The following is a 127,454-nucleotide window of genomic DNA, read 5'->3' as shown; positions in this document are numbered from 1 at the left end:
CTGTTATAGTGATGTCTTTCATAGTACTGTTATCTTTAGTTGGAGTGTAATAAACGGGTGACAGCCATTTACTGTTGAAAGTCTCTCAGTTGGTTTGACATCTATAGCTCATAGTCTTTGAATTATGTCCAGGGGCCAACATGGATTTGGCACCAATTTCAATATGGCGGCTAAAGTAGAATATTGAGTATGGGGCAGCCAACTTACATCTGATGTGACGATACTGGCGTCATAGTGTCATGTCCCCCCCCTTGATATCTCCAGAATAAACAGCACTGATCACATAGAGTACACATGAGAGTATGTGTGTGTGTGTGTGTGTGTTTAGACAAGCAGCTCTCAGTGCAACAGAGGCAGGCTGTGTTTGCAAAGCACTGAAGCCCCAATGTGTGTGGGAGTGAGGCATCTTTTATGAAGCAGAACCTCAGCCTTGCTCATCTGTCTCCACTCCACAGTAGCTGTTACCGTGTGTTTGTGTGTTTGTGTGTGTCTGCACAAGTGTGTGTGTGTGCATGTATGTTTATGTTTGTGAATCGTGTGAGAACTGTGTTTGAATATGTTAGACAGATACGGTCACAGTTAAATGGCTCAAACAACAAGACAGGAACACTGGATCCATTACATTTGTTTGACCAATAACTTCCTGTGAAAGATAGATGTGTTTTGGCCCAGGCAGGTATTCATTCTGACAGCAGAGTCACTCCCCTTGCACGATGTCCCTGTATGCTGGGGGATTTACCATTCAGTGCACGTATGTGTCTGCCTGTGTGAGGTTTGGGAGTAGCAGGTTCAGCTTGCCTAATGTAAAGAGCTCAGAGACCCTATCTCAGAGACCCTATCTCACCTCACATAGCCACGCATAAAGGACAGAGACACTGGAGGCCATTCTCAGCGTCTCAGTCACAGCTCTCTGTGTGTGTGTGTGTGTGTGTGTGTGTGTGTGTGTGTGTGTGTGTGTGTGTGTGTGTGTGTGTGCGTGCGTGCGTGCGTGTGTGTGTGTGTGTGTGCGTGCGTGCGTGCGTGCGTGTGTGTGTGTGTGTGTGTGTGTGTGTGTGTGTGTGTGTGTGTGTGTGTGTGTGTGTGTGTGTGTGTGTGTGTGTGTGTGTGTGTGTTTTCAGCACAGGGTAAATCAGCACATGAAATGTGTGTATCCCAGGGTCACTTCTCTCTGCTCTGTAACAAACCTTCGGTCTGGTGTTAAGTTTCTCAATTTTTCTCACACGTGGGATTCTGTGAAACCAGCTAACTTTCAAACACAAAAACAAATAGAAATAGAGAACTTCCTCCTGCAACGGGACAACTACAGCATTGTCAGTGTTAACATACTACTCTCTACATGTTCATTTCTGCCAGTCTCAAACAACAACAACCCTGTATGTGTAGTTTACCACACAACATGACATGTGTTTATTTGTGCGCTCCTGAGTTGATAATGTATCAAGGCACAAATGGCGTGAGTCAGTCAAGGACTACATTTACCAGAGTGCTATTGTGCATGTCTGTATGGGTGAGTGAGCCCAAGGGCCACAGTGTATGTCTCTGTGTGTGTTCTTAGGAGACTTGTGTTGGGCATTTCAATGTAGCCAAACCCTAAAAGGCGGTTTTGGGAGGGCAGAGAAACAGAAAGAAAGAGAGAGGGAAGAATGAAGGAGAGGGAAGAGGAAGGTGAAGGGACGAGTAACTGTCTGACCAAAGCAAAAGAGAAGAAATATGGTGGATCTCTCATCCCGTTCACACAAATGTTTTGACTAGACCATTTAAGACATATCTGTCATCACCAATCACCTAGCAATAAATCCCAGAACAGCTATGAGTGAACCTCGGTGGAAGGGGAATAAGAAGGGGATTCCTGAAAGATGGCTCTGGTTTAAAGAGGAGAGCCATCCACTACACAGCAGCAGCAGTCAAAATGAATTAAAGAACGCGTTGAAGTAGATTATGCCGCGGCTCTTGACATTTGTTTCTAGTTTCCTGAGTTACAACGAACCTTGGCAACCGGTCAGAATTTGATAGGATCTTCTGTTCAAGTAGTGGATTTGTTGTTAAGGACATTTAGGATGGAGAAACTTAAATCGTTTTAGGTGTTATGTGATGTCGGAACCCTTGTCATTATATCTATATACTGTATGTAGTTTTCTCCACAAAGATCTCATCTTGAAGGACACATATGTCTTTGTTAGTGTAAAATGAATAGAGTTAGTGGAGATTTTCCTTTTCTTCAGGTATAATTGTTTGTCATTTTTTTATTTATCCTTTATTTAATAACTAGGCAAGGCAGTAGTGTGCTTGACTACATTTCCCAAGTGTCTCCCAGTCAACAGCCTGTAAGGTGCAGACGGGGCTGTGGTCACTAATGACACTGCACGGTGAAGGCTGACGCAATGCACCTGATGACAGGACTGAAGACCACTGGGTCCTATAGAGGCGGACCTACTGACTGCTGCCTTTTACTCTCCCAACATTCATTATCTACATCCAGGTTTTCTGTGGTATTTAGCTTTTTTTCTCCTCCTGCCCCTGTCCAGTTCTCCTCTTTCACCATCTCCCTCTCTCCACTGCGAGAAAAAGAGGGGAAGAGTGTGTTGAATCAAGAGAAACCTCAACACATTTGCCAGATATTGGTTAGAGCCTGTGTATACCCCAGGCCTCAAATACAGTTACTACTCAGAAGGAACATAGTATGTGACAGAACGGAAAACAGTTGTATATAAGCTGAAATTCTTGAACTTTAACATTCTGTTTTGGGACAATGCCTGTTCAGATTTGTTATCTGTACATTGTCACATTCATTGCGTTTCTCACAAGCCCCAGCTTCAGCCTGGAGTCTGAGACAACTTGTTCAAATCACATCCTGGCAGATACAGGGTAAACAATAAGGACACAATATCTGCATCTTCTCAAACAATGTGAGAAACCCCTATTCCTTTCTCACAGGTTATTTGCAGGAAAATAATTGTTGATGTATCTCAGTTCCCTGCATCCTCCTTTTAAACTGAAGGCTTTTCAAGGCCATCACTGAAATGCAACATGCTTGTGATACTGGGCTGAATTATGTCAGAGGATTTGGATTACAAGCAAATGCGCAAGCACATACACACGCACACACGCACGCACACACACAACAAGGACAAATTCATACTAGTGTGATGAGTTGCTGCAATGCTTTCTTAAACCAGCAGAGGCTCTGAGGTAAAACCGGAGAAGTTTCACTTCCAATCTGTTCTTTAACTTTAACTTGTTTATTCTCTCCATATCTCCACCTATAACTTTTAATTATCTTTACTACATTTTTTTCTATTTCTCTTTTTCCTGCTGGTGTTGTGTTACTCACTGTCACTGACCTCTAAGTGGTTTTGGTCATCAGGGTTTGTTGCTACCCATGAGTACCACTCCCTTGGTTTCCATGGACGCAGGCCCTCAGCTTTAAAGGAATGTCCAGGAATGTTGTAACGGACACCCAGAATAGACCCGCACATCCTCCCTATACATATAAAATGCCCATGGATGGCACCTTTCACGCGGGGCACCCAACAACTGTGCATTCCCCTGGTCACGGAAGTGTTCCAGACTATCTGTTACCGCGGCAACAGCGGCCAAACACAGTGTTGAGACAAGTTTGTCCGTATCATTCCCAGCGTGACTGTGGTTTTGCCGTAAACCCAGGCTGGCGTGGTAATGACACTCCATGGCGGTGCAGCAGGGCGGTGGGCGTGGCTGGCTGGTGCGGGGAGTAGTGGGTGGATGCTGATCTGGGCCCAGTTCAGATGGGGAGGAACAGCAGGAAACTCAGGCTTACAGTAAAAACATGCAATTAGAAACACATTGAGTTGCTGGGAGCCCCGGTGTGCATGCTCTGTATGTGGTGGTGGTGGGGGCTGTCCCAAGAAAAGGGAATAGACAACATCTTTTAGAGCCACTAACCCTCTGCGTTGAGGTGTAGGAAGAAAGGAGTATTCCACAGCTGAAAAAAAGCAGCCATACTTTGTCTGGACTTTTTAAAACTTTTTAAATGCCACTGTGTTTGAGAGCGTCAGCGCGGCCCTGAGGCCTGACCACTAAGAGCAGGCAGCGGGCACAGGCGGCAGGCACAGGCACCAGGCACAGGCACCAGGCACAGCTGAACCAGTGGGGAGCCCTGCCTGGATGGCCATGTGGTGAAATCAGTTCCAGAGGGAGTAGAGGTTAACATGGCCACATCTGATCTGAGAACCCTGCAGAACAGCCAGCTGCCAGTCCTCAGGGACACTGGGTGTGTGAGTGGTGGAGATGCGACTGTAAAGGCACATGCCTCATTCCATATCCACGATCTCCCATGAGTTTAGCAAAGCCTAACCCTTCCTCTCCATGAGTTTAGCAAAGCAAGAGCAGCATAGGCCTAATCAGTCTCTGGGGGGGATAGGTGTTACTATTTTTCTACATTGATTTATTGATTGATTTTACACCATATCCACATAAACAAGCACCCAAACACAGAAAATAGACATACCGACTGTTGGTTTTATAAACCGTGATTTTGAAGAGACTGACTGTCAAACATGACAGGATTTATAGCCACTTCAACAGCACCGCAGCCTATTTGATGACAAGTTTAGAGAGACTTCCAGCTCAAGCATCCAACTGCCATTCAGGAGATTCTCACAGACTCAGTAAATCCTACAAACCAATGCCTTTGAGTCCTTCAGGAGCATCAGCAGTGGATGAGTTTGCGAAATGAGTCCGAGTGAGTCCCTCTATAGAGGGAGCAGAGAGTAGAGCAAACAACAGAGAGACTCTTTAGTGGGTGGCTTTAGATCAGGTGGCGATCAGAGTGATGACTGTGGCCTCTGAAAAAAAGCAATTCAATTACCTCAGGCTCCCAGCAGACTCCCAGCCAACCCAAGAATAAGGGTTAAATTAACAACAACAAAGTCAACCATTTTAACCAACTCTCAAAGCGTTTCCGAAATTCCCCAACGTCAACAGTTAACCAACACGCACTTAGAATGGACAGAGTAAATGTCTGTTTTGTAGGTAATGAGGCTTTTATGAAGTAAAAACATGGAAGTGTGATGTGAAATATTCACAGTTTGAGATGAACAGTAAAAGACAGGGAATGTGTAACAGTCTGTGGAATACAGGAAGGCTATGGTCTGGTCATATCAAATCTACAGAGAAACAAACAGAAAAGCACCATCCATTAAATACATTTCCCATTTAACATACAGGATTACAAAAACAGGAGTGTAAACACAAAGAAACTACTTGATCCCTCAGAATATGAAATAACCATAAAAAAAACATTCTTCTTTTGACAAACTGTAACAGTAACGTTGACAATGGTAATGCATTGCATTTCCAGGCAATGCGTTGGCTGGAGGAAGGGAGTAGGCTGGCTGTGTTTGGTAAACATCTTTGGCTTGGAAACTCTTTGGAAAGTTTGTACCTGGTCACAATAGTTGTGGCAGAGTAAGACACCTGAGCAGAGGTGGTAAAGGCACTGTATGGTTGGCATGAGGTGGGAACCTAGAAGCAGACTGTGGGGTAGAGACTTTTTGAACTAGGCTAGTTATTGTATTGTGCTGCATAGTCTGGAAATGTCAATCCCAAACTTTCATATCAAAATGAAATTGAATGTAAATGACAAACAGGGAGAACATGGCAGTTTGGAAGCAGATGTGGGTCTTGTGCCTCATCCAAAAATCCCTGTGAATTGAATATCTAATGTTCATACTCCATAATTCATACGTACAAGATTTGTTTCAATATTTAAATGTATCTTTTCCATATTCTGCATTTGCATATACAGTATTTAATAGCAATAAACACTGCTTATTGCTACGTATGTATAACACTGTAAATATAGTATACTGTATCTTTATCTTTAGTAAACTGTCTCAAATAGATGGGTTCCTTAGCCCTCGGTCTCTCTGTGAACATTCTCCATGTGCACTTTGAGGTAGTCATTCCTGGTGAACTTCTTATGGCACAGCGAGCACTCTGCCATGGGCCTGTTTGGGTTGTGGGTCAGCTTGTGCCTGCTCAGCATCTTCTCCAGACTGAACGACAGATCACACACCTACAGAGGAGAGAGACGTGTGTTAGTTAGCTCTGTTAGAGATGGCAATTATCACACCTTTAATACGGTACATACAAATCTCTGTTTTAGACGTCTCCGTCTCTGACGGATCATATTCAATTCATTCAGTCCTAAACTAAAGGACTATGCTGGAGAGGAATATTAAGCTATCAAATCCCCATTATGAGTGCAGCCAGCTAATTGAACCAATCACATGAGAGAAGGCTTCAAGGCAGAACTCATATTTTCCCAGTAAAGCAAGGAGGAAATAAATTAAAGATCCATCACAAATGATACATTTTACACCCTACAAATGACTCCATCTCAAACTATCAATCATATTAATCCTGCATTGGCATGAGCACAGCAGTTCCCCACATGGACTCAGGCTTCCCAGTATGTCTTCTTCACACTCAAATACTGTATCCTCCGTTCAAAATACAAACCATGGAGAAGTACCCTAAAGTCCAGCTGCAGAGAATCTTCAGCTTCCTGTGACCAAGTGTGTGAGTGTTTCTGTGACCGAGTGTGTGAGTTTTTCTGTGACCGAGTGTGTGAGTGTTTCTGTGACCGAGTGTGTGAGTGTTTCTGTGACCGAGTGTGCGAGTGTTTCTGTGACCGACTGTGTGAGTGTTTCTGTGACACACACACACACACACACACACACACACACACACACACACACACACACACACACACACACACACACACACACACACACACACACACACACACACACACACACACACACACACACACACACACACACACACACACACACACACACACAGAGAGAGACACACACAGACACACACCACTTGAAGTTATGTTTAGGGTTAGAGTCCAGAATTAATTTTAGGAATCTATTACCAAGTATCCACCCCCCCAAAAAAATATGTGATCGTGTCTCAATGAAATGATTGTATTTGAAAATCTGAATCTAGCTGCCAACCCCTGCTGTATACTGTACACAAATACTGAAACACAAATTAACTCTCTCACACATGGAAGAAACATGGATAACATTTAGCATCCCAAAAACGTACCAACACACACACACTCTCATATCCTCTCACTTCACACCCCGCCGCTCCCCAGTGAGTTTATGAAGATATGAAATGAGAAGTTGTACAGCACCTGCAGTAGGGAAGAAATGAACAGCGTAGGAACACATCTTTTTTTATTTTGTTTTTGGATCCCTAAAAAACACATGGAATCCTAAGGAACACATGGATCCCTAAGGAACACATGGATCCCTAAGGAACACATGGATCCCTAAGGAACACATGGATCCCTAAGGAACACATGGATCCCTAAGGAACACATGGATCCCTAAGGAACACATGGATCCCTAAGGAACACATGGAATCCTAAGGAACACATGGATCCCTAAGGAACACATGGAATCCTAAGGAACACATGGATCCCTAAGGAACACATGGATCCCTAAGGAACACATGGATCCCTAAGGAACACATGGAATCCTAAGGAACACATGGATCCCTAAGGAACACATGGATCCCCAAGGAACACATGGATCCCTAAGGAACACATGGATCCCTAAGGAACACATGGATCCTCTAAAGCTTAAGCAAAACATGGCACAGAAAAGCCCTTTGAACATATACAGTATCAGTGCACTGGCTCACAGGGGCTGTAGAATATCACTCCTGTCTCCACACCTCATCAGTTTACCAAATAACTTTTCCTCTGTGCCTTTCAGAGGCCTGTCTGGGTGTCACTCAAAAGCAGTTATCGCTCTGTGGGTGTGTTATTGTGTGTGTGTGTTTCTCAATCTAGTTGTGTGTGAAATATTTTTGACACTTGAAAGCTTAGTTAGAGTTAAATAATAAGCACAGAGATAGCAAGACTTCTTGTTTGGGTGTCAGTCTTTGACAAGACTCACTGATAGCGAAATCTCTACCCATTTATGGATCAGTCGTCAAGGGTACGGGGTGAATGCAGGACGTTAGGGTCCTGGGAATAGGGCTATCATGTGGGAGGGACACATTTAGTGCCCAGAGACACAGGATACAAAAGGAGGTACAGATCAGGTTCAATGCACATGTCTGCATGATTATGTTTGTGTGTGTGAGTGAGAAAGAAACATAGAGACAGCTAACATAGAGACTAGAGACACCTAACATAGAGACTAGAGACACCTAACATAGAGACTAGAGACACCTAACATAGAGACACCTAACATAGAGACTAGAGACACCTAACATAGAGACTAGAGACACCTAACATAGAGACTAGAGACACCTAACATAGAGACACCTAACATAGAGACTAGAGACACCTAACATAGAGACACCTATGGGGGTGTGTGAGAAACTTGGATGTGGAGGCCAAACCAGAACATAATTGACAGTCTGTGTATTGTAAAATCTGCTAGTTTAACAGGTATTGCTTTTCTAATAAAGTATCACTTTCCCACTTTGGGGAAATCTTCCCCCCTGAATGACATACAAAACCCCCCCAAAAGGGTTAAAGTTCAGAGTTTAGGAAACACATGGATGTAGAGGGGTGATGTGGAGGACCCATAATGCATCACTCTGGCCCCAGTAACATCTAACATCTGTACCTGGTGACCTCTGCTCTTCAGCAGCTGTCCACCCTAGTGACCTTTGACCTGACCCTCTGACTGGCTGGCCTCTGAATCTGGCCCCTCAGGAGTCAGTAGGGTTATGAATGGAGGGATAAAGCTCTGTTTATTTACACAGAGAGGCAGCAGGATCACATTTCATATCAAACGTGTGGTCAATGGTCATCTCTAAACCAACATGGCATGTCCTCATCTTCTGTTACCCAATACAACATGAAACCCTTGCCCCTACACCCCTAGGCACTTCGTATAGCTCTGAAAGGATTGGAGAGGTATTAGCTATATGATGATAATTCACCTCCAGCCTACCAGAGGGCAAAGTGGAGCACCTGCCATATTTCTAATACCCATTTCAACTGGTCCGATTACTTAATGCTGTGATCAACCAATTAGAGACTGCTATACTGGATCAATAGGAGACAGCTGAAACTGACCAATGGAAAAGTATTACAGTAAAACCCTTTTAGAGGTTTTCAAACGGAAAACAGAGGTACTTGGAAGATTATGTTGGAACTATCAGAACTCTAGGCCAAAGTCAAACAAAACCGAACAGGCACCCCCAGAGAGAGAACAAGTGGAATGTTAATCAGTGTGTTTACAGTCAGATCACTCTTGTCACATCACAGAACCTTAAAGAGATTAATAAAAATCTCTGACCAGGCAACATGTCAGCAGCTTTATAGGAATCACATGTATTCTCGTTGTTGCAGATGGTTTGGTATGTGGGACAAACACACAATCCTAAACAGGTCCATCTCTAAACTATACATTAACACTGAGCTGGAGCTCCTTCAGCCAAATGACATTGTTCTGCTGAGTATTGATGTCATCGTCCAGCTCTCTGCTGTGTATCACAGCTTGGCCCATATTTCACTACTGCAGTCACCGTGCACTGAGCAAAGACAGAGCCGGGAACTCACAAAGCCATGTCTCAATTCAAACATTAACATTTCATCAAGTCCTCTCTAGAGAATTGGAGCTGATAGGAGTTTCCCGGTCCCGCCAGCTGCCTGTTTCCACTGTACCGTTTCAGGCCAGAAGCTTTACACTGTACCTGCAGCACAGGTTCAAAGGGTGCAATGAAATGGTTTGTGCTTGAGCAAACAGGAAAGGTACTTGAAACATGTCAACAAGACCCTCAGGCCGTACCCATATGAATTAATGATCATGTTAAAAGTCATAAATAAATACTGTATATATGAATATACAGCCCCATATGGCTATAACCACAAACACAAACACACACTTCAACACACATAGCTCATGGAAAGCTGTGAAGTGGTGGAGAACATCAGTGGGTAGAGAAGTAGTGCAGAGGCACAGGCAGGAAATGACCTAATGAGAGACCAGTGTGGCCATGCCCTTCCTCTTACAACACTGAGCTCCGAGTCAGGTTACACATACGGTGCATTTTATTCTAAAATTGAAAAAAATATATATATAATCTATCTACACAATACCCCAAAATGACAAAGCGGAAGCAGGTTTTTCCCAAAAATGTAAATACAAAACAAAAGTATTTACATAAGTATTCAGACCCTTTGCAATGAGACTTGATATTGAGCTCAGGTGCATCCTGTTTCCATTGATCATCCTTGAGATGTTTCTACAACTTGGTTGGAGTCCAACTGTGGTAAATTCAATTGACTCGACATGATTTGGAAAGGCACACACCTGTCTATATAAGGTCCCACAGTTGACAGTGCATGTCAGAGCAAAAACCAAGCCATGAGGTCGAAGGAATTGTCCGTAGAGCTCCAAGACAGGATAGTGTCGAGGCACAGATCTGGGGAGAAGGGCTTTGCTCCGGGAGGGGACCAAGAACCCGATGGTCACTCTGACAGAGCTCTAGAGTTCCTCTGTGGAGAAGGGAAAACGTTTCAGAAGGACATCCATCTCAACAGCACTCCACCAAATCAGGCCTTTATGGTTGAGTGGCCAGACAGAAGCCACTCCTCAGTAAAAGGCACATGACAGCCTGCTTGGAGTTTGACAAAAGGTACCTAAAGGACTCTCAGGCAATGAGAAACAAGATTCTCTGCTCTGATGAAATCAAGATTGAACCCTTTGGCCTGAATGCCAAGTGTCACGTCTGGAGGAAACCTGGCACCATCCCTACGGTGAAGCATGGTGTTGGCAGCATCATACTGTGGAGATGTTTTTCAGCGATGGGGACTGGGAGACTAGTCAGGATCGAGGGAAAGATGAACGGAGCAAAGTACAGAGAGTTCCTTGATGAAAACCTGCTCCAGAGAGTTCAGGACTCCAGACTGAGGCGATGGTTCACCTTCCAACAGGACAATGACCCTAAGCACACAGCCAAGACAACACAGGAGTGGCTTCGGGACAAGTCTCTGAATGTCCTTGCGTGGCCCAGCCAGAGCTCAGACTTGAACCCGATCAAACATCTGTAGAGAGACATGAAAATAGCTGTGTAGCGAAGCTCCTCATCCAACCTGACAGAGCTTGAGAGGTTCTGCAGAGAAGAATGTGAGAAAATCCCCAAATACACGTGTGCCAAGCTTGTAGTGTCATAAGCAAGAAGACTATAGGCTGTAATCGCTGCCAAAGGTGCTTCAACAAAGTACTTAGTAAAGGATCTGAATTCTTATGTAAATGTGTATTAAGTTGTTTTATTTGCTTTGTCATTATGATGTCATGTTTTGTCTTATATCATCTTGTCATTTTGCTTTTCCTTCTGTTCGTTTCCCCCTGCTGGTCTTATTAGGTTCGTTCCCTTTTTCTATCCCTCTCTCTCCCCCTCCCTCTCTCTCCTCTCTCTATCGTTCCGTTCCTGCTCCCAGCTGTTCCTATTCCCCTAATCATCATTTAGTCTTCCCACACCTGTTCCCGATCCTTTCCCCTGATTAGAGTCCCTATTTATTCCTTTGTGATCCGTTCCTGTCCCGTCGGTTCCTTGTTTTGTATTCACCATGCTGTGATTGCGTTTCGCCCTGTCCTGTCGTGTTTTTTGCCTTCATCAGATGCTGCGTGTGAGCAGGTGGCTCTATCAACTACGGCCTGCGCCTACCCGAGCGACCTGCAGTCTGTGGCCGCTTCTCTAGTTATTCCCCTCTACAGACTAGAGGATTTTTGTTATTCCCTGTTTTGGATTTAAATAAACTCTGTTTCTGTTAAGTCGCTTTTGGGTCCTCTTTCACCGGCATGACAGAAGGAACCGACCATGGAATGGACCCAGCGACTTCAGACGCTCGTTACACTGCCGTCAAGATCCAAGGAGCTATGCTCGGCAGACACGAGCAGGAATTGTCTGCTGCTCGCCATGCCGTGGAGAACCTGGCCGCTCAGGTTTCCGACCTCTCTGGACAGTTCCAGAGTCTACGTCTTGTGCCACCTGTTACTTCCTGGCCTGCCGAGTCTCCAGAACCTAGGGTTAATAACCCACCTTGCTACTCCGGGCAGCCCACTGAGTGCCGCTCCTTTCTCACGCAGTGTGATTGTGTTCTCTCTCCAACCCAACACATACTCTAGAGAGAGAGCTCGGGTTGCTTACGTCATTTCACTCCTTACTGGCCGGGCTCGAGAATGGGGCACAGCTATCTGGGAGGCAAGGGCTGATTGCTCTAACAAGTTCCAGAACTTTAAAGAGGAGATGATTCGGGTTTTTGACCGTTCAGTTTTTGGTAGGGAGGCTTCTAGGGCCCTGGCTTCATTATGCCAAGGTGAACGGTCCATAACGGATTATTCTATTGAGTTTCGCACTCTTGCTGCCTCTAGTGAGTGGAACAGAGGCGCTGCTCGCTCGTTTTCTGGAGGGACTCCACGCAGTGGTTAAGGATGAGATTCTCTCCCGGGAGGTTCCTTCAGATGTGGACTCTTTGATTGCTCTCGCCATCCGCATAGAACGACGGGTAGATCTTCGTCACCGGGCTCGTGGAAGAGAGCTCGCATCAACGGTGTTTCCCTGCTCCGCATCACAACCATCTCCCTCCTCTGGCTTTGAGACTGAGCCCATGCAGCTGGGAGGGATTCGATCTCGACTAAGGAGAGGGAACGGAGGATCACCAACCGCCTGTGCCTCTATTGCGGAGTTGCTGGACATTTTGTTAATTCATGTCCAGTAAGAGGCCAGAGCCCATCAGTAAGCGGAGGGCTACTGGTGAGCGCTACTACTCAGGTCTCTTCATCTAGATCTTGTACTACTATGTCGGTCCATCTACGCTGGACCGGTTCGGGTGCTACATGCAGTGCCTTGATTGACTCTGGGGCTGAGGGTTGTTTCATGGACGAAGCATGGGTTCGGAAACATAACATTCCTTTCAGACCGTTAGACAAGCCTACGCCCATGTTTGCCTTAGATGGTAGTCATCTTCCCAGTATCAAATTTGAGACACTACCTTTAACCCTCACAGTATCTGGTAACCACAGTGAGACTATTTCTTTTTTGATTTTCCGTTCACCGTTTACACCTGTTGTTTTGGGTCATCCCTGGCTAGTATGTCATAATCCTTCTATTAATTGGTCTAGTAATTCTATCCTATCCTGGAACGTTTCTTGTCATGTGAAGTGTTTAATGTCTGCCATCCCTCCCGTTTCTTCTGTCCCTACTTCTCAGGAGGAACCTGGCGATTTGACAGGAGTGCCGGAGGAATATCATGATCTGCGCACGGTCTTCAGTCGGTCCCGAGCCAACTCCCTTCCTCCTCACCGGTCGTATGATTGTAGTATTGATCTCCTTCCGGGGACCACTCCTCCTCGAGGTAGACTATACTCTCTGTCGGCTCCCGAACGTAAGGCTCTCGAGGATTATTTGTCTGTGTCTCTTGACGCACCATAGTGCCTTCTTCTTCTCCGGCCGGGGCGGGGTTCTTTTTGTTAAGAAGAAGGACGGTACTCTGCGCCCCTGCGTGGATTATCGAGGGCTGAATGACATAACGGTTAAGAATCGTTATCCGCTTCCCCTTATGTCATCAGCCTTCGAGATTCTGCAGGGAGCCAGGTGCTTTACTAAGTTGGACCTTCGTAACGCTTACCATCTCGTGCGCATCAGAGAGGGGGACGAGTGGAAAACGGCGTTTAACACTCCGTTAGGGCATTTTGAGTACCGGGTTCTGCCGTTCGGTCTCGCCAATGCGCCAGCTGTTTTTCAGGCATTAGTTAATGATGTTCTGAGAGACATGCTGAACATTTTTGTTTTTGTCTATCTTGACGATATCCTGATTTTTTCTCCGTCACTCGAGATTCATGTTCAGCACGTTCGACGTGTTCTACAGCGCCTTTTAGAGAATTGTCTCTACGTAAAGGCTGAGAAGTGCTCTTTTCATGTCTCCTCCGTTACTTTTCTCGGTTCCGTTATTTCCGCTGAAGGCATTCAGATGGATTCCTAAGGTCCAAGCTGTCAGTGATTGGCCCGTTCCAAGGTCACGTGTCGAGTTGCAGCGCTTTTTAGGTTTCGCTTCCTATCGGCGTTTCATTCGTAATTTCGGTCAAGTTGCTGCCCCTCTCACAGCTCTTACTTCTGTCAAGACGTGTTTTAAGTGGTCCGGTTCCGCCCAGGGAGCTTTTGATCTTCTAAAAGAACGTTTTACGTCCGCTCCTATCCTCGTTACTCCTGACGTCACTAGACAATTCATTGTCGAGGTTGACGCTTCAGAGGTAGGCGTGGGAGCCATTCTATCCCAGCGCTTCCAGTCTGACGATAAGGTTCATCCTTGCGCTTATTTTTCTCATCGCCTGTCGCCATCTGAGCGCAACTATGATGTGGGTAACCGTGAACTGCTCGCCATCCGCTTAGCCCTAGGCGAATGGCGACAGTGGTTGGAGGGGGCGACACCTTTGTCGTTTGGACAGACCATAAGAACCTTGAGTACATCCGTTCTGCCAAACGACTTAATGCCCGGCTCGTTGGGCGTTGTTTTTCGCTCGTTTCGAGTTTGTGATTTCTTACCGTCCGGGTAGCAAGAACACCAAGCCTGATGCCTTATCCCGTCTGTTTAGTTCTTCTGTGGCTTCTACTGATCTCGAGGGGATTCTTCCTTATGGGCGTGTTGTCGGGTTGACAGTCTGGGGAATTGAAAGACAGGTTAAGCAAGCACTCACGCACACTGCGTCGCCGCGCGCTTGTCCTAGTAACCTCCTTTTCGTTCCTGTTTCCACTCGTCTGGCTGTTCTTCAGTGGGCTCACTCTGCCAAGTTAGCTGGTCATCCCGGTGTTCGAGGCACTCTTGCGTCTATTCGCCAGCGCTTTTGGTGGCCGACTCAGGAGCGTGACACGCGCCGTTTCGTGGCTGCGTGTTCAGACTGCGCGCAGAAGAAGTCTGGTAATTTTTTTCTGCTTCTGCTCCTGGTCTTGCTGGGTCTCAGTCTGTTCCCTGCCATCGCATCTCTCCTGTTCTTGTCCCTGCCCTTGCTGTGTCTCAGTCTGTCCCTAGTTCTCATTTTTTTTTAGAGTAGTACCCTAGTTTCCCTTTTTATCGTTTTTCGTTACGGTCCTGAGGAGAGGAGTTGGGTTCTTTCTCGGGACGTGCTGGACCGTTTGATCTATGATTTCCTCCGTTGCCGCCAGTGTTCCTCCTCGAGAGCGCCAGGAGGCGCCATCGGTGAGTGGGGGGTACTGTCATGTTTTGTCTTATATCATCTTGTCATTTTGCTTTTCCTTCTGTTCGTTTCCCCCTGCTGGTCTTATTAGGTTCGTTCCCTTTTTCTATCCCTCTCTCTCCCCCTCCCTCTCTCTCCTCTCTCTATCGTTCCGTTCCTGCTCCCAGCTGTTCCTATTCCCCTAATCATCATTTAGTCTTCCCACACCTGTTCCCGATCCTTTCCCTGATTAGAGTCCCTATTTATTCCTTTGTGATCCGTTCCTGTCCCGTCGGTTCCTTGTTTTGTATTCACCATGCTGTGATTGCGTTTCGCCCTGTCCTGTCGTGTTTTTTGCCTTCATCAGATGCTGCGTGTGAGCAGGTGGCTCTATCAACTTGCGCCTACCCGAAGCGACCTGCAGTCTGTGGCCGCTTCTCTAGTTATTCCCCTCTACAGACTAGAGGATTTTTGTTATTCCCTGTTTTGGATTTAAATAAACTCTGTTTCTGTTAAGTCGCTTTTGGGTCCTCTTTCACCGGCATGACATATGAGGTATTGTGTGTAGATTGATGAGGGAAAAAAACAATTGAATCCATTTTAGAATTAGGCCGTAACGTGACAAAATGTGGAAAAAGTTAAGGGGTCTGAATACTTTGAAAATGCACTGTACATGCTCATCATATCAACACCAACGATACCTGTCATGTTCTCCGCTCGTATACATTCAGGAACCCAATGACTGTCTTTCAATAAGACTGTATGTGATTGATATGAGATGTGGATATATTCTAGTCTACCATCTACAGCTCTAAGTAGTCTTCATTATCCTCCCAGTCTTAAAGAAATTCACTGTGGGAGCAGCCTATGTGAGGGTCCTGGCATCACCGCATTGGAAATAAGACCTTCAGCGGTCATGACTGCAGAACTAGACCAACTAGACCCTGCTTGGCGGCCTGACAGAGGTGTGTGAACCTCTATTCCTGGGTGGGTTACGTTCTGCAGCTTGGCTGAGCACTGAGCAGAACAACCAAAGCTTAGTACTGGAGATGGAGAGATAAGACTTTATGGACACCTAGGAGTTGGTATCTCAGAAAATACTCAACACACACACACACACACACACTCGCAAAAACAGTAGCGTGTGCAGATTTTCCTACATCTATAAAAAGAGAAAAGTATGCTTCAGGATATTTCATGTGACTTATTGAATAGATCATAACTCATGTTGCGGTCAGAAGTTATTTCCTAATGGCCAGCTGGTTTAGAGGTTAAAAACCCCCGTCAAAGAAAACAGCTCCAAAATGTCACTGCTATTCCCTGGCTTTCATGACAGTTTCCTTTTACTCACATACACACACACACACACACACACACACACACACACACACACACGACCACACACACACACACACGCGACCACACACACACACACACACGCGACCACACACACACACACACACACACACACACACACACACACACACACACACACACACACACACACACACACACACACACACACACACACACACACACACACACACACACACACACACACACACACAGTGCTGTGGGAGGTGGAGGGAATAATTTCCATGCAGGCAGGGTAACACCAACACCTCAAACTGTTCCTGGAACAAAAAGAGGAAGGAGTGTGGGAAGAGTGGGTGTGGAGACTTACCCGAGTGTGTGTGCGGATGTGCATCTTCAGACCATCATTCTTGCTGAATGCTTTGCCACAGTACGGGCACTGGTATGGGCGCTCACCTAGGGAGAAAACAGAAGGATCAACACACATCAGAGAGAAGGAAACATAAAAAATGGCCCAGAGCATACTACAAAGACAGTGTACAGATGTTTTTAATTAGTTAAGATAAGTAGTTAAGACATATATTTGTCTACACACTAGGCAGTAGGCAACAAACTCTTTGAAACACAAAATACTATATGATGATCAAACATTAGACATACAGTACATACAGTGCCTTAAGAAAGTATTCATACCCCTTAAGTTATTCCACATTTTGATGTGTTACAGACTGAATTCAAAATGAATTAAATATTATTTTCTCACCCATCTACAACAACCCATAACGACAAAGTGAAAACATGTTTTTAGACATTTTTGCAAATGTATTGAAAATTAAATACAGAAATATCTCATTTACATAAATATTCACACCCCAAATAGAGCAGATCCGAGCTTTAAAAGAAGAATTGGAGGTATAAAGAAAGGGAGGGAGAAAAACTAACTAAGTGCTGCGAACGGCCACACACAGAGCCGGGCCTCCAGCTCTATGCAGCACCACAGAGAGAGCGGAGGAGGTCCACTCTGCCACTGAGCCTCCTGCTAGCTGGAGCATAAATCTGGTTCTTCTGAAGGACCCTCTTCTCCCTCCAGCCATGCTGCCTCTGATGTGTTTCTGATGCTCTTCCGTACAGGGAAACTCTTCTTCTCCAGGATGTAGGTCCTCACAGGAACTATCGACGATGGGATTCTATGGGTCTCAGGTTTGGGGTCGAGGCTATTTTAATGTAGATGTGTTCTGAGAAGACCTTCATTGTCCAATGATGAAGCAAGGCAAACAGAACCCCCCCCCCCACAAGCCTTCTCAGAATCAGATGAGTAAAATACCACTTCATCTTAATAAATGTAACACACATCTGCCTAGAGTTTAATCTGAGAAAAGTATTATTATTAGTCGTGTGAGAAAAGCCCCCACAATCAGTAGTACCGCTTGTCACGTGAAAGACCAAAGTCAAAGAGTAAGGACAATCCATTAGGGGTGTGAACGTTAAAACATTTAAACCAAATTGAATCGTTAACGTTAAGAAAAAATCCCAAATTGAAATTGCAGTGCAGTTATCACAAAAGTACCACTAACAGGTCCCGATCATCATCATAAAGGGGAGAATTGTAACATATAGGCCAACCTAACGCAACAATGGTGTAACGTTAGTAAAAGTGGATGCATCTTTCAAATGATTTGCCAGGGATATAAAGCTCTCCACAAATCATCGTCATTAAAATGTGGGGGAAAAAGTGCTGATTACAGGAATGATTGCAGTTGATAAGCAGCCAATGTCAGTGGCCTACTGTACTTGATAAGCAGCCAATGTCAGTGGCCTACTATAGTTGATACGCAGCCAATGTCAGTGGCCTACTATAGTTGATAAGCAGTCAATGTCAGTGGCCTACTATAGTTGATAAGCAGTCAATGTCAGTGGCCTACTATAGTTGATAAGCAGCCAATGTCAGTGGCCTACTATAGTTGATAAGCAGCCAATGTCAGTGGCCTACTATAGTTGATAAGCAGCCAATGTCAGTGGCCTACTATAGTTGATAAGCAGTCAATGTCAGTGGCCTACTATAGTTGATAAGCAGCCAATGTCAGTGGCCTACTATAGTTGATAAGCAGCCAATGTCAGTGGCCTACTATAGTTGATAAGCAGCCAATGTCAGTGGCCTACTATAGTTGATAAGCAGTCAATGTCAGTGGCCTACTATAGTTGATAGGCAGTCAATGTCAGTGGCCTACTATAGTTGATAAGCAGTCAATGTCAGTGGCCTACTATAGTTGATAGGCAGTCAATGTCAGTGGCCTACTATAGTTGATAAGCAGTCAATGTCAGTGGCCTACTATAGTTGATAAGCAGTCAATGTCAGTGGCCTACTATAGTTGATAAGCAGCCAATGTCAGTGGCCTACTATAGTTGATAAGCAGCCAATGTCAGTGGCCTACTATAGTTGATAAGCAGCCAATGTCAGTGGCCTACTATAGTTGATAAGCAGTCAATATCAGTGGCCTACTATAGTTGATAAGCAGTCAATGTCAGTGGCCTACTATAGTTGATAAGCAGCCAATGTCAGTGGCCTACTATAGTTGATAAGCAGCCAATGTCAGTGGCCTACTATAGTTGATAAGCAGCCAATGTCAGTGGCCTACTATAGTTGATAAGCAGTCAATGTCAGTGGCCTACTATAGTTGATAAGCAGCCAATGTCAGTGGCCTACTATAGTTGATAAGCAGTCAATATCAGTGGCCTACTATAGTTGATAAGCAGTCAATGTCAGTGGCCTACTATAGTTGATAAGCAGTCAATATCAGTGGCCTACTATAGTTGATAAGCAGTCAATATCAGTGGCCTACTATAGTTGATAAGCAGTCAATGTCAGTGGCCTACTATAGTTGATAAGCAGTCAATATCAGTGGCCTACTATAGTTGATAAGCAGTCAATGTCAGTGGCCTACTATAGTTGATAAGCAGTCAATATCAGTGGCCTACTATAGTTGATAAGCAGTCAATGTCAGTGGCCTACTATAGTTGATAAGCAGTCAATATCAGTGGCCTACTATAGTTGATAAGCAGTCAATATCAGTGGCCTACTATAGTTGATAAGCAGTCAATGTCAGTGGCCTACTATAGTTGATAAGCAGCCATTGTCAGTGGCCTACTATAGTTGATAAGCAGCCAATATCAGTGGCCTACTATAGTTGATAAGCAGCCAATGTCAGTGGCCTACTATAGTTGATAAGCAGTCAATGTCAGTGGCCTACTATAGTTGATAAGCAGTCAATGTCAGTGGCCTACTATAGTTGATACGCAGCCAATATCAGTGGCCTACTATAGTTGATAAGCAGCCAATGTCAGTGGCCTACTATAGTTGATAAGCAGCCAATGTCAGTGGCCTACTATAGTTGATAAGCAGTCAATGTCAGTGGCCTACTATAGTTGATAAGCAGCCAATGTCAGTGGCCTACAATAGTTGATAAGCAGTCAATATCAGTGGCCTACTATAGTTGATAAGCAGCCATTGTCAGTGGCCTACTATAGTTGATAAGCAGCCAATATCAGTGGCCTACTATAGTTGATAAGCAGCCAATGTCAGTGGCCTACTATAGTTGATAAGCAGTCAATGTCAGTGGCCTACTATAGTTGATAAGCAGTCAATGTCAGTGGCCTACTATAGTTGATAAGCAGTCAATGTCAGTGGCCTACTATAGTTGATAAGCAGTCAATGTCAGTGGCCTACTATAGTTGATAAGCAGTCAATGTCAGTGGCCTACTATAGTTGATAAGCAGTCAATGTCAGTGGCCTACTATAGTTGATAAGCAGTCAATGTCAGTGGCCTACTATAGTTGATAAGCAGCCATTGTCAGTGGCCTACTATAGTTGATAAGCAGTAAATGTCAGTGGCCTACTATAGTTGATAAGCAGCCATTGTCAGTGGCCTACTATAGTTGATAAGCAGTCAATGTCAGTGGCCTACTATAGTTGATAAGCAGCCAATGTCAGTGGCCTACTATAGTTGATAAGCAGTCAATGTCAGTGGCCTACTATAGTTGATAAGCAGCCAATGTCAGTGGCCTACTATAGTTGCATGGTCATTTGCTAAATAGAGGACTGCAAGCTCCATTTGACACGCGACTCGTGCTACTGAAACAGGTGCGTCTTTCTCATCAATATCGCTTTTCACCATTTACTCCCGTTTCAACAGGGTGTTGTTATTCACTACATAATGGGAGTTGAGACATAGTGTCCACATCACTAAGGAATTAACATGGTCCACACCCACACCAACACAGCCGTGAAGAAGGCACGACAACATCTCTTCTCCCTCAGGAGGCTGAACAGATTTGTCATGGACCCTCAGATTCTCAAAAGATTCTACAGCTACACCATTGAGAGCATCTTGAGTGGCTGCATCACCGCCTAGTATGGAAACTGCCTGGCATTCATCTACAAGGTGCTACAGAGGGTAGCGCATACGGCCCAGTACATCACTGGGGCCGAGCTCTCTGCCATCCAGGACCTCTATACCAGGCGGTTTCAGAGGAAGGCCTTAAAAATTGTCAAAGACTGTTCTCTCTGCAACTGCACGGTAAGCAGTAACGATGCACCAAGTCTGAAACCAACAGGACCCTGAACAGCTTCTATCCCCAAGTCATAAGACTGCTAAGTAGTTAACCAAAAAGCTACCTGGACTACCTGCATTGACCCCTTTGGCATTCACTCTTTTGACTCATCGCATTCGCTGCTGCTACTGCCTATTATCTATCCTGTTGGCTAGTCACTTTACCCATATCCAAACTCTTCAGGACCCTGTCTTTCAAAGATAATTTGTAAAAATCCAAATAACTTCACAGATCTTCATTGTAAAGGGTTTAAACACGGTTTCCCATGATTGTTCAATGAACCATAAACAATGAATGAATGAACATTCACCTGTGGAACGGTCGTTAACACACTAACAGCTTACAGACGGTAGGCAATTAGGTCACAGTTATGAAAATGTAGGACACTAAAGAGGCCTTTCTACTGACTCTGAAAAACAAAAAAGAAAGATGCCCAGGGTCCCTGCTCATCTGTGTGAACGTGCCTTAGGCATGCTGCAAGGAGGTATGAGGACTGCAGATGTGGCCAGTGAAATAAATTGCAATGTCCGTACTGTGAGACGCCTAAGACAGTGCTACAGGGAGACGGACAGCTGATCGTCCTCACAGTGGCAGACCACGTGTAACAACACCTGCACAGGATCGGTACAACCAAACATCACACCTGCGGGACAGGTACAGGATGGCAACAACAACTGCCCGAGTTACACCAGGAACGCACAATATCTCCATCAGTGCTCAGACTGTCCGTAATAGGCTGAGAGAGGCTGGACTGAGGGCTTGTAGGTCTGTTGTAAGGCATGTCCTTACCAGACATCACCTACCGTCGCTGGACCAGACAGGACTGGCAAAAAGGGCACTTCAGTGACGAGTCGCGGTTTTGTCTCACCAGAGATGATGGTCTGATTTGCATTTATCGTAGAAGAAATGAGCGTTACAACGAGGCATGTACTCTGGAGCGGGATCGATTTGGAGGTGGAGGGTTCGTCATGGTCTGGGGCATGTGTGTCACAGTATCATCGGACTGAGCTTGTTGTCAATCTAAACGCTGTGCGTTACAGGGAAGACATCCTCCTCCCTCATGTGGTACCCTTCTTGCAGGCTCATCCTGACATGACCCTCCAGCATGACAATGCCACCAGCCATACTGCTCGTTCTGTGCATGATTTCCTGCAAGACAGGAATGTCAGTGTTCTGCCATGGCCAGCGAAGAGCCCGGATCTCAATCCCATTGAGCACGTCTGGGCCCTGTTGGATCGGAGGGTGAGGACTAGGGCCATTCCCCCCAGAAATGTCCGGGAACTTGCAGGTGCCTTGTGGAAGAGTGGGGTAACATCTCACAGCAAGAACTGGCAAATCTGGTGCAGTCCATGAGGAGGAGATGCACTGCAGTACTTAATGCAGCTGGTGACAACACCAGATACTGACTGTTACTTTTGATTTTGACCCCCCCTTTGTTCAGGGACACATCATTCCATTTCTGTCAGTCACATGTCTGTGGAACTAGTTCAGTTTATGTCTCAGTTGTTGAATCTTGTTGCGTTCATACAAATATTTACATGTTAAGTTCTCTGAAAATAAACGCAGTTGACAGTGAGAGGACGTTTCTTTTTTTGTTGAGTTTATATATGTACCTATCTACCTCATACCCCTGCACATTGACTCGGTACTGGTAACTTGTGTACATAGCCAAGTTATCGTTTCTCATTGTGTATTAATTCCCTGTGTTATTATTTTTCTCTCTGCATTGTTGGGAAGGGCCCGTAAAGAAGCATTTCAAAGTTAGTCTACACCTGTTGCCTTAGAAGCATGTGACAAATACAATTTCATTAAATGTTATATATGTCATGTTTTGTCTTATTTTGTCTTGTCATTTTGCTTTTCCCTCTGTTCGTTTTCCCCCTGCTGGTCTTTTTAGGTTCGTTCCCCTCTTTCTCTCTTCCTCCCTCTCTCTCTTCTCTCTATCGTTCCGTTCCTGCTCCCAGCTGTTCCTATTCCCCTAATCAATCATTTAGTCTTCCCACACCTGTTTCCTATCTTTCCCCCTGATTAGAGTCCCTATTTCTCCCCTTGTGTTCCGTTTCTGCCCTGTCGGATCCTTGTCTATTGTTCACCGTGCTGTGTCTGTGTATCGCCCTGTCGTGTCGTGTTTCCCTCAGATGCTGCGTGGTGAGCAGGTGTCTGAGTCTGCTACGTTCAAGTGCCTTCCCGAGGCAACCTGCAGTTCAAGATCGAGTCTCCAGTCTGTTCTCGTCATTACGAGTGGAAATTGTGCTTTATGATTGTATTTTTACTTTACTGGATTAAAGACTCTGTTTTCGCCAAGTCGCTTTTGGGTCCTCATTCACCTGCATAACAGAAGGATCCGACCAAGAATGGACCCAGCGACTATGGATTCTCTCTACTCTACTCTCGAGTTCCAGGGAGCGATGCTCGGCAGACACGAGCAGGAATTGTCTGCTGCTCGGCATGCCGTTGAGACCCTGGCCGCTCAGGTCTCCGACCTCTCAGGACAGTATCAGAGTCTTCGTCTCGTGTCACCAGCTACTTCCGGTTCTTCCGAGCCTCCGGAACCTAGGGTTAATAACCCACCATGTTATTCTGGGCAGCCCACTGAGTGCCGCTCCTTTCTCACCCAGTGTGATATAGTGTTCTCTCTCCAACCCAACACATACTCAAGAGAGAGAGCTCGGATTGCCTACGTCATATCACTCCTTACTGGTCGGGCTCGGCAGTGGGGCACAGCTATCTGGGAGGCAAGCGCTGAGTGTACTAACAATTATCTGAACTTTAAAGAGGAGATGATAAGGGTTTTGATCGCTCAGTTTTTGGGAAAGAAGCTTCCTGGTCCCTGTCTTCCCTATGTCAAGGTAATCGATCCATAACGGATTACTCTATAGAGTTTCGCACTCTTGCTGCCTCCAGTAACTGGAACGAGCAGGCGTTGCTCGCTCGTTTTCTGGAGGACTCCACGCTAAGGTTAAGGATGAGATTCTCTCTCGGGAGGTTCCATCCAGCGTGGATTCTTTGATTGAACTCGCTATTCGCATTGAACGACGGGTAGATCTTCGTCACCGAGCTCATAGAAGAGAGCTCGCGTTAACTGTGTCTCCCCTCTCTCCGACACTACCGTCTTTCCCCACTGACTCAGGTGTTGAGCCCATGCAGCTGGGGGTATTCGCATCTCGACTAAGGAGAGGGAACGGAGAATCACCAACCGCCTCTGTCTCTATTGCGGTTCCGCTGGTCATTTTGTCATTTCATGTCCAGTTAAAGGCCAGAGCTCATCAGTAAGCGGAGGGCGACTGATAAGCGCTACTAGACGGTCCTCTCCGTCAAGTACATGTACTACCTTACCGGTCCATCTACGCTGGACCGGATCGGCAGCTTCCTGCAGTGCATTAATAGACTCTGGGGCAGAGGGCTGTTTTATGGACGAAGCCTGGGCGCGGGAACATGACATTCCTCTCAGACAGTTAGGGAGCCCACGGTCATGTTTGCCTTGGATGGTAGTCCTCTCCCCAGTATATTATATGAAACACTACCTTTAACCCTCACTGTATCTGGTAACCATAGTGAGACCATTTCTTTTTGATTTTTGTTCACCTTTTACACCTGTTGTTTTGGGTCATCCCTGGCTAGTGTGTCATAATCCTTCTTTTGATTGGTCTAGTAATTCTATCCTTTCCTGGAACGTTTCTTGTCATGTGAAGTGTTTAATGTCTGCTATTTCTCCTGTTTGTTCTGTCCCCTCTTCTCAGGAGGAACCTGGTGATTTGACAGGAGTGCCGGAGGAATATCATGGTCTGCGCACGGTCTTCAGTCGGTCCAGAACCAACTCCCTTCCTCCTCACCGGTCGTATGATTGTTGTTCTGATCTCTTCAAAGAGCGTTTTGCATCCGCTCCTATCCTTGTTGCACCTGACGTCACTAAACAGTTTATTGTTGAGGTTGACGCGTCGGGGGTGGGCGTGGGAGCCATTCTGTCCCAGCGCTCCGATACTGACGATGGGGTCCACCCTTGTGCGTATTTTTCTCATCGCCTGTCACCGTCGGAACGTAACTATGATGTGGCTAACCGCGAACTGCTCGCCATCCGTTTAGCCCTAGGCAAATGGCGACAGTGGTTGGAGGGGGCGACCGTTCCTTTTGTCGTTTGGACTGACCAAAAGAACCTTGAGTACATCCGTTCTGCCAAACGACTGAATGCGCGTCATGCTCGTTGGGCGTTGTTTTTCGCTCGTTTCGAGTTCGTTATTTCTTATTGCCCGGGTACTAAGAACACCAAGCCTCATGCTTTATCCCGTCTCTTTAGTTCTTCTGTGGCTTCTACCGATCCCGAGGGGATCCTTCCTGTTGGGCGTGTTGTCGGGTTGACTGTCTGGGGAATTGAGAGACAGGTTAAGCAAGCACTCACGCACACTGCGTCGCCGCGCGCTTGCCCTAGTAACCTTCTTTTCGTTCCTGTTTCTACTCGTCTGGCTGTTCTTCAGTGGGCTCACTCTGCCAAGTTAGCTGGCCATCCCGGCGTTCGGGGTACGCTTGCTTCTATTCGCCAGCGGTTTTGGTGGCCTACTCAGGAGCGTGACACGCGCCGTTTCGTGGCTGCGTGTTCAGACTGCGCGCAGAAGAAGTCTGGTAATTTTTTTCTGCTTCTGCTCCTGGTCTTGCTGGGTCTCAGTCTGTTCCCTGCCATCGCATCTCTCCTGTTCTTGTTCCTGCCCTTGCTGTGTCTCAGTCTGTCCCTAGTTGTTACTCTCCTGGCCTGTTTGGTCCTGTTTGCTCTTAAGCTTTCAGTTCTCTACCCGTGTCTCATTTTTTTTTTTTTGAGTAGTACCCTAGTTTCCCTTTTTATCGTTTTTCGTTACGGTCCTGAGGAGAGGAGTTGGGTTCTTTCTCGGGACGTGCTGGACCGTTTGTGATCTATGATTTCCTCCGTTGCCGCCAGTGTTCCTCCTCGAGAGCGCCAGGAGCGCTCGGTGAGTGGGGGGTACTGTCATGTTTTGTCTTATTTTGTCTTGTCATTTTGCTTTTCCCTCTGTTCGTTTTCCCCCTGCTGGTCTTTTAGGTTCGTTCCCCTCTTTCTCTCTTCCTCCCTCTCTCTCTTCTCTCTATCGCTCCGTTCCTGCTCCCAGCTGTTCCTATTCCCCTAATCAATCATTTAGTCTTCCCACACCTGTTTCCTATCTTTCCCCCTGATTAGAGTCCCTATTTCTCCCCTTGTTTTCCGTTTCTGCCCTGTCGGATCCTTGTCTATTGTTCACCGTGCTGTGTCTGTGTATCGCCCTGTCGTGTCGTGTTTCCCTCAGATGCTGCGTGGTGAGCAGGTGTCTGAGTCTGCTACGTTCAAGTGCCTTCCCGAGGCAACCTGCAGTTCAAGATCGAGTCTCCAGTCTGTTCTCGTCATTATGAGTGGAAATTGTGCTTTATGATTGTATTTTTACTTTACTGGATTAAAGACTCTGTTTTCGCCAAGTCGCTTTTGGGTCCTCATTCACCTGCATAACAATATAGTTGACAGCATTATAAAGTTAAAATTCTTCCCATATCAACCAGGTGATACCTGCATGTGTTTTCTTTTGCCTTGTGTTTGATTTGTGAGCTTAAGCTTTTGTTAAACATGAAATAAAGTAGACCCCTAAACTAATGAATATGCTATTTGTCTTCATCAAAACCATGTTGTTGTTGCATATTTCAGTCTGGAACATGTCTAGGTGGTAACCTATTATAAATGGCACACTAGCAGTTTGCAAAGAAATACTAAAATAGAGGAGACATCTATTATTCCAAAACTGCAGCTTGTGGTTGGAACACATAATTCCATACTTCAATCAAACAGTCCAGTTTGAATTTCTGATAAAGGTGTAATGATTTGGCAAGAAATGCTGCTTGTCTACAGTTTGGTTTGACTGTTACTTTTGATTTTGACTCTCCCATCAATTAGATCGTTTTTTTAGACAGTCATTTCTGTAGCCCTATAGAGCTTGTGTATGCAGCACCCATGCGTGTAGAGGGAGCGGTTGAGTGAGAGACACGCAACGGAGGGAAAAGAGAATGTAGGGAGAAGTTGGCTACGTTTCTTTTTTGTTGTGAGTCGGTAATGCACATAACAAATGGAAGGAACACGAGTCAATGTGAATTAACGGTTGTCTTCGGGACAAAATTTCAGCTGCCCATTTGGGCACCAACGAAGCAGATTCCAGATGCCTTAAGACTCGTACACTGATTGCATCCAACTGTAAATAACATAATGTTTAAGCATTTTAATGCATGACCCCACAGAGCATTTCTCCTTAGCTAAGATAGTCCATCCACCTGACAGGTGTGGCATATCAAGAAGCTGATTAAACAGCAGGATTATTACACAGGTGCACAATAAGTGGACAATAAAAGGCCACTCTAAAATGTGTAGTTTTGTCACAGAACACAATGCCACAGATGTCTCAGGTTTTGAGGGGAGCGTGCAATTGGCATGCTGACTGCAGGAATGTCCACCAGAGCTGTCGCCAGAGCATTGAAAGTTCAGTTCTCTCAGACGTTGTTTTAGAGAATTTGGCAGTACGTCCAACCGGCCTCAACCACACACCACGTGTAATCATGCTAGCCCAGCTTCTTCACCTTCGGGATCGTCTGAGTGGGGGGTAGGGGGGAGCTGAGGAGTATTTATGTCTGTAATAAAGCCCTTTTGTGGGGAAAAACTCATTCTGATTGGCTGGGCACCCCAGTGGGTGGGCCAGTCTGACATGTGGGTGAGCCTATGCCCTTCAAGGCATATCAAGAAGCTGATTAAACACCATGATCATTACACAGGTGCACCACTGCCCAGTCATATGAAATCCATAGATTGACTGATTTCCTTATATGAACTGTAACTCAGTAAAATCTTTGAAATTGTTGCATGGGTAATTTTCAAGAAACACTCACTTGTTGATATTTAGCTAATATTATAAAAGCAATATGAACTAGAGGAGACAATGGCCTGTGCTTAAATGTTTATTCCATTACAGCTCATCGGTTTACATTGTGCTACTTTCGTCCCACCCATCTCTCCTGCAACTTCTCCCAGGCTACACCCAAGACTAGCTAGCATGATACATTGGGGCAGGTAGTGTTCTCCTGGAATCCACCAAACTCAGATTCGTCCATCACGACAGCCAGATGGTGAAGCGTGATTCATCACTCCACAGAGAATGTGGTTCCACTGCTCCACAGTCCAATGGCGGCGAGCTTTACACCACTCCAGCCGATACTTGGCATTGCGCATGGTGATCTTAGGCTTGTGCGGCTGCTCGACAATGGAAACCCATTTCATGAAGCTTCTGACAAACAGTTATTGTGCTGACGTTGCTTCCAGAGGCCGTTTGAAACTCGGTAGTGAGTGTTGCAACCGTGGACAGACCATTTTTACACCCTACGCGCTTCAGCACTCGGCGGTCCCATTCTGTGAGCTTGTGCGGCTGAGCAGTTGTTGCTCCGAGACGTTTCCACTTCACAATAACAGCACTTACAGTTGACAGGGACAGCTCTAGCAGGACAGAAATTTGACAAAATGACTTGCTGGAAACGTGGAATTTTATGATGGTGCCACATTGAAAGTCACTGAGCTCTTCAGTACGGCCATTCTACTGCCAATGTTTGTCTATGGAGATTGCATGGAGGTGTGCTCAATTTTAAACACCTGTCAGCAATGGGTGTGGCTGAAATAGCCGAATCCACTCATTTGAAGGGGTGTCCACATACCTTTCTATATATAGTGTCCTTCCATCCCGGGTCACCCTTATTTTATGACATTTTCTTATTGTTTTAATAGTAAAAATATTTTTTTTTAAATGTAAAGAAAAATGATCTATTTGTCACATCCCTACAACCCATACACAGGTTGGCCTGGCCCAGTGTAGCTGAGCTGAGCCTGGGCCCAATGGATCAAAGGCAGGCCAGGCTAACTCCCTGAGTTCCTATCTGAGCACGCTCCGTAAGATGGCAAAGAGGATGTGACAGGCTGTCAGTCAAAGAGCCGGCAGACACGTGGATCTATTTACCCCTGAGCTGATCCTCAGCCCAGATAGCACAACCAGCGCTGATTACCAACCTATATATGGAAGATGAGGTAACCCATATAAATGCAAAGAAAACAACCGTTCCAAGGGAAAATACAGTACAATACATGTAAGGAAGTATTTTGGGGTTCCACCACAGCTATGTTACTGGTTCTGAACTATTGAAGTCAGAGGCAGAATATTCCTTTCACAGAAGCTCACAGTAAGTTATTGTTAACTACACCTCAACAGTCACGACCAGGTAACACAAGGAAACACCAAGGTATGAAACTAAAGACAGTGAAATTCGGCTAATTTCTGGGCAGAATGAGTCCCTTCTGAACAAGAGCTGCTCCTGCTGGTGTTAATGGAGCCGATCCAGGGGGAGACGTGAAACAGCTAAATGTTAACTTAATAAAACACCGCCTTATGAGGGATAAAGATGACTCTGTGTTTGTGTGTCCTTGCGGGTACAAAAATCTAATTTCTCATTCATTTTGTTGTAGCATAATCTCTCTTTAGTGACTAATTGTCAAAGAGAAAAAGATAGTTTATTTAATCAGATAGAGGAGGAATTGATGGGAGGGATGTTTTGCTCTTGTATGTAATAAGGTTAATGACCTGAGTGTCCCAGAGAGATGGAGAGTTAACATGCAGGAATGCTTATACAATCAGAGGAACCACAACCACCCAGAGAGAGAAAGAGTACACAGCAGAGAAATATCAGCCAAAACAAACATTTAGCTCTGTTTGGGTCTATTTCACCACAGACACAACTTAGACAGGATTTAAACTGAGCTTCCAGGTGAATGTCATTCAAACACTATTCCTACATTTACATTTACATTTACATTTAAGTCATTTAGCAGACGCTCTTATCCAGAGCGACTTACAAATTGGTGCATTCACCTTATGACATCCAGTGGGACAGTCACTTAACAATATATATATATATATATATGCCATTTAGCAGACGCTTTTATCCAAAGCGACTTACAGTCATGTGTGCATACATTCTATGTATGGGTGGTCCCGGGGATCGAACCCACTACCCTGGCGTTACAAGCGCCATGCTCTACCAACTGAGCTACAGAAGGACCAATAGTGCATCTAAAACTTAGGGGGGGGGGGGTGAGAGGGATTACTTATCCTATCCTAGGTATTCCTTAAAGAGGTGGGGTTTCAGGTGTCTCCGGAAGGTGGTGATTGACTCCGCTGTCCTGGCGTCGTGAGGGAGTTTGTTCCACCATTGGGGGGCCAGGGCAGCGAACAGTTTTGACTGGGCTGAGCGGGAGCTGTACTTCCTCAGTGGTAGGGAGGCGAGCAGGCCAGAGGTGGATGAACGCAGTGCCCTTGTTTGGGTGTAGGGCCTGATCAGAGCCTGGAGGTACTGAGGTGCCGTTCCCCTCACAGCTCCGTAGGCAAGCACCATGGTCTTGTAGCGGATGCGAGCTTCAACTGGAAGCCAGTGGAGAGAACGGAGGAGCGGGGTGACGTGAGAGAACTTGGGAAGGTTGAACACCAGACGGGCTGCGGCGTTCTGGATGAGTTGAAGGGGTTTAATGGCACAGGCAGGGAGCCCAGCCAACAGCGAGTTGCAGTAATCCAGACGGGAGATGACAAGTGCCTGGATTAGGACCTGCGCCGCTTCCTGTGTGAGGCAGGGTCGTACTCTGCGGATGTTGTAGAGCATGAACCTACAGGAACGGGCCACCGCCTTGATGTTGGTTGAGAACGACAGGGTGTTGTCCAGGATCACGCCAAGGTTCTTGGCGCTCTGGGAGGAGGACACAATGGAGTTGTCAACCGTGATGGCGAGATCATGGAACGGGCAGTCCTTCCCCGGGAGGAAGAGCAGCTCCGTCTTGCCAAGGTTCAGCTTGAGGTGGTGATCCGTCATCCACACTGATATGTCTGCCAGACATGCAGAGATGCGATTCGCCACCTGGTCATCAGAAGGGGGAAAGGAGAAGATTAATTGTGTGTCGTCTGCATAGCAATGATAAGAGAGACCATGTGAGGTTATGACAGAGCCAAGTGACTTGGTGTATAGCGAGAATAGGAGAGGGCCAAGAACAGAGCCCTGGGGACACCAGTGGTGAGAGCGCGTGGTGAGGAGACAGATTCTCGCCACGCCACCTGGTAGGAGCGACCTGTCAGGTAGGACGCAATCCAAGCGTGGGCCGCGCCGGAGATGCCCAACTCGGAGAGGGTGGAGAGGAGGATCTGATGGTTCACACTATCGAAGGCAGCCGACAGATCTAGAAGGATGAGAGCAGAGGAGAGAGAGTTAGCTTTAGCAGTGCGGAGCGCCTCCGTGATACAGAGGAGAGCAGTCTCAGTTGAATGACTAGTCTTGAAACCTGACTGATTTGGATCAAGAAGGTCATTCAGAGAGAGATAGCGGGAGAGCTGGCCAAGGACGGCACGTTCAAGAGTTTTGGAGAGAAAAGAAAGAAGGGATACTGGTCTGTAATTGTTGACATCGGAGGGATCGAGTGTAGGTTTTTTCAGAAGGGGTGCAACTCTCGCTCTCTTGAAGACGGAAGGGATGTAGCCAGCGGTCAGGGATGAGTTGATGAGCGAGGTGAGGTAAGGGAGAAGGTCTCCGGAAATGGTCTGGAGAAGAGAGGAGGGGATAGGGTCAAGCGGGCAGGTTGTTGGGCGGCCGGCCGTCACAAGACGCGAGATTTCATCTGGAGAGAGAGGGGAGAAAGAGGTCAGAGCACAGGGTAGGGCAGTGTGAGCAGAACCAGCGGTGTCGTTTGACTTAGCAAACGAGGATCGGATGTCGTCGACCTTCTTTTCAAAATGGTTGACGAAGTCATCTGCAGAGAGGGAGGAGGGGGGGGGAGGGGGCGGAGGATTCAGGAGGGAGGAGAAGGTGGCAAAGAGCTTCCTAGGGTTAGAGGCAGATGCTTGGAATTTAGCGTGGTAGAAAGTGGCTTTAGCAGCAGAGACAGAGGAGGAAAATGTAGAGAGGAGGGAGTGAAAGGATGCCAGGTCCGCAGGGAGGCGAGTTTTCCTCCATTTCCGCTCGGCTGCCCGGAGCCCTGTTCTGTGAGCTCGCAATGAGTCATCGAGCCACGGAGCGGGAGGGGAGGACCGAGCCGGCCTGGAGGATAGGGGACATAGAGAGTCAAGGGATGCAGAGAGGGAGGAGAGGAGGGTTGAGGAGGCAGAATCAGGAGATAGGTGGGAGAAGGTTTGAGCGGAGGGAAGAGATGATAGGATGGAAGAGGAGAGAGTAGCGGGGAGAGAGAGCGAAGGTTGGGACGGCGCGATACCATCCGAGTAGGGGCAGTGTGGGAGGTGTTGGATGAGAGCGAGAGGGAAAAGGATACAAGGCAGTGGTCGGAGACTTGGAGGGGAGTTGCAATGAGGTTAGTGGAAGAACAGCATCTAGTAAAGATGAGGTCGAGCGTATTGCCTGCCTTGTGAGTAGGGGGGAAGGTGAGAGGGTGAGGTCAAAAGAGGAGAGGAGTGGAAAGAAGGAGGCAGAGAGGAAAGAGTCAAAGGTAGACGTGGGGAGGTTAAAGTCGCCCAGAACTGTGAGAGGTGAGCCGTCCTCAGGAAAGGAGCTTATCAAGGCATCAAGCTCATTGATGAACTCTCCGAGGAACCTGGAGGGCGATAAATGATAAGGATGTTAAGCTTGAAAGGGCTAGTAACTGTGACAGCATGGAATTCAAAGGAGGCGATAGACAGATGGGTAAGGGGAGAAAGAGAGAATGACCACTTGGGAGAGATGAGGATCCCGGTGCCACCACCCCGCTGACCAGACGCTCTCGGGGTGTGCGAGAACACGTGGGCGGACGAAGAGAGAGCAGTAGGAGTAGCAGTGTTGTCTGTGGTGATCCATGTTTCCGTCAGTGCCAAGAAGTCGAGGGACTGGAGGGAGGCATAGGCTGAGATGAACTCTGCCTTGTTGACCGCAGATTGGCAGTTCCAGAGGCTACCGGAGACCTGGAACTCCACGTGGGTCGTGCGCGCTGGGACCACCAGAGTAGGGTGGCCGCGGCCACGCGGTGAGGAGCGTTTGTATGGTCTGTGCAGAGAGGAGAGAACAGGGATAAACAGACACATAGTTGACAGGCTACAGAAGAGGCTACGCTATTCCTGTCGGTCTTCTATTACCAGACTTCATTGGGAGTGGACTAGCCCGCAAGGCTGCATCCTTTACAGATTCACTCATCTTCTGGGGAGGAAAAAAAATATTTGTCATGTTTCAGTGTGTAAAATCTGTTTAAGTTTCCTCTAACTCAAGGGTGGGATTTTAGTGGTTTGTTTCCATTTGTGTCTGTGTGTCTGCTCATTTCTTACAACCCAGTACATTTTTATTAAAACCAGGCTGCCTATCACTTTGCTGTCCTTATAAATGTTTTTTATTTATTTTTACTTAACCTTTATTTAACTAGGCAAGTCAGTTAAGAACAAATTCTTATTTACAATGACGGCCTACATCGGCCAAACCCCGGACGATGCTGGGCCAATTGTGTGCCGCCCTATGGGACTCCCAATCACAGCCGGTTGTGATACAGCCTGAATTCAAACCAGGGTGTCTGTATTGACGCCTCTGGCACTGAGTGCCTTAGAACACTGCGCCACTCTGGAGACCCAAACCCCATAAACCAGGAGTGGCCATAGAGGTAGAATGGGCGCACCAGACCGTCCTGTCTTATCCATCCAACATATAAATAAACATAAACACATTCAGAAACATGAGCAGAGGGCAGCTCAAAATCACATCCCCCGATAAAATCCCTGTTCTGCTCAATTTCAGCCTCTAGGATGCCTTTGTTGACAAACAGGAAAATTGGTGTCCCAGATGTGCCATCTCTCACAGAGGAGAGAGAATCTGTCTGTTATGTAGCATGATGGGGTATCAGGGTAAGGCTGGGCCATTCCTTGAGGAGCCCTAGAGAAGGCATTTGTGTGTTCTAATATGGTTGATACAGTGTGGTAGCGTGCTCTGACTGCCTCTGCTCTGCGGCTTGAAGCACATCCCTCTCGGTAGGGGCAGAGGAGCAGTATAAACTGATATACTGTACAGACACCCACACTCTGCAAACGGAGCATTAGTCCTCATCATTGTTAACAGCAGGGTACAATGTGGTCACTAGGATCAAACTTACGTAAATGTTCAGTAACATTATCCTCCTTCCACAGTTGACTGACACACAACCCCAACCCTTTGGCACCCTCACACCAAACCAGACCAGCTCTCTCTAACACACGCCTGACGACCAGAATACCCCAAAAAGATCAGCTCAATCCTTTACAGGATACAAACATGGACCAGAACCAATAGCGATCATTTCAGGAATAATTTCCTTGGGGTGACATGGTTCATATGAGAGGCGCTATGTCCTTTCAGTTGAACAGTAATGTAACTGGAAACCATCCACTTATTATCTAGATTGTTGGGGATTATGTGGTGAGGCTGGGCTCTGTGTGGTGAAGATGGTAACTGATTTAGTATGCGCTGAAATGGGACACCATCTCTCTGTGACCCTGCCACCCACCCCCCTCTGTGACCCTGCCACCCACCCCCCACTGTGCTCCTTACACCCCTTGTCTGCTAATCGATCCGTTTGGCACCCCTAACTGTGTGTGTGTGTGTGTGTGTGTGTGTGTGTGTGTGTGTGTGTGTGTGTGTGTGTGTGTGTGTGTGTGTGTGTGTGTGTGTGTGTGTGTGTGTGTGTGTGTGTGTGTGTGTGTGTGTGTGTGTGTGTGTGTGTGTGTGTGTGTGTGTGTGTGTGTGTGTGTGTGTGTGTGTGCGTGTGTGTCTGGTAAGCAGATGGTCTTGCTCGTCGCATGTCTGCCACACAGCGTTCGTGTTACGGAGAACGCTTTGTAGCTCCAGGCCCTAGTCTGAAAGACATTATCGCTGTCCATCAGAAATGTATTCCTGGCTTCCTCCAGTCCAGCAAGACACTGGCGCTCCCCGGCCCCTCTCTCTCTCTCTGCCTCTCTCTGCATGCCGGCAGGGGCCACTGAGGTAATGTGATATCGATCTGTTTTATCCGATAAGCAATTTGCCTTTGATCAGCCCCAGAAACACTCAACAACTTTACACTTGGCCTTGCCATTATGGCCAGGGCCTCCAAAGACTGCTCTACTTCCTCAAACATTTCTCTTAAACTGGCCCATGTGAGAGTACCTGTATCACAGAACTTCACGCCCTGCCCTCAGCTCTACCACACACCCACACACCACAATGATCCATACCCTCAGTGGAGGAGAGGAGGAGATGAGGAGAGACACTCTGGGACAAACTGTACTATTAGAATCAGGGGACCTCAGATATCAACATGACATCATGTCCCTACAGGCTGACAAAAACACAGAGACAAACAGCCATAAATAAGTGGTCCTCCAGTGTTTTGCAGAGGTCTGCCAGATGTACATTTGAACTGCATGATGTGACCAGAGACACTACTGCATACTTAACAACTGTCAAGACACTGGTCTCCAGCACACTGGTCTCCAGTACATTTCCCTTAGAATTATCCATCGTTTTCAGTCCAGAAGACACAGAGCCACTCCTCACTCTGGTCTGGACTCTCAGATGGAAACTCAAGACATCTGCTTCACTGTCTTTATAATGACAAACAGTACCATATCTTTACACACATCATGCAGAGGGATGGGTCATGGGTGGAATGACTCAAACATTTTACTTCTCTTGTATCTTATACAGACACAGATTTTTTAAACTAAACTACCAATTAATCTCCATGTTTAACCAATAACTGCAAAGTTCACCATTTTAATGTACGTAGGTGGAGCCAATCATACATTTGGAACCCTAAATATTGCAATTCCAGAAACGTAATACAAAATATAAAATCTCACACAAAGAACTTCTCTGTTTAGAGACACTAAATAGTTGAACTGGGTAATTCCACAAGTGACAATTTGCGAGCGTTAAACTATGACATTTGCTATGATGTCAGTAACACTCATGCCACTGGGTTATGTAAACATTTCCTTTGGCGTAAGCACCTTGGTCAACCCCAGGACTACCATATAACATCACTGCACGCTGTAGAAAACTCACACTGACCAATTATCTATTTATGCTCATTTGCATTTACACCAGTTTTATGCCAAGATGAATCATCTGGTGAATTAATACTTAATATTCTCTGGAATCACCTGTAATGTCCCCACCCCGTTCCACTTTTCAATGTAGAATGGAAGGATTTGTCCCCTGGATGCCCATGACATCACCCGCAGTACTCTGGGGAGAAGTGTCCCACCCGCTCTGTCTGCCTGGAATAATTCTTGTGAATCAATCAACAGCTAAATTCCATGTTACTATGTGTTAGCCAAACAACATCCAAAATTAATGGGAGTTAATACATAACCTCTCCAAAATAGTTTTTACAATTCTGTGATGACCAGAGTGTCCAGTGAAACAGTGATTACCAGTGTCCAGTGATACAGTGATTACCAGTGTCCAGTGAAACAGTGATTACCAGTGTCCAGTGATACAGTGATTACCAGTGTCCAGTGATACAGTGATTACCAGTGTCCCGTGATACAGTGATTACCAGTGTCCAGTGATACAGTGATTACCAGTGTCCAGTGATACAGTGATTACCAGTGTCCAGTGATACAGTGATTACCAGTGTCCAGTGAAACAGTGATTACCAGTGTCTAGTGATACAGTGATTACCAGTGTCCAGTGAAATAGGGATTACCAGTGTCCAGTGAAACAGTGATTACCAGTGTCCAGTGATACAGTGATTACCGGTGTCCAGTGAAACTGTGATTACCGGTGTCCAGTGATACAGTGATTACCAGTGTCCAGTGATACAGTGATTACCAGTGTCCAGTGATACAGTGATTACCAGTGTCCAGTGAAACAGTGATAACCAGTGTCCAGTGAAACAGTGATTACCAGTGTCCAGTGAAACAGTGTTTACCAGTGTCCAGTGATACAGTGATTACCAGTGTCCAGTGAAACAGTGATTACCAGTGTCCAGTGAAACAGTGATTACCAGTGTCCAGTGATACAGTGATTACCAGTGTCCAGTGATACAGTGATTACCAGTGTCCAGTGATACAGTGATTACCGGTGTCCAGTGATACAGTGATTACCGGTGTCCAGTGATACAGTGATTACCGGTGTCCAGTGAAACAGTGATTACCGGTGTCCAGTGAAACAGTGATTACCAGTGTCCAGTGATACAGTGAAACAGTGATTACCAGTGTCCAGTGAAACCGTGATTACCAGTGTCCAGTGAAACAGTGATTACCAGTGTCCAGTGATACAGTGGTTACCAGTGTCCAGTTATACAGTGATTACCAGTGTCCAGTGATACAGTGATTACCAGTGTCCAGTGAAACAGTGATTACCAGTGTCCAGTGATAACACCTGCTGTGACAAAACTTTGCAAATCATCCAGTGTGTTTATTGTTTATCAGGTAAATAAGTGAAGCTGTGCTGTTCCTGTGAAGGGACACTGGTAAATCAAAGAATACCAGGCTTGAACTTTTTACCATCTAGAGAGGCTGTCAACATACAGGCCTTTGACCTCAGCTGGGGGCTTCCTTTAAGGAGATTATTGACAGGGAGAGATGCCACGTTAAAGGTTTATTTACAGAACTAGCAGCCACATGAACAAAACTACACCTAGTAGTGTACAGAGACAGCACAAGTTTTTCACAAATGTCTTGTTTGTTTTACAGGACATGATAAGTGTCCTTCCTTTTTAACTGTACTTAACAAAACCTAACAGACATGCAGAGAGGTCAAATGCCACTAGAAGGGAGATACTCTACCCCAATTAAAATACCCCCACTACTGGTTCAGTTCATACAGCATCATTTGTAAGCCCACACTATGCATTCCCTGTATAGTTCATGCATAATGCTACACTAATACTTCAAAGCTGTTCTGGAAATAACAGTATGTATGCCCAACAAATAACTCCTCAATGTAAGAGAAAAAAAAAGTAGCCTTGTTGAGTTTTTTTTATAGGAAAAACTCACACTTTTCCTCAACTTTCTTTACACAAGAAACAACAAAAGCTTGGTCAAGTGAGTTCTGGGCTATAGAATGAGAGGACAGATTTACAGCCAGGGTCAAGGGTCATCCCGCTGTATGCTTTCTTGGAGTGGTCTTTTCTCTCTCTTCTCTCCTTCCTCTTTTCTTTCTTTGAGGTGTCCCCTCCGCTCCCACCCCTCACGCTGCATTCCCCCACAGCCCCGCTCTTTGGTTTATTCTATATAAATACAAACAGCCTCATCCATGTTCCACACTGCCACACACACACACAAACCAGATACACACACTCACTCTTTATTTTGTGCCTTTGGAACCTATAGAGAGGGTGAGTAGAACTGAGCTAGCAATGAAATGGTTTCAGACTAAATCCTTAAAAAGCCCATGGAACATATTTTGTACTAAAAAGCTGCAAACACAATCTAGAGGTTAAGGGGATTGGGGAATGGAAATCACCATTGTTTGTTGGGAGCTACGTAGCCTGAGAGGATGTATGTGGCATGACTGGAGTGAGGATTCAATCTCACATACAGGGAAGACAAGAGGAGAACAGGAAAGATCAGTGGGGGAAGACAAGAGGAGAACAGGAAAGATCAGTGGGGAAAGACAAGAGGAGAACAGGAAAGATCAGTGGGGGAAGACAAGAGGAGAACAGGAAAGATCAGTGGGGGAAGACAAGAGGAGAACAGGAAAGATCAGTGGGGGAAGACAAGAGGAGAACAGGAAAGATCAGTGGGGGAAGACAAGAGGAGAACAGGAAAGATCAGTGGGGAAGACAAGAGGAGAACAGGAAAGATCAGTGGGGGAAGACAAGAGGAGAACAGGAAAGATCAGTGGGGGAAGACAAGAGAACAGGAAAGATCAGAGAACAGGAAAGATCAGTGGGGGAAGACAAGAGCAGAACAGGAAAGATCAGTGGGGGAAGACAAGAGGAGAACAGGAAAGATCAGTGGGGAAAGACAGGGGAGAGTCTAAGTGGGAGAGAGGCAAGAGCCAAAAAAGACAAGTAGAAGTAGAGAAATAAAAAAGGGAGGGAGGGGTAGATGGAAGGAGTGTGACTGTGCCAGGTCTCTGCACTAGTCTGTTGGTAAGGAAACACACAGGAATGTGTAGCGCTCCAGTTCAAGGCAGTTTAATGAACATCCACTCTGGGACACTGTTACCATTCTGAGCTCTGGGGAGCAGGCTAGCGGGCTGATAGGGTGGATCTGGTAGATTGGATTGGTCGATCTCACACCGTTTTACAGTTTGTGATGTTCAATGACAGTTGATGAAAGAAAACCAAACAATTAGGACAATATAGTTGAATTTGTCCAAATGACCGGTTATGGGAGGCCTACTGACCTATATGGCTGCGGATGTGAACCCTCAAAGTTCCATTGCTGGCAAACTTCTGTCCACAATATGGGCAGATCTTCTCCTTTTCCCCTGTGTGCATCTGGAAAAGATCAGAAAACATCTTGTTTGTATTTAGGAAAGACAATTGGAACATGCAATGGTACAACTTTGCCTCATTACAGAGCATACATTGATCACTGATAGAGCATACCCGTCACTTGGATACTATGAACACTGCTAATACACTTGGATACTAAACAGAGAATTAGAAGCTTCTCTGTTTAGTATCCAAGTGTATTAGCAGTGTTCATAGTTAAATGCCCCATGGTTATATACCATTTACAAAGTATTTTTAATAAAGTGTTGGATAAATGATCAAAGTTGTATATTGTCAACAACAACCAAAAAGCCTCAAAGTCGACCCCATGCAGGGTGAATTCAAGGGTGATCTTCTGACAAATATTTGATGTCAGTCATTTAACCAGAGACCCTGTTCAGCACTGGGAGCATCTACCCCACTGAAAGACCAGACCGCACTGCAACTAGACACTGTTACTAGACACTGGTGTTCATGGGAACTCTACAGCTCTTCAATGGGAACTCTGTAGGCTCTGAACTCTACAGCTCTCCAATGGGAACTCTATAGGCTCTGAACTCTACAGCTCTCCAATGGGAACTATATAGGTTCTGAATTCAACAGGCTCTCAAATGGGAACTCTACAGCTCTCCAATGGAAACTCTACAGCTCTCCAATGGGAACTCTACAGCTCTCCAATGGGAACTCTACAGCTCTCCAATGGGAACTCTACAGCTCTCCAATGGGAACTCAATAGGCTCTGAACTCTACAGGCTCTCCAATGGAAACTCTACAGCTCTCCAATGGGAACTCTACTGCTCTCCAATGGGAACTCTACAGCTCTCCAATGGGAACTCAATAGGCTCTGAACTCTACAGGCTCTCCAATGGAAACTCTATAGGCTCTGAACTCTACAGCTCTCCAATGGGAACTCTATAGGTTCTGAATTCAAGAGGCTCTCCAATGGGAACTCTACAGGCTCTCCAATGGGAACTCTATAGGCTCTGAACTCTACGTGGCTGGGTCTTTCAGCATGGCAATGATCCCAAACACACCGCCCCGACAACGAAGGAGTGGCTTCGTAAGAAGCATTTCAATGTCCTGGAGTGGCCTAGCCAGTCTCCAGATCTCAACCCCATAGAAAATCTTTGGAGGGAGTTGAAAGTCCGTGTTGCCCAGCAACAGCCCAAAAACATCACTGCTCTAGAGGAGATCTGCATGGAGGAATGGGCCAAAATACTAGCAACAGTGTGTGAAAACCTTGTGAAGACTTACAGAAAACGTTTGACCTCTGTCATTGCCAACAAAGGGTATAGACAAAGTATTGAGATAAACTTTTGTTATTTACCAAATACTTATTTTCTACCATAATTTGCAAATAAATTAATTTGAAAAATTCTCATTTTGTCTGTCATAGTTGAAGTGTACCTATGATGAAAATTACAGGCCTCTCTCATCTTTTTAAGTGGGAGAACTTGCACAATTGGTGGCTGACTAAATACTTTTTTTGCCCCACTGTATGTATCCACAAAGGAGAATGTGTACAAAGAGAGGAGTGTGCTGCACCCAGCAAGCCTAAATGTTCTCACCCTCTTTCTTTCCTCCTTCATTCTCCTTCACTCCCTCTCTTTCTTACTCTCTGCTGAAAGGTAGGTATGTTGTGAATTCTGCTGCTGGCCTGATGTCAATTCCACAGAATAAACACAAGTATAAGAAGCTCAAATGCTGAGTGACAGTTTAAACAGCAGTACAACAATATAGACAGGAGTACCCCCTTTCTCTCCTCCTCTTCTCTCCATCCCCCATCACCCCCTGCATCCCACGCCACCGGCGTTATGTTACATAAGCCCTTTCCTTCATTCTCCCTCTCTCTCACACAGACAGATGTCTTCCAGATGCCTCAATGTACAATTGTTTGGTTTGTTGTTTGAAGGACAAGGATAAATATCACTGGTATTCTTACTTCATAAAAAGCTTCATATAGTTTTCCCTATGGAACATTATGTTCCAAAACAACACTTTTCAAGGTATTGGGGTTAGACGTAATCAGTAAATCAAATCAAATCAAATCAAATTTATTTATATAGCCCTTCGTACATCAGCTGATATCTCAAAGTGCTGTACAGAAACCCAGCCTAAACCCCCAAACAGCAAAAAATGCAGGTGTAAAAGCACGGTGGCTAGGAAAAACTCCCTAGAAAGGCCAAAACCTAGGAAGAAACCTAGAGAGGAACCAGGCTATGTGGGGTGGCCAGTCCTCTTCTGGCTGTGCCGGGTAGAGATTATAACAGAACATGACCAAGATGTTCAAATGTTCATAAATGACCAGCATGGTCGAATAATAATAAGGCAGAACAGTTGAAACTGGAGCAGCAGCACAGTCAGGTGGACTGGGGACAGCAAGGAGCCATCATGTCAGGTAGTCCTGGGGCACGGTCCTAGGGCTCAGGTCCTCCGAGAGAGAGAAAGAAAGAAAGAGGGAGAATTAGAGAGAGCATATGTGGGGTGGCCAGTCCTCTTCTGGCTGTGCCGGGTGGAGATTATAACAGAACGTGGCCAAGATGTTCAAATGTTCATAAATGACCAGCATGGTTGAATAATAGTAAGGCAGAACAGTTGAAACTGGAGCAGCAGCATGGCCAGGTGGACTGGGGACAGCAAGGAGTCATCATGTCAGGTAGTCCTGGGGCATGGTCCTAGGGCTCAAGTCCTCCGAGAGAGAGAAAGAAAGAGAGAAGGAGAGAATTAGAGAACGCACACTTAGATTCACACAGGACACCGAATAGGACAGGAGAAGTACTCCAGATATAACAAACTGACCCTAGCCCTCCAACACAAACTACTGCAGCATAAATACTGGAGGCTGAGACAGGAGGGGTCAGGAGACACTGTGGCCCCATCCGAGGACACCCCCCGGACAGGGCCAAACAGGAAGGATATAACCCCACCCACTTTGCCAAAGCACAGCCCCCACACCACTAGAGGGATATCTTCAACCACCAACTTACCATCCTGAGACAAGGCCGAGTATAGCCCACAAAGATCTCCGCCACGGCACAACCCAAGGGGGGGGCGCCAACCCAGACAGGCTGACCACAACAGTGAATCAACCCACCCAGGTGACGCACCCCCCCCCCCCCCAGGGACGGCATAAGAGAGCCCCAGCAAGCCAGTGACTCAGCCCCCGTAACAGGGTTAGAGGCAGAGAATCCCAGTGGAAAGAGGGGAACCGGCCAGGCAGAGACAGCAAGGGCGGTTCGTTGCTCCAGAGCCTTCCCATTCACCTTCCCACTCCTGGGCCAGACTACACTCAATCATATGACCCACTGAAGAGATGAGACTTCAGTAAAGACTTAAAGGTTTGAGACCGAGTTTGCGTCTCGGACATGGGTAGGCAGACCGTTCCATAAAAATGGAGCTCTATAGGAGAAAGCCCTGCCTCCAGCTGTTTGCTTAGAAATTCTAGGGACAATTAGGAGGCCTGCGTCTTGTGACCGTAGCGTACGTGTAGGTATGTATGGCAGGACCAAATCAGAGAGGTAGGTAGGAGCAAGCCCATGTAATGCTTTGTAGGTTAGCAGTAAAACCTTGAAATCAGCCCTTGCTTTGACAGGAAGCCAGTGTAGAGAGGCTAGCACTGGAGTAATATGATCAAATTTTTTGGTTCTAGTCAGGATTCTAGCAGCCGTATTTAGCACTAACTGAAGTTTATTTAGTGCTTTATCCGGGTAGCCGGAAAATAGAGCATTGCAGTAGTCTAACCTAGAAGTGACAAAAGCATGGATTAATTTTTCTGCATCATTTTTGGACAGAAAGTTTCTGATTTTTGCAATGTTACGTAGATGGAAAAAAGCCGTCCTCGAAATGGTCTTGATATGTTCTTCAAAAGAGAGATCAGGGTCCAGAGTAACGCCGAGGTCCTTCACAGTTTTATTTGAGACGACTGTACAACCATTAAGATTAATTGTCAGATTCAACAGAAGATCTCTTTGTTTCTTGGGACCTAGAACAAGCATCTCTGTTTTGTCCGAGTTTAATAGTAGAAAGTTTGCAGCCATCCACTTCCTTATGTCTGAAACACATGCTTCTAGCGAGGGCAATTTTGGGGCTTCACCATGTTTCATTGAAATGTACAGCTGTGTGTCATCCGCATAGCAGTGAAAGTTTACATTATGTTTTCGAATAACATCCCCAAAAGGTAAAATATATAGTGAAAACAATAGTGGTCCTAAAACAGAACCTTGAGGAACACCGAAATTTAACAGTTGATTTGTCAGAGGACAAACCCTTCACAGAGACAAACTGATATCTTTCCGACAGATAAGATCTAAACCAGGCCAGAACATGTCCGTGTAGACCAATTTGGGTTTCCAATCTCTCCAAAAGAATGTGGTGATCGATGGTATCAAAAGCAGCACTAAGGTCTAGGAGCACGAGGACAGATGCAGAGCCTCGGTCCGATGCCATTAAAATGTCATTTACCACCTTCACAAGTGCCGTCTCAGTGCTATGATGGGGACTAAAACCAGACTGAAGCATTTCGTATACATTGTTTGTCTTCAGGAAGGCAGTGAGTTGCTGCGCAACAGCCTTCTCTAAAAATTTTAAGAGGAATGGAAGATTCGATATAGGCCGATAGTTTTTTATATTTTCTGGGTCAAGGTTTGGCTTTTTCAAGAGAGACTTTATTACTGCCACTTTTAGTGAGTTTGGTACACATCCAGTGGATAGAGAGCTGTTTATTATGTTCAACATAGGAGGGCCAAGCACAGGAAGCAGCTCTTTCAGTAGTTTAGTTGGAATAGGGTCCAGTATACAGCTTGAAGGTTTAGAGGCCATGATTATTTTCATCATTGTGTCAAGAGATATAGTACTAAAACACTTGAGCGTCTCTCTTGATCCTAGGTCCTGGCAGAGTTGTGCAGACTCAGGACAACTGAGGTTTGGAGGAATACGCAGGTTTAAAGAGGAGTCCGTAATTTGCTTTCTAATAATCATAATCTTTTCCTCAAAGAAGTTCATGAATTTATCACTGCTAAAGTGAAAGTCATCCTCTCTTGGGGAATGCTGCTTTTTAGTTAGCTTTGCCACAGTATCAAAAATGAATTTCGGATTGTTCTTATTTTCGGATTGTTCTTATTTTCCTCAATTAAGTTAGAAAAATAGGATGACCGAGCAGCAGTAAGGGCTCTTCGGTACTGCACGGTACCGTCCTTCCAAGCTAGTCGGAAGACTTCCAGTTTGGTGTGGCGCCATTTCCGTTCCAATTTTCTGGAAGCTTGCTTCAGAGCTCGGGTATTTTCTGTGTACCAGGGAGCTAGTTTCTTATGAGACATTTTTTTAGTTTTTAGGGGTGCAACTGCATCTAGGGTATTGCGCAAGGTTAAATTGAGATCCTCAGTTAGGTGGTTAACGGATTTTTGTCCTCTGGCGTCCTTGGGTAGGCAGAGGGAGTCTGGAAGGGCATCAAGGAATCTTTGTGTTGTCTGTGAATTTATAGCACGACTTTTGATGTTCCTTGGTTGGGGTCTGAGCAGATTATTTGTTGCAATTGCAAACGTAATAAAATGGTGGTCCGATAGTCCAGGATTATGAGGAAAAACATTAAGAACCACAACATTTATTCCATGGGACAAAACTAGGTCCAGCGTATGACTGTGACAGTGAGTGGGTCCAGAGACATGTTGGACAAAACCCACTGAGTCGATGATGGCTCCGAAAGCCTTTTGGAGTGGGTCTGTGGACTTTTCCATGTGAATATTAAAGTTGTCATGTGTTGCCTATTTCCTTTACTGGAATAAAGACTCTGTTTTCGCCAAGTCGCTTTTGGGTCCTCATTCACCTGCATAACAAAAGTCACCAAAGATTAGAATATTATCTGCAATGACTACAAGGTCCGATAGGAATTCAGGGAACTCAGTGAGAAACGCTGTATATGGCCCAGGAGGCCTGTAAACAGTAGCTATAAAAAGTGATTGAGTAGGCTGCATAGATTTCATGACTAGAAGCTCAAAAGACGAAAACGTCATTTTTTTTTTGTAAATTGAAATTTGCTATCGTAAATGTTAGCAACACCTCCGCCTTTGCGGGATGCACAGGGGATATGGTCACTAGTGTAGCCAGGAGGTGAGGCCTCATTTAACACAGTAAATTCATCAGGCTTAAGCCAATCACATCAAGATTATGATCAGTGATTAGTTCATTGACTATAATTGCCTTTGAAGTAAGGGATCTAACATTAAGTAGCCCTATTTTGAGATGTGAGGTATCATGATCTCTTTCAGTAATGACAGGAATGGAGGTGGTCTTTATCCTAGTGAGATTGCTAAGGCGAACACCGCCATGTTTAGTTTTGCCCAACCTAGGTCGAGGCACAGACACGGTCTCAATGGTGATAGCTGAGCTGACTACACTGACTATGCTAGTGGCAGACTCCACTATGCTGGCAGGCTGGCTAATAGCCTGCTGCCTGGCCTGCACCCTATTTCATTGTGGAGCTAGAGGAGTTAGAGCCCTGTCTATGTTGGTAGATAAGATGAGAGCACCCCTCCAGCTAGGATGGAGTCCGTCACTCCTCAGCAGGTCAGGCTTGGTCCTGTTTGTGGGTGAGTCCCAGAAAGAGGGCCAATTATCTACAAATTCTATCTTTTGTGGAGGGGCAGAAAACAGTTTTCAACCAGCGATTGAGTTGTGAGACTCTGCTGTAGAGCTCATCACTCCCCCTAACTGGGAGGGAGCCAGAGACAATTACTCGATGCCGACACATCTTTCTAGCTGATATGCACGCAGAAGCTATGTTGCGCTTGGTGATCTCTGACTGTTTCATCCTAACATCGTTGGTGCCGACGTGGATAACAATATCTCTATACTCTCTACACTCGCCAGTTTTAGTTTTAGCCAGCACCATCTTCAGATTAGCCTTAACATCAGTAGCCCTGCCCCCTGGTAAACAGTGTATGATCGCTGGATGATTCGCTTTAAGTCTAATACTGCGGGTAATGGAGTCGCCAATGACTAGAGTTTTCAATTTGTCAGAGCTAATGGTGGGAAGCTTCGGCGTCTCAGACCCCGTAACGGGAGGAGTAGAGACCAGAGAAGACTCGGCCTCTGACACCGACCCGCTGCTTAATGTGGAAAACCGGTTGAAAGTTTCTGTCAGCTGAATGAGCGACACCGGTTGAGCTTTCCTACAGCATTTCCTTCCAGAAACCGTGAGAAAGTTGTCTGGCTGCGAGGGACTGTGCCAGGGGATTTATACTACTATCTGTACTTACTGGTGGCACAGACGCTGTTTCATCCTTTCCTACACTGAAATTACCCTTGCCTAACGATTGCGTCTGAAGCTGGGCTTGCAGCACAGCTATCCTCGCCGTAAGGCGAGCACAGCGGCTGCAATTAGAAGGCATCATGTTAATGTTACTACTTAGCTTCGGCTGTTGGAGGTCCTGACGAATCGTGTCCAGATAAAGCGTCCGGAGTGAAAAAGTTTAGGAAAAAATAAATAAATATATGAACAGTAATTAAAAAGTGAAAACCGTAAAGTTGTCAGGTAGCAAAATAGGTTGGCAACAAAACGCACAGCAATTCGAAAACAAGCCTGCAAGTTGTGACCGGAAATTAAACCATCCTTGTAATATAGATGTGACATGAATAACTTGGCCAAAATAATATACCGGTACTGTACATTCTACCATTTTACAATTGAGTCGATAGCTAGGTGGGACAACCACATATCACAGTCATAATAAGTGACATTTTCTCAATGAAGTAGCTATCAGCAAAGTCAGAGATAATAGAAGGGGGGGTTGAGGTGAGGAGGAGGATTATTTAAGATACTCTTTGAAGAAGAGTAGAGTTTCAGGTGCTTTCAGAAGATGAGCAGGGACTCTGCTACCTTCCCATGGTGCCAAAATGCCCAGAGGTGGCAGAACGGAGTGCTCGGGTTGGGGTGTAGGGTTTGAGCAAAGCCTGATGGTAGGGAGGTGCAGTTCCCCTTGCTGCTCCGTAGGTAAGTACCATGGTCTTGTAGTGGATGTGAGCTTCTACTGGAAGCCAGTGGAATGTGAGGAAGGAGCGGGGTGACATGGGAGGAGCAGGGTGACATGGGAGAAGCAGGGTGACATGGGAGGAGCGGGGTGACATGGGAGAAGCGGGGTGACATGGGAGGAGCGGGGTGACATGGGAGGAGCAGGGTGACATGGGAGGAGCGGGGTGACATGGGAGGAGCGGGGTGACATGGGAGAAGCAGGGTGACATGGGAGAAGCGGGTGACATGGGAGAAGCAGGGTGACATGGGAGAAGCGGGGTGGGTGACATGGGAGGAGCGGGGTGACATGGGAGGAGCGGGGTGACATGGGAGGAGCGGGGTGACATGGGAGGAGCGGGGTGACATGGGAGAAGCAGGGTGACATGGGAGGAGCGGGGTGACATGGGAGGAGCGGGGTGACATGGGAGGAGCAGGGTGACATGGGAGGAGCAGGGTGACATGGGAGGAGAGGGGCGACATGGGAGGAGCGGGGTGACATGGGAGAAGCAGGGGTGACATGGGAGAAGCAGGGTGACATGGGAGGAGCAGGGTGACATGGGAGGAGCAGGGTGACATGGGAGGAGCAGGGTGACATTGGAGGAGCGGGGTGACATGGGAGAAGCGGGGTGACATGGGAGGAGCAGGGTGACATGGGAGGAGCGGGGTGACATGGGAGGAGAGGGGTGACATGGGAGGAGCGGGGTGACATGGGAGAAGCAGGGTGACATGGGAGAAGCGGGGTGGGTGACATGGGGGAGCGGGGTGACATGGGAGGAGCAGGGTGACATGGGAGGAGCGGGGTGACATGGGAGGAGCGGGGTGACATGGGAGGAGCGGGGTGACATGGGAGGAGCAGGGTGACATGGGAGGAGGGGGGTGACATGGGAGAAGCAGGGTGACAAGGGAGAAGCGGGGTGACATGGGAGAAGCGGGGTGACATGGGAGGAGCAGGGTGACATGGGAGGAGCAGGGTGACATGGGAGGAGCAGGGTGACATTGGAGGAGCGGGGTGGCATGGGAGAAGCGGGGTGACATGGGAGAAGCGGGGTGACATGGGAGGAGCGGGGTGACATGGGAGGAGCGGGGTGACATGGGAGGTGCGGGGTGACATGTAAGAACTTGGGAAGGTTACAGCGTTCTGGATAAATTGCAGTGGTTTGATGGCACCATCGGGGAGCTCAGCCAGAAGGGAGATGACAAGTGCCTGGATTAGGACCTGCGCCACTTCCTGTGTGAGGTAGGGTCGTACTCTATGGATGTTGTACCTGCAGGAGCGAGTCACTGCTTTGATATATGCAGAGAACGACAGGGTGTTGTCCAGGGTCACCACAAGGATCTTTGCACTCTGGAAGTGCGACACTGTGGAGTTGTCAACTGTGATGGAGAGGTCTTTGAGCAGGCAGGTCCTTCCCCAGGAGGAAGAGCAGCTCCGTCTTGTCGAAGTTGAGCTTGAGGTGGTGGGCCGACATCCAAGCTGAGATATTGGCCAGGTACGCAGGGATGCGTGTCGTCACTTGGGTGTCCGAAAGAGGAAAGAGAAAAGTAGTTGAGTGTCATCCACATAGCAATGATAAAAGAGACCATGTGATGATATGACAGAGCCGAGGGACTTGGTGTAGAGAGAGAAGAGGAAAGGACCTGGGGGAGACCAGTAGTGAGGAGACTATGTGGTGCAGACACAGATCCTCTCCATGTCACCTGGTAGGAGCAGCCTGCCTGGTAGGATGCAATCCAAGAAAGTGCAGAGCCTGAGATCCCCAGCCCTGAGGGTGGAGAGGAGGATCTGATAGAGTCTGAAACACCCAGCCCTGAGGGTGGAGAGGAGGATCTGATAGAGTCTGAGACACCCAGCCCTGAGGGTGGAGAGGAGGATCTGATAGAGTCTGAAACACCCAGCCCTGAGGGTGGAGAGGAGGATCTGATAGAGTCTGAAACACCCAGCCCTGAGGGTGGAGAGGAGGATCTGATAGAGTCTGAGACACCCAGCCCTGAGGGTGAAGAGGAGGATCTGATAGGTGGCGTGGCGAGAATGGTGGCGTGGCGAGAATCTGTCTCCTCACCACGCGCTCTCACCACTGGTGTCCCCCAGGGCTCTGTTCTTGGCCCTCTCCTATTCTCGCTATACACCAAGCACTTGGCTCTGTCATAACCTCACATGGTCTCTCTTATCATTGTATGCAGAGAGGACCAGGTGGCGATCGCATCTCTGCATGTCTGGCAGACATATCAGTGTGGATGACGGATCACCATCTCAAGCTGAACCTCGGCAAGACGAGCTGCTCTTCCTCCCGGGAAGGACTGCCCGTTCCATGATCTCGCCATCACGGTCGACAACTCCATTGTGTCCTCCTCCCAGAGCGCCAAGAACCTTGGCGTGATCCTGGACAACACCCTGTCGTTCTCAACTAACATCAAGGCGGTGGCCCGTTCCTGTAGGTTCATGCTCTACAACATCCGCAGAGTACGACCCTGACACAGGAAGGGCGGAGGTCCTAATCCAGGCAGTCATCTCCCGTCTGATTAGAGCTGTTGGCTGGGCTCCCTGCCTGTGCCATTAAACCCCTTCAACTCCAGCCCTGAGTTCTCTCACGGTGGTTCTCTCCACTGGCTTCCAGGAGGATCCGCTGACCATGGTGCTTGCCTACGGAGCTGTGAGGGGAACGGCACCTCAGTACCTCCAGGCTCTGATCAGGCCCTACACCCAAACAAGGGCACTGCGTTCATCCACCTGGCCTGCTCGCCTCCCTACCACTGAGGAAGTACAGCTCCCGCTCAGCCCAGTCAAAACTGTTCGCTGCCCCCAATGGTGGAACAAACTCCCTCACGACGCCAGGACAGCGGAGTCAATCACCACCTTCCGGAGACACCTGAAACCCCACCTCTTTAAGGAATACCTAGGATAGGTTAAGTAATCTGTTTTAGATGCACTATTGTTAGTGACTGTCCCACTGATGTCATAAGGTGAATGCACCAATTTGCCCTGGATAAGGGTGCTAAATGACTTAAATGTAAATGTAAATGATAGAGTCTGAGACACCCAGCCCTGAGGGTGGAGAGGAGGATCTGATAGAGTCTGAGACACCCAGCCCTGAGGGTGGAGAGGAGGATCTGATAGAGTCTGAGACGCCCAGCCCTGAGGGTGGAGAGGAGGATCTGATAGAGTCTGAGACGCCCAGCCCTGAGGGTGGAGAGGAGGATCTGATAGAGTCTGAGACGCCCAGCCCTGAGGGTGGAGAGGAGGATCTGATAGAGTCTGAGACACCCAGCCCTGAGGGTGGAGAGGAGGATCTGATAGAGTCTCAGACGCCCAGCCCTGAGGGTGAAGAGGAGGATCTGATAGAGTCTGAGAAGCCCAGCCCTGAGGGTGGAGAGGAGGATCTGATAGAGTCTGAAACACCCAGCCCTGAGGGTGGAGAGGAGGATCTGATAGAGTCTGAGACACCCAGCCCTGAGGGTGGAGAGGAGGATCTGATAGAGTCTGAAACACCCAGCCCTGAGGGTGGAGAGGAGGATCTGATAGAGTCTGAAACACCCAGCCCTGAGGGTGGAGAGGAGGATCTGATAGAGTCTGAAACACCCAGCCCTGAGGGTGGAGAGGAGGATCTGATAGAGTCTGAAACACCCAGCCCTGAGGGTGGAGAGGAGGATCTGATAGAGTCTGAGACGCCCAGCCCTGAGGGTGGAGAGGAGGATCTGATAGAGTCTGAGACGCCCAGCCCTGAGGGTGAAGAGGAGGATCTGATAGAGTCTGAGACACCCAGCCCTGAGGGTGAAGAGGAGGATCTGATAGAGTCTGAGACACCCAGCCCTGAGGGTGGAGAGGAGGATCTGATAGAGTCTGAGACACCCAGCCCTGAGGGTGGAGAGGAGGATCTGATAGAGTCTGAGACACCCAGCCCTGAGGGTGGAGAGGAGGATCTGATAGAGTCTGAAACACCCAGCCCTGAGGGTGGAGAGGAGGATCTGATAGAGTCTGAAACACCCAGCCCTGAGGGTGGAGAGGAGGATCTGATAGAGTCTGAAACACCCAGCCCTGAGGGTGGAGAGGAGGATCTGATAGAGTCTGAGACGCCCAGCCCTGAGGGTGGAGAGGAGGATCTGATAGAGTCTGAGACGCCCAGCCCTGAGGGTGAAGAGGAGGATCTGATAGAGTCTGAGACACCCAGCCCTGAGGGTGAAGAGGAGGATCTGATAGAGTCTGAGACACCCAGCCCTGAGGGTGGAGAGGAGGATCTGATAGAGTCTGAGACACCCAGCCCTGAGGGTGGAGAGGAGGATCTGATAGAGTCTGAGACACCCAGCCCTGAGGGTGGAGAGGAGGATCTGATAGAGTCTGAAACACCCAGCCCTGAGGGTGGAGAGGAGGATCTGATAGAGTCTGAAACGCCCAGTCCTGAGGGTGGAGAGGAGGATCTGATAGAGTCTGAAACACCCAGCCCTGAGGGTGGAGAGGAGGATCTGATAGAGTCTGAAACACCCAGCCCTGAGGGTGGAGAGGAGGATCTGATAGAGTCTGAAACGCCCAGCCCTGAGGGTGGAGAGGAGGATCTGATAGAGTCTGAGACGCCCAGCCCTGAGGGTGAAGAGGAGGATCTGATAGAGTCTGAGACACCCAGCCCTGAGGGTGAAGATGAGGATCTGATAGAGTCTGAGACACCCAGCCCTGAGGGTGGAGAGGAGGATCTGATAGAGTCTGAGACACCCAGCCCTGAGGGTGGAGAGGAGGATCTGATAGAGTCTGAGACGCCCAGCCCTGAGGGTGGAGAGGAGGATCTGATAGTCTTAGACGCCCAGGCCTGAGGGTGGAGAGGAGGATCTGATAGAGTCTGAGACGCCCAGCCCTGAGGGTGAAGAGGAGGATCTGATAGAGTCTGAGACGCCCAGCCCTGAGGGTGAAGAGGAGGATCTGATAGAGTCTGAGACACCCAGCCCTGAGGGTGGAGAGGAGGATCTGATAGAGTCTGAGACACCCAGCCCTGAGGGTGGAGAGGAGGATCTGATAGAGTCTGAGACACCCAGCCCTGAGGGTGGAGAGGAGGATCTGATAGTCTGAGACGCCCAGCCCTGAGGGTGAAGAGGAGGATCTGATAGAGTCTGAAACACCCAGCCCTGAGGGTGGAGAGGAGGATCTGATAGAGTCTGAGACGCCCAGCCCTGAGGGTGAAGAGGAGGATCTGATAGAGTCTGAGACGCCCAGCCCTGACCATAGTTATTTTGTTATGTCTTTGTTTTAGTATGGTCAGGGTGTGAGTTGGGTGGGTTGTCTATGTTAGTTTTCCTATGATTTGGTATTTCTATGTTTGGCCTGGTATAGATGTCAATCAGAGGCAGCTGTCAATCGTTGTCCCTGATTGAGAACCATACTTAGGTAGCCTGGTTGTCCCTGATTGAGAACCATACTTAGGCAGCCTGGTTGTCCCTGATTGAGAACCATACTTAGGTAGCCTGGTTGTCCCTGATTGAGAACCATACTTAGGTAGCCTGGTTGTCCCTGATTGAGAACCATACTTAGGTAGCCTGGTTGTCCCTGATTGAGAACCATACTTAGGTAGCCTGGTTTTCCCTGATCGAGAACCATACTTAGGTAGCCTGGTTGTCCCTGATTGAGAACCATACTTAGGTAGCCTGGTTGTCCCTGATTGAGAACCATACTTAGGCAGCCTGTTTTTCACCCTTGAGTTGTGGGTGATTGTTTTCTGTTTTGTGTCTACACCAGACAGGACTGTTTCATTTCTTATTCTCCTTTGTTATTTTGTTTAGTGTTCTCGTGAGCCTGCATTGGTCCTCACCTTCTTCCACCAACAACGAATTTTTTTAGTCCCCCAGCCCTTGTTTCTGATTTCAGACTAAAATCAATAATGTTATCTGACTGCTTCATGTTATAGACCTATAAATGGTATGAATGATTAGGAGACATATGCAAGTTTCTTATATCAAAAGAATGACTGGCCTAAAATACAAAACATGGAGGATAAAGACTGTGCTCTCTACAGTGTAGTACAACACACAGTGCACCATGTACTCAGTGTCTTTCCCGTCTGAAACGGCACCCTATTTCCTATATAGTGCACTACTTTTTACCAGGGCCTGGCCAAAAGTAGTGCACTATATAGGACAAAGGGTGCCATTTGGGACACCTGGTGTTCAGTCCCAGCCAGGTCTCTTGGGCTCAGCCACCTGTCTTTAATCACTGCCAGAGCAGAGCTCTCAGAAGTCCACAGTTTCTGAACATCGGCCGGCCGGAGAGAGACAACTCATGTGCCTGTCTGTCTTCAGTCCTACTGTACCAAGGCCATGTTATGTTTTAGTCTTTCTGTGGCAAGAAACAGTTTGGTCTCAATCTGATCAATAACCCAAGCGGACAATATCATATTGAGGCTGGTAATCTGCTCTGGGATCTGTCCTGTGCTTTGAAACCCTGTGGAGCTAATGGACTAAATGTTATATTGAGGCTGGTAATCTGCTCTGGGATCTGTCCTGTGCTTTGAAACCCTGTAGAGCTAATGGACTAAATGTTATATTGAGGCTGGTAATCTGCTCTGGGATCTGTCCTGTGCTTTGAAACCCTGTAGAGCTAATGGATTAAATGTTATATTGAGGCTGGTAATCTGCTCTGGGATCTGTCCTGTGCTTTGAAACCCTGTGGAGCTAATGGACTAAATGTTATATTGAGGCTGGTAATCTGCTCTGGGATCTGTCCTGTGCTTTGAAACCCTGTGGAGCTAATGGACTAAATGCCATATGTCATTTACAAACAGAGACCGGATGATTCCTGGGCTGCATGGGGACCAATGGTGGAGGATGACTATATACTGTAGCATAGTTCCTATGAGAGATAACAAGAGAACAGCAATCTCTATTTCCTATACTTTCCTTTAACTTTTAAATGACAATCATACATATCATTCGTTTTTGAAAAAGCACACACACATACTGGATAATTATTTGAAAGATTATTTTCTCTGGGAAAGATTGACAATGTCTGGACCGTGCCCTACAGTGTGTCAGACTGGCAGTGATGGCTGAACTCACCATCTTGTGGCTCTTGAGAACAGAGGGGGTGACAAAGGACTTCTCACACAGGTCACACTTGTACTTGTTGTGTCCGTCGTGTACCACCTGGATGTGCACGTTGAGCGTGTCTTTTCTCTTGAAGGTGGCATCACATTGGTCACACGTAAATGTCCTCTCACCTGGAGAAGTCAAGAGGACAAAAGACGACAGTAAAGAAAGACACTTTCCAATAGTCTCTTTTCTGCATCCTCTTATTTTCTAGGGAGGAGGAGAATCAAATCAAAGAGAAGAGATGGATCCATTATTATGCTTCTTAAAGCAGAACTTTCCCTCACAGTAGGACTGAAAACTATTTCTACGGGATAAGTGTATGGGCTAAAGAACATTGTGTGTTATGTTGCTGCTCCCTATAATGTTCTTTTCAAGAGTTCGGGACAGTACTTATTTGTTTACCTTGACACTCGTTTTGAATCCTTCCCTAGTAACACAGATTGCAGGAGAGGACAGAAAGAGGTGGACACTGAACATACACAGCTGCCTGCTCTTTGAATGGATCTCTTATTTACCAGCAATTACATTTTTAAAAAGCAGCCAGCACTTAAATGATTCATTCATTTAAAAACATTAAAAACACCAGACATCACTCTGACATTAAACAAAAGCAGAACTCTCAGCTGTTCCTGACCAGAGCCATATAAACTACAGCCTGGTGTTATTCCTCACGCCTTAACTCAGTGACTCCATACAACAGAGACTATTGTTGAGAAGTGCTTTACAGGGGGATCAGTGGGTTGGATAGTGTGTGTTTGCTTGGCAGAGTGAGTACTGGCTCCAAACGTGTGCTAATTCTCCCATTACAAAGAAGGAACATGATGGTCAGCACAATAAAGTGGGACACAAGTAGACGCCTGTGTCCGTTAACGCTCTAGTGGTCCCATAAAAACCTTCCACCATGAATATTCATGTCAGGGACAGGCTTCATTAATGCTGAGGTTTTAAGTCATTCAGAAACATGATTGATTATGAGAAGAGATGAAGGGCTATTGTTCATTCAATAAAGCCTTCAGAAACACACACGGATACTCAAACACACACACACACCGAGGATCATAACACACACGGATACTCAAACACACACACACACCGATACTCAAACACACACACACACCGAGGATCATAACACACACGAGGATCATAACACTCAAACACACACACACACCGGATACTCAAACAAACACACACACACACCGAGGATCATAACACACACGGATACTCAAACACACACACACACCGAGGATCATAACACACACGGATACTCAAACACACACACACACCGAGGATCATAACACACACGGATACTCAAACACACACACACACCGAGGATCATAACACACACGGATACTCAAACACACACACACACCGAGGATCATAACACACACTGAGGGCTTACCACTGAGTGACATTTGACCCCACGTAAAGGTGTAATATTTATTTCAATGTTAAAATGATATGATAGCTGTTCTTCATTTTCTCACAGCGGAACACACAAGTGGACAGAGACATGACATAAACACACAGTCTCTTTCTCTCTGTATATATACTGAACAAAAAGGTAAACAACATGTCAAGTGTTGATCCTATGTGTTGATCCTATGTGTGATCCTATGTGTGATCCTATGTGTGATCCTATGTGTGATCCTATGTGTGATCCTATGTGTTGATCCTATGTGTGATCCTATGTGTTGATCCTATGTGTGATCCTATGTGTGATCCTATGTGTGATCCTATGTGTGATCCTATGTGTGATCCTATGTGTGATCCTATGTGTTGATCCTATGTGTGATCCTATGTGTGATCCTATCCTATGAGCTGAAGTTAAATATCACAGAAATGTTCTTTATGCACAAAAAGCTTATTTCTCTCAAATGAGAGTTCTCCTTTTCCAAGATAATCCATCCACCTGACAGGTGTGGCATATCAATATGCTAATAAAACAGCATGATCATTACACAGGTGCGCACATTGTGCTGGGGACAATAAAAGGCCACTCTAAAATGTGCAATTTTGTCACACAACACAATAGCGTGCAATTGGCATGCTGACTGCAGGACTGTCCACCAGGGATGTTGCCAAATAATGTAATGTTCATTTCTCAACCATAAACCGGCTCTAACGTTGTCTTAGATAATTTGGCAGTTTGCCTACCGGCCTCATAACCACGCCAGCCCAGGACCTCCACATCTGGCTTCTTCACCTGTGGGATTGTCTGAGACCAGCCACCCTGATGAAATTGAGGTGTATTTCTGTCTGTAATAAAGGCCTTTTGTGGGGAAAAACTTATTCTGATTGGCTGGGTCTGGCTCCCCAGACTTTACCATACTTTCTTCCCACATGCTGCTTCTCTTATTCTCTTTGCTCTCTTCTCTCTCTCTCACACACACACACACACACACACACACACACACACACACACACACACACACACACACACACACACACACACACACACACACACACACACACACACACACACACACACACACACACACACACACACACACACACACACACACACACACACACATACACACACCTGATACATAATACCAGTCTCAGCCTCATGGCCCAGTATCCTAGTGATTTGCGTGAATAGTGATCTGTCTCCAGAGACACAAGCAGGAAATGCCTTGAGCTTCACAATCTCTGTGTCATCGGTCTAGACTGGGAGACCATGCAGGACTCCATCCTGCCAAGACCAACTGTCTGTAGGGCTCCTCAGTCCTCAATGACCACTGTGTCTGTCTGGCTATGACACTCAGGACTAGGAGGACCACTGTGTCTGTCTGTCTGGCTATGACACTCAGGACTAGGAGGACCACTGTGTCTGTCTGTCTATCTGTCTGGCTATGACACTCAGGACTAGGAGGACCACTGTGTCTGTCTGTCTATCTGTCTGGCTATGACACTCAGGACTAGGAGGACCACTGTGTCTATCTGTCTGGCTATGACACTCAGGACTAGAAGGACCACTGTGTCTGTCTGTCTGGCTATGACACTCAGGACTAGGATGACCACTGTGTCTGTCTGTCTGTCTGACTATGACACTCAGGACTAGGATGACCACTGTGTCTGTCTGTCTGTCTGTCTGTCTGACTATGACACTCAGGACTAGGATGACCACTGTGTCTGTCTGTCTTTCTGTCTGTCTGGCTATGACACTCAGGACTAGAAGGACCACTGTGTCTCTCAGTCTGGCTATGACACTCAGGACTACAAGGACCACTGCGTCTGTCTGTCTGGCTATGACACTCAGGACTAGGAGGACTACTGTGTCTGTCTGTCTGGCTATGACACTCCGGACGAGAAGGACCACTGTGTCTCTCAGTCTGGCTATGACACTCAGGACTAGGAGGACCACTGTGTCTGTCTGTCTGGCTAAGACACTCAGGACTAGAAGGACCACTGTGTCTCTCAATCTGGCTATGACACTCAGGACTAGAAGGACCACTGTGTCTGTTTGTCTGTCTGGCTATGACACTCAGTACTAGGTGGACTACTGTGTCTGTCTGTCTGTCTGTCTGTGTCTGGCTATGACACTCAGGACTAGAAGGACCACTTTGTCTGTCTGTCTGTCTGGCTATGACACTCAGGACTAGGAGGACCACTGTGTCTGTCTGTCTGTCTGACTATGACACTCAGGACTAGAAGGACCACTGTGTCTGTCTGTCTGTCTGTCTGTCTGTCTGTCTGTCTGTCTGTCTGTCTGTCTGTCTGTCTGTCTGTCTGTCTGTCTGTCTGTCTGTCTGTCTGTCTGTCTGTCTGTCTGTCTGTCTGTCTGTCTGTCTGTCTGTGTCTGGCTATGACACTCAGGACTAGAAGGACCACTGTGTCTGTCTGTCTGTCTGACTATGACACTCAGGACTAGAAGGACCACTCTGTCTGTCTGTCTGTCTGTCTGTCTGTCTGTCTGTCTGTCTGTCTGTCTGTCTGTCTGTCTGTCTGTCTGTCTGTCTGTCTGTCTGTCTGTCTGTCTGTCTGTCTGTCTGTCTGTCTGTCTGTCTATGACACTCAGGACTAGGAGGACCACTGTGTCCGTCTGTCTGGCTATGACACTCAGAACTTGAAGGACCACTCTGTCTGTCTGTCTGTCTGTCTGTCTGTCTGTCTGTCTGTCTGTCTGTCTGTCTGTCTGTCTGTCTGTCTGTCTGTCTGTCTGTCTGTGTCTGGCTATGACACTCAGGACTAGAAGGACCACTGTGTCTGTCTGTCTGTCTGACTATGACACTCAGGACTAGGAGGACCACTGTGTCTGTCTGTCTGTCTGTCTGTCTGTCTGTCTGTCTGTCTGTCTGTCTGTCTGTCTGTCTGTCTGTCTGTCTGTCTGTCTGTCTGTCTGTCTGTCTGTCTGTCTGTCTGTCTGTCTGTCTGTCTGTCTGTCTGTCTGGCTATGACACTCAGAACTTGAAGGACCACTCTGTCTGTCTGTCTGTCTGTCTGTCTGTCTGTCTGTCTGTCTGTCTGTCTGTCTGTCTGTCTGTCTGTCTGTCTGTCTGTCTGTCTGTCTGTGTCTGGCTATGACACTCAGGACTAGGGGGACCACTGTGTCTGTCTGTCTGTCTGTCTGGCTATGACACTCAGAACTTGAAGGACCACTGTGTCTGTCTGTCTGTCTGTCTGTCTGTCTGTCTGTCTGTCTGTCTGTCTGTCTGTCTGTCTGTCTGTCTGTCTGTCTGTCTGTCTGTCTGTCTGTCTGTCTGTCTGTCTGTCTGGCTATCTGGCTATCTGGCTATCTGGCTATCTGGCTGTCTGGCTGGCTATGGCACTCAGGACTAAGAGAACCACGACACAGAGGACCAGGAGGTTGTGGAAGCCCTCAGTATCTCATGCTAAAACAAGGTCTGAACTAGGGGCTATAGCATCTATGTGTTGTAGGGCCCCTGAACGTAGGTACTAGTGGCTACAGTCTCACACTCTGAGAGATACACAAACAGCTCATACTTACTGTTGTGGATGAGCAGGTGGCGCTGTAAAGAGAAGGGGGTGCGGAACAGGGCCTTGCACTCCTCACACTGGAACGGCCTCTCCTCTGAGTGAGTCTGGCAAAAGAACAGGACAGCATTTACCGTTAAGGTACACAGCATCACTGAAAACTACCTCTGATTTCCCCTCTCTACATATCTTGGTATAAATATACCAGTTAGCTGACCATCAAAACCTACACCTTCCTTTCTATTTAATTGACTAATATAGAGTAAATAAGTATTTGATGATGCGGTCAGTTCGTGAGAACAGCTATCAGAGCTAATGTGTGGCCCTGACACCCACTAAATACACTGCATTTGGAAAGTATTCAGACCCCTTGACTTTTTCCAAATGTTGGTACATTATACCCTTATTCTAAAATTGATTAAATAGTTTTTTTTCCCTCATCAATCTACACACAACACCACATAATGACAAAGCAAAAACAGGTTTTTAGAATTTCTTTGCAAATGTAACACAAATAAAAAATGGAAATATCTAATTTACATAAGTATTCAGACCCTTTACTCAGTACTTTGTTGAAGCACCTTTGGCAGCGATTACAGCCTTGATTCTTCTTGGGTATGACGCTACAAGCTTGGTACACCTGTATTTGGGAAGTTTCTCCCATTCTTCTCTGCAGATCCTCTCAAGCTCTGTCAGGTTGGATGGAGAGCCTCGCTGAACAGCTATTTTCAGGTCTCTCCAGAGATGTTAGATCGGGTTCAAGTCCGGGCTCTGGCTGGGCCACACAAGGACATTCGGAAACTGGCTATGTGCTTAGATTTATTGTCCTGTTGGAAGGTGAATCTTCGCCCCCAGTCTGAGGTCCTGAGCACTTTGGAGCAGGTTTACATCCAAATGCACTGTACATCTTATCTATTCTCTCACTCCCTCTAAATCTCCATCTCTTCTCTTGGTTCAATCTGAGCGCTGTCTCCTGTCTCTGTGTTGATGTGGGATCAGATGTGTGAGCATCGGGGTTTGGGTTAGAGTTAGGGTTAGGCCCCATGGTTGATTTGGTATGTTTACTTGATGAAGACAAGTAGCTTGAGGGGTTAAGGTTCAAAGTACATTCGTTTATGTGTACCCCACTTTGCCCCCCACATGTCTGTCTGAGTGACACCCTATTCCCTTAAGTAAATATGGAAGTCTTCAGGGGGAGGCAGGCCACAGACACCACAGAAACCCAATGAACACTGAAGAGACGTCTAACAATGTTAGCTCTGAAGAAGTGAGAGTATGCTTGTATGTTAGTTTGTGTATGTATGTGCTTGTTACTGTAAGTTTCAGCATTATCTCCATCACTAAAACTTGCTTATTAAAAACCACCCATTTAAATCTGTCACATCCACCTTTTATTTAATTGAAGCATTCTGTCATTCTGAAAAGAGACTACAGCTTTCTGACCCTCCCTGTTCACCTTCTTGTGGTTCTTGTAGACGTTCCTGTGGGCAAACTCCTTCCCACACAGCTTACACTTCTAGGGCTTTTCCTCACTGTGGATGATCTTATGGGCCGTCACCTGGTCCAGACGCTTGAACGAACGACTGCAGATCTCACAGGTATACGGACGTTTCTCTAACCAGGAACAGAGAGGGAGAGAGAGTATACGATGTCTGAGTGTAGCTGTGTGTGTGTGTGTGTGTGTGTGTGTGTGTGTGTGTGTGTGTGTGTGTGTGTGTGTGTGTGTGTGTGTGTGTGTGTGTGTGTGTGTGTGTGTGTGTGTGTGTGTGTGTGTGTGTGTGTGTGTGTGTGTGTGTGTGTGTGTGTGTGTGTGTGTGTGTGTGTGTGTGTGTGTGTGTGTGTGTGTGTGTGTGTGTGTGTGTGTGTGTGTGTGTGTGTGCTCTCTTACCTGAGTGAGTGATCATGTGGCGCTTAAGCTGATTGGTAGAGATGAATTTCTTGTCGCAGGCAGCACAGTCGAATATCTCATGTACCTGGAGATACATAAATTAGCCAACAGACCAGATACAGGGGGGGTTATGTAAGAGACAGAGATCATGGATTTCACTGCACGCTGTGTTCTGTAAATGACAATGTATGACCTTGATGTGTAACCTTTTCCACACTTGCAGGCAGAGGAGTATTCACAGACACACATACACACACTCTTTCACTCCTTGCTCAACTACGTCTGCACACAGAAATATAATTGAACAGCTGAAAAGTTTGAATCCTTCTCCTGCTCTCAGCATGGTTTGAATAATAGCACATTTGATAGCTGTTCTGCCTAATGCTACAATATGCTGAGACTGAAATGCTCCTCTGCTCAGAGCTTCAAAGATTGAGCAGTCCAGGATAATTCTAATAATGACTGGTTTAAGTAGCTTTTGTGCAAACGTATCATTATGCTAAGTTGGAGTGTGAATCATAATCCTGGGTTCTGGAGTGTCTGTCTCTAGCTCAGCTGTGACATGTCTTCTGTTCTATAGAACTTTGGCCCAACAATGTTTCTCTTTTTTGCTTCATGTCTTTTTAACCTCCGCACACGACTGTTCCAAGGAAGTCTGTAACATATGAGCTGCGTAAGTAGGACCAAATAAACTACTTCATACAAGAGAAGAATGAAGCATTGATTGAATTCGGGTGGCAACTGACCCAAATCTCCCTGTATCAATACACATTTTCTGTGTCTACTGTCAATGAGGAAAGAGCCTCTCTCACAGACAAAGACTGATGATTAGAGCATCAGTAATACAGGAAAGCTTATTAAACCTTTTTCAAGTTCACATGTGCCACGTATAGAATGGATAGGACTGGCACTGGCAGCATGAAAAGGTCAGAATAGGGAAATGTACTCTTCCTTTTCAAATACATTGGGTGGCAGTTTGGAGATAAGAAAAACCTGATTGATTGACTGATAGTTCTGGAACAGATCATTTAAACATGCCTAAGTGATTAACAGTAACACAACCTTTGCTGATGAAGTGTGTTCATTATGAATCTCTTATGACCCTGTTCAGTTCATTAGAGTGGATTAATGTCTTCTGATTAATCTTTTGGATCAATGTTGACAGGGAACATGAAACCTCACCCAAACACCAGCTGGGTTCACGGGTCATAAATATAAAATCCTCATTTGGATGGGAAGCCAAACCAATTGCAAGTCAATCAAATAACTCACTGCAAATACACTCTCCAAGATAATTCACTTCAAGCATATAAAGATGCTTCACTGTGAAATAGTTCATGATGGAAATACCTTACCTCCATTAATCTCTAAAAGTAATGTAACATAATGGTTCTGTGGTTCTGTCATTTTTCAGGGTCCATCTCTGAGAGGTAGAATCCTGCCGCCACGGTTAAAGCCTTATGGTCTACTCACCATGCCTCTTAGGTTTCATGAGAGTCTGTAGGGATGAGCTTGTGAAATTAAAACCAAACTTTCTCTACTGTCACACGGTCTGACAATGTAACATCTTGAACATAAAGCCAACCTCCTTCTGAGAGAGAAGAAGAGTGAGACAGGAGACAGAGCGTGGGATTAGGGGACAGGAACAAAGAAATGGAACAAAAAGAGATGGAGGGATATGGAGGAAATAGAGCTTAAAGAAACAGACATGGCCAGTGTGAAACCAACCACACACACCTGACCCTAGACACCAGAGGGCTACATGGACTGGGAGCCATTACAACATACACCTTACACCTATCCAGTCCTTCCAGATCTCTGAAGGATCAAAACGCATCTAGGAATACATGTAAAACAGAGGCAGTGAAAAAGGTGAGACAGTGAGGTAGTAGGTAGGAGCCTGACCTTGCGATGTTCCTGGAGGTTCAGTAAGGAGGAACATTTCCTGTTGCAGATGGTGCACATGAGCTTCCGCCTGGAACTTCCTGAAACACAATGATTGGACAAGCAGAGTTACCAATCCTGCTCTTCATGCCTCAATCTACATTGTGATGATGTCTAGCAATAGCAACAATGGTTAGGGCATTCCACATGTTAGTGAACAGCATAATCACTCACCTCGTGGCAACGCCAATTCCATCGGAAGCAAATAAACACATTCTATCAGATAATCACTTGAGGTCAAAGTTTAATTACCAGATGTATGTTCTCTTCTGACTGTCGGGGACAACCAAGATATAACATAAACATGACAGGGTCACTAATGAAGGCTGTCTGCATCTATTGCCCACATATTGGTTAGATCAACGTTGTTTCTATGTCCCTCCATGCACCTTCTGGGACTTCTAGGAAGAGTCTAACCCACATAACCCCAACATTTCTCCAACTTTTCAACATGATTGTAAATTCCTAGTTATTTTGTTGCTGAACCAAATTCATTTCTGAAGATGATTATTTATTTCCTGTGATGAGTGATTCATTTACATCTGTCCCTCATTTTAAAGTCAACCCTGCTACATGAACTGAACTCTGAACTCTATTCAAATATGATAAAACTTTTCATTTAAAAAAAGAAAACGTGCAAGGAACATTGAAAATCTAAAAGTCAAATCATCATGTAAAAGCAGGTGGGCTGGTTCTACTCTGTTCGGCCATTTGCTGGTGTTTTGTGGAGTAAAACTGAGCAGGTCGAGCATAACACGTCAACCCTGTTACACACAGATAGACAGGCTAGAACTGTTTTAAATATAAATAGTTTATATATATTTTGTGACACTTGCATTCAATTGCCACTGCCTGAAGCACACAACAAGCTTCCATTCCCCCAGTCACAATGGGACTCATGGTTGATTTAAGGTTCACCCTGTTACGATCAACCCTGTTACCTTATTTGGCATTTAATAGGCACTTACTTTTGTAATTAATTTAATTTAACCTCGAAATGGGAAAACACATTTTTTATTAGGATAACCATGTGCTGTTTTTAACAGAATGTGCCACATTTATAGAGCCGATACCACATCCCTCTCACCTACACACTCCTATACTGACCAGACTGTTAAAATTTCAAAACAGATACTTGTTTCAAAACTCAGCAAAAAAGAAACGTCCTCTCACTGTCAACTGCGTTTATTTTCAGAGAACTTAACATGTGTAAATATTTGTATGAACATAAAAAGATTCAACAACTGAGACATAAAATGAACAAGTTCCACAGACATGTGACTAACAGAAATGGAATGATGTGTCCCTGAACAAAGGGAGGGTCAAAATCAAAAGTAACAGTCAGTATCTGGTGTGGCCACCAGCTGCATTAAGTACTGCAGTGCATCTCCTCTTCACAGACTGCACCAGATTTGCCAGTTCTTGCTGTGAGATGTTACCCCACTCTTCCACCAAGGCACCTGCAAGTTCCCTGACATTTCTGGGGGGAATGGCCCTAGTCCTCACCCTCCGATCCAACAGGTCCCAGACGTACTCAATGGGATTGAGATCCAGGCTCTTCGCTGGCCATGGCAGAACACTGACATTCCTGTCTTGCAAGCAATCACGCACAGAACGCGCAGTATGGCTGGTGGCATTGTCATGCTGGAGGGTCATATCGGGATGAGCCTGCAGGAAGGGTACCACATGAGGGAGGAGGATGTCTTCCCTGTAACACACAGTGTTGAGATTGCCCGCAATGACAACAAGCTCAGTCCGATGATGCTGTGACGCACCGCCCCAGACCATGATGAACCCTCCACCTCCAAAGCGATCCCACTCCAGAGTACAGGCCTCGGTGTAACGCTCATTCCTTGGACGATAAACGCGGATCCGACCATCCACCCAGGTGAGACAAACCGTCAGTGAAGAGCCCTTTTTGCCAGTCCTGTCTGGTCCAGCAACAATGGATTTGTGCCCATAGGCGACGTTGTTGCCGGTGATGTCTGGTGAGGACTGCCTTACAACAGGCCTACAAGCCCTCAGTCCAGCGTCTCTCAACCTATTGCGGACAGTCTGAGCACTGTTGGAGGGATTGTGCATTCCTGGTGTAACTCGGGCAGTTGTTGTTGCCATCCTGTACCTGTCCCGCAGGTGTGATGTTCGGATGTACTGATCCTGTGCAAGTGTTGTTACACGTGGTCTGCCACTGCGAGGATGATCAGCTGTCCTTCCTGTCTCCCTGTAGCACTGTCTTACGCGTCTCACAGTACGGACATTGCAATTTATTGCCCTGGCCACATCTGCAGTCCTCATGCCTCCTTGCAACATGCATAAGGCACGTTCACGCAGATGAGCATGGACCCTGGGCATCTTTTTTTTGTGTTTTTCAGAGTCAGTAGAAGGGCCTCTTTAGTGTCCTAAGTTTTCATAACTGTGACCTTAATTGCCTACCGTCTGTAAGCTGTTAGTGTCTTAACGACCGTTCCACAGGTGCATGTTCATTCATTGTTTATGGTTCATTGAACAAGCATGGGAAACAGTGTTTAAACCCTTTACAATGAAGATCTGTGAAGTTATTTGGATTTTTACAAATTATCTTTGAAAGACAGGGTCCTGAAAAAGGGACGTTTATTCTTTTGCTGAGTTTACTTCATCACCAGTGTGGACTACATGTCTGTGAGACGGAGACCAACCTGTGTGGACGTTCCCTTTGTGTTTCTTCAGAGAGTCTTTGCTCTTGAACCTCTTCCCACAACTCTCAGCCTTACAGATCAACCTGGCATCTCCTCTACACACTTCTTGTGCTGGTCATAACTACACACACACACACACACACACAGAAAATACAGACACAGTCACTCAAATACACAGGAACAGATGGCAGCACCTGTATACATATTATGCTAATATGTATGTTCGTATCTAGTTATGTAAGTCTACCTGGACTCTGAGCTGAAGGTGATGTAGCAGATGGAACACTGGTGGTGGGCTCTGGAAGAGTCTCCTGAAGGACCCAGGGTCTCCGCACAGTACAGAACACTGAGGGCAAAATGAAGGAGGTATACAGAGTCAGATAGGAGTAGGCTATAAAGATATGAACAGCAATACTACTATATTTCCAGGTGTCCTACATCAGAAGACGAATAAAGAGGCTGATTCAGTTGTATGAAAATGTACTGAGTGTGTGCAAATCTGTCAGTTCCACTATATGATCCACTTGGTAGCATACTTCTGTGTAACTCAATAGAGTGTCAGGTAAATAGAGTAGAGAGATGATGTAGGCTACACACTGGCGCTGCAGGGCTTGTTTGATGGGGAACTTCTTGCCACAGTTCCTGCACTTGTACTCCTTCTCCTCAGTACTGTGTCTCTGGTGCAGGCTCTGGAGGTGGGCTACTAGGATCTCCTCGCTAGGGAAGCTGCTCTCACACAGCAGGCACGGGTGGTCCTCCTTCTTGATCACCAGCTCTGCACACATACAGTCATTATTACAAATTACACACACATGCAGCCGTATCAGCTGTGTGTGACTATTAGCTGTGTGTAAGTATCAGCTGTGTGTGAGTTTCAGCTGTGTGTGAGTATCAAGTATCAGCTGTGTGTGAGTATCAACTGTGTGTGAGTAGCAGCTATGTGTAAGTATCAGCTGTGTGTAAGTATCAGCTGTGTGTGAGTATCAGCTGTGTGTGAGTAGCAGCTGTGTGTGAGTATCAGCTGTGTGTGAGTATCAGCTGTGTGTGAGTATCAGCTGTGTGTGAGTAGCAGCTATGTTTAAGTATCAGCTGTGTGTAAGTATCAGCTGTGTGTGAGTATCAGCTGTGTGTGAGTAGCAGCTATGTGTAAGTATCAGCTGTGTGTGAGTATCAGCTGTGTGTGAGTATCAGCTGTGTGTGAATATCAGCTGTGTGTGAGTATCAAGTATCAGCTGTGTGTGAGTATCATCTTTGTGTGAGTATCAGCTGTGTGTGAGTATCAGCTTTGTGTGAGTATCAGCTGTGTGTGAGTATCAGCTGTGTATCAGCTGTGTGTGAGTATCAGCTGTGTGTGAGTATCAGCTGTGTGTGAGTATAAGCTGTGTGTATCAGTATCAGCTGTGTGTGAGTATAAGCTGTGTGTGAGTATCAGCTGTGTGTGAGTATAAGCTGTGTGTGAGTATAAGCTGTGTGCAAGCATTACATACTTCAAGCATAAACTGTTGGACTGACAAAACACTGTTTATGAAGGTTTAGGTAAAACTTTGTTAGGCATTGACCCATTTCAACGAGATGTTTGGCATCTTTGCTGTTTTCATCTTCATATTTGATGATTTCCTCTGCCTCCTCCTCTGACTCTTCCTCCATATAACTGTCCAGGTAGCCTATCAGCAGCTCTGTGTCTGTCTCAATGTCGTCCACTGCCAGGTAGAAGATATTCTCTCCATCCTGAGAGATCAGAACCACAATCACCCCCCCCCACACACACACACACAGAAAAAAAGGGGTAGCTGAAGGTTGAACTCAATAAATCTAGACATTCGTCTGCTGAGGCTTGATTAAGGTTGAAGGTCAAACACTCCAACTCCTAAACATGTCGTCATTAACTTCCACATCCTAAAGGTCACGGTCTAATCAAATCAAAGCGTCATTTTCTTTTGGTTAAGGCATTTATAAATACACATATATATTAATTTAACAGAGAAACACAATAAATGTAACTTTTGATGTAACACAGAGCTCTAATACACATGAATGACCTTTGAACAAGTGATCACTTTAGCACTGTGGCATTAATGACAGAACCTCAGCCAGAAGATCACAGGTTCTGTTCTACTTCCCTTCTAAATTCTCCCTTCTACCATGGTTTTTATTTTTCCCCTAGCTGAGATATCCCAGGCCAAACCCTGACTCATGTGTGTGTGTGTGTGTGTGTGTGTGTGTGTGTGTGTGTGTGTGTGTGTGTGTGTGTGTGTGCGTGCGTGCGTGCGTGCGTGCGTGCGTGCGTGCGTGCGTGTGTGTGTGTGTGTGTGTGTGTGTGTGTGTGTGCGTGCGTGCGTGCGTGTGTGCGTGTGCGTGCGTGTGTGCGTGCGTGCGTGTTCACGACTTTGGCCAATAGATCTGATTGTGTATGGGTTGTATGTGTTTGTGGGTTTATGGATATAATTAATCTGATCTTAATCACAGACTGACATGTTTTGTTACATTTCAATGTAAGGGATGCACAAAGCACTAGAGAAGATTTTCATAATAAGAGAGAGAGAGAGTTACTTACAGCTGTGAAAGACACCTCAACTCATACAACTCATACAGTCATCAGACAGAACCACCATCTCCTTTTGATATGGCAGGCTTGATCAGTAACACATGGTGCAATCTTACAAGCTGTCTGCACAGGCAGACAAAACAAAAAAATCCACATTCCCCTTCATTTCACTCTCACTATCCATCTCAACTCACTCTCACTAACTTTCCCTCACTTCTCTTCTAGTCTTTCTCTCTGATGTCCATCTCTCTCTCCTTCTCCTTCTCTCTCTCTCCCCTTCTCACTCAGAGATATGTGCTGATATCCAGCTCTATCTGTGTGTCTCCCTGTAGATACGTCTGAAGGTGTTACTATCTTCAGCGTGGGACTGTACCTGGATTGCTGCCAGGTTCTTCTCCTCTTGTGATGGCGCCTGATGGACAAAACGCAGCCAGTTGGCATGGCGAGGGTTACTGGCATCCAAAACATAGAGCACATCGCCTTTATTACCTCGGACCTGAAACAGAAAACAGACATGCCTATCAAGAACATGAAATACTGTTGGCTGGAATTAACGTCTCACTTCCATACAGACCGAGCTTCTTGATCTAGCTTTGTGTTCATCTGGAGATGCTGTTTTATAAACTAAATCACAGTTGCCATGAAAAACCCTGTGATATGAAACAATGTGGTTCTATCCAATATAACATGAAAGTTATAGATTACTAGTTGGTTAGAAAGAATATAAAATGCAACATGCAACAATTTCAAAGATGTTACGAGTTACAGTTCATAAAAGGAAATCAGTCAATTAAAAAAAATAGGCACTAGTCTATGGATTTCACATGACTGGGAATACAGATATGCATGGGGGCGTGGATCAGAAAAACAATCAGTATCTGGTGTGACCACCATTTGCTTTATGCAGTGCGACACATCTCCTTCACATAGAGTTGATCAGGCTGTTGATAGTGGCCTGTGGAATGTTGTCCCACTCCTCTTCAGTGGCTGTGTGAAGTTGCTGGATATTGGTGGGAACTGGAACACACTGTCATAGACTTCGATCCAGAGCATCCCAAACATCCTCAATGGGTGGGTGTCATGTCTGGTGAGTATGCAGGCCATTGTAGAATTGTGTACAGATCCTTACGACATCCTTACGACATGGGGCCCAGCATTATCATGCTGAAACATGAGGTGATGACGATGGATTAATGGCACGACAATAGGCCTCAGGATCTCATCACAGTATCTCTGTGCATTCAAATTGCCATGGATAAAATGCAATTGTGTTCGTTTGCCGTAGCTTAACACTCGCCCACACGACGCCATCTGCCCGGTACAGTTGAAACCGGGATTCAACCGTGAAGAGCACACTTCTCCAGAGTGCCAGTGGCCATCAAAGGTGAGCATTTGCCCACTGAAGTTGGTTATGATGCAGATCTGCAGTCAGGTCATGACCCTGGTGAAGACAACTGACAGTTTGTAGATTCGGTTTGTAGATTCGGTTGTGCAAAACCACAGTTTCATCAGCTGTCATCTGAGGCAGGTGACAAAGCCGGATGTGGAGGTCCTGGGCTGGCCTAGTTACACATGGTCTGCGGTTGTGAGGCCGGTTGGACATACTGCCAAATTCTCTAAAATGACGTTGGAGGTAGATTATGGTAGAAAATTGAACATTACATTCTCTGGCAACAGCTCTGGTGGACATTCCTGCAGTCAGCATGCCAATTGCACGCTCCCTCAAAAGTTGAGACTGTGGCATTGTGGAGTGTGACAAAACTGCACATTTTAGAGTGGCCTTTTATTGACCCCCGCACAAGGTGCACTTATGTAATTAGCATGCTGTTTAATCAGCTTCTTGATATGCCAAACCTGTCAGGTGGATGGATTCTCTTAGCAAAGGAGAAATGCTCACTAACAAGGATGTAAACAAAATTGTGCACAAAATTTAAGCGAAATAAGCTTTTTGTGCATATGGAACATTTATGGGATCTTTTATTTCAGCTCATGAAACCAGCACTTTAAATGCTGCATTTATATTTTTGTTCAGTGTATAATTTCAGACCACACCTGAATTCTTTATGGCTGACATATAATCAATTACTTGTACTTTTAACTACACAGAAAATAAACATAATCTCTCTGATCTGAAATGTAATTAAACCTGTCCCTTATCTCAGATAAATTCAAAACCTCATGATGGGGATAAAACATAGCTATAACAAAGGCACACGATGCGGGTGGAGTTTGACAAACCAAGACTCATTACAAAAACAAGACTCTACAGTCAACAAGTGTGTGCATCAAACTAGAAGCTCCAATTAAGCATCACCTGTGCTGGATCTGAACTGCCACAGAATTCATCTATTTAGCCTTTCATTTCAATAGTAGGCCTACAATGAGCATAAATATTATTTATTGTATTATGTAAAAGTAAGGTAGTCTTTTTTAGTATCACCTCCCACATCAGTCTGGTGTCTGTGCTGTGACTGCAGTGTTAAAGGACTGAAGGTAGTCTGTTTTAGTATCACCTCCCACATCAGTCTGGTGTCTGTGCTGTGACTGCAGTGTTAAAGGACTGAAGGTAGTCTGTTTTAGTATCACCTCCCACATCAGTCTGGTGTCTGTGCTGTGACTGCAGTGCTGTTTTAGTATCACCTCCCACATCAGTCTGGTGTCTGTGCTGTGACTGCAGTGTTAAAGGACTGAAGGTAGTCTGTTTTAGTATCACCTCCCACATCAGTCTGGTGTCTGTGCTGTGACTGCAGTGTTAAAGGACTGAAGGTAGTCTGTTTTAGTATCACCTCCCACATCAGTCTGGTGTCTGTGCTGTGACTGCAGTGTTAAAGGACTGAAGGTAGTCTGTTTTAGTATCACCTCCCACATCAGTCTGGTGTCTGTGCTGTGACTGCAGTGTTAAAGGACTGAAGGTAGTCTGTTTTAGTATCACCTCCCACATCAGTCTGGTGTCTGTGCTGTGACTGCAGTGTTAAAGGACTGAAGGTTTTAGTATCAGTCTGTTTTAGTATCACCTCCCACATCAGTCTGGTGTCTGTGCTCTCATCCAGCTCACTTGGTAGTCTCTTCTCTCCAGCAAAAAGGCCAAACTTTTCCCCCTTGTAGAAAACACACGTTGTCAGAATTTGAGGATACAAGATATTCATTTTCTTGTCTTTCTTTTTCACTAAGAGGCATTTCCCATTTTGTCAGGGTCTATGTGAAGGCAATCAGATATAAATTGTGCGATGGAATAGATGCCAAAAATAATGTAGTAGTAAACATTGTAAAACAGTATAGGACTATAGTATTATAATACATAGTATTGTCCATGAATCCATCCTATGCGTTTCACTTTGGACCTACAAGTTGTAGTAGCCTAGTTCAAACACCCAACAAGAGGGGGTGTGGTCAAGATGTGCTCCTCGTGAATGAAGCATTCATGTTCAAAGTTTTGACCAATGTGAGATTGTAATGAATAACGTTTGGTAGCCTGGCCATTTGCAGTGTTTAAGAACATTCAGTAAAAAACATTGTTTGCACCATTTTCAACCACCATTGTTTGTAACATTGTCAACTTGGTTACAATATTGTGTAATAGCCTATAATACTAGACACATTTTGAGTATGCAAGTTAAATGACAGCATAGGAAACGTACATTAGAAAGTGTTCAATATGTATCAACACGTGTTACTGTGTAACACACGAGAGTTGAGTTCTAAGTGAACATTGTTATGGAGTGAGCTAGTTACAGTATCTACGTGGCACTGCACCTCAGATCAGCATTAAAGTAGGCTATGGCTTGAGATTCTGGGAGCGACTCGCAAAAAGAACCCAAAATACGAACAGAAAACTGCCTTTCTCCCATTCACCGAATGAGTTTTGCATGTTGGTACGTTTCTTCATGCCCAAAACATACCAAATTCTGCTGTCCAAAAAAACCTAACCTTTTTCACTTGTCTCCCCATGTAAAGCCCGATTCCATCCTGGACATTAGATGATTTCAAAGAAAATCTATCTGGCACATACATTCCCAACATTGTCATTGCTCTGAGAGAATCCCTAATGTGATCATTAGAAACTATGCCAGCGGGGAAAGTAATGACTATTGTCTGTTTTCGCACAAACACGAGAGTTTGCAGCGGGGTGTTCTCTGTAATTCGGTCCAGGTTAAATTTCCTCTCTTGCTGCATGACAGGCAGGCGACCTGATTGGTTCAAAGTTTGTTACCAGCAGCTACATATTTTGTGAAGGATGCTCACGCACTTTGAAGTCCCTCTGTCCTCTAACTTTGGATGACGAACAGTAACCACAAACATGTGCAAATCTAAAGTTGATCAGGTCTTTACATTGGTTCTTATTATTTTTATTTTTATTTATTTATTTTTATATTTATATCTTCAATCTGCCTATGTATATATACACTACCATTCAAAAGTTTGGGGTCACTTAGAAATGTCCTTGTTTTTAAAATAAAATCACCAGTGTCAAGGTCAACAGTGAAGATGCGACTGCAGGATACTGGCCTTCTAGGCAGAGACTCTAGGCCAAGAAGTCCCTCGACTTCTTGGCCCTGACGGAAACATGGATCACCACAGACAACACTGCTACTCCTACTGCTCTCTCTTCGTCCGCCCACGTGTTCTCGCACACCCCGAGAGCGTCTGGTCAGCGGGGTGGTGGCACCGGGATCCTCATCTCTCCCAAGTGGTCATTCTCTCTTTCTCCCCTTACCCATCTGTCTATCGCCTCCTTTGAATTCCATGCTGTCACAGTCACTAGCCCTTTCAAGCTTAACATCCTTATCATTTATCGCCCTCCAGGTTCCCTCGGAGAGTTCATCAATGAGCTTGATGCCTTGATAAGCTCCTTTCCTGAGGACGGCTCACCTCTCACAGTTCTGGGCGACTTTAACCTCCCCACGTCTACCTTTGACTCTTTCCTCTCTGCCTCCTTCTTTCCACTCCTCTCCTCTTTTGACCTCACCCTCTCACCTTCCCCCCTACTCACAAGGCAGGCAATACGCTCGACCTCATCTTTACTAGATGCTGTTCTTCCACTAACCTCATTGCAACTCCCTCCAAGTCTCCGACCACTGCCTTGTATCCTTTTCCCTCTCGCTCTCATCCAACACCTCCCACACTGCCCCTACTCGGATGGTATCGCGCCGTCCCAACCTTCGCTCTCTCTCCCCCCGCTACTCTCTCCTCTTCCATCCTATCATCTCTTCCCTCCGCTCAAACCTTCTCCCACCTATCTCCCGATTCTGCCTCCTCAACCCTCCTCTCCTCCCTCTCTGCATCCCTTGACTCTCTATGTCCCCTATCCTCCAGGCCGGCTCGGTCCTCCCCTCCCGCTCCGTGGCTCGATGACTCATTGCGAGCTCACAGAACAGGGCTCCGGGCAGCCGAGCGGAAATGGAGGAAAACTCGCCTCCCTGCGGACCTGGCATCCTTTCACTCCCTCCTCTCTACATTTTCCTCCTCTGTCTCTGCTGCTAAAGCCACTTTCTACCACGCTAAATTCCAAGCTTCTGCCTCTAACCCTAGGAAGCTCTTTGCCACCTTCTCCTCCCTCCTGAATCCTCCGCCCCTCCCCCCTCCTCCCTCTCTGCAGATGACTTCGTCAACCATTTTGAAAAGAAGGTCGACGACATCCGATCCTCGTTTGCTAAGTCAAACGACACCGCTGGTTCTGCTCACACTGCCCTACCCTATGCTCTGACCTCTTTCTCCCCTCTCTCTCCAGATGAAATCTCGCGTCTTGTGACGGCCGGCCGCCCAACAACCTGCCCGCTTGACCCTATCCCCTCCTCTCTTCTCCAGACCATTTCCGGAGACCTTCTCCCTTACCTCACCTCGCTCATCAACTCATCCCTGACCGTTGGCTACGTCCCTTCCGTCTTCAAGAGAGCGAGAGTTGCACCCCTTCTGAAAAAACCTACACTCGATCCCTCCGATGTCAACAATTACAGACCAGTATCCCTTCTTTCTTTTCTCTCCAAAACTCTTGAACGTGCCGTCCTTGGCCAGCTCTCCCGCTATCTCTCTCTGAATGACCTTCTTGATCCAAATCAGTCAGGTTTCAAGACTAGTCATTCAACTGAGACTGCTCTCCTCTGTATCACGGAGGCGCTCCGCACTGCTAAAGCTAACTCTCTCTCCTCTGCTCTCATCCTTCTAGATCTATCGGCTGCCTTCGATACTGTGAACCATCAGATCCTCCTCTCCACCCTCTCCGAGTTGGGCATCTCCGGCGCGGCCCACGCTTGGATTGCGTCCTACCTGACAGGTCGCTCCTACCAGGTGGCGTGGCGAGAATCTGTCTCCTCACCACGCGCTCTCACCACTGGTGTCCCCAGGGCTCTGTTCTTGGCCCTCTCCTATTCTCGCTATACACCAAGTCACTTGGCTCTGTCATAACCTCACATGGTCTCTCTTATCATTGCTATGCAGACGACACACAATTAATCTTCTCCTTTCCCCCTTCTGATGACCAGGTGGCGAATCGCATCTCTGCATGTCTGGCAGACATATCAGTGTGGATGACGGATCACCACCTCAAGCTGAACCTCGGCAAGACGGAGCTGCTCTTCCTCCCGGGGAAGGACTGCCCGTTCCATGATCTCGCCATCACAGTTGACAACTCCACTGTGTCCTCCTCCCAGAGCGCCAAGAACCTTGGTGTGATCCTGGACAACACCCTGTCGTTCTCAACTAACATCAAGGCGGTGGCCCGTTCCTGTAGGTTCATGCTCTACAACATCCGCAGAGTACGACCCTGCCTCACACAGGAAGCGGCGCAGGTCCTAATCCAGGCACTTGTCATCTCCCGTCTGGATTACTGCAACTCGCTGTTGGCTGGGCTCCCTGCCTGTGCCATTAAACCCCTTCAACTCATCCAGAACGCCGCAGCCCGTCTGGTGTTCAACCTTCCCAAGTTCTCTCACGTCACCCCGCTCCTCCGTTCTCTCCACTGGCTTCCAGTTGAAGCTCGCATCCGCTACAAGACCATGGTGCTTGCCTACGGAGCTGTGAGGGGAACGGCACCTCAGTACCTCCAGGCTCTGATCAGGCCCTACACCCAAACAAGGGCACTGCGTTCATCCACCTCTGGCCTGCTCGCCTCCCTACCACTGAGGAAGTACAGCTCCCGCTCAGCCCAGTCAAAACTGTTCGCTGCCCTGGCCCCCCCAATGGTGGAACAAACTCCCTCACGACGCCAGGACAGCGGAGTCAATCACCACCTTCCGGAGACACCTGAAACCCCACCTCTTTAAGGAATACCTAGGATAGGTTAAGTAATCCCTCTCACCCCACCCCCCCCTAAGTTTTAGATGCACTATTGTTAAGTGACTGTCCCACTGGATGTCATAAGGTGAATGCACCAATTTGTAAGTCGCTCTGGATAAGAGCGTCTGCTAAATGACTTAAAATGTAAAATGTAAATGTAAAAATAAAAGATTCAGATGGGCAAAAGAACACAGACACTGGACAGAGGAACTCTGCCTAGAAGGCCAGCATCCCGTAGTGGTCTCTTCACTGTTGACGTTGAGACTGGTGTTTTGCGGGTACTATTTAATGAAGCTGCCAGTTGAGGACTTATGAGGTTTCTCAAGCTAGACTCTCTAATGTACTTGTCCTATTGCTCAGTTGTGCACAGGGTAGTACACAGCGTGGTACGAGATCTTCAGTTTCTTGGCAATTTCTCACATGGAATAGCCTTCATTTCTCAGAACAAAAATAGACTAACGAGTTTCAGAAGAATGTTTCTGGCCATTTTGAGTCGGTAATCAAACCCACAAAAGCTGATGCTCCAGATACTCAACTAGTCTAAAGAAGGCCAGTTGTATTGATCTTTAAACAGAACAACAGTTTTCAGCTGTGCTAACATAATTGCGAAAGGGTTTTCTAATGATCAATTAGCCTTTTAAAATGATAAACTTGGATTAGCTAACACAACGTGCCATTGGAACACAGGAGTGATGGTTGCTGATAATGGGCCTCTATATATGATAATATGTAGATATTCAATTTTAAAAATCTGCCCTTTCTAGCTACAATAGTAATTTACAACATTTAACAATGTCTACACTGTATTTCTGATCAATTTGATGTTATTTTAATGGACAACAAATGTGCTTTTCTTTCAAAAACAAGAACATTTCTAAGTGACCCCAAACTTTTGAAAGGTAATGTATTGATATAGTGTATTGATATATACTAGTCCTGTCAAATATATATATATATATACAGTGTACTGTATGCCTATTTGACAGGATTAGTTAAAAGCTTTACTACATTTCCACCATGTCATTGCTTTTATCTATGATTAATTCAGATAATTAAATAACATACTGTCATAAACAGTCACTGCAGCCGATGGCAGCGACACTGAACCATGCATTAGAGCACCAGCTGTTCCGGACTGCGTGATCTCGCTCTCTATAGCCAATGTGAGTAAAACCTTTAAACAGGTTAAGATTCACGGATTACCAGGACGTGTATTCAGAGCATGTGCTGACCAGTTGGCAAGTGTCTTCACTGACATTTTCAACTTCTCCCTGACCCAGTCTGTAATACCTACATGTTTCAAGCAGACCACCATAATTCCTGTGCCCAAGAACGCCAAGGTAACCTGTCTAAAAGACTATCGCCCTGTAGCACTCACATATGTAGCCATGAAATGCTCTGAAAGGCTGGTCATGGCTCACATAAACACCATCATCCCAGACACCCTGGACCCTCTTCAATTCATATACTGCCTCAACAGATCCACAGATGACGCAACAGATCCACAGATGACGCAATCTCTATTTAACTCCACAATGCCTTCTCCCACCTGGACAAAAGTAATGACTGCGTGTCCACACACGACACCAACACCATCATTACGTTTGCGGACGACACGTCGGTGGTAAGCCTGATCACAGATGCAGATGAGACAACCTTTAGGGACCTGGCAGTGTGGTGCCAGGACAACAACCTCTCCCTTAGCATCAGCAAGACAAAGGGACTGATCATGGACTACAGGAAACAGAGGGCCAATCCCGCCCCCATCCACATTGACAGGGCTGTAGTGGAGCGGGTTGAAAGCTTCAAGTTCCTAGATGTCAACATCACTAAGGAATTAACATGGTCCACACACATCAACACAGTCGTGAAGAAGGCATGACAATGGGACTTCCCCTCAAGAAGCAGATCCTCAAAACGTTCTACAGCTGCACCATTGAGAGCATCTTGACTGGCTACATCACCGCTTGGTATGGCAACTGCTTGGCATCCAACCGTAAGGCACTACAGAGGTTAGTGTGTAGGACACAGTGCATCACTGGGGCCAAGCTCCCTGCCATCCAGGACCTCTATACCAGGCTGTGTCAGAGGAAGGCCCTAACAACTGTCAAAGACTCCAGTCACCCATGTCCTAGACTGCTCTATCTGCAACTGCAAGCGGTACCAATGCACCAAGTCTGGAACCAACAGGACCCTGAACAGCTTCCACCCTCAAATCATAAGACTGCTAAATAGTTAACCAAATAGCTACCTAGACTACCTGCATTGACACCCTTTTTCACTCCTTTGACGCATCACATACACTTCTGCTAGGCTAATTGGCTTGACCTACTGTACCAAACTAGCTTACCTGGGTATGGTTTGGGTCATGCCTCTGTGACAGTTATAATGACAGTTTTATGAACTATGGTACTCTGATCCAATTGCTGTCCCCATATTCCCTATATTGCTTCTGTATGTGCAAGTGTGTGTGCGTGCATATGCGCTCGTGCGTGTGCACAATAATATGATGACTTTGCTATCCTTAGATAAACATATCCCACTGGGAACAGTTCAACATTTGGTTTTGATTTCCATTTGGTTGAGTTGTCAAATAATGTGAATTCAATGTGAAATCCCCCCCAACATTCACCATATCATTGGATTTAGGTTCAAAGTTGGGTGAAAAAAATACAAAATTCAGTTTTCAACATTGATTCAACATCATCACATTACATTTTTGTTGTTGAAATTATATAGAAAGTTGATTAAACCATGTTATTGGTCGTGTATATGTATTTTGCAGATGTTATCACAGGTGCAGCGAAATTCTTGTGTTTCTAGCTCCAACATTGCAGTTATACCTAACAATACAAAACAATACACACATAATCACAACATTTAAAAAAAATAATTAAGAATTTAGAAACATCAGGACGAGCAATGTCGGAGTCCGGAATATAAAAATATATATAGGTACAGTATATGATGGTGTGTATAGACATGATGGAAAGATATGAATAGTAAAGGTGAGTACAGCATTAGTTCAAAAGGATGAGCCTTGACTAGGATACATTATGTGCATATGAACTGGGTAAAACATGATGTAAACATTATTAAAGTGACACTATTCAATGACTATGTACATAGGGCAGCAATCTCTAAGGTGTAGGGTATAGTACTAGGTGGTAGCCACCTAGTAACAGTGTTTAAAGTTCAGGGCAGGGTACTAGGCGGAGGCTGGCTAGTGGTGACTATTTAACAATCTGATGGCCAGGAGATAGAAGCAGTTTTCCAGACTGTCAGTCCTAGCTTTGATTCACCTGTACTGTCTCTGGCTACTAGATGGTAGCAGGGGGAACAGGCCATTCCTTGGGGGCCCAAGACAAATTTCTTCAGCCTCCTGAGATTGAAGAGGCACTGTTGTCAGTGATGTGCACGCAGAGGAACTTGAAGCTTTTCCCTCTCTCCACTGCGGCCCTGTAGATGTGGATGGGGGCATGCCCTTTCTACTGTCTCCTGAAGGCCACGATCAGCTCCTTTGTTTTGTTGGCGTTGAGGGAGAGGTTATTTTCCTGGCACCTCTCTGCCAGGGCCCTCACCTCCTCCCTGTAGGCTGTCTCGTCGTTGTTGGTAATCTGGCCTACCACTGTTGTGTCGTCTGCAAACTTGATGATTGAATTGGAGACGTGTGTGGCCACGCAGTCGTGGGTGAACAGGGAGTACAGGAGGGGGCTGAGCACACACCCTTGTGGGGCCCCCGTGTTGAGGATCAGAATAGTGGAGGTGTTGTTGCCTACCTTCACCAGCTTGGGTCGGGCCGTCAGGAAGTCCAGAACCCAGTTGCATAGGGCGGTGTACAAACCTAGGGCCCCGAGCTTAGTGATGTGCTTGGAGGACACTATGGTGTTGAAGGCTGAGCTGTAGTCAATGAACAGTATTCTTACATAAGTATTCCTCTTGTCCAGATAGGATAGGGCAGTATGCAGTGCAATGGCGATTGGGTCATCCGTTTATTTGTTTGGGCGGTATGCAAATTGTAGTGGGTCTAGTTTGTCGGGTAAGGTGGAGGTGATATGATCCTTCACTAGCCTCTCATAGCACTTCATGATAACAGAAGTGAGTGCTACAGGGCGATAGTCATTTATTTCGCTTTCTTGGGTACAGGAACACTGGTGGGCATATTGAAGCAAGTGGGTGGACAGACTGGGATAGGGAGAGATTGAATATGTCCGTAAACACTCCAACCAGCTGGTCTGCACATGCTCTGAGAACACGGCTTGGGATGCCGTGTGGGCCAGCAGCCTTGCGATCTTCCTGTCTAGGTCAGAGTATGATGAATTAACTAAAAAGTAACCTTTATGTATTTAGAAACCATCTTTGCAGGAGGACTTCACACAGTCTTAGTACCTTCACACGTGAATGCTGGATGAGAGAGTATACAAAAATACATTATGCGTCTTTTCAAACTCAATCTCTGACCATTAATGAGGGAGAAATACATCACCCACCTCGATTGGTTGACTTTCACCCTGCACAACAGAGATTAGTGTTATCAAGTATTCAGGTACACTGTGTCTGTTCGTGTGTATTGTCTCTCTGAAGGACTGTGTATGTTGTTGGATGCAGACCTTGAACAAATCTCCTTTCTCTCTAATCAACATTGTGTCCGCATTGTGATAGTGTTGTTTACTGTGTTTGTAACTCTTGCTTATCTTAATGACTTCCTACGGCATTATGGCTCTGCGTTCCACTCTGACCGGTTCACATGACCAGTATGGGTTGGCTTGGTTACCACAGAGCCTTAAAGTCATAATGTTCTTGTTTTCTGAAAAGTCAATGAACTGGCATTAATCTATGCTCTCTTTCTTAGAAAAGGGAATGAGTTTCCATAGGTAGGAACAGTTGTTTAAGACTCAGCACTCTGGACTCCATCGTCCAAATCCTAGTAAAGCTGTTGATTGTTTGTTTCCCTTATCATGTTCCATTTAATACTGTGTCTTATTTATATATTTTTAAAGAGTCCAAACCTTTTCAATGTTTTATTATAACACTTTTTTTCTCACAGTATGTTCTAGTAGGAGGCTAGGCCTAGATAGACTGGAAATGGGCCTTTATTTCTGTATCACACCAGACCTGAAGTAACTCATCTTCATATTCTTTCAAATTCTTATCTGTTTCTCCATGTCTGTTTGTGTATTTGTTTCTCAGTTCACCTTTGTATTAGAGGTTGTCTGACCAGTAGCCTTGTGTCATGTTGCAGTGGTGCTCTAAGACCCATTGACATTATATAAGAACAGGCCTATGGAAGTGCCAGTAGGAAGTCTAGGTGGACCTATTGGATGACGGGAGTGACAAGAGGACTGAGACGGTCGTTGTGTGCCCCCAGCCCCCCTACCCCTCCTGTCCCCTCCTGACCTCCCTGTCAGCGCCATGGTCTGGGGAGTCAGGACCGAGACGATTAAAGGCCGTGACCTCTTTCTCCCCCATGCCCTCTATAGACTCGCTACCCCATTAACTTTCACTCAGCTTGACTAACCTCTAGGTGCTCCAGACCAACCCTGGTCTCCTACTGTTGACCAGTGACCACACACACAATCAGACATCGTTTTTTGAGCTTTTCATTAGGTCTTATGTTGATGTACCTTATTCACTAGGTGGCAACAACGTTTAATTGATCTGCTAGATTCAGGTTATATTCAGGTTAGATCAGAAACAAGGCCGTGTCAGACTCTGTATCCCAACATTATAAAGGTTCATTAAAAAAACAGAGGATCACTAAAATGACAACAGGACCAGGACTTAGAACCCAAAGATTATTGAGCCATGGAACTTTGGATCCAACCATTCGCTCACTGTGCTGCCAACGGTGCCTCAGAGTGCCAAAAAGCACATAACCCACATTTAGGACATGGCAGAGGATTGCACTGAAATAAATACTTTCAGAGTTTCTTTTTTTCTAAGTAAATATTTTCACTGCAGGGAAACCTCAGTTTGGCAAACACACAAATGGTTCCATACAGGATTTTCCAAATGTCTGTGCATTTGTTGAAAAACCCAAACCTGATACTGTAGGTTTAGGGGCCAGGCCACCTTTCGTTTCATGTTTCACAAGCCTCCCCAGTCCCCCCACCACCCCAACCCCCTATTTCAAGTCCGTCGTCAAACAGCCAGCAAACCATTTCCTGCAGCTCCGAGGTCACTGGATTAATGATGTTTTTGTTTGTCAACCCCTGGTCCCCAACGTACCCTGTTATAGCATGTTCTTCTGAGGGAGTCTACAGAGATTACAGTACTGATGAAGCGTGAGAAATTACAGGCACTTAGGAGTGATTTTATGAGCACCAGAGAACTGAGGGACCACCCCTATGAGGGTCCTACTAGGGACAGGGCATTCACACTGTAATACGAGTACACAATCACATGTTGCCTTTCATGTTCATGTATTACAATCACACACACACAAGCACAATCACACACACACAAGCACAATCACACACACACAAGCACAATCACACACACACAAGCACAATCACACACACACAAGCACAATCACACACACACAAGCACAATCACACACACACAAGCACAATCATACACAACAAGGAAAAATCATGTGCATTCATACGTATACACAAAACCAACATAGACTTAGTACACATTGCACACATACATAGACACACTAAAACACACACACACTCCTAGATGGTAAATGACTGGCAGTTAAACAGTGAGTTCAGTGTTAGTGTATTATCACAGATGCCATGCGTTGGGTGAGTCCTTCAGCTGGGGTTTGTAGATGGAGGTTGTGTGGAGCTGAAATGTCTGACTAAATCCACATCTTTTTTTTCCCATAGTAGCCAAGGTGCCTTAGCCTCATTCTGCTCCACAAAGCGTATGATAGTCATCAGAGTGTCTACGGTTTCACTGCTTTCTCTGCCAAAGGGATTATCATCTCTGAGAAGCGCTCTGTGGTCTTCTTTAGTTTAAAATCTCATGAGAGTGTCATAAACAGAGGCTGTGTGTTAGTGTGTCTATGTATGTGTGTGGTGCATGGGGGTTCTGTCTCTCTGGGCCTGTATGCATGCCTGCCACACTAGCGACCGTTTCTTCTTCAAACTCTTTGCAGGTGTCACTGAGCTCTGGGGTCAGTAGCAGGATGCACTGTACATCTAGCATAATACATCCCATAGCAATTGTGTCTCTGACAATATATAATAGTGTCTGTCCCTGCTGCATTTGTGCTCAACTATCAGTCCATCGGTCGTTACTCTGACTGTTGCTCCATAGCAGTTTGCGAAGGTTCACACTGGACAAGCAAACTTCCCACACCAGGGTAGTGAATTTGAAGGGCAGGCGAGTCATGCTAACCCTGGCCAGTGATCCAAGCTGGGTCTCTGGCGCACAAGTCTCGCCATTCCACCACTCCTGCAGGGTCATGGATGTCTGTCTCCACTCCACATTCAGCTGTATATATACGTAAAGCACAGATCAAAGCTCCTCGATCATTACCGTGTTAGAAAACAAACACACACAGCCCACCAGAGGGTGAGCTCCAGAACAGAGGCTTTTCTGTGTGTCTTACTTTGTGGTTTGTGCGTGCATGTGTCTGTGTGTCTTTGTGGTTTGTGCGTGCATCTGTCTGTGTCTTACTTTGTGGTTTGTGCCTGTATGTGTCTTTATGTCTTTGTGGTTTGTGCCTGTATGTGTCTTTATGTCTTTGTGGTTTGTGCCTGCATGTGTCTGTGTCTTACTTTGTGGTTTGTGCCTGTATGTGTCTTTGTGTCTTTGTGGTTTGTGCCTGTATCTGTCTGTGTCTTACTTTGTGGTTTGTGCCTGCATGTGTCTTTGTGTCTTACTTTGTGTTTTGTGCCTTTATGTGTCTGTGTGAATATCAATAACAAAGTGTGAGTGTTTATATTTGTTTCAGGCTTATGCCTCCTGAGTGACTAGTACAGAAAGAATGAAGGAGTGCCTTGGCTTCTTTAAAAACCCATCTACTCCCATTCAGACCTTATTCATGACTCTGTTGACCCCCAGGCCATAGCTCTAGCAGTCCCTACCTACTGGCTTTATTAGTAGGAGTTTACAGGCCTGTCCATGACATTCCCACAGCTCTCTGGGAGCTCCTCCACATTATTCCAGGGCAACAGCAGGTTAATGTAAGCCAGGTGGAGCCTCCCCCGCACTTCCTCTGAATGAGGCCGTTTGATTGACAGGGAGTTGTGGTAGTGAATCGGAGTGTTGCTGCTCAGGATCAGGTTGTGATGGAAACATGGAGACTCACAAGGAACAGCTGTTTGACTTGGCCACAACAGAGACGACTTCTCCACTCACTTGTGACCATTCTTAATTAAAACGTGTGGATGTGTGTGATCAGGTCTGTGTCAGTCAGTGCATGTTGAACTCCTATTCGTCTCTTACATGTGGCAAGTATACTGTAAGTGTGGTTAAAACTGTGTTACCCTTCATCTGAAAACACATGAAAACTAAATGATTGCAGACACTAATGTGACATAAGTTGTACTTTGTACCTGTGTAGACACTACAGATGTAGGATCTTAATTTGAGACAGTTTAACAACAGGTAAACTATGGCCTATTTATTGCCTTACCTCCTTACTTCATTTGCACACAGTGTATGCACATTTCTTACTGTGTTATTGACTGTACGTTTGTTTATTCCATGTGTAACTCTGCGTTGCTGTTTTTGTTGAACTGCTTTGCTTTATCCTGGCCAGGTCGCAGTTGTTCTCAACTGGCCTACCTGGTTAAATAAAGGTGTTCTCAACTAGCCTACCTGGTTAAATAAAGGTGTTCTCAACTGGCCTACCTGGTTAAATAAAGGTGTTCTCAACTGGCCTACCTGGTTAAATAAAGGTGTTCTCAACTAGCCTACCTGGTTAAATAAAGGTGTTCTCAACTGGCCTACCTGGTTAAATAAAGGTGTTCTCAACTAGCCTACCTGGTTAAATAAAGGTGTTCTCAACTGGCCTACCTGGTTAAATAAAGGTGTTCTCAACTGGCCTACCTGGTTAAATAAAGGTGAAATCAAATAAATACAAAATCATTATGTGGATTATAATTCATGGACATTTTTGTAGAGGCTGATACGTTTTTTTGTTAGGGAAAATCAAGTCTGAAATTGCTAAGTGGAAATTACAAACTACAGAAGCCTTTTTAAACCTCAAATGCACTGCATTGCAGGAAAGTTCTCCGGCAACCGTTTTATCAAATTAAGATCCTACACGTGTACCTTTGAGAACTTTTGACACCGGCAATAAAACAACATTTACCATCATTCAAATACGTTCCTCCAAATAATTCACTCCGTCTGTCCCATTCGTCTGATGCATTATGTCCATACTAAAATGATCTTACATCTCAGTAATCGTTTATGTCAACGATCATGTTATGCTTACGAGGACACACTGCAGGACTAACGTAAAATCGATAAACACTATATATCCTCCTTTCTGCTGATACACTGCTGGTCTGACAAACTGCATCTATCCATGTGACGTTAACTTGCCCACAGAAGAACATGACACCCAGGGTGACACAGGGATTACTTGTTCTATATTTACTGTTTATGTACATGAATATTGGCAGGACAACTCTGTACATGTGACAAACACAGTGATACAGTGATAACACAGACCTCCAGCACAGAACACATTTACAGACGGGCTCTAGAGTTTACCCTGGCTGAGATGCACGAGGGAATGTCTCCACAATGACAATTTCCTCATAGATTTTGAATTACTTCCTCATAAATGTAATAGTCATCATTAGCAATAAATCAAACAATCAAACCAAAAGAGGCAAAGAAGTATAAAATAATTGAAATCTATCCTAACTGTGAATAAAGCAATGAGAGAACTATACAAGGCCGGTAGCTATTGTATTTCCGCAGGTCAACGGGAATTGAAACTGAAGGAACAAACCATTTTGACAAACACAAGAGTCATGCAGCAACAAAGAAACACACAAGATGAAACAGTCTCTTTTCTGAAGCTCGGAGGTCTCCCTGTTGGCAACGAGATGCTAGGTCCCCAAGCAAAGGCGACAGAGCACCTCGCTATGGATCGCCCAAAAACGTGCCAACAATGAAATGTAAACATAAATATACAGGTTGATATCTCTACAAACAGTTCAGTCTCTGCCACAGGCCCATCAGCTGTGTGAGTAGTCAGTCTGTATTCACTCCTTAGTAGAATATCACTTAGAGTTAAATAAAACTTTTTTAATATATATATTTATAATAGATTTATTCTATGCAGTCTTTTAGCAGTATTTCCTTGTTTTCACCAGTTTGCTCTGGTATTTGACTGAGTGACCGCTGTGGCCCACAACATAAACGTCCAGCAGGTAGGTCTTGCCCGGCTCTAGCCCTGTGATGGTTTCCGTGGTAACGGCCTTCTGCAGGTTAGGGCTGTGGAAGTACTTGCAGAGGACCTTCTCTGACTTCCTCCGTGTCTCGGGCCCGGCACACTGGTTCTGCTCACGCCGCCGCTGCTCCTCGCCGTAGCTCTCGGACACCTCTTTTTTGTAGACGCAGAACTTGTTGCGGTCCTGCGTTCCCAGCCAGGCCACAGTGGCAGTGGAGCAGGTACGCAGCTTGTCAAAAGCCTTGATGCGCGTGTCCTCGGGAAGCGAGGGGAAGGGCTGCTTGCTGCTGGGCTTTGTGGTGGCCAGCACCTTCAGGGTGGACGCTCCCTTCCTGCTGCCTCGCAGACGGATCAGGTACTTGGCCTTAGGCTTCCCCCGCAGCTGGAACTGTCGTACCCCTTCCACATTCTGGGAGAGCAGCAACTTGCCGTCACGCCTCACCTGCACCTGGACAGAGTCCAGACAGGCGTGTACAAACAGAGTGACCCTCTGATGAGAGGAGACCGGGGCGAAGCGTAGGAACTTACTGACCTTCCTCTTGATGAAGATATCAGACACCTTACCATCCTTCAGCTCCACCGTCTTCTGCCGAGCCTCCTCCTTAGTGCGGGCGAACGTGCCCACGTAGGCGGTGCTGGTGTTGGTGGCAGAGTTCACAGCGAATACGTCAAAGTAGTACTGAGTGTCCGGCTTCAGGTCCGACACTGTGAAGATGTTCTTGTTCCCGATGCAGACTTTTTGAATGTCCGAGGCCTTGGGCTTGGCTGTGTAGGAGCGGGAGATCTTGTTGCTGGTGAGACCTCGGTCCTTGTTAAAGTCATTGTCTGAGCGGACAAAGCCAAAGTGGGCAAAGTCAAAGGGGCTGAAGTCCCGGCCTGGCTTTGGAACGGCCATGAAGGCATCGTCAGCGCTGATCTTAGCCTCGGCAGCACACAGACTTTTGAAGTTGTGCTCCTTGTTGATGACAACACAGTACTGGACGGGCTGGCCCAGCAGAACGCCCATCGGGGTGGGCTTCCAGGCCAGAGTGACAGTGGTACGGCCCAGGGCAGTGACGTCCACCCGGGGATCGTAGGGCAGCTCGGGGTATGGCTGGTCAGACTCTGGGGTGGTGGTGGCATACACCTTGAAGTTGCTGTCCTTCTCTGTGGAGAGCATCTCCAGTTGGTAGAGGCCGGAGGGAGAGCTGGTAGCCACGTAAGACTCCACATCATTCCCCTTGTAGGAGAAGAGCTCTGTGCCCTCATCCACTGTCACCTGCTGCTGCTTCTGCTGGTCCAGGGGCTCCGGCTTACCTGGAAAACACACAGAGACACAGGAAGAATTAACATGACTTATTTTCATATCATAGCAACCACATCATCTCCTGAGATATTTTTTTTTAACATCCCCTAATGTTTTTGTTTTTTATGTTTGGTCCTGAAGTAAAATCATTTCCATAGGTGGCAAATAATTACCCATTTAAAGTGTTGATCCTGGTGAGGTCATGGTGAGGCAATCTCCGAGCCAGACAATTAGCCCGTTATGAGTCAGAAGCCATACTTTCACTCTAAACATCTCTAAACATCCCAAAAGATCACAGGCCAATATTCACTTGGCCCTTCCTGGGAAGTTCTGCTACAGAGGCCCAGCCCTTATTTCAGTTGTGCTTAGAACCATAATATTATGTTTGTCATCCAAAGAGTGGTCTGAACGGTGTTCTAAAGGAATGATAAAAGATCCAATCTGAGGCTGAGACATTCAGCAAACAGAGGAGTAAACCGATGAAAAGATAGAGAAGTTGTGCATTTGTGTATTTACAGTGTTCACTGGAAACTCGTACACATACATCGCCTTCTACCTGTATGTGAATGGCTCCTTGGTTTACGGTAAGATGCCATGTGTAGCAAATATGTAGCTCATTACTGTGTTACAGTATTAAGTCTCTATTCTGTAATATATTAGGACAGTGAACATCAAAAAAGTAGGTAGTATCAGGCAAAAAGCCCATTTATTAATTGGCAGAGACACACGTGCATACGCATAGTCATACACGTGCATACACATAGTCATACACGTGCATACGCATAGTCATACACGTGCATACGCATAGTCATACACGTGCATACACATAGTCATACACGTGCATACGCATAGTCATACACGTGCATACGCATAGTCATACACGTGCATACACATAGTCATACACGTGCATACACATAGTCATACACGTGCATACACATAGTCATACACGTGCATACGCATAGTCATACACCTGCATACGCATAGTCATACACGTGCATACACATAGTCATACACGTGCATACACATAGTCATACACGTGCATACACATAGTCATACACGTGCATACGCATAGTCATACATGTGCATACACATAGTCATACACGTGCATACACATAGTCATACACGTGCATATGCATAGTCATACACGTGCATACACATTGTCATACACGTGCATACACATAGTCATACACGTGCATACGCATAGTCATACATGTGCATACACATAGTCATACAAGTGCATACACATAGTCATACACGTGCATACGCATAGTCATACACGTGCAAACACATAGTCATACACGTGCATATGCATAGTCATACACGTGCATACACATTGTCATACACGTGCATACACATAGTCATACACGTGCATACACATAGTCATACACGTGCATACGCATAGTCATACACGTGCATACACATAGTCATACACGTGCATACGCATAGTCATACACGTGCATACGCATAGTCATACACCTGCATACGCATAGTCATACACGTGCATACGCATAGTCATACACGCGCATACACATAGTCATACACGTGCATACACATAGTCATACACGTGCATACGCATAGTCATACACGTGCATACGCATAGTCATACACGTGCATACGCATAGTCATACACGTGCATACGCATAGTCATACACGTGCATACGCATAGTCATACACGTGTATACGCATAGTAATACACGTGCATACGCATAGTCATACACGTGCATACGCATAGTCATACACGTGCATACGCATAGTCATACACGTGCATACACATAGTCATACACGTGCATACACATAGTCATACACGTGCATACACATAGTCATACACGTGCATACACATAGTCATACACGTGCATACACATAGTCATACGCGTGCATACACATAGTCATACACGTGCATACACATACTCATACACGTGCATACACATAGTCATACACGTGCATGCACATAGTCATACACGTGCATACATGTACTTTCACACCCTCACATATGTACACTCTAAAACCACCGCTGCAGTCCATGTCTGTGCTCTAATGGGACTGGGCTTGAGGGAGTTGATAGATTTTTTGTGTTTCAAAGACACTGTCCAGATGGAGAGAGATAGTCCGAGTGTGTGTGAATGAGAGGGGAGGGCGAGAGAGAGAGAGAGAGAGAGAGAGAGAGAGAGAGAGAGAGAGAGAGAGAGAGAGAGAGAGAGAGGGGGGGGGGGGTATTCAATTTGAAGGGCAAAGGAGTATATGTTAGTAGTGGACAAGGGGATTATTGTACCTATCTATCTACAGATGTTGTGGGGGATTCATGTAGAAGGCTTAATCACATTCTAAACTCTTTACTTTACTTATACACTGTATTTGTCTGCCAGCCAACCAACCAGCCAACCAGCTAATGAGCCAACCAACCAGCCAACCAGCTAATGAGCCAACCAGCCAGCCAACCAGCCAAGGGCAGTCTCTCCTATTCAGGGCTCTGTGCCCTTTTCACAGGCTACAGACATCAGGTGTGGTCAATCCAGACATCAAGTGTGGTCAGTTCATACACTGTGTTAGTTAATAACCATACCACAACCATAGCAAAATAGCAGACCACCAACGCTGCCCAACCACAACAAAATGTAGAGTGTCTTTCCAATTTTATTCAAAACCACATCAATCAAATTTTAATGCTAGTTACTGTTCATCCTGATGCATTTCTGAAATTATTGTTTATGTATTTGTTGTACCTTAATCATATATTGCACGTTTTACAGCTTAATTACATTACAGTAATAGTCCCATTTACATTAGCTAATAGTTCCATAAATCATATTTATATGAATTCCCATAGACACTACATTACCAAAGGTAATGGACACCTGCTCATTGAACATCTCATTCCAAAATCATGGGCATTAATATGGTGTTGGACCCCCCCTGTGCTGCAAAATCAGCCTCCACTCTTCTGGGTAGGCATTCTACTAGATCTTGGAACATTGCTGCAGGGACTTGTTTCCATTCAGCCACAAAAGCATTTGTGAGGTCGGGCACTGATGGGTTAGAGGTGTTCGATGGGATAGAGGTCATGGCTCTGTGCAGGCCAGTCAAGTTCTTCCACACCGTTCTCGACAAACTACTTCTGTATGGACCTCGCTTTGTGCACAAGGGGGCATTGTCATGCAGAAATAGGAAAGGCCCTTTCTCAAACTGTTGCCACAAAGTTGGAAGCACAGAATCGTCTAGAATGTCATTGTATGCTGTAGCATTAAGATTTCCCTTCACTGGAACTACGGGGCCAAGCCCGAACCATGAAAAACAACCCCAGACCATTATCCCTCCTCCACCCAACTTTACAGTTGGCACTATGCATTGGGGCAGGTAGCGTTCTCCTGGTATCCGCTAAACGCAGATTTGTTCGTCAGGACTGCCAGATGGTGAAGCATGATTAATCAGTCCAGAGAACGCGTTTCCACTGCTCCAGAGTCCAATGGCAGTGAGCTTTACACAACTCCTGTTGACGCTTGACATTGCACAAGGGGATCTTAGTCTTGTGTGCAGCTGCTCAGCCATGGACACCCATTTCATGAAGCTCCCGACAAACAGTTATTATGCTGACGTTGCTTCCAGAGGCAGTTTGGAACTAAGAACTGAGTGTTGCACCCGAGGACAGACGGTTTTTACGCACTACGCGCTTCAGCACTCGGCGGGCCCATTCTGTGAGCTTGTGCGGCCTACCACTTCGCGGCTGAGCCGTTTTTGCTCCTTTACGTTTCCACTTCACAGTAACGGCACTTACAGTTGACCGGGGCAGCTCTAGCATGGCAGAAATTTGAAGAACTGACTTGTTGGAAAGGTGACATCCTATGACGGTGCCATGTTGAAAGTCTACTGCCAATGTTCATCAATGGAGATTGCATGTCTGTGTGCTCGATTTTATACACCAGTCAACAACAGGTGTCGCTGAAATAGCCGAATCCACTACTTTTAAGGGGTATTCACATACTTTTGTATATATAGTCTAATTGGTGTTTACCTGATCCCTCTCCGCTGGCCTCATCAGGCAGCTCCTGCAGAGTGAGCTTCCACTCCAGAGGAGCATCACATGGTGTCACCGTCACAGACAGCGGGGTGTTGTCCTCCTCCACCACAAAGTAGTACCTGCAGGAACAAGAAGTAGTGCCCAGGTAAATGATAGGGTTAACTACAGGTTTAACTACTGAAATCATCTATGGTCACTCTATGGTTGTCTCCGAGTGCTAATGGCCTGAGTCTCTTTTAGCAGACATTATCTCAATTACATGAACATCTCTTTCTCATCTATTATGCATTTCCTCATCCTAGTATCCATTACAATGCATTCCATATTCCCAATGCATCCACTTACAGTAAGTCATTATACAGAGCCTACAGTACTATTTAATGTGGGAAGGCTCCAATGCTGTTTGTTTTCGATCAAACACTTCCTGGTCTCATGTATTTGGTAAGATAAGACATACAGTACATGTACATGTTTGGAGAAGAAGACCTACATGTTGGTAATGGTTGTTGATAATGATGGTGGATTTATAGCAGGTTAGTGTTTTTTGTCATGAATCTTGTTCTGAAGGTCACCAGCTAGTACAGCCACAAAGTCATACAATCTGATTTTAAACCTAACCCTAACCTTAACCCTAACTTTAGCCACACTGCTAACCTTAATGCCTAACCATAACCTTAAATGAAGACCAAAAAGCTTTGTTGAATTTTTACAATATAGCCAATTTTGACTTTGTAGCTGGCGTATCTACAGGGAAATCGCTGTTCTGCCTCCAGGACAAAGCTTATGGCAATAAACGTCAAATTGCGTATTGCATTGGACCTGGAATCGTTACCTTTTAGGTGTGTCCCTAAACAAGTATCCACTGATCTCGGCGCCGTCTGGGATGACGGAGGAATCGTGAAACAGGGTCTTGTCTCTGATCTGCATCTGGAACAGGCCCTCATCTCGTGTGGGCAGCTTCTGGCCCACTACAACCCCCAGCACCAGAGCCAGGCCCAAAGGCCAGCCCTGAGGTCCCAAGCACAGCCTCATCCTCCTGTAACACACAAAATAGTCATGCAGGAATGTCAGAACAGTTAGAAATGACAAATTACACTCTTGGAAAAAAGGGTTCCAAAAGGGTTCTTCGACTGTCCCCATAGCAGAACCCATTTTGGTTTCAGGTAGAACTCTTTTGAGTTCCATGTAGAAGCCCGTGAAAAGGGTTCTACATGGAACTGAAAAGGGTTCCACCTGGAACTAAAAGGGTTCTTTAAAGGGTTCTCCTATGGGGACTGCAGAATAACCCTTTTAGGTTCTAGATAGCACCTTTTTTAAGAGTGTAGTGAATATTGGAAATCTTTCAATCAATACTTGGAAGAAGAACTTGAAAATGTGTTTCCAGTTTTGCCTGTTAAGTCTCAGAATGGAAGGGAAACCAGTAACATGTTGCCAAAGAGAGAAAAGTGAGAGACAGAGATGGACAGAGAGGCCCCATCTCTTCAAACAGAGAGTGGAAGGCAGACAAAAAGAGAGAAGACACTTTGGACCAGAAAGGGGGAGAAGATAAAGACAGTGGCTAGTGTGAGAAGGGTCAAAGAAACTTCATTTAAGGGAATAGAAGAGGAGGAAAGATTGGCACTGGTAGCTACAGTGTACTGTTCAGTAGATATCTCTAACAGCTATGGGATGTGACTCAGTACACGGGTCTATGCAGCTTACTGAGGCTCAGGAACACAGAGATATCCTCTGTCTATTGATTTGACCACATTGATTGCAGCTGATGGGAAAGCCAAATCCCGGCTGATTTAATCAGGGTAATGATGGCAGATTAGCCAGATACTTTACTGACATTTACTGCAAGTGAGAGTGTGTCCTTTTAATGACCCCGTTTCCCCCTCTCTCTCTCTCTCTCTCTCTCTCTCCTCTCCTCTCTCCTCCTCTCCCTCTCTCTCTCTCTCTCTCTCTCTCTCTCTCTCTCTCTCTCTCTCTCTCTCTCTCTCTCTCTCTCTCTCTCTCTCTCTCCTCTCTCTCTCTCTCTCTCTCTCCCTCCCTCCCTCCCTCCCTCTCTCTCCCTCTCTCTCTCTCTCTCTCTCTCTCTCTCTCTCTCTCTCTCTCTCTCTCTCTCTCTCTCTCTCTCTCTCTCTCTCTCTCACTCCCTCTCTCTCTCTCTCTCTCTCTCTCTCTCTCTCTCTCTCTCTCTCCTCTCTCTCTCTCTCTCTCTCTCTCTCTCTCTCTCTCTCTCCCTCTCTCCCTCTCTCTCTCTCTCTCTCTCTCTCTCTCTCTCTCTCTCTCTCTCTCTCTCTCTCTCTCCCTCTCTCTCTCTCCCTCTCTCTCTCTCTCTCCCTCTCTCTCTCTCTCTCTCTCTCTCTCTCTTGTCCTCCTTTTCTCTCTCCTTCTTTCTCTTCCACCCTAGCTCTCCATATATTTTGTTCCCACAAATATAGCTCATCTTTTTTTTCTTCTCTCGCACACACATGTACAGTAATCTCTATCCCACCCTCTTTCTGTCCTTGTCAAACAGACATTATCTCCTTCCTCTCCTCCCTCCCTCTGGAGAGACATAAGTCAAACCAGAGAACCCAAAGCTGGTCATGCTTCCATGCTACAAACATGACTTCATTACTACATGATCTTCCTTTTAAAACACAATACAGAGAAAAGCCCTCGACAGCTCCTGTCAGTGTGTCCATCTCCCCTGTGCCTGAGCTGAGCCTCCCATCATCCTGTCAGTGTGTCCATCTCCCCTGTGCCTGAGCTGAGCCTCCCATCATCCTGTCAGTGTGTCCATCTCCCCTGTGCCTGAGCTGAGCCTCCCATCATCCTGTCAGTGTGTCCATCTCCCCTGTGCCTGAGCTGAGCCTCCCATCATCCTGTCAGTGTGTCCATCTCCCCTGTGCCTGAGCTGAGCCTCCCATCATCCTGTCAGTGTGTCCATCTCCCCTGTGCCTGAGCTGAGCCTCTCATCATCCTGTCAGACTTCAGAGAGGCAGAGAAAAGCCATCTAAGTGGTACTTTGAGGTTTGACTCACAGAGAGGTGATCCTTAGCTCCTCAGCTTGTCTCTTTCCATTTCAGAAGAGTGTCGGGCGGAACAAATGTCTATTAATACTCAAGACAGCGCTGAGGTGGTATGTACAGAGCTCTACAGGGACCCCAATACACAGCGCAGAGGCTCCCAGAAGACTCTCCCAGTCCCTGCTGCACTACGCAATGACACTATCAGACTGATGTCATCCGATATGGGACATGTGCTCTCTCAATGGTTAGTGTGGTATTGTCCATCAGATTTGCCTGCCAACATATTTAGCATAACCCAACATGCACTTGATGTGCTGTTTCCAATGTAAGCAACTTGCCCACCGCGTGTGGTAATACTGATTTAAACCAATGCCTTTGGTTTGAGTTGGTCAAAGTGCTGCAGTATCCCAAGTCTGAGAAGCGTTACCACTAAATGCTACGTTCCTCCATCCAGACTCAGATCCCATGTATGAGCCATCACTGAAAGATGACACCTTCACATTAATATAGTTGGATTTGACTGTGCTAATGTCTGGGCCATGTGGTTGTGCGGAGCAGCACAGACAGGCTGGAATTTGGAATGGTTGTGCATGCATGAGACTGCTCAGGCCATGGAGTTAGCTCTCTTTACCAAAATAAAACTTCAAAAAAGCTGCATCTGGAACAAATAAAGCCTAATGTTTAATTAGAGTGAGGGATAATGTATGATCGTAATTTGGGGGAGGATCATTTGAAGGCAGAGCCGGCCACAATCGTGTCAACTTTGTTTTGCTGCCGTTTATTTATTTATTTATATATTCATTTATTTTTCAGTTTCACTCCGACTGGAACTTTGTTCAAAACTTGAAGCACTTTTGGTCATTGAAGAAAAAAGCCTAATGCATAATAAATGTGAAGTTGTGCATAGCCGCAGGAAGTAGTTTGGGGGTGGGGGGGGGGGTGGGGGTGCTGCAATTCTTTTGCCCGGGGGGGGGGCGAATATTGCCTGCGCTGAAGATGTCTTTATCTGTCCGCTAATACAATACACTACTTTTGTGAATAAAATTTGACTAAATGTAAGCCTATTTGAGTGTTTACCAGCATTTGTAACTTGAGTCTGATAATGTACAAAACAGTTAATCTGATCATACTTGTTGAATATAAAAATACTTGCTTGGTATATGTTTTCAAGTTTCTTCAAATACTTTGCAAACGCAACTTATTTCTATATGAAAACTGAAATGGTCTATTCATGACTTTTCCATTTTAGCAGACGCTCTTATCCAAAGCAACTTACAGTAGTGAGTGCATACATTTTCATACGTTTTTGTACTGGTCCCCCATGGGAATCGAACCCACAAGCCTAGCAACTGGGCCACATAATCACATTACTTCATCACAAACAACTTGATGTCTCAATGTACTCAATTACTGTATTGTGCATGGTTTTTCTTCATAGTGAATAATACTGAACAGCTTATGCAGAAAGCATAATTAATGATAGAAATATAAGTATGTCTGTCACAATTTAACTGTATAACCTGTAGTAATAGCTATGTAATAACCACCTAAATTATGTGACTTTACAATGACAGTTAGTTCCACCTGAATTCCTATGTGGCAACAAGAACATGAACTATGCAGTGTTCACTCTGTGCCTTTATCATGTCTTTAACAGAACTACGTGAATGACAATTTAGCCAGATAACAATATTAACACAATAGCCTAACTATACTATCACTTCCCAGGTGGAGAGTCGTTGGAATAGCACCGAATCATCTCGTTCATATAAATGCATCAACTAAGATTAAAGCAAAGTGAAGAATAATCTCATCAACTAATCAAACAACCATTTACTCAATCAATCCATACATCAAACAACTGAGATGTTCAAGAAGTCATCCCGTGAATGGTCAGTTTGGTTGTAGTATGCAGGTGTTTGTTGTGGTTATTGGTGTGTGTGCTGTTTGCTACCAGTTGGTGAGTCAGTGTGCGTGATTGAGCATATATTCCAGCAGTCAGTCAATGTGAAGCCAGCACACACTGATGACTAGCACATATAATCTGTGTATAGAGCCATTTCTGAGTGACAGCGAACATGTATGCACAACAAAGCAGCTTACACCTGTCATTCACAGGGCACTACAGTAGTCCTACCCTCCAACTGTCCAACATGAAAGAACCATGTGGAGTGTGTGTGAGGACCTCTGCGTGCATATGTATATGAATGTGCTCACATGTGTGAATGTATAAGCATGTGTATGTAAAGGAAGATTGTGCGTGTGCATGTCTGTGTGCTTGCCTGCCTGTGTACGTGAGGCCATGTGCACCTGCAAGTGTGTATACTAGGCACACCTTACACTGCCACATCCCCCCTCCATCTCTCCATCCCTCCAATGTGTTCTTTGGGTCGCCCTGCCTACCTCCTTCTGCAGCCTCAGCCCCAACCCCAACCCCAGATCTGCAGCTCTATCCTCCCTCCAGCCTCCCGGCCCCAGCTCCATGTCTCTCTGTCAGGACGGGTGAACCTCCTGCCTGCTCCCACATGGAGCTCATTAACAGGACAGGAGGGAAAAATACACTAATTTCAACACAAATAAAGAGACATTTGGGATTCCTCCCAAAGAGACGCCTGGCAGGGCTAAAAGGACCTGGAGCCGCTTTGTGTTTTCTTAAAACCTCTCTGAAGGCAGATTTATGGTCAGTAGGTCTTCGGTAGCAGTCTCCATCACTGATGTGCTGTCACTTCAGGGCCAACCAGGGGAATGGGGATACAGACAGGCAAGCAGGGCTGAGGGCTCAGAGCCTGAGATGGAACCAACCACACAAAACCTGGGCCCATGCTGATGGACAGCCAAACCCAGAGCAGGTCTGGTGCACTAGGAGAGCCAAACAGCTCATTAATGGATTGGTAGAGACTGTGGTTTAGGGCCTCTGTCCAGAAGCAGAACTTTTGTCTGTGCAGAATGTGAGTTTATTTGCATGTGTGTGTGTGTCTTCTAAACTGTCAAATTCCTCTCACGCAGTGTGTATAAGTCTACATTATCACTCACATTCTGTCTCTAAACCATCTACATCATCATCAGCCCACAAAGACTATGCTGCTGCTCCTGACAAAATAGTATGTTCAGAAAGGGGAGCCTACTGTATTTTCCATCCTTGCCTTTCGCTCTGTCTCTCTGTTTTATGGTCCATTTCTGAGTGAGGCCTGCAGTTAACATTGCATCCTGGAAGGATGCATGGTGGAGCATGTCAGGTCGCAGGGGCAGTTTATATTACTGCGCTACAAATGAGCCATTCAAATTAGGGGTGCAGCTATGACTGATGTGCAATTCATTGCTGTCATTGTGAATTAAGGACAGATCACACAAGATTAGCCCTACAAAAAGCACAATGGGAAAGAAATCGTCCACTCTCTGCCAATCAGTATATCAACGATAAGGGCACAGACCAGCATCGTGGGAAATGAGTCAATCATGTATCTGCTGGAAAGAGAGCACAGACCCCTTCTTCAGGAGAGAGACGTCCACCAGTCTGATGGCACTGTCTCTGCGTGTGTCCATCTAAGGAGGCATAATGAGGGCTTTGCAGAGTGAATGTCCTGGACACTGGGAGAGGGTGTGGATATGATGAATAATTTAAGGAAGGGAATAAAAAACCTGTCGCTATGGCCTTAATCTTCCAGCAACAACTCTGGACGTGACATCCCACTCCAGCGGTCCGCACAAAGCAAAGGCAGTGAGGAGACTGTATATACACTGCAGCCCGTCACTTCTCCGGACGCATAAATGTTGTAGCAACATTGGAGGAATTCTTTCAGCCCGGAGTTTTCATATGCAAATCACTGTTTAGTTACGGTATGCAACACAGACCTTCCCATTTTCATACTTTTGTTCATTATTCATTCTCCTGAGAAAGTACGGGAGGCAGTGTGGCTTCTCTCTGCTACTAAATACAGTTATTCAAAGTCCCAGTCTATATTGCCTATATTTTATATAGGCAACAAATATATTTTTTAAACGAATAACACTTTTGATCAATAATATATATATTTTTTTTAATCAACTCAAATACATGTTATTATCTACAATAAGATAGTAAGTAACCTGTCTAAAACCATCGCGAGAGACAAATTAATAAGTAATTATGTAAAAATGCAACACGAAATTATGTTTACTACTTTTCATACATTTCAATAGCAGTAGGCTACTTTGTCCTGATTTTAAAGGGGAATTTTGTGTAGGCTCCCAAATGTGAGATGGTGTGTGGGTCAGGAATCAGAGCAGGATAGGAGCAGGATAGGTAGGCAACTTGCAGGTGCGTGGGCTTGCTCATTGGTAAAACGAAAACTCTGCTGTTGTAAAACTGACGCCCCAGACCAGACTAACATTTTCCCAACATTTGTGTCATGTTCATCCGCAGCACCACTATAAAAAAAGGGCCATTGAAGAGAATTTATGCCACGTACTATAGAAGGGGGCGAGAACGCATATTGATGAATTGCGTCTGGCGGGTTTAGAGGGTGCTCGGTCACCCCTGAGAGCATGGGAACTCCGTTATGGGCACAAAGCAGGGCTCCTCAGACTCCGAGCCCCGAGTGCGCGGACACTGCCTTCCGCGTGTCCTTTTCAACTCCCTCAAAGGTTCATCCTTTTCACGCGACATTCACCGTGCCTTGTGAAATACAGCCAAACTAAACGAACCAAATTAAAAGAGCATGCGAGCCCAGGCTTGATTGAAATGTGTTTTGAAATCCTTAACTTCCCGGAGTTGTAAACCACAAAACCCCTTCCCCTCTATTTGGCAGACGTTTCAAAGGCAAGCGTTCTTTATTCGGAGAGTCCCTCTCTGTTTTTATTTTTTTTATGGAAAAGTCTCTCCAAAAAGCGCTCCACAAACCACTTAGACTTAATAGGCTACAAAAGCGCAAGCTTATTGCTTTATAGAACAGTTTTTTTTATCGATGTGGTTTATCATAAGTTCACTTCATGGAACATGTATATAAAGCAGTGATCATATGGATAGCCTAAATATAACATATTTTGTGAATGAGCCTCAGTCTTACCTTTCAGATTTAGGGATGATAAAACAAGCTGGAAAGTTCCCTCAACCGTATCAACACTTCTGAGACCAACACAATACAAAAACTGAATCAAACAAAAAATACAATAAATGTGTCCTTTTTAGTGTTCGATAGATTCCTCGAGTCAGTTCTGGTGTGGTGAAAATCGGACTACAGCCGTGGTGCGTGTTGGCAATTCTGGAGGGTTGAACCTTGTCTGTGTATCCTGAGTTCTGGCAGCGCGTCCGTCCCCTGCCGTGTGGCTGCTATTGAGACTGGACCGACTGAATTGGAAGACAAACTGATGCGAACTTCTGTCTATGCGCTTCCCTAGGAGCACTCCGATAACCGGCCCACTCCTCCCCCTGGACACCACAGCCCCAACAAGTAAAAAACAGCCAGAGACCAGGCAGAACCAGCAACGGACCTATCACAGACACGGACTCAAACTGACAATCCTTTATGAATGAAAAACCTATATTTCAAAAGCACCTTTAGGACTACTTTGAATTGCTATAGCCATAAACAACCCACTGTGGGGAAAAAATGGCAGAATCAACGTCATTTCCACCTAATTTCAACAACAACAAAAACTCGTGGTGAGGTTGAAGCAGTGTGAAAACTGATTGGATTTGCAAAAGTCATCAATATAAGGAAATATTGTATTTTTTTCAACCATCTATTAACCTAAATCCAATGACATAGTGAAATGTTTTGTTGATTTCACGTTGAATTTCGGTTAGGTGACAACTCAACCAAATGTAAAACTAGACGTTGAACTGAAGTCTATGCCCAGTGGGAAGTATAGGCCTAATGTATATATATACAATTGATCACAATTGGGCATACACACGTTTTAGCCTACATTATACATTTACAAAATAGATATATTAATTCGAAATACTACTTTTACATTTTTTTTCAATCGAAAGTAATATCCCTGAAATGTGAGCACTAAGGTTGAACTGATTCGAAGTACTTTACAGAGGTGTCTGTTCCGCAAAGCAAAACAAAGCATAATATATTTAAGCGCGGGGATCCCCCTCATAGTTCTCTTGTTGGGAGCTGTTTACATCGTGATGGGCTCTGAAAACGGGCACGCTTGGGTACCACCATTTTCAAATTGAGCAAACCTCGAGGTTACATGATCTGTGTGGGGGCAAGTTTTGTCATGGGTTTAGATAGCTGGACCATTTTATTGCTTAATCTGTCGTGCGTAATTCATGTGTAAAATAAAGAGTGTGTTCTCCTGGTTGGTCTCGTTTGTCCGTAGTGTTTACACGAAACTAATTTCACTGGGTCCAATGTGTTTTTGTTGCTCAAAGTTATTCCGTTTAAAGGTGTGAACACGCTGGTGGGACAGGGATGTTTTTATCTGTTCCCGGGCGGTAACTCAGGGAAGTAAATAATTATCCAAGATAAGGGCCATTGACAAAATTATGTTGCTTATTTGAATTGCACGGAATTTATGACTTGATGGGGCTGCTGAGCTATGCTGGGTAGCCGGATTGAAACCATGTCGTTATCCTCGCCCTAAAGGATATAGATAGGAGCTTCAAATGACCGTTTTAAACAGTTGTTTCATTACCCCCAATCCCTTGACGCATGATCAGGAACAAGTGTAGCAATGATGCATAGGCTATATAAAGGGATACATTATTAAAGGGGGAGAGGGAGAGGAAAGAAACGTTGGATAGGAGAGAGCATGGCAATGTTATAACACTCTGTTTAAAAGAGCGCCTAACATTTCCAGTTTGACCTCTAGCCTAATCATATAATTGAATACAGGGTAATTCAATATTTAGTCTGTTCTATCTATTAGATATTGTTTCAGCCAATTAAGAGTACAAAATCCGTAATTATACATTATGCCTAAACATTAGCCTAAGCTTTAAACTGGATCGAATCCCTGAGCTGACAAGGTACAAATCTGTCGTTCTGCCCCAGAGCAAGGCAGTTAACCCACTATTCCCCAGGCGCCGAAGACGTGGATGTCGATTATGGCAGCCCCCCCACCTCTCTGATTGAGAAGGTTTGGGTTAAATGCGGAAGACACATTTCACTTGAATGCATTCAGTTGTACAACTGACTAGGCATCCCTCATTCCCTAAGCATATTCATTAGCCTTTATGTTATCTTAATTTTAGACAGTAACAAACATCTATAAATTACAGAAAATACTATTGAGTGAGAAGCCTTTGTACAACAGCATCATCTAGCGTCAGTGTTCATTCTGGAGAAGTACATCCGCTCAAGCCAACCGACACTGGTTATCACGCTGGCTGGTGAATTACCGAGGGAATTTCTATGACTACTCAGAGACTATGAATATCAATAATATTTCCAGGGAGAAGTCAAAAGAACACGACGTTTATGATCTTGGGTCTTGTTATGTCCACTGTAAGTTAACGGTTTTCCAGGCACAGGGCCGCCGCCATGACTATGTGGTCTAGTCAGCGCACAGGGTTTAATGGGTTTGAGTCATTCAGCCCAGGACCATGGTGCCACAGTGGTAGGTCCTGTCCACTCATGGCTCCGCACATGGTCTGGACTGTCTTGAGCCTGTAGATCCTGCTCTAGACCCCTGTCTTTCTGACCTTATTTATACATGGCTCTGACGGTGATTAGACTGCTGTGCTGGGACTTTTGTGTTTTTGAGATTAAAATATATGTCAAATTCAATCTGCTCTCAACTGCACCACAGAGCTGTGGGAATGAATCCACTATGAGGAGGGGCACACTCAAACACACTTTTTCTCTTGCTCTGACTCTCATAAAAACACACAGATGTTTGCTGGGCTATTTACATGCCAAAGTACAGTATTTGAAACCCATCCACACTAGGGATAATTTACTACCGATGGGGGAAGGACTGGAGGAGGTTAATGAGGTGAAAAATGTTACTGGCATAATTCTCTCCACTGTAATTCAGCACATGGCAGGGCAGAGACGTACACTACAATACCAAAAGTATGTGGATACCTGCTAGCCGAACATCACATTCCAAAATCATGGGCATTAATATGGAGTTGGTCCCCCATTTGCTGCTATAACAGCCTCCACTCTTCTGGGAAGGCTTTCCACTTGATGTAGGAACATTGTTGTGCAGACTTGCTTCCATTCAGCCACAAGAGCATTAGTGAGGTTGGGCACTGATGTTGGGCAATTAGGCTTGGCTTGCAGTCAGTGTTCCAATTCATCCTTAAGGTGTTCGTTGGGGTTGAGGTCAGGGACCTGTGCAGCCAGTCAAGTTCTTCCAAACCAATCTCGACAAACCATTTTTGTATGGACCCCACATTGTGCACGGGAGCATTGTAATGCTGAAACAGGAAAGGGCCTTCCCCAAACTGTTGCCACAAAGTTCAAAGAACGGCCAGATGGTGAGGCGTGATTCATCACAGAGAGCACGTTTCCACTACTCCAGAGTCCAATGGCGACAAGCTTTACACCACTCCAGCCGACACTTGACATTGCATATGCTGATCTTAGGCTTGTGTGTGGTTTCTCAGCCATGGAAACCCATTTCATTAAGCTCCAGGCGAACAGTTCCTGTGCTGATGTTACTTCCAGAGGCAGTTTGGAACGCGGTGGTGAGTGTTGCAACCGAGGACAGACGATTTGTTTGTGCTACGCATTTCAGCATTCGGCGGTCCTGTTCTGTGAGCTTGTGTGGCCTACCACTTTGTGGCTGGGCTGCTGTTGCTCTTAGACATTTCCACTTCACAATAACAGCATGTACAGTTGACCGGGGCAGATCAAACATGGCAGAAATTTGAAGAACTGACTTGTTGGAAAGGTGGCATCCTATGATGGTGCCACGTTGAAAGTCACTGAGCTCTTCAGTAAGGTCATTCTACTACCAATGTTTGTCTGTGGAGATTGAATGTCTGTGTGCTCAATTGTATACACCTGTCAGAAACGGGTGTGGCTAAAACAACCGAATCCACTAATTTGAAGGGGTGTCCACATAGTTTTGTATATATAGTGTATCTAATTTTCACACACAGCCACTGACAAAAATCTACCCCTAAACTTTGTTTCAACAAGTCAAAATCTGTTTCTATCTACTCCTCAGATACCCTAAAATGTAATCAAACAATAATATTTCTTACAGAAATAAGTATGTTCAATAGGAAACCAATGCGGTGTGTCCTGTCTTCATGGAATGCGCAAACACAAATTTGCAAGACTGTGTCCCTATACTAAAACTGAGATTTCTTATTCGTTTTGGAAGTTACAAGCCTCAAACCTTGAACATAGATTGCTGACACCCTGTGGAAGCCATAGGAATTGCATCCTGGGAGCTTTTCAGTATGCCTCTTGGGGCTCCTGTTTGGCCCTGTCCGGGGGTGTCCTCGGATGGGGCCAAAGTGTCTCCTGACCCCTCCTGTCTCAGCCTCCAGTATTTATGCTGCAGTAGTTTATGTGTCCGGGGGCTAGGGTCAGTTTGTTATATCTGGAGTACTTCTCCTGTCCTATTCGGTGTCCTGTGTGAATTTAAGTGTGCTCTCTCGTTCTCTCTTTCTTTCTCTCTCTCGGAGGACCTGAGACCTAGGACCATGCCCCAGGACTACCTGACATGATGACTCCTTGCTGTCCCCAGTCCACCTGGCCGTGCTGCTGCTCCAGTTTCAACTGTTCTGCCTTATTATTATTCGACCATGCAGGTCATTTATGAACATTTGAACATCTTGGCCATGTTCTGTTATAATCTCCACCCGGCACAGCCAGAAGAGGACTGGCCACCCCACATAGCCTGGTTCCTCTTTAGGTTTCTTCCTAGGTTTTGTCCTTTCTAGGGAGTTTTTCCTGGCCTCCGTGCTTCTACACATGCATTGCTTGCTGTTTGGGGTTTTAGGCTGGGTTTCTGTACAGCACTTTGAGATATCAGCTGATGTACAAAGGGCTATATAAACAAATTTGATTGGATTTGATTTGATTTGATTTGCTAGGAGGGATGCTAGCGCCTCACCTCGACAACATCCTGTGAAATTGCAGCGCGCTAAATTCAAAATACAAAAATCGTAATATTAAACATTCATGAAAATGTGTGTCTTACATCGTTTAAAAGCTTAACTTCTTGTTAATCCAACCGCTTTATCAGCTTTCAAAAAGGCTTTACGGTGAAAGCATACCATGCGATTATCTGAGGACAGAGCCCCATATACACCAGCATAAAAAACATTTCCCAAACCAGCAAAGGCGTCACAAAAATCAGAAATAGCGATAAAATAAATCACTTACCTTTGAAGATCCTCCTCTGTTTGCAATCCCAAGGGTCCCAGCTACACAAAAAAATGGTTGTTTTGTTCGATAAAGTCCTTCTTTGTATCTCAAAAAAGTGAGTTTAGTTGGCGCATTTGATTCAGTAATCCACCCGTTCCACTCGTTCAACATGCAGACAAAGGAATCCCAAAGGTTACCGGTAAACTACGTCCAAACAAGTTAAACAAAGTTTCCAATCAATCGTCAGGTACCCTAATATGTAAATAAATGATACAATTTAAGATCAAATGTAGTATGTTCAATACCGGAGATAAATAACGAAGTGCGCACCCTCATCCACTCGCTCCACAATACTACAGTCCAAATGAGACCCACCTTGAAAAACTATAACTTCAAACAAATTTTTCAAAAAACAAGCCTGAAACCCTTTCAAAAGACTGTTGACATCTAGTGAAAGCCATATGAACTGCAATCTGGGAGAAATTCCTTTGAATATCCCATAGACAAGCATTGGAATGGCATGTGCCTCAAAAACAAAAAAAACGAATTTCTGGATGGATTATCCTCGTGTTTTTGCCTGCCACATCAGTTCTGTTATACTCACAGCCATTACTTTAACAGTTTTAGAAACTTCAGAGTGTTTTAAATCCAATGCTATCAATTACATGAATATCCTAGCTTCTGGGCCTGAGTAACAGGCAGTTTACTTTGGGAACGTCAGTCATCCGAACTTCCGAATACTACTCCCTAGCCTTAAGAAGATTTATACTTGCCATTGGTCTCTCAACAAAAAATTCAGGTTGGTTTTTCATTGGATTTTCCCCTACCATATCTATTGTGTTATATTCTACTACATTATTTTACCATTTCTACAGACATCAAAGTTTTTTATTTTCAATGGTACCAATTATATGCATATCCTGGCTTCAGGGCCTGAGCAACAGGCAGTTTACTTTGGGCACGTCATTCAGGCGGGAAATTGAAAAAAAAGGGGCTTAGCCCAACAGTGCAGTTCAAGAAGAGTTTATTAATCAATTTACTAATATTTACCAAATAAACTAAAGTTTAAAAATTATAAAAAGTAACACAATAAAATAATAATAACGAGGCGATATACAGGGGGTACCGGTACCGAGTCAGTGTGCGGGGGTATAGGTTAGTTGAGGTCATTTGTACATGTAGGTAGGGGTGAAGGGACTATGCATGGATAATAAACAGCGAGTGGCAGCAGTGTACAAAACAAATGGGGGGGGGGGTCAAAGTAAATAGTCCGGTGGCCATTTGATTAATTATCCAGCATTTTTATGGCTTGGTGGTAAAAGCTGATAAGGAGCCTTTTGGTCCTAGACTTGGCACTCCGGTACCGCTTTCCGTGCAGTAGCAGAGAAAACAGTCTATGACTAGGGTGGCTGGAGTCTCTGACAATTGTCTGGGCTTTCCTCTGACACCGCCTATGGCAGGAAGCTTGGCCCCAGTGATGTACTGGGCCATACGCACTACACTCTGTAGCACCTTATGGTCAGATGCTGAGCAGTTGCCATACCAGGCGGTGATGCAACCGGTCAGGATGTTCTCGATGGTGCAGCCGTATAACCTTTTGAGGATCTGGGGACCCATGCCAAATCTTTTCAGTCTCCTGAGGGGGAAAAGGTTTTGTCATGCCCTCTTTACGAGGTCTTGCTCACATCGGCTACCGAGAGCGTTATCACACAGTCATCCAGAACAGCTGGTGCTCTCGTGCATGCTTCAGTGTTGCTTGCCTTGACTCAAGCATAAAGGGCATTTAGCTCTTCTGGTAGGCTCACGTCACTGGGAAGCTCGCGTCTGGGTTTCCCTTTGTAGTCCTTTCTAGAAAATATTGCTCTCATGAAAGTCACCTGTAAATGAACATACACTATGCCCGCTCTGTTGGAATAACAGTTTTAACATACATTATCTCTGGTTGTCAACAATCGAACTTGCGGCTGGGACTTTCCTTGGAAGGTTTGGCTTTTCTTTTAGAGTCTGGCATTGAGCCACTTTAAGATGCTCCGATTCACACAGATAAACATCCCTGGACGTTCTGGTGACATGAACGGTTCATTGTTTCTAAAAGTAGTCTATTTTTCCCGCTCTCCTTCTTTCTAAAAAAACTCTTTCAATCACGGGGAGGAAGAAAACAAAAAGCCCCAATTGAAGCCAGATGAAAAAGACAAGAGTGAAGAGTGAATGTCATATCAGAGTCTAACTTCCTCTCATTATGCAATAAGAGCGCGGTGTGTCAGCGTTCTACTTCATCTTATCATCCAATAAGGGAGCAGCATGACAGTGCTACCCAAAATACCCAGGGGATGGCAAACATAAACATAGCCCAAAGTTTGGATTCACAATTACGTACAAGCCCCTACACACACACACATGTACACACACACGCACGCACACACACACACACACACACACACACACACACACACACACACACACACACACACACACACACACACACACACACACACACACACACACACACACACACACACACACACACACACACACACACCTGTACACACACACACACACACACACACACACACACACACACACACACACACACACACACACACACACACACACACACACACACACACACACACACACACACACACACACACACACACCTGTACACACACACACACACACCCACACACACACGCCTGTACACACACACGCCTGTACACACACACATGTACACACACACACAGTCTATTCCAGGCCTTTTTACTGAAACTCTAGAGCTCAGCAGCCAGAGGCATGGTATGTGTATTGTAAACACAGCCATGGAGAGTGGGTGAGCGAGAGACAAGTGGAGGAGAGCTTGACTTCCTACTCTGCCTCTTGTCTAGGCCACAGGAGGACACACTCAGCAGAAACACTGCAGCACTGGCAGCACAGCAGCATGGTTACACAACTCACCCTTTACAGAATTTAGATTTAAAGTTCAAATAAATTGTTGTTGAAGAGTTGCTAACAGGAAGTCACTGGATGTCTACTGAATAATTGTCAAATGCACCAAAAAATATAAGACGATTTGTTACTATTGCCGCATTTACCAACATAATGAATAAAAAGTATGAGCCTATGAATAGTAGCGACTGATCAGATAACAACCTGATAGTGTTGTAACTGGAACTGTACATTCCAAGTGATTTTGGGGTGTGGACCGCACCCTCCTAAGGGTGACTTAGCTGCACCCAGGGGGCATCCCACTGCGCACACCACATCATTTCAACGTGGATAATTGGGCAATATTTGGTTGAAATGTTGATCAATGAGATCACAACCTATATTCGCACACTCATAAAGACAGCCAAAAGTTGGTTAAATTTCAACCATCTAAAAGCACAACCAAAATCCAATGTAAAAACAATGTCAGAGTTTTGGTTTAGTTCTCACCCAAATGTCTATCACTGTGTAACCCAAAACCTTCCCGTGTCCTTCAAGATCACCCAAGTTGAGGTAAACATCGAATGTATCAACATCAATGGAAAGCAAATCTTAATCGAACCTAACCTACATTGATAAAATATGAACCCTGGAAGTAAGTGAGACTGTCATTATGCATTATGTACTTTGTAATATTCATTTTATACCAGTGCAATGGTATATTTTTACATGATCAACTAACGCACAGATGTTAGCATAGGGTTAATTAGCACCCATTTGCACGTGAGCTAGCTAATTGCTCACAATGAGGGAATCTTATTTGGACAAATTTGCCTGCTTGAGCAGTAAGCCTAGGTTTACATGTACCGTTATGTAATCCATTTGATCGTTGATTTTCTGTGTTTCTTCAACGTCGTGTTGTGGTAGGCTGACTAAGTGTGTATCGTTGATGTCATTCCCAGTTACACAGTGAGTCTACACAGCCTACACATAAATGATACAATAATGAAATCACCTGGTCCCAACATGCGTGGCAAGTCAAGAAGAGGCATTGTAACTTGTCCACACTGCAAACTGATGTTAAATAAGAAACTTCAAAACACATTTACGAAGAAAGCATTGCTTATAAACAATGTCCAAGGAAAGATCATTGGCATGTGAGTGCATTGATGTGAGGTATGGTGTGTTTGCAGTCGAAAATACATTTTCTGGTCCAGCAAAACCCACACATGTTGTAAAAAATACTTGGGCTAATTCAGTTCCAACTGTGTTCAAAACTGTTATGCACGCTGGACTATTAAAAACCTGTTTCACTTTTTCTTTACTTTCACATACACTGTGTTCACAGAAACATTGCTCTGATCTTGTCCCCAGGACCTTGGAGGATTTTTGTTGTAAGTCTTTATAAAAACCTTTCATTTGCATCCTTAAATCACTTGTTTCACTGTAGCCAGACTGATCTCAGTATATGTTCATATTGAATGTATGTCATTCACTCACTACGGTCTGAAGAAGAGAGGTTGAAAGATCAAAAAAGGTGTTGAAAACAAAACACACTACAGGTAGGTGTCATATGATGAGTGTTTAAAGACTTAAGCCCCCCCTCTCATATGTTGAGTGGTAGAGTCATAAACCAATGTTTAAAGACTTAAGCCCCCCCTCTCATATGATGAGTTCTATAGTCTTAAACCAATGTTTAAAGACTTAAGCCCCCCCTCTCATATGATGAGTGGTAGAGTCATAAACCAATGTTTAAAGACTTAAGCCCCCCCTCTCATATGATGAGTGGTGGAGTCATAAACCAATGTTTAAAGACTTAAGCCCCCCCTCTCATATGATGAGTGGTAGGGTAGAGTCATAAACCAATGTTTAAAGACTTAAGCCCCCCCTCTCATATGATGAGTGGTATAGTCTTAAACCAATGTTTAAAGACTTAAGCCCCCCCTCTCATATGATGAGTGGTATAGACTTAAACCAATGTTTAAAGACTTAAGCCCCCCCTCTCATATGATGAGTGGTAGAGTCATAAACCAATGTTTAAAGACTTAAGCCCCCCCTCTCATATGATGAGTGGTATAGTCTTAAACCAATGTTTAAAGACTTAAGCCCCCCCTCTCATATGATGAGTGGTAGAGTCATAAACCAATGTTTAAAGACTTAAGCCCCCCCTCTCATATGATGAGTGGTATAGTCTTAAACCAATGTTTAAAGACTTAAGCCCCCCCTCTCATATGATGAGTGGTAGAGTCATAAACCAATGTTTAAAGACTTAAGCCCCCCCTCTCATATGATGAGTGGTAGAGTCATAAACCAATGTTTAAAGACTTAAGCCCCCCCTCTCATATGATGAGTGGTATAGTCTTAAACCAATGTTTAAAGACTTAAGCCCCCCCTCTCATATGATGAGTGGTATAGTCTTAAACCAATGTTTAAAGACTTAAGCCCCCCCTCTCATATGATGAGTGGTAGAGTCATAAACCAATGTTTAAAGACTTAAGCCCCCCCTCTCATATGATGAGTGGTAGAGTCATAAACCAATGTTTAAAGACTTAAGCCCCCTCTCATATGATGAGTTCTATAGTCTTAAACCAATGTTTAAAGACTTAAGCCCCCTCTCATGTTTAAAGACTGATGAGTGGTAGAGTCTTAAACCAATGTTTAAAGACTTAAGCCCCCCCTCTCATATGATGAGTGGTAGGGTAGAGTCATAAACCAATGTTTAAAGACTTAAGCCCCCCCTCTCATATGATGAGTGGTATAGTCTTAAACCAATGTTTAAAGACTTAAGCCCCCCTCTCATATGATGAGTGGTAGTCTTAAACCAATGTTTAAAGACTTAGAGTCATAAACATAAACAATGTTTAAAGACTTAAGCCCCCTCTCATATGATGAGTGGTATAGTCTTAAACCAATGTTTAAAGACTTAAGCCCCCCCTCTCATATGATGAGTGGTATAGTCTTAAACCAATGTTTAAAGACTTAAGCCCCCCCTCTCATATGATGAGTGGTGGAGTCATAAACCAATGTTTAAAGACTTAATCATTTACATTACATTTACATTTTAGTCATTTAGCAGACGCTCTTATCCAGAGCGACTTACAAATTGGTGCATTCACCTTATGACATCCAGTGGAACAGCCACTTTACAATAGTGCATCTAAATCTTTTAAGGGGGGGGGTGAGATGGATTACTTTATCCTATCCTAGGTATTCCTTAAAGAGGTGGGGTTTCAGGTGTCTCCGGAAGGTGGTGATTGACTCCGCTGTCCTGGCGTCGTGAGGGAGTTTGTTCCACCATTGGGGGGACAGAGCAGCGAACAGTTTTGACTGGGCTGAGCGGGAACTGTACTTCCTCAGTGGTAGGGAGGCGAGCAGGCCAGAGGTGGATGAACGCAGTGCCCTTGTTTGGGTGTAGGGCCTGATCAGAGCCTGGAGGTACTGAGGTGCCGTTCCCCTCACAGCTCCGTAGGCAAGCACCATGGTCTTGTAGCGGATGCGAGCTTCAACTGGAAGCCAGTGGAGAGAACGGAGGAGCGGGGTGACGTGAGAGAACTTGGGAAGGTTGAACACCAGACGGGCTGCGGCGTTCTGGATGAGTTGAAGGGGTTTAATGGCACAGGCAGGGAGCCCAGCCAACAGCGAGTTGCAGTAATCCAGACGGGAGATGACAAGTGCCTGGATTAGGACCTGCGCCGCTTCCTGTGTGAGGCAGGGTCGTACTCTGCGGATGTTGTAGAGCATGAACCTACAGGAACGGGCCACCGCCTTGATGTTAGTTGAGAATGACAGGGTGTTGTCCAGGATCACGCCAAGGTTCTTAGCGCTCTGGGAGGAGGACACAATGGAGTTGTCAACCGTGATGGCGAGATCATGGAACGGGCAGTCCTTCCCGGGAGGAAGAGCAGCTCCGTCTTGCCGAGGTTCAGCTTGAGGTGGTGATCCGTCATCCACACTGATATGTCTGCCAGACATGCAGAGATGCGATTCGCCACCTGGTCATCAGAAGGGGGAAAGGAGAAGATTAATTGTGTGTCGTCTGCATAGCAATGATAGGAGAGACCATGTGAGGTTATGACAGAGCCGAGTGACTTGGTGTATAGCGAGAATAGGAGAGGGCCTAGAACAGAGCCCTGGGGGACACCAGTGGTGAGAGCGCGTGGTGAGGAGACAGATTCTCGCCACGCCACCTGGTAGGAGCGACCTGTCAGGTAGGACGCAATCCAAGCGTGGGCCGCGCCGGAGATGCCCAACTCGGAGAGTGTGGAGAGGAGGATCTGATGGTTCACAGTATCGAAGGCAGCCGATAGGTCTAGAAGGATGAGAGCAGAGGAGAGAGAGTTAGTTTTAGCGGTGCGGAGCGCCTCCGTGATACAGAGAAGAGCAGTCTCAGTTGAATGACTAGTCTTGAAACCTGACTGATTTGGATCAAGAAGGTCATTCTGAGAGAGATAGCGGGAGAGCTGGCCAAGGACGGCACGTTCAAGAGTTTTGGAGAGAAAAGAAAGAAGGGATACTGGTCTGTAGTTGTTGACATCGGAGGGATCGAGTGTAGGTTTTTTCAGAAGGGGTGCAACTCTCGCTCTCTTGAAGACGGAAGGGACGTAGCCAGCGGTCAGGGATGAGTTGATGAGCGAGGTGAGGTAAGGGAGAAGGTCTCCGGAAATGGTCTGGAGAAGAGAGGAGGGGATAGGGTCAAGCGGGCAGGTTGTTGGGCGGCCGGCCGTCACAAGACGCGAGATTTCATCTGGAGAGAGAGGGGAGCAAGAGGTCAGCCCCCCCTCTCATATGATGAGTGGTAGAATCATAAACCAATGTTTAAAGACTTAAGCCCCCCCCCTCTCATATGATGAGTGGTATAGTCTTAAACCAATGTTTAAGACTTAAGCCCCCCCTCTCATATGATGAGTGGTATAGTCTTAAACCAATGTTTAAGACTTAAGCCCCCCTCCAATATATTTCAGTATGATGTAGAAGACGTGCCCCCCAGAAAGTCACAGCATGTCACATCAGCATCCAGCTCTGCAGGATCAGGTACTGTATGGGCTATTAGCTAAAGTAAGGTGCATTCTTCTACACACATCCCTAGAGGTTCCCTTACATTACTAAATGACAACAATCTGTTTTCTTTCTAGACGATACTGAAAACAAAATGCACAGCAAACTGGGAGCTGTGAAGTGTGTATATAGTCTACTGTGAGTAAGGCTGAAGGCTTGATGCATGGCAAGATATAATAGTTGTGATGACTTGTTGAGTAGTTATAGATATCACTGAAAACCCCTTTAGTAATAGTGGCTTTTGTTTGCATGGCGGTATTGTGAAAGTGGGGTGTAATTTGTCTTGATCACCCAATGAGGCACTACTCTTAATATTTATTCTTCCTTTTTCTTCAAGGAAGCAGATGTTCTTCTAAGGGTCACCCTAGAGGAAGCAAGGTGCCATGATCTCCAAACATTTAAAGGCACCGTTTCCCTCCATAGTGTAATCGGGATGGACGGGGGAAGACCGCATTACAACCCTTAAAGAAGTACGGTTGTATGATGGCCTGGATGAAGAGGAACATATTCTCCTCAAGGAACCATTCATGTTCTATTTACAGAGAGATAAGATGTTCCATGTGGAGGAAGTTGACAACAAGAAAATGACTGTCTTTGCCTCTTTTGATGAGCAGGAGTGAAGCCATTTTTGAGGAGTGGTCAAACCTTGTTTTTGTCTGCAGTGTTAATTGTTTATGTTGTTTAGTAAAGATGACTCAGAAGTCACCCGAGTCTCTGATCTCTTTATTGGAGCTGGTATAACAATGTACAAAGCACATTCAGCTGATGGTATATGGCACCAATATGGTATAGTCTGTCTCCATTCTCATGAGAAAAGTAAATAGCATTATAAATCAGGATAGGCAGTAACTGTGTGTGTCATGCAGGTGAAAGAGGACCCAAAAGCGACTTGGCGAAAACAGAGTCTTTAATCCAGTAAAGTAAATACAAACAAAAAACACAACTTTCACTCGAAATGACGAGGACAAACTGGAGACTCGATCTTGAACAGCAGGTGAACAGCAGGTTGCCTCGGGAAGGCACTTGAACCAGACAGACTCAGACACCTGCTCACCACGCAGCATCTGAGGAAAACACGACACGACAGGGCGATACACAAACACAGCACGGTGAATTCTAGACAAGGAACCGACAGGACAGGAACGGAACACAAAGGAAGAAATAGGGACTCTAATCAGGGGAAAGGATCGGGAACAGGTGTGGGAAGACTAAATGATTGATTAGGGGAATAGGAACAGCTGGGAGCAGGAACGGAACGATAGAGAGAAGAGAGAGCGAGAGAGTGAGAGAGAGGGAGGGGGAGAGAGAGGGATAGAAAGAGGGAAAGAACCTAATAAGACCAGCAGAGGGAAACGAATAGAATGGGAAGCACAGGGACAAGACAAGATAATAAATGACAAAACATGACAGTACCCCCCACTCACCGAGCGCCTCCTGGCGCACTCGAGGAGGAATCCTGGCGGCAACGGAGGAAATCATCAATGAGTGAACGGTCCAGCACGTCCCGAGACGGAACCCAACTCCTCTCCTCAGGACCGTAACCCTCCCAATCCACTAAGTATTGGTGACCCCGTCCCCGAGAACGCATGTCCATGATCTTATGTACCTTGTAAATAGGTGCGCTCGACAAGGACGGGGAGGGGGGAGGGAAGACGAACGGGGTGCGAAGAAAGGGCTTGACACAGGAGACATGGAAGACAGGATGGACGCGACGAAGATGTCGCGGAAGAAGCAGTCGCACAGCGACAGGATTGACGACCTGGGAGACACGGAACGGACCAATGAACCGCGGAGTCAACTTACGAGAAGCTGTCGTAAGAGGAAGGTTGCGAGTGGAAAGCCACACTCTCTGGCCGCAACAATACCTTGGACTCTTAATCCTGCGTTTATTGGCGGCTCTCACAGTCTGTGCCCTGTAACGGCAAAGTGCAGACCTCACCCTCCTCCAGGTGCGCTCACAACGTTGGACAAACGCTGAGCGGAGGGAACGCTGGACTCGGCAAGCTGGGATGAGAACAGAGGAGGCTGGTAACCCAGACTACTCTGAAACGGAGATAACCCGGTAGCAGACGAAGGAAGCGAATTGTGAGCGTATTCTGCCCAGGGGAGCTGTTCTGCCCAAGACGCAGGGTTTCTGAAAGAAAGGCTGCGTAGTATGCGACCAATCGTCTGATTGGCCCTCTCTGCTTGACCGTTAGACTGGGGATGAAACCCGGAAGAGAGACTGACGGACGCACCAATCAAACGACAGAACTCCCTCCAAAACTGTGACGTGAATTGCGGGCCTCTGTCTGAAACGGCGTCTAACGGGAGGCCATGAATTCTGAATACATTCTCGATAATGATTTGTGCCGTCTCCTTAGCGGAAGGAAGTTTAGCGAGGGAATGAAATGTGCCGCCTTAGAGAACCTATCGACAACCGTAAGAATCACAGTCTTCCCCGCAGACAAAGGCAGACCGGTAATGAAGTCTAGGGCGATGTGAGACCATGGTCGAGAAGGAATGGGGAGCGGTCTGAGACGACCGGCAGGAGGAGAGTTACCCGACTTAGTCTGCGCGCAGTCCGAACAAGCAGCCACGAAACGGCGCGTGTCACGCTCCTGAGTCGGCCACCAAAAGCGCTGGCGAATAGACGCAAGAGTGCCTCGAACACCGGGATGACCAGCTAACTTGGCAGAGTGAGCCCACTGAAGAACAGCCAGACGAGTGGAAACAGGAACGAAAAGGAGGTTACTAGGACAAGCGCGCGGCGACGCAGTGTGCGTGAGTGCTTGCTTAACCTGTCTTTCAATTCCCCAGACTGTTAACCCGACAACACGCCCATAAGGAAGAATCCCCTCGGGATCAGTAGAAGCCACAGAAGAACTAAACAGACGGGATAAGGCATCAGGCTTGGTGTTCTTGCTACCCGGACGGTAAGAAATCACAAACTCGAAACGAGCGAAAAACAACGCCCAACGAGCTTGACGGGCATTAAGTCGTTTGGCAGAACGGATGTACTCAAGGTTCTTATGGTCTGTCCAAACGACAAAAGGAACGGTCGCCCTCCAACCACTGTCGCCATTCGCCTAGGGCTAAGCGGATGGCGAGCAGTTCACGGTTACCCACATCATAGTTGCGCTCAGATGGCGACAGGCGATGAGAAAATAAGCGCAAGGATGAACCTTATCGTCAGACTGGAAGCGCTGGGATAGAATGGCTCCCACGCCTACCTCTGAAGCGTCAACCTCGACAATGAATTGTCTAGTGACGTCAGGAGTAACGAGGATAGGAGCGGACGTAAAACGTTCTTTTAGAAGATCAAAAGCTCCCTGGGCGGAACCGGACCACTTAAAACACGTCTTGACAGAAGTAAGAGCTGTGAGAGGGGCAGCAACTTGACCGAAATTACGAATGAAACGCCGATAGAAATTAGCGAAACCTAAAAAGCGCTGCAACTCGACACGTGACCTTGGAACGGGCCAATCACTGACAGCTTGGACCTTAGCGGAATCCATCTGAATGCCTTCAGCGGAAATAACGGAACCGAGAAAAGTAACGGAGGAGACATGAAAAGAGCACTTCTCAGACTTTACGTAGAGACAATTCTCTAAAAGGCGCTGTAGAACACGTCGAACGTGCTGAACATGAATCTCGAGTGACGGAGAAAAAATCAGGATATCGTCAAGATAGACAAAAACAAAGATGTTCAGCATGTCTCTCAGAACATCATTAACTAATGCCTGAAAAACAGCTGGCGCATTGGCGAGACCAAACGGCAGAACCCGGTACTCAAAATGCCCTAACGGAGTGTTAAACGCCGTTTTCCACTCGTCCCCCTCTGATGCGCACGAGATGGTAAGCGTTACGAAGGTCCAACTTAGTAAAGCACCTGGCTCCCTGCAGAATCTCGAAGGCTGATGACATAAGGGGAAGCGGATAACGATTCTTAACCGTTATGTCATTCAGCCTCGATAATCCACGCAGGGGCGCAGAGTACCGTCCTTCTTCTTAACAAAAAAGAACCCCGCCCGGCCGGAGAGGAAGAAGGCACTATGGTACCGGCGTCCAAGAGACACAGACAAATAATCCTCGAGAGCCTTACGTTCGGGAGCCGACAGAGAGTATAGTCTACCCCGAGGAGGAGTGGTCCCCGGAAGGAGATCAATACTACAATCATACGACCGGTGAGGAGGAAGGGAGTTGGCTCGGGACCGACTGAAGACCGTGCGCAGATCATGATATTCCTCCGGCACTCCTGTCAAATCGCCAGGTTCCTCCTGAGAAGTAGGGACAGAAGAAACGGGAGGGATGGCAGACATTAAACACTTCACATGACAAGAAACGTTCCAGGATAGGATAGAATTACTAGACCAATTAATAGAAGGATTATGACATACTAGCCAGGGATGACCCAAAACAACAGGTGTAAACGGTGAACGAAAAATCAAAAAAGAAATAGTCTCACTGTGGTTACCAGATACTGTGAGGGTTAAAGGTAGTGTCTCAAATCTGATACTGGGAAGATGACTACCATCTAAGGCGAACATGGGCGTAGGCTTCTCTAACTCTCTGAAAGGAATGTCATGTTTCCGAACCCATGCTTCGTCCATGAAACAACCCTCAGCCCCAGAGTCTATCAAGGCACTACATGTAGCACCCGAACCGGTCCAGCGTAGATGGACCGACAAAGTAGTACAGGATTTTGATGGAGAGACTTGAGTAGTTGCGCTCACCTGTAGCCCTCCGCTTACAGATGAGCTCTGGCTTTTACTGGACATGAATTAACAAAATGTCCAGCAACTCCGCAATAGAGGCACAGGCGGTCGGTGATCCTCCGTTCCCTCTCCTTAGTCGAGATGCGAATCCCTCCCAGCTGCATGGGCTCAGACTCTGAGCCAGAGGAGGGAGATGGTTGCGATGCGGAGCAGGGAAACACCGTTGATGCGAGCTCTCTTCCACGAGCCCGGTGACGAAGATCTACCCGTCGTTCTATGCGGATGGCGAGAGCATTCAAAGAGTCCACATCTGAAGGAACCTCCCGGGAGAGAATCTCATCCTTAACCACTGCGTGGAGTCCCTCCAGAAAACGAGCGAGCAGCGCCGGCTCGTTCCACTCACTAGAGGCAGCAAGAGTGCGAAACTCAATAGAATAATCCGTTATGGACCGTTCACCTTGGCATAAGGAAGCCAGGGCCCTAGAAGCCTCCCTACCAAAAACTGAACGGTCAAAAACCCGAATCATCTCCTCTTTAAAGTTCTGGAACCTGTTAGAGCAATCAGCCCTTGCCTCCCAGATAGCTGTGCCCCATTCTCGAGCCCGGCCAGTAAGGAGTGAAATGACGTAAGCAACCCGAGCTCTCTCTCTAGAGTATGTGTTGGGTTGGAGAGAGAACACAATCTCACACTGCGTGAGAAAGGAGCGGCACTCAGTGGGCTGCCCGGAGTAGCAAGGTGGGTTATTAACCCTAGGTTCTGGAGGCTCGGCAGGCCAGGAAGTAACAGGTGGCACGAGACGTAGACTCTGGAACTGTCCAGAGAGGTCGGAAACCTGAGCGGCCAGGTTCTCCACGGCATGGCGAGCAGCAGACAATTCCTGCTCGTGTCTGCCGAGCATGGCTCCTTGGATCTCGACGGCAGTGTAACGAGCGTCTGAAGTCGCTGGGTCCATTCCTTGGTCGGTTCCTTCTGTCATGCAGGTGAAAGAGGACCCAAAAGCGACTTGGCGAAAACAGAGTCTTTAATCCAGTAAAGTAAATACAAACAAAAAACACAACTTTCACTCGAAATGACGAGGACAAACTGGAGACTCGATCTTGAACAGCAGGTGAACAGCAGGTTGCCTCGGGAAGGCACTTGAACCAGACAGACTCAGACACCTGCTCACCACGCAGCATCTGAGGAAAACACGACACGACAGGGCGATACACAAACACAGCACGGTGAATTCTAGACAAGGAACCGACAGGACAGGAACGGAACACAAAGGAAGAAATAGGGACTCTAATCAGGGGAAAGGATCGGGAACAGGTGTGGGAAGACTAAATGATTGATTAGGGGAATAGGAACAGCTGGGAGCAGGAACGGAACGATAGAGAGAAGAGAGAGCGAGAGAGTGAGAGAGGGAGGGGGAGAGAGAGGGATAGAAAGAGGGAAAGAACCTAATAAGACCAGCAGAGGGAAACGAATAGAATGGGAAGCACAGGGACAAGACAAGATAATAAATGACAAAACATGACAGTGTGTGTGTGTGTATGTGTATACAGTGGGGAGAACAAGTCTTTGATACACTGCCGATTTTGCAGGTTTTCCTACTTACAAAGCATGTAGAGGTCTGTAATTTTTATCATGGGTACACTTCAACTGTGAGAGAATGAATCTAAAACAAAAATCCAGAAAATCATTTGTATGATTTGTAAGTAATTAATTTGCATTTTATTGCATGACATAAGTATTTGATCACCTACCAACCAGTAAGAATTCCGGCTCTCACAGACCTGTTAGTTTTTCTTTAAGAAGCCCTCCTATTGTCCACTCATTACCTGTATTAACTGCACCTGTTTGAACTCGTTACCTGTATAAAAGACACCTGTCCACACACTCAATCGAACAGACTCCAACCTCTCCACAAAGGCCAAGACCAGAGAGCTGTGTAAGGACATCAGGGATAAAATTGTAGACCTGCACAAGGCAGGGATGGGCTACAGGACAATAGGCAAGCAGCTTGGTGAGAAGGCAACAACTGTTGGTGCAATTATTAGAAAATGGAAGAAGTTCAAGATGACTGTCAAACACCCTCAATCACCCTCTGGGGCTCCATGTAAGATCTCACCTTGTGTGGCATCAATGATCATGAGGAAGGTGAGGGATCAGCCCAGAACTACACGACAGGACCTGATCAATGACCTGAAGAGAGCTGGGACCACAGTCTCAAAGAAAACCATTAGTAACACACTACGCAGTCATGGATTAAAATTCTGCAGCTCACGCAAGATCCCCCTGCTCAAGCGAGCGCATGTTCAGGCCCGTCTGAAGTTTGCCAATGACCATCTGGATAATCCAGAGGAGGAATGGGAGAAGGTCATGTGGTCTGATGAGACAAAAATATAGCTTTTTGGTCTAAACTCCCCTCGCCGTGTTTGGAGGAAGAAGAAGGATGAGTACAACCCCAAGAACACCATCCCAACCGTGAAGCATGGAGGTGGAAACATCATTCTTTGGGGATGCTTTTCTGCAAAGGGGACAGGACGACTGCACCGTATTGAGGGGAGTATGGATGGGGCCATGTATCGCGAGATCTTGGCCAACAACATCCTTCCCTCAGTAAGAGCATTGAAGATGGGTCGTGGCTGGGTCTTCCAGCATGACAACGACCCGAAACACACAGCCAGGGCAACTAAGGAGTGGCTCCGTAAGAAGCATCTCAAGGTCCTGGAGTGGCCTAGCCAGTCTCCAGACCTGAACCCAATAGAAAATCTTTGGAGGGAGCTGAAAGTCCGTATTGCCCAGCGACAGCCCCGAAACCTGAAGGATCTGGAGAAGGTCTGTATGGAGGAGTGGGCCAAAATCCCTGCTGCAGTGTGTGCAAACATGGTCAAGAACTACAGGAAACGTATGATCTCTGTAATTGCAAACAAAGGTTTCTGTACCAAGTATTAAGTTCTGCTTTTCTGATGTATCAACTACTTATGTCATGCAATAAAATACAAATGAATTACTTAAAAATCATACAATGTGATTTTCTGGATTTTTGTTTTAGATTCCGTCTCTCACAGTTGAAGTGTACCTATGATTTAAAAATTACAGACCTCTTCTACATGCTTTGTAAGTAGGAAAACCTGCAAAATCGTCAGTGTATCAAATACTTGTTCTCCCCACTGTATATATATATATATATATATATATATATGCTCAATGAAATAATATAATTACAAAGTTATAACATTTATCAACACAATATTAACTGTACATGACATACATAACAAGTCTGTTGTTCACTGCAACAATATCAGCTTGTCTCAAATATAGCATGAAGCAAAAAGTGTTACAACACACATCTGCTTGTACCACTTTATATAATATTTATTACGATCTGCAAAAATGAAATATGTTTGTAATCAAGGTGTGCCTTGCGCAAACGTGTGTGTTTGTATTCAGTGTGTGACTGTCAAACCTCAGATGGACAAAAAGGTGGGAGAGGTCAAACGTATGTGTTGAGAAGCTTGGTGAGTTGTTGACATTATTGGATACAGATTGAAAAGTGATTGAGCATTTTTTTGTTGATATTATTCAAATTAGTTTATTCAAATGACAGGAGACGGAGGATGTAGATTATAAATAGTTTTCTTGGTTTTGTAACTTTATTTTTGTGTCCCGTTAGTGTAATTTATTTCAATTTGCCTTGCTAACTTCAGTTACCAGCTCGAGTGTGCAGTTTTTGCCGCCAACACTACCACAAATTTCGTTTACTTTTTGTTGAAGAACATATTTCATTCTCTTGGGTACACGAAGAGACGGAAAGTTCCGTTGAACATATGGAACTCTCTACTTTCTTTTAGGGGACACGAAGAAACGGAAAGTTCCGCTGAACATATGGAACTCTCTACTTTCTTTTAGGGGACACGAAGAGACGGAAAGTTCCGCTGAACATATGGAACTCTCTACTTTCTTTTAGGGGACACGAAGAGACGGAAAGTTCCGTTGAACATATGGAACACTCTACTGTCTTTTAGGGGACACGAAGAGACGGAAAGTTCAGTTGAACATATGGAACTCTCTACTGTCTTTTAGGGGACACGAAGAGACGGAAAGTTCCGCTGAACATATGGAACACTCTACTGTCTTTTAGGGGATGAAAACGAGACAAATACAGCCTATGTGCGCTGTCCATTTGGTCAGGGTAACTAATTGGTAACGTTATGTATTTCTAGTAAAAAATAATTACTCTTTGATGATTTTTGAAACACACTTTGACGTCTCTGTGTGTTCTGCGACGCAAAACACCAGTCTCAACGTCAACAGTGAAGAGGTGACTCAGGGATGCTGGCCTTCTAGGCAGAGTTTCTCTGTCCAGTGTCTGTGTTCTTTTGCCCATCTCTATCTTTTCTTTTTATTGGCTAGTCTGAGATATGGCTTTTTTGTTGCAACTCTGCCTAGAAGGCCAGCATCCCGGAGTCGCCTCTTCACTGTTGCTGTTGAGACTGGTGTTTTGCGGGTACTATTTAATGAAGCTGCCTGTTGAGGACTAGTGAGGCGTCTCTTTCTCAAACTAGACAATAATGTACTTGTCCTCTTGCTCAGTTTTGCACAGGGGCCTCCCACCTCTCTTTCTATTCTGGTCAGAGCCAGTTTGCGCTGTTCTGTGACGGGAGTAGTACGTTGTACGAGATCTTCTGTTTCTTGGCCATTTCGAGCATGGAATAGCCTTAATTTCCGGAATAGCCTTCACTTATGAAATTTCTAAGTGACCCCAAACTTTTGAATGGTAGTGTGCATAGGAAACCACATGAGCATGTTGTGGTTGGCTGATCTAAGCAGGAGATTTTGGAAGATAGAAAATAGATGAAAATAAGATATAAGGGAGTTAGCTTACCAGTTCTTATTTTGTTTTCTGGAGAGAAAAACATTTGATGAGACCTAGAATGATGAATGGTTATGTGTGGATTGTGGGGGCTAAACAAAATAAAGTATATTTGGGTACAAAAATAAAATCCAAATTAAAACAATAGCAGGGCATAAACCGTCATTATTATTCCTCCTCATACACAGTAAATTAACTGTTCATCTCTGGAGAATAGTATTATTAACCATTTTATATTACTGCATAACATTACATGTAACAATATTTAAGTTTTCTTTATCATAAATGGAGTCAAGATTAATCTAATGTGGGATAAATATTTGTATAGTAATTCATCACTATCTTTTTTTCTCTTGCTCTCTGTAGTCCAGCTCTGATCCAATGCAGTGTATGGAGAGCAGTGCCCCCTGCTGGTTGACTGTCAGAACAGCTGCCAATGACTGGACCTGGACCAGGTCAGCATCATCTCCAGCTGGATAACTGGACTGGATCAGGTCATCCTCTACAGCTGGAAGAGCAGGACCACACCAGGTCAGCACAAACACTCAACACAAATATTAGTCTCTAAGCTTACAGAGAACGATCCATGTACAATCACACAGAAACTGTGACCATTCCCCAACACACGTGGCCATGTGCTGTAATCCCTGTGTACACACACAGATACGATCTCGTATAGCCCCCACAATCCACACATAAGCACAGACAGACACAAAGACCCATAACACAAGCTGTAGGACACGCTCTGCGTAGAGACAGGAATGTAACTAGCCCTTAAAGTGAGGTCTGCTGTGGAGAAACCGGAAAAGTACTTGAGTAAAACGAAACCATTCTTCCAGGTCACAGTGTTTTTCTGGCTCCTCTGAGGCTCCTTGTCTATCTGCTATACTGTGCATTTCTGTGGGGTTTATTGTGAAACCTGTTTAAGAGCAGGAGGACTTACTATACTGTAATATCATACAGATCAGCTCTAACTAAGCAAACAGAACTTACACTGAGTTTGGATGAAACTCCAGATCTATGCAACTAACAGGTCTATCTGTACTAGTTATCACAGTGATAATGTATCAGATGCACAGGGTGCATATAGTATGTTGACGTATGAAGCATAGAGGGGTATACAATACACTATGCATCATGAGGGGGAAAGCTACATAGTGTACATATAGAAATAAAAAATACTGGTCTGTTTATTTGAAGCACACATATGTTACTGGTCGTTTGAGGAACATTGTATGTTACTATCATTAAGATATCCGAGATCCCACGGAGATCAGTACAGTCTTTATTAGAGTTTCTCTGCCGTAGTCAGGGGACATGTCAAGCCAAAACATTGGAGGTCCATCTTTTTCAGCCCGAGGTTTTTCAGTCCATCCCAAAGAGAGGCTGTACAGGAAAAGCCCCATAAAAACCCTCTTAGAGAGACGTCCAGAATCAACAGCACATTCTAGCTTGCCAAAGAAGAGGTTGAAGAATATATGAATGGGTAGAAATGAACATGCATAGGTCCACTTACACACAGTCTGAAAAAGATCCATGGGGTGTTTAATCAGGTCTGCAGTATATGGAAACATAGAAGTAAATACATTCAAATGGTCAAACAAAAAACCATGACCTTTAACCCTACAAACTGTATGAAGCCAAATGTAATTCTGTCTGAACATCATGTTCTTATGACACAATCAAAGACTTACAGTGTTACACAATATTACTTCAAGAATCCAATGACTACCAGGTGCCAGAAGGATGAGTGAATATCCAAAGATTTTCAGAGGGTATTTGTGTCACGATTACAGAGACTAACTACCCTTTTGTGGCCAGAGTAGTATATTGCACCCACTAAACCCAAGATGCATGTTGATGTAATACACACTAATAAACACCTGAGGGCAGTCAAAGATTATATGATATCAAGCAAACCAAGGTTTATGTGTCCTAGTGATGGAACTCTGTTCAACCCATAGAGATAGAGGACTCATCTTTGTATCTGTGCCATTATAGCGTCTGTGACAAAATGGGCAGTGCAATTGTGGCAATCTTCATTTTAAGCAGTGGAGGCTGGTAGGTGGAGCTATAGGAGGACTAGCTCATTGTAATGGCTGGAATGGAATTAATGGAACGGTATCAAACACATCAAATATATGGAAACCACATTTGACTCTGTTCCATTTATACCATTCCAGCCATTACAGTGAGCTTGTCCTCCTATAGATCCACCTACCAGCCTCCACTGATTTTAAGGTAGTCAATTTTCTTCTTCACGAACGGCTGATCCCTCCCGATGACATGACTCCTGAAATTCTGCTCATTTTCTCATAGATGAAACATTTGATCTCAATACATTTTTCTGTTCCCAGAACTAAAATCTGTTACAAACAGAGTGGGCACATTTTTGAAGGCTTTCTCCTTTGCCAAAGTTTCAAAAAATTGTGTTGTTTAGCAAGAGTGAATTGAGTTATTGTACACGTGCACTTCACAGAGTAGGCATTCTCTAACGGAAATATTCAAAGACATGCTAGAATGCACTAAGACAATCTTGCTAGCTCTTGCTTGGCTCTGCCCACTTCCTTGCTTGCTCTGCCCACTATGATTAATATGCTCCAATTCGAAATGACACGCTGTGGTCTATCTTGGGTTATTTACCCCAAAAGAAAACATGTTAAACAAGAGACTGCAGGTTAGGGATGAGTGAAGTTGATGTCTCTCAAGGTATCTATTTGCAGTAAACACACTGTGACGATTGTCCCATGTCCACCGTCACCGTCCTAGCTGAGGAACGCTCAACTCTCTTATAGGGAGGCGGAGTTGAGTTTAGATAACTGGCCGCAGGATTTGCTAGGAACAACATTGAGTCACCATCAGTCGATTATGTCTGGTTGTATTTGCTAAAAGTTTTTATTAAAAGCATGAATTTCAGCACCCTGCTGAAGGACCGCAGTTGTACAGGACAAACATAGGGTAGGCTGCAGGTAAGCATTTTCCAAATAGACATTTTTACAAGAATCAACTGATGGTGACTCAAATCCCACAACCAGTTATAAAAACTCAACTCTGCCTCTATATAAGAGAGTGGAGTTGAGCGTTCCTCAGCTAACAGTCACCTGAGCTTATAGCAGCACAAAGTATGGATGGCAGGGGCTTAGGGTAGCCTAGTGGTTAGAGCGTTGGACTGGTAACTGGAAGGTTGCAAGTTCAAATTGATTCACCTTGAGCCATTGACAGCTAAAGCAATGAGGGCATGGAACTAAGAGCCTAGGCCAAAGTAGCAGTAGGCCTATAGTAGGCCCCATTGTCAACTAAGTAAAAAAACATAAAAACAGATAATATCCAGATGAAAATGCACGTTCTTTCATTTGCATTTATCTCCCAACTCCGCCTGTCTGCCTCCCTTTCTATCTGTCTTGACTTGAGCTATCGCTAGTGAAGTGCAACATTGTCCGACCTAATGACCGTATGAAGGTCCTGCCCGAAGCTGTTCTCCGAGCCAGTGGGAAATGTGTTCTGGTATTTTATGATATATCGGTTCCTCAGAGTATTTATTACATTTTGCTCACACACTGAGGCCTGGTGATTATCGAGGTATTTTTCAAATACTGTGAGGAACTGTTATCATTTTTTTAAACTGACTTTGTTGACTTACTGTGTGAAAAAAATACTGAGAAGTTCAGCTTAATAGTGGTAATTGTGGTTATTGAGATGCACACACAATACTATATCAGACAGACAGGATTTCTTTCTCAGCAGGAGGGAAAAACTGATAGTGCTCATCAGGAGGGAAAAACTGATAGTGCTCATCAGGATGTGGAAAGCACATTTCTGACCACACAGTGTGCTGGGGTCCTACACCAACTGAAACAGAAGTCCCAGGAATCTAGGCCACTGATAGGCTGAAGGAGATATGGTGATAAGTAATTGGCGTGACCTTGACCAATAAGACACTAACAGAAGTGGGTGTCATCTGAATGGGAGACTAAGCTGCCTGACTAGAACTAACCAGAAGGGATGGCTAGAATCAGCTGACCGGGCCAGGCGGTTTTTACACCCAGAACTATCTAACAATACAAATGTGTATACTTTCAAGCTGAAAAGTGAGTGACTATCTGAAAGGTTTGCTAAACAATTGTTCCGTCTGTTTCTAACACACAACCAACATTCCCAGCTCAGCTGACAGGTGTTGTCACGAGTCCGACCGAGGGTTGCTTCCCTTCCCGGTCGGGTGGCCCTCGGCGGTCGTCGTCACCGGCCTATTAGCTGCCACTGATTGTCTTCCCCCCTCCTTGTATGTTTATTGGTAGCACCTGTTTGTGATGATTAGTTGGGGTTTATTAGACAGTCGGCCCGCCTGTTTGTTGTTCGGGATTAATTATTGTGACCTTCGGTTCTGTAGTAGAGGAACGTGTTTGTTTCCTGGTCGTGTATTTCAGTTGTACATTTTTCGTCCCCCGTGTTTGGGGTCGTTATTGTTGTGAGCACCCTGTGGTGTGTTTGTGCATTAAAGAGCACAGCATTGCACTCTCTGTCTCCTGCGTCTGACTCCACACCCACGACACCCGGAGCGTTACAGGTGTTGGGTGAGGTGAGATGTATTGTTACATCACCTCTTGGACACCAGATGTTGACCTAAGCTAACCCCCCTCAGCACATCAATAATAAATACAGGGTCTCACTCATATCTCATTCACTGTATGCAGCTACTTGCAACATTATTGAAATGTTCCTTAGCTGTCATGAAAGTGATCATCAATGATCTAAGACAGTCCTCTGGCATTAACGTAATGTTTGTTGTTGCTAGTAAGTTGCATCAGAGTTGTGCAGCATGTGTGCTTTAATAGCTGGGTCTACATGTTGATACATAACCTGTCCAGGGATGAGTTTCATAAAACCTTTGTAGCACTAAGGTCATTTTAAATCCATTGGTAGGAAATGGATGAGCAATGATCTTATTTCCACAAATGTTTTGTCAAATTCACCCCAGTGTTAACACTGCTGCATCCTTCCTGTACAATGTAATGTACATACAGTAGTTATTGGTTTGAAATCTATCTCTGTTTGTAGGATGAATCTA

The 127,454-nt window shown here is 45.6% G+C and overlaps 2 protein-coding genes across 2 annotated transcripts; both read right to left on the bottom strand.

Moving 5' to 3' along the window:
* Positions 1 to 5,890: 5,890 nt before the first annotated feature.
* On the bottom strand, positions 5,891 to 72,668 carry LOC123997221 (PR domain zinc finger protein 5-like). Its single transcript, XM_046301382.1, is given in 14 exon segments — positions 5,891 to 6,055; positions 16,885 to 16,970; positions 39,498 to 39,591; positions 54,626 to 54,786; positions 59,610 to 59,703; positions 61,053 to 61,210; positions 61,485 to 61,569; positions 63,390 to 63,469; positions 66,104 to 66,214; positions 66,699 to 66,947; positions 67,663 to 67,831; positions 69,022 to 69,144; positions 71,663 to 71,746; positions 72,576 to 72,668. Coding segments are annotated over 14 exon segments (1,752 nt in total).
* Positions 72,669 to 85,466: 12,798 nt separating this feature from the next.
* On the bottom strand, positions 85,467 to 100,078 carry LOC123996536 (protein NDNF). Its single transcript, XM_046299943.1, has 4 exons — positions 99,631 to 100,078; positions 92,419 to 92,622; positions 91,581 to 91,705; positions 85,467 to 87,585 (listed from the first exon to the last, which is right to left on the bottom strand). Exons 2-4 carry the CDS (start codon positions 92,616 to 92,618, stop codon positions 86,186 to 86,188), a joined length of 1,725 nt encoding a protein of 574 aa, XP_046155899.1. The 5' UTR covers positions 92,619 to 92,622; positions 99,631 to 100,078; the 3' UTR covers positions 85,467 to 86,185.
* Positions 100,079 to 127,454: the final 27,376 nt, after the last annotated feature.

This window comes from Oncorhynchus gorbuscha, linkage group LG15 (assembly GCF_021184085.1).
Source record: "Oncorhynchus gorbuscha isolate QuinsamMale2020 ecotype Even-year linkage group LG15, OgorEven_v1.0, whole genome shotgun sequence".
Taxonomy (NCBI): domain Eukaryota; kingdom Metazoa; phylum Chordata; class Actinopteri; order Salmoniformes; family Salmonidae; genus Oncorhynchus; species Oncorhynchus gorbuscha.
This window is presented reverse-complemented; position numbering and strand designations above follow the sequence as displayed.

Coding starts and splice junctions, on each gene's coding strand:
- LOC123996536 (XM_046299943.1), bottom strand. CDS start 92,618: ATGAGGCTGTGCTTGGGACCTCAGGGCTGGCCTTTGGGCCTGGCTCTG. Junction 91,706..92,418: donor TTTAGGGACACACCTAAAAG/GTAACGATTCCA, acceptor TTGTTCCTGCAG/GTACTACTTTGTGGTGGAGG. Junction 87,586..91,580: donor GGCCAGCGGAGAGGGATCAG/GTAAACACCAAT, acceptor TGTGTTTTCCAG/GTAAGCCGGAGCCCCTGGAC.